The sequence below is a fragment of the Stegostoma tigrinum genome, chromosome 2 (genome assembly GCF_030684315.1).
Source record: "Stegostoma tigrinum isolate sSteTig4 chromosome 2, sSteTig4.hap1, whole genome shotgun sequence".
NCBI classification, from domain to species: domain Eukaryota; kingdom Metazoa; phylum Chordata; class Chondrichthyes; order Orectolobiformes; family Stegostomatidae; genus Stegostoma; species Stegostoma tigrinum.
In genome coordinates, this window is record NC_081355.1 from 73407138 (window position 1) to 73551316 (window position 144179).

General features: G+C 41.1%; 1 protein-coding gene across 2 annotated transcripts; it reads right to left on the reverse strand.

The window, feature by feature from the left end:
* Positions 1–44865: 44865 nt before the first annotated feature.
* Positions 44866–112920, reverse strand: macc1 (MET transcriptional regulator MACC1). 2 transcript variants are annotated; one of them, XM_048524435.2, is made up of 5 exons: positions 112776–112920; positions 73885–73993; positions 71340–73399; positions 49858–50046; positions 44866–49734 (listed from the first exon to the last, which is right to left on the reverse strand). In XM_048524435.2, the coding sequence occupies exons 2-5, from the start codon at positions 73979–73981 to the stop codon at positions 49522–49524; spliced, it is 2559 nt and encodes an 852-aa protein (XP_048380392.1). In that variant the 5' UTR covers positions 73982–73993; positions 112776–112920; the 3' UTR covers positions 44866–49521. The 2 variants fall into 2 exon arrangements, with proteins under 2 accessions (XP_048380392.1, XP_059510557.1); XM_059654574.1 differs by lacking the exon at positions 112776–112920 and adding an exon at positions 79559–79672.
* Between the last annotated feature and the right edge of the window lie 31259 nt (positions 112921–144179).

The following is a 144179-nucleotide window of genomic DNA, read 5'->3' on the forward strand; positions in this document are numbered from 1 at the left end:
CCCTACAGTGTGAAAACAAGCCCTTCAGCCCAACGAGTCCACACCAATCGTTGGAGCATCCCACCCAGACCCATCTCCTTGTAACCCACCTAAGTAACACATCCCTGATCGCCACAGGCAATTTAGCATGGTCAGTCCACTTAGCCTCTACATCTTTGGACTGTGGGAGGAAACCGGAGCACCCAGAGGAAACCCATGCAAACACAAGAAGAATGTGCAAACTCCACACAGACAGTCACCTGAGAGTGGAATCAAACCCCGGTCCCTGGCGCTGTGAGGCAGCAGTGCTAGTCACTGAGCCACCGTGCTGCCCTAAGGCTTTGGATGGGACCACCCCACTGATATGAAATGAAGTTGAAATAATTGGTGGTTAGTAATTTTGTGAGCTGGAAACAACCAGTTGAGCCCTAAAAGAAATGAATTATCAGGGATCTTGACTGTGCAAATGATGAGATCTAAGGGTTAATATCTTGTACCCTGATTTATCATTTTTTTTAACCAGGGAATGTGTTCACGCTTGTCATTGAACATCCGCTCGTATGTCAGAAATCAGATTGACCAGAAGACCATCCAAAAGCCTACATGACAGAAAATATTATGTTGTTAAAATCAAAGGAGAGAAACTGTTGGACAAGGAAGGTGAAAGGTTTCAGACACAACAGCTGAATGCTTAAATTGATCTTGCTGTGGTGAAATCCTTCAGGCTCATCTCCTGACAGTCGGGGAACTGATGTACCAAGAAAGATATACTACAGGACCCATTTGAGGTCTTGGAGCACTGTCTACACTTTAATCACCAGGGAAGTTTAAACTTCAAATGGACAATTATACTACATCTGGAATCGTCTGTAAAAGTCTCCAACTTTTAGTTAGATTAAAACACTTAGGAGAGTTTTTACTCAATTACCTGAAAAGTAGGCTAAGAAAAATTGAGATTAAAATCCGTACCAACCCGTGGTTAGCCATAAAACTAACCACCCAACACTCAGGCTGAACCCCACACCCTGACACCCACTTGACAAATGGCAGTCTCCTGTCACGCACTTGCTGTACTAGCCTTACCCACCTAAGACCTACCCACCTGTATCCCTACTCACTCACCTACTTACATTACTCATCTTCTCTCTTTATGTCATCAAGGTACCTTTGGGACCTTTAAACCCCAGGTACAGCAGTTACTGCTGGAAAAAGGGTCACAGCTGGGTCTCCAGTGCTGATCCTGTGCTGTGCTGGAAGGCTTCCTGAACAGGTTGCTAAACATTCCCAAAGAGGCTGAAATTGGAATTGTCAGGACAGTAACACAAAGCTACGGTTTAGGATAAGTGAAAATGAGTGGATGTGCAATCTGTATGTGATTGCCATTCCATGGGAGATTTGGCTCAAAGTTCTGAGAAGGTCTCTGGAAAGTAGAAGAATTGTTGAATTATTGAATTAGCTCAATAAATGCTGTCTGTTACACCTTAATTAATATGAAGTTCAGGCCAGAATATCATAATTGCTTGTCTTATGGGCAATACACTTTGTTTTGCACATCTTTTTATGAAATACAATGTTGATTAAGAGATGCTTTCTTTGTGACACTCTAATAAGATCACAAAGAGATGATGATCCTGGACATTGGCAACACAGACCACAACTTTACCATACATGCAAATGTTACTCTTCTGGCATGGCATGTTAGAAAGAAAATCGTGTATCAATTAACTATTTTTCAGGTACTATTTGGCCATAAAACTCAACAAAATCACCCCAAATGGATAAGTGCATAAACAGAAAAAGTATGTAAAAAGGGTGTCCATGATGTGAAGCTGATGTCTATGCTACTTAAATATTACACAACTCACTTTATTGCTAAGATATAAATACTTGGCACTGCCCTCATGTAGAACAATGGGAAGGATCTCTACCACGATATCTTGGGTAGTATATTGGATGTGTTGATTGCCCCCCTTTTCCAGAACATGCCCAATGTTGACTTTCAAATGGAAATTAAAATCAGTGCAGTTATGTAATGGGTGGTAGTGAAAGTAAAAATGACTTTCATTACCTTAGTAACAAAAATCTCCTTTCTAACTGAAATTTTGAAATTCTTGAAATGGTGATTGTTCTTCCTAGAAATAGAAATCCTAATGTAATGTTCTGGATAACAATAATAGTAATTACATGATCAATCAGCATGTACAGTAATTGCATTATATCACTTTTGATGAGAAGATGTTATCTTTCTGCTTTAAAGTTTTCACAGTTTATTTGGTGAATACTGTTTTATTATAGGATAATCAGATTTTTATAACAGACTGTAGGGAGGATATTTTCTCTTATATGTAACTGAGGGCCAAATTGGCCTTGAATTGGAGGGCAAAATTGTTAACTGCAAATTGGCCATCCATTTTAGATGCCAACAGTTCTATTTACATGATTTTCCATGATTAAATTCATCCCCTGGCTTCATATGCCATATTAAGGGGTGGGTATAAGAAGAGGAGGAATGTTTCAGTGATGCAATTCAATTAATCAAAATACCAAGAAGCTAATAAAGTTTATTTAGAAATTGCCAGAACAGTACAAAATACTATTTTGTATAGTACTATTCTTTGCAGCCAATCAGAAAGTGAATGCAATGCTCAACTTGCCAATTATTTGCAATGATTTTGTTTTTTTTTCAGTTTAGAGTCTGTTTAATATGTGAGGCTAGCTTTGGAGACAGTGTGATACGTACTTGCATCTCAAAGTTATATTCCATTGATTGTTGTAAGTATCAAACTCCAATGGGCTCAGTCACATGAAAGAATCAGTGCAAAAATACTGTGTCAATGGATTTCTGAATTCTGAGATCTGTTTAATGTTATGACAGAATTTTCATGTGCATGTTCTCTTAATACAGACTGTTCAACAAACACCCAGCCTGACTACTTTAATCTGTCACTGTCTAGGTATTTGGAAATAAGTTGTCTGTCTGAAATTGTCACTTTAGCTTATTTGAGATTGCAAGATGTTTGGAATGGAATCCCCAGGAAGAAAAATGCTCCTAACTCATGAACTATAATTGTCCTGTTTCTGCATTAGAAGGGGAAGAAAACAGGAAACCAACAGCGTGAGACCAATATTAATTTTGTTATCTTGGATTCTCCAGCATCTGCAGTTCCCATTATCCCTTAATTTTGCTTAGAGCAACTAAGCAGTCTCCAACTCTTTGCTAATTAAGGTTCACTGTAAAACCAGCTTCAAGAGATTCTTTTAGAACAGGTTTTGTTGCCTCTAGCTCAGTTTCTAAACAATCATTATGAAAAGCACCTTTATGTCAAATTATAATTTACTTTGGTTTCCAGTCTCTGTTTAAGACTATTACCATGATGAATGCAATAAAATCTGCTTCTTGCATGAAGGACTGTTTAAAAAAAAAATCAATGTATAACACTAGCTATTTCAGCTGATTTATATTGTTTAAACTGAGATGGAGAAAGAGAATAAAAACATGAACAAATTGTGATAAAATTTACAAAAGCATGTTCATCACATCATAAGTAAGTGCTTGACAAAATTCTTGTTGGCGATAATAATAAACAGTACTGTTAGAGTCATGGAGTTCTATAGCACGAAAACAGACCCTTCAGTCCAATTTGTTCATGTTGACCAGGCATCCCAATCTGACCTAGTCCCATTTGCCAGCATTTGACTGATGTCCCTCTAAACCCTTCCTGTTCACATACCCATCCAGATACCTTTTAAGTGTTGTGATTGCACTAGCCTCCACCATTTCCTCTGGCAGCCTGTTCCATACATGCACCACCATCTGCGTGAAAAAGTCATCCCTCAGGTTCTTGTAAAATCTTTCCCCTCTCACCTTTAAATGTATGTCCTCCATTTTTCCTCAAAGTCATAGAATCCCTACAGTGTGGAAACAGGCCCTTCAGCCCAAGTCCACACTGACCCTCAGAGCATCTCACCCGAACCCATCCCCCATAACCCACCTGCTCTACACATCCCTGAACACTATGGGCAATTTAGCATGGCCAATCCACCTAGCCTGCGCATCTTTGTACTATGGGGGGAGCAGAGCACCAGGAGAAAGCCCACACAGTCACAGGGAGAATGTGGAAACTCCACGCAGCTAGTCACCCGAGGGTGGAATCGAACCCAGGCACCTGGTGCAGAGAGGTAGCATTGCTAATCACTGAGCCACCATGCCACCCATAACTCATCTTCCTCTGTCAACTTATTTTGAACAGCTGTTAACTTATTGAAAGTAAAATAAGTTTCCACTCCAAGGAAATGAAAGAGGTGTAACAAAAGCAACTTGCATTTATGCATTACTTCTAAGTCAGTATAGACCCAAAATGGTTCACAAGAGTCTAACCAGAGAAAATCATAGACATGGTGTCACATAAGAAGGTATTAGGACAAGTGACCAACAGCTCAAACAGAAAGGTTTAGAAGAGTGTCTTAATGAGGATAGGTCTGAGAGGTTTAAGGTTAAATGGTCTGAGGTATATGTCAATTCAGAGAGAAAAGGTTCATTTAAAAGCAATCATCACTCTTGCTGGGGATTACAAAACCATCTGAGCATAGTAGTGAGGCCTTATTAGAATATATATAGCAAAGTATGTGATACATTCACTCACGAAGCAATTTGTTTTAGATGTTTTGTAAAAATAGAGAGTGTTCATAACAATACTGATGTGAACCCAATGGAAAATGTATTAATTGGCTTCAGTAAAGATACAAGTTACATTTATTAAAGTGTGGAGCTGGATGAACACAGCAGGCCAAGCAGCATCTCAGGAGCACAAAAGCTGACGTTTCGGGCCTAGACCCTTTATCAGAGAGGGGGATGGGGAGAGGGAAATGGAATAAATAGGGAGAGAGGGGGAGGCAGACCGAAGATGGAGAGAAAAGAAGATAGGTGGAGAGGAGAGTATAGGTAGGGAGGGGATAGGTCAGTCCAGGGGAGATGGACAGGTCAAGGAGGTGGGATGAGGCTAGTAGGTAGGAAATGGAGGTGTGGCTTGAGGTGGGAGGAAGGGATGGGTGAGAGGAAGAACAGGTTAGGGAAGCAGAGACAGGCTGGGCTGGTTTTGGAATGCAGTGGGTGGAGGGGATGAGCTGGGCTGGTTGTGTGATGCAGTGGGGGGAGGGGACGAACTGGGCTGGTTTTGGGATGCGGTGGGGGAAGGGGAGATTTTGAAACTGGTGAAGTCCACATTGATATCATTGGGCTGTAGGGTTCCCAAGCGGAATATGAGTTGCTGTTCCTGCATCATTGTGGCACTGCAGGAGGCCCAAGAAGGACATGTCGTCTAAAGAATGGGAGGGGCAGTTAAAATGGTTCATGACTGGGAGGTGCAGTTGTTTATTGTGAACTGAGCGGAGGTGTTCTGCAAAGCGGTCCCCAAGACTCCGCTTGGTTTCCCCAATGTAGAGGAGCCACACCGGGTACAATGGATACAGTATACCACATTGGCAGATGTGCAGGTGAAACTCTGCTTAATATGGAAAGTCATCTTGGGGCCTGGGATGGGGGTGAGGGAGGAGGTGTGGGGGCAAGTGTAGCACCTCCTGCGGTTGCAGGGGAAGGTGCCGGGTGTGGTGGGGTTGGAGGGCAGTGTGGAGCGAACAAGGGAGTCACGGAGAGAGTGGTGTCTCCAGAAGGCAGACAAGGGTGGGGATGGAAAAATATCTTGGGTGGTGGGGTCGGATTGTAGATGGCGGAAGTGTCGGAGGATGATGCGTTGTATCTGGAGGTTGGTGGGGTGGTGTGTGAGAACGAGGGGGATCCTCTTGGGGCGGTTGTGGCGGGGGCGGGATGTGAGGGATGCATTGCGGGAAATGCAGGAGATGCGGTCAAGGGCATTCTCGACCACTGCGGGGGTAAAGTTGTGGTCCTTGAAGAACTTGGACATCTGGGATGTGCAGGAGTGGAATGCCTTATCCTGGGAGCAGATGCAGCGGAGGCGGAGGAATTGGGAATAGGGGATGGAATTTTTGCAGGGGGGTGGGTGGGAGGAGGTGTATTCTAGGTAGCTGTGGGAGTCGGTGGGCTTGAAATGGACATCAGTTTCTAGCTGCTTACCTGAGATGGAGACTGAGAGGTCCAGGAAGGTGAGGGATGTGTTGGAGATGACCCAGGTGAACTTGAGGTTGGGGTGGATGGTGAAAACTTCACCAACACCTTCTACCCCAACCTCAAGTTCACCTGCGCCATCTCCAACACATCCCTCACCTTCCTGGACCTCTCAGTCTCCATCTCAGGTAACCAGCTAGAAACTGATATCCATTTCAAGCCCACCGACTCCCACAGCTACCTAGAAAACACCTCCTCCCACCCACCCTCCTGCAAAAATTCCATCCCCTATTCCCAATTCCTCCGCCTCCGCCGCATCTGCTCCCAGGATGAGGCATTCCACTCCTGCACATCTCAGATGTCCAAGTTCTTCAAGAACCACAACTTTCCCCCCGCAGTGGTCGAGAATGCCCTTGACCACATCTCCCGCATTTCCCACAACACATCCCTCACACCCCGCCCCCGCCATAACCGCCCCAAGAGGATCCCCCTCGTTCTCACACACCACCCCGCCAACCTCCACACACAATGCATCATCCTCCGACACTTCCACCATCTACAATCTGACCCCACCACAAAAGACATTTTTCCATCCCCACCCTTGTCTGCCTTCTGGAGACACCACTCTCTCCGTGACTCCCTTGTTCGCTCCACACTGCCCTCCAACCCCACCACACCCGGCACCTTCCCCTGCAACCGCAGGAAGTGCTAGACTTGCCCCCACACCTCCTCCCTCACCCCAATCCCAGGCCCCAAGATGACTTTCCACATTAAGCAGAGTTTCACCTGCACATCTGCCAATGTGGTATACTGTATCCATTGTATCCGGTGTGGCTTCCTCTACATTGGGGAAACCAAGCCCAGGCTTGGGGACCGCTTTGCAGAACACCTCTGCTCGGTTCGCAATAAACAACTGCACCTCCCAGTCGCAAACCATTTTAACTTGCCCTTCCATTCTTTAGACGACATGCCCATCATGGGCCTCCTGCAGTGCCACAATGATGCCACCCGAAGGTTGCAGGAACAGCAACTCATATTCCGCTTGGGAACTCTGCAGCCCAATGGTATCAATGTGGACTTCACCAGCTTCAAAATCTCCCCTTCCCCCAACGCATCCCAAAACCAGCCCAGTTCGTCCCCTCCCCCCACTGCATCACACAACCAGCCCAGCTCATCCCCTCCACCCACTGCATTCCAAAACCAGCCCAGCCTGTCTCTGCCTCCCTAACCTGTTCTTCCTCTCACCCATCCCTTCCTCCCACGTCAAGACGCTCCTCCATTTCCTACCTACTAACCTCATCCCACCTCCTTGACCTGTCCGTCTTCCCTGGACTGACCTATCCCCTCCCTACCTCCCCACCTATACTCTCCTCTTCACCTATCTTCTTTTCTCTCCATCTTCGGTCTGCCTCCCCCTCTCTCCCTATTTATTCCAGAACCCTCTCCCCATCCCCCTCTCTGATGAAGGTTCTAGGCCCGAAATGTCAGCTTTTGTGCTCCTGAGATGCTGCTTGGCCTGCTGTGTTCATGCAGCTTCACACTTTATTATCTTGGATTCTCGAGCATCCGCAGTTCCCATTATCTCAAGTTACAGTTATTAGTGGACAATGATGTAAAACAATGATCCAGAGTCTACAGTCCAAAGTAAAGCAAGGGTGTGCAGCACTAACCTCAAAATATCTAGCAAGCACTGTCGCAGGCATTTCCCATTCCTGATGGCAGTTTAGATCTGGTGTAAAGGGGAAGTCTTGGCTTCCGGTTGCAGGGTCTGCAAGCCACCGTCAGTATTCAATCAAGTCAAAGTATTTGCACAAGAGAGAAAAAACTTCACAGTTATTTGTTTTGCTTTAAATTTTCAAACAGTGAAATAAATGAATGACTACCAAACAAAAGGATTAAGGTGAAGATAAACATACTTATTAAAAAAAATCTTTTTAAAAGGAATTTTTAAAATAATTATGAAATATTTTGGAAATTCCACAATATATTACATTTCAGAAAGAAAGTAAAATAAACAAAGACTGGAGTTGATAAAGTGCTTTGCACAATCACTAGCCTTGTCTCAGCACTTTCCATCTAATGAATTAATTTTTGTAGTTTCATCATTGTAATAATGGAAATATGGCAGCAATTGGCACTCAATAGATTGAATTTCACCCCATTTGGCCAAGTGTCATTACAGGGGAGTTTCATGAAGGGTTTAGTTCAATGGGCCATGGCAATTTTTCTCCTGCAATCTTCCACAGATCATTAAATATTTGCCAGAATTCACGAGACTCTTGGCATTGAATTCTGTCACCGTCACAGAGGTGGAAAGTGTTTACCGTCGCTGGTTCATGCTGTGGACACCAGATAAAAACCCAGGTAAACACCACTTCAAATGCTGCTAACCACTGATGAAGGGTCTAGGCCTGAAACGTCAGCTTTTGTGCTCCTGAGATGCTGCTGGGCCTGCTGTGTTCTTTCAGCCTCACATTTTATTATTAGTGCTCTTCAAAGTCTGCTGCTCGACTACTGTTCTACAGGAGATGGCTGCGAAAGGCACATCGGTATTCCTTTCCACCGACAGGGGCCTGGGGTTTCTTGTAGATGATGTGGGGAAGAGGACAGCTGTCCAATCTCCTCAGAATTACAAAAGGAAGCCATCGCACAAATGATGCCAGGGTTGAACAGGTTCAATGCAGTGTCAATAGAGACAGTAGGAACTGCAGATGCTGGAGAATCTGAGATAACAATGTGTAGACTGGATGAACACAACAGGCCAAGCAGCATCAGAGGAGCAGGAAAGCTGATGTTTCGGGTCTAGACCCTTCTTCAGAAATGGGGGTCGGAAAGGGGGTTCTGAAATAAATAGGGATGGGGGAAGGCAGATAGAAATGTATAAAGGAGAAGGAAGGTGGAGAGGAGACAGACAGACCAAAGAGGCGGGGTTGGAGCCAGTAAAAGTGAGTGTATGTGGAGAGTTGAGGGTGTTAGGTCAGTCCAGGGAGGATGGACAAGTCAAGGGGGCAGGATGAGGTTAGTAGGTAGGAGATGGGGTGGGGCTTGAGGTGGGAGGAGGATTCCCCCTCCCCTAACCACATCCCAAAACGAGCCCAGATTGTCCCTGCCTCCCTAACCTGTCCTTCCTCCCACCTATCTCTTCCTCCCACCTCATGCCCCACCCCCTTCTCCTACCTACCAGCCTCTCCCACCTCCTTGACCTGTCTGTCCTCCCTGAACTGACCTATTCCCTCCCTACCTCCCCACCTACACTCATCTTTACTGGCTCCAACCCCACCTCTTTGACCTGTCTGTCTCCTCTCCACCTATTCTCTCCTTTATCCATCTTCTATTTGTTTCCCCCTCTCTCCCTATTTATTTCAGAACTCCCTTCCCCTCCCCCATTTCTGAAGAATGGTCTAGGCCTGAAACATCAGCCTTCCTGCTCCTATGATGCTGCTTGGCCTGCTGTGTTCATCCAGCTCTACACCTTGTTATCGCAGTGTCAATAATGAGAAGTGTTTAGAAATACCACAAGAGAATGTGCCACCTTGTCCTCTCTGTACTGAAGATTGTCCCTAACCTTGCCATTATACACATCTCCCATTCAGGCTAATGGTTTACCACTCTCATTATTGCATGCAACAGTTTTCCTTTAATAGCACTCACTCACCTCACCTTCTCAAACTAAGTATTCCTGCCTTCTGTCTCCATTCCTTCTCACTTATTGGGCCATCTCATCGCTGGCTCTGCTCCTGCACTGCCACTAACAGCTCATCCAGCCACTTTCATTTCACCCAATCCTTCCTTTTGTTGTATTGCAGGAGAAAATATAATTCAATAGGGCCAATAAGGCAAGGACAAGTGGTGGGAAGGGGTGGGTGGTTGGGTGGTGGGGGGTGTGGGGGGTGAGGGTGTGAAGGTCGAGATACCCAAGTGTGCGTGGTGGCCTCCATCTTGAGGAAACCAAATTCACTGTACTGTGTTGAATCGCACTCCCATCCAAAACTGATGTGAACACATTCGCTATATACCCAAGCTTCTACACCTATGGTACAAATGATGCTTCTGTTTCCTTATGCAAGGAACAGTAATACCCATATGTCTTCTGCCCTTAATATGCCAAACACCTCAGCCCTTCCTCTATCCTGAGGAACCAGCTAGAAACCCTTGAAAGTTCGCATTGACAAGATTTTCTCCTGTACCTGCCACCAGCTCAGAGACTTCCTTTTTGCTGAGTTCTCTTTTTACATTAGTCTCTGGAGCACATTCAGATGGGCATCATTTCTGGCGCATCTCTACTGCTGGTTGAAGATGAAATACCCAAGGTTGCTGGCACTCAGAGTGTTGCCAGAGACTGGGTAGCTGATCAGACCTAAAAGGAGGATGACTCCTTGGTGGCAGGCCTTAATAACATTGTCCCCATGCACAGACTGGCACAAGATCAGCAACAGACTTGTTCCAGACATTTAATAACCAGAATTGAAAGTTGGAGGAGGCCACCAACATTGTAGGTGTAATGCACACTCTGACATGCATGCACCTAGGCTTCTCCATGGTCAGGTTGGTGACTACCATTGAGCCTGAGCCCAGCAGAAAGCTCAGTAGATGCTGGCAAGGTATGCAGAGCTTCACTCCATTGGTGTAGCCAGCAACAGCAGCAGCAATGCATGTGAGGGACAACAGGCTACAACCATACTCCATGTGGCCTTTCCTCTTTCTGAGATCGGGGTTGAGCAGGTTGGCGGAGGGTGGGAGTTGGTGTTGGCGGTGTGCCAGCAGGCACCCAGACAGAGATAGAACCACAGACAGGGTCCCCACGAAGTCCCATCTTCGGAAACACCAGAGGTGATAGATCCTTTGAGTTCCATAAAAAGAAAGCAGAATACTGTGCAAGCCGGGAATCTGAAACAAAAACAGAAAATGCTGGAAAAACTCAGCAGGCCTGACAGCATCTGTGGCGACAGTTAATGTTTTGGGGCTGATATGTCTCTTGTTCTGAAGAAGAGTTCCCATCCTATCCTTTTATTTGACATCAGTATCCCCTATTTTCCCCCCTCAACCCTAACCTCCTTGATTTGCCATCTCATTATCACTATCCACTGTCCACCATTGAATTTATGGTCGTTTATGAAAGACCCTCCCAAGTAACCTGTGCCCTCCCATACTATACCAGATCTCATACTTTTATATGCAGTTTCCTCCTTCGCTGCCATTATCCCTTCTGCATCCCAGCATAATGTCTCCATTACCACTCACTTGAGATTCCCATTTTCCCCAAAACAACACGGATCCCCCTTGACAATTTATTAGAAAAACCCACGACTACCCACAATCAACCATATCGGACTGACTTGTGAGGATAGCCCTGACTAAGCACAGCCAATCCCCCGACCCTTCCTGGATACCCGTCAGACTCACTTACCTGTACTCCTTGGGCTGATTGGAATTGAACTCCAGGACTGACCATGGCCCAATTGCTGAACTGGAAAGACATGTACCCTGGACTCTTATTACACAAAGTACCTGACTGATTATGTGCAATCCATGGCTTAATATCAGTTTTACTGTGACCTTATCCCTGACTGACATAGGTCTTCTTCACTTGGCTAAGGACACTCCTCTTAAACCTCCAAGCATTATAAACCATTGAAGCATATGCAGTGTATTTGCCACATAAGCTGCTGGCACATTGATGCAACACAGTGCAGTACACCAACATGCCCACTCCCTTGACTGTTCACTGATGACAAAAGTGACAAAGTGCCTAGTTTTTAGGCTGCATTGAACAAGGCAAAACAGAAGTGCTGTAAGCATCCAAGAAAACACAAAGTGAGTGAGCAATAAGAAAGCTAAGGGCCCCTAGATGCATTCGGTGCAGATGTATGAGATGTTTGTGTTCTTGCATGCTGAGCAACCTGGCAGGACAATTACAATGTAAACTGACTTCTAACCTTGGTCTGAGATTGAACACAAAGATATAGTGAGACTGGTATTCATGCAGAGTTGCTAGGGAAGGAAGGTGAGCATGCAGGCCCAAAGAGTTTATCATAGAATCCCTACATTGTAGAAACAGGCCCTTTGGCCCAACAAGTCCCCACTGACACACATAGCATCCCACCCAGACCTATACCCCTAATCTACACATCTGTGAACTCTACAGGCAATTTAGCACGGCCAATCCACCTAGCCTGCACATCTTTGGATTGTGGGAGAAAACCAGAGCACCCAGAGGAAACTCACGCAGATGCAGGGAGAGTGTGCAAACTGCATAGAGGCAGTTTCCCAGGGGTGGAATTGAAGCTTGGGTCCCTGGCACTATGAGGCAGCAGTGCTAACTACTGAACCACCGTGCCACCCCTTGGTAGCCACTCTGCCATTCAAGTCGGGAATTAGTAACATCTATTTTCTCACTAGTGAATGGGAGGATTGTCAATTACATGGCAACGACATGAGGTTAGCTAATAATAATAAGATGGAAATTCAGGGAAATAAAGTCCTTCTCATTTACAATGAGATTTTTATCTTGTCTTGACATCTGAAGGCAAATATTTGACTTCTTTTGTCAAGAATTAGCTTTTATCATTCTCACCACATTCTCCCAAATTTCCCCAAAATTTCACCATTGTTGACACACATCAAGGACTCAGGAAATTTCACCCATCAAAATCTCACAAATAGCAATGTGGTTATAATCAGACAATCTGTTCCAGTGATGTTATTTGAGGGATGAATATTTGCTAAGGCATGTGGGAGAACGCCCTTCCTTCTTTTAAATGAAGCCAAGAGATTGTTAGCATTCATCAGAGAGCACAGGGTCTTGGCCTATAGTCTCACCTAAAAGATGGCTCCTCAAACAGTGCAACACATCCTCAATGTGGAAGACAGGCTTGAAGCCAGAATTCTATGATGTAAAGTCAAGTGCAGTGTCATGTGAGACCTGGTTGACATAGCAGGGTGTGTGGGAGTGTTTCCCAGTAATTATGAAGTTATTTCACCATTAAAAGCTGAGCCACGCCTCATCCACCAAACATTTTTATAATATGACTAACAATATGTTCATACAAATTTTCATCAAGTTACGATTACAAGTGAGACAGGCAAGTTGTGGGAATCTTCACAATGCACCTGTTGGAGGAGAGTTGACTCACCACCAGCAACATCTAGATTTTCATATATCTTGGTGTAATGTCTGAAACCCCTAAAGTTGGCATCAGTTTCGGTGAATAAATATCAAACCATAAGACCATAAGACATAGGAGTGGAAGTAAGGCCATTTGGCCCATCGAGTCCACTCCGCCATTTAAATCATGGCTGATGGACATTTCAACTCCACTTCCCTGCACTCTCCCCGTAGCCCTTGATTCCTTCTGAGATCAAGAATTTGTCGATCTCTGCCTTGAAGGCATGCAACGTCCCGGCCTCCACTGCGCTCCGTGGCAATGAATTCCACAAGCCCACCACTCTCTGGCTGAAGAAATGTCATCTCATTTCAGTTTTAAATTTACCCCCTCTAATTTTAAGGCTGTGCCCACAGGTCCTAGTCTCCCTGCCTAACGGAAACAACTTCCTGGCGTCCACTCCTTCTAAGCCATACATTATCTTGTAAGTTTCTATTAGATCTCCCCTCAACCTTCTAAACTCTAATGAGTACAATCCCAGGATCCTTAGCCGTTCATCATACGTTAAACCTAGCATGCCAGGGATCATCCGTGTGAATGTCAGCTGGACACGGTCCAGGACTAGTATGTCCTTCCTGAGGTGTGGGGCCCAAAATTGGACACAGTATTCTAAATGGGGCCTGACTAGAGCTTTATGAAGCCTCAGAAGCACATCGCTGCATTTATATTCCGACCTTCTTGAGATAAATGACAACATTACATTCGCTTTCTTAATCACAGACTCTACCTGCAAGTTAACCTTTAGAGAATCCTGGACCAACACTCCCAGATTCCTTTGTACTTCTGCTTTACGAATTTTCTCACCGTTTAGAAAATAGTCCATGCCTGTATTCTTTTTTCCAAAGTGCAAAACCTCACATTTACTCACATTGAATTTCATCAGCCATTTCCTGGACCACTCTCCTAAGCTGTCTAAATCTTTCTGCAGCTTCCCCACCTCCTCAGTACTACCTGCCTGTCCACCTATCTTCGTATCATTGGCAAACTTCACCAGAATGCCCCCAGTCCCTGCATCCAGATCATAAATATATAAGGTGAACAGCTGCGGCCCCAACACTGAATCCTGCGGGACACCACTCGTCACCAGTTGCCATTCCGAAAAAGAGCCTTTTATCCCAACTCTCTGCCTTCTGTCAGACAGCCAATCCTCAAACATCAACAAACACTGAGAGTTTTTCCACCATTAGCACAGCAAAGTCCAGTCTGTTAAGGCAAATATATTCAGCCTCCTTTGAATTTTATCACAAGCAATGATGAACCAACCTACTACATATTTATCAATTAAAATCACTAATTGTAGTTTCTTGGCTGCAATGTTAAACAAGAGCCAAATTAATATCGCTGAATATGCTAGATAAATTCCCTAATACTAGAGCCCTTGAAAATAGCATCATTAATTATTTCAAATTATTTTTGCAGAGATCAGGATGAAGACCAATGGTGAAACACTCCATGTTCAAATAAACTCCCAGTGTTCAATAGCCAATTTCATAAATGATGACTATTTATGAAGAATGATTATCGATACTTCTTAAAACCCTCCTTTTCACCCAAACCTTTGCTCACCTGTCCTAATTTCTCAGCTGGTGAAGTGACAAGTTAACTTGTTAATGTTCCTCTGTAGCATCTTGGGGTGTTGTAGAATGCTAAAGGAGGCAAATATATGCAAGTTGCTGCTGCTGTCTTTATGCATTGAGCATCCAAGTCTTGCTTGAAGTAATGCTAATCTGACAATGTTCCTTTATGTTCCATATTTCTTAACGCTTAACAGGACTCAATTTTTATTTTATTTTCCCTACAGCCTTACCAGAGTAAGAACTAACAATTCCTCCAAACAAAAGAATTCACTAGCCTATCTCAGCAATTATGCCTACTGTGTTCAACTGTATAGAGCTGTTGCAGCAGCATTATGAATGTTTACTGGAATGTTAAACTATCTTTCATTGTTACTGGTTCAAAGATGTCATGTGAAAACTAACTCACACTACCAGCTCTGCTTAAATAAAACTCTCAAAAGTTACATTTTGCTCAACAGCAATTTTGTCACGTGTATTACCCCAGGGCAGCTAATCCAAAATTGACAATACCTCAACAAATGCTTCTGTTGTAACTTACGTGATGATAATTTTGTTTGAAATCTGCCAAAAGTGATTTTTCTTCAGTCTAGCTCTCTAAATTCTGACATTTTAAATGTGTATACATTAGGAGAGGGAACAAATTATTATCCTAGAATACACCTCCTCCCACCCACCCTCCTGCAAAAATTCCATCCCCTATTCCCAATTCCTCCACCTCCGCCGCATCTGCTCCCAGGATAAGGCATTCCACTCCCGCACATCCCAGATGTCCAAGTTCTTCAAGGACCGCAACTTTCCTCCCACAGTGGTCGAGAATGCCCTTGACCACATCTCCCGCATTTCCCGCAACACATTCCTCACACCCCGCCCCCGCCACAACCGCCCCCAGAGGATCCCCCTCGTTCTCACATACCACCCCACCAACCTCCGGATACAACGCATCATCCTCCATCACTTCCGCCATCTACAATCCAACCCCACCACCCAAGACATTTTTCCATCCCCACCCTTGTCTGCCTTCCGGAGAGACCACTCTCTCCGCGACTCCCTTGTCCGCTCCACACTCCCCTCCAACGTCACCACACCCGGCACCTTCCCCTGCAACCGCAGGAAATGCTACGCTTGCCCCCACACCTCCTCCCTCACCCCTATCCCAGGCCCCAAGATGACTTTCCATATTAAGCAGAGTTTCACCTGCACATCTGCCAATGTGGTATATTGTATCCATTGTACCTGATGTGGCTTCCTGTACATTGGGGAAACCAAGCAGAGGCTTGGGGACCGCTTTGCAGAACACCTCCACTCGGTTTGCAATAAACAACTGCACCTCCCAGTCGCGAACCATTTTAACTCCCCCTCCCACTCCTCAGATGACATGTCCATCATGGGCCTCCTGCAGTGCCACAATGATGCCACCCGAAGGTTGCAAGAACAGCAACTCATATTCTGCTTGGGAACCCTGCAGCCCAATGGTATCAATGTGGACTTCACAAGCTTCAAAACCTCCCCTTCCCCCACCGCATCCCAAATCCAACCCAGCCTGTCTCCGCTTCTCTAACCTGTTCTTCCTTTCACCCATCCCTTCCTCCCACCTCCATCCGCACCTCCATTTCCTACCTACCGCCTCATCCCGCCTCCTTGATCTGTCCGTCTTCCCTGGACTGACCTATCACCTCCCTACCTCCTCACCTATACTCTCCTCTCTACCTATCTTCTTTTCTCTCCATCTTTGGTCCGCTTCCCCCTCTCTCCCTATTTATTCCAGTTGCCTCTCCCCATCCCCCTCTCTGATGAAGGGTCTAGGCCCGAAACATCAGCTTTTGTGCTCCTGAGATACTGCTTGGCCTGCTGTGTTCATCCAGCTCCACACTTTGTTATCTTGGATTCTCCGGTATCTGCAGTTCCCATTATCACAAATATTTGATTTTCTGTCTTTCTCATGCATCCAATTTGTCACACAAATTATAAAATGTGCTTGCAAAATGAACAAAATAACTAAAGAACAGACTTATTTTATACAGACTCTGATTCATATACTTTGGTAAGAGCTCAAAAGAACCAGAATTATCACTAAATATGTTCTCATTTTTTAAAGAAAAGTAGAAAAAGTGATATTCTTCAGGTAAAAACATGTGAATAGGAGTCAGCATAATTATTCTGTTAACAGCTTTCTGATTACTGTATTGTAATAATGTTAAGTGACATAAAATATCACACTTTCAACAAGAGATAGTAGGAACTGCTGATGCTGGAGAGTCTGAGATAACAAGATGTAGAGCTGCATGAACACAGCAGGCCTAGCAGCATCAGAGGTGCAGGAAAACTGACGTTACGGGTCTGGACCCTTCTGCACAAATGACTTTTCTCAACAACTTTTTTTTTGCAAGTGAAGAGGATTTTCAATATACACAGGGTAAATGTATTAATGGGTCTGAGCTTTACTTTTCTTTCAACTAGGTTCGTGGCTGTCTTTCTTGTAAAAATATAACCTACTAATAGGCTTGGCTATATGCATTCAGGCAACTGGTTCAAACATGGTTGGACCATGAGTGATTCTCAATATGGCATGTGGCGAGGACTATGTCATATCATACCGGTACTTATTTTAACATCTATGTTGGAAACTCCATTTAATGTGGTGGAGCAGCATGGTGGATAGCATTGCTTCCCCTTGGAGACCCAGGTTTGATTCCACCTTTGAGTGACAGTCTGCATGGGTTTCCTTTGGGAGCGTTGGTCTCCTCCCAGAGTTTCGGGATCTGCAGGCTAGGTAGATTAGCAATGGGATTTGCAGAGATAGAGAAGGGGAGTGGGTCTGGGTAGGATACTCTTCAGAGGGTCAGTGTGGGCCTGGACCAAATGGCTCACTTCTGAACTGTACGCATTCTGTGATTGACAAGTCTGGAGATGTTGTAGCAGCGGTGGACCATCTAACAAAGATTTTTCAGATGCTCAGTAACATAAGATGCATGACAGGCAGAATGAAAGGCAATATGGCAGTAACAGCAAGTGAAATCTATTCCTGAGTGGAATCTTATTTATGCTGGTTGTACAGTATATCTATGGCACAACTGCCACATACTGTAAATTTAAGTAATTCTCATGCAATCTATGAAATTAAGAAGAAAATATCCACTGACAGATATACCACAAAACCAAGAGGGATTTGTAAGACCCAATTAAGATATGATATACTTAGCTGCAAATAAATCAAAGACTAGAATTGGAGTCATCATTCTTTAACAGCTTATATTGGGTGTGTTTCATCACATGGAATGTTTATTTGTGGTGGATAAAAGAGGCCTAATATTATCACACTCAGGCTTTTATTTCAATGCACTTAGTTTGCAGAAGACATCTTACAATTTGGTCACATGTAACTTTACTGTTCTCTTCCAGCTGCAGTTCCATGAAAGTATTGCTAAACACATTTTCAATGGTTTCCTCTCTAATTGTAATCATTATCTGAAGTCTTCACAGCTTGTTAAATTACTGGATAGGAGATTTGATAATCTTCCCCTAGAAATAGACACTTTCTTCAGGATTGATTACAATGCCCATTTAAGCATGCATTTCTTTCAGTTCAGGAAGCATGGAAACAGCGTGCTGTCTGCTCACTTCACGGTCCTTCATCTAACAGCAACTAGCATTAAGAGATTCTGACGTGATTGTCCATCTGGTACCCACCTCCTTGGCCTTTCTGCACCTCCCAGCCTGCCCATCTGATATCCTGCTACACCCTAGGTCTCACTGCACCTTCCCTTCCCCCATTTATCTTGGTGGCCTGGCTACAGCAATGATCTCCATTTGGACACGAACTGAATACTGTCTTGGCAGTGGTGACTGCTCCTGATGGCATGGCTGACAGTTCTCAGAAGTGGAGTTCCTGTATGGATGGTAACAGAAAGCCCACCTTGAGTTATTAAACAGCTCATTGGCTGGTAACTTGCCTTGGGACAAGCTGGCAAAGCATAGAGTCATACGGTCATAGATTTGTACAGCACAGAAAGTGACCATTTGGTCCAACTCATTCGTGCTGACCAGATATCCTAAATTAAATTAATCCCATTTGCCGGAAACTGACCCAAACCCTGGTTATTCATGCACACATCCAGATGCCTCTAAAAATTTTATAATTGCACCAGCATCCATCACGTTCTCTGGCAGCTCATTCCACACGCACATACACCATCCAGTATGTGAAAAAGTTGTCCCTTAAATCTTTTTTATATGTTTCCTCTCTCACCTAGCACCTATGCCCTCTTGTTTTAGATTTCCCTACCATGGGGACATGACCTTGGTTATTCACCCTATCTATGCTCCTCATGATTTTATAAATCTCTATAAAGTCACCCGTCAGCCTCAGTGAAAATGGCCCCAGGGTGACTGTGTGTAGTTTGCCCATTCTCTCCATGCCTGTGAGGGTTTCCTCCCACAGGCCAAAGATGTGCAGGTTAGGTGTTTTGGCTATTCTAAATTGCCACCGGATTAAAGGGGATGCAGGCTAAGATGGTTAACTATCTTAGTAAATGTACGTTTACAGAGATATTGTGGGACGCCTTTCAGAGAGTTGGTGTGGGTGCAATGGGCTGAATAGCCTCTATTTGCATTGTTGGGATTCCATATAAGAACTTCCCAGAAGACCTCACCCTTCCTTCCTTCTTCTCCTCCTTTCTACAAACTATCCTGTTCAGTGCTCACTCTCAATGTCATATTATTATCCAATAAGGATGAAATGATATTATTTAGAAAGTGGAAGCAAATTGTTTAGAGGTAAAAAGATTTGATTTACTACAGCACAACAAACAAGAAGATGCTCCTCTTGTATCTTTAGCCACATGCCAAGTTCAAAATGTTGCTTATTTATATTGTTCAAAGTGTGTCAGCTTCTGTAAATAGATGAATAGGAAAGTATGGTTTATAAAACAGAGATGTCAAGCTTTATTGGGCCCAATGTGAAAATTTCGTTATAAGTATCAATCAGCAGCTAAAAGAAAAAAATGATTCAATTTATCAGATTAATTATGCTTACGAGTTCTGTTGATTCCATTTCTCACAACCATTATTTGAAGAAAATATGTTATCTAAGCTGTAGAAAATGGTTTGTGGTGTGTCAGATATCTGGATTGCTATAAGGCAGAATGTAAGAAATACCATGTTGTGTCATATCCTCTATCATAAAGTGAGAAGGGTGCAGCAGTAAAAGTTATATTCTTCAGTTTTGTTACTGCGTTTACACAAGCAAGTTATATCACTTTTAGAAAAAGGAATTTTCACCAAACTCCATGCATTAGATGTTGCTGTTTGGACAGATATCCAGAAAAGCAAAGCAGAAAAGATACAGGGAGAAACTAGACAAATGCCAATTCCTGACTTGAAAGTCAGAGCGGTTCCCTAGAAGCTGCAGCCGGCTGGTATTTTCTCCAGACCTACACCTTGGTCAGCATTCCCCAACAACTCAGGCATGCTGCAAGGGCAGCAACTGCCTACTGCCTCTATCCACAGAAATCAGCATTTGACAAAGTAACAGCCTCACCACACCGGCATGGCACAACTCAGGCTTATAATACTGTTCAGCACTTCAATGCTACGCTTGGGAGCTCAGAGACACCTTACATTGTAATGCAGTGGCTAGGCCCAGTGATGTGCAGGGGCAGGCATGTATCTCAGGGCTTTAGCTTGCTTTCTTGGTGTTCACTCACTTTATGCTTTCTAGGATGCACCCAGTATCTCTGCTTTATCTTGCCTTTTAGTACAGATGGATAAAGTGTGATAAGGTTCCGAGATTCCTGTTATTACACCATGGGGGTTGAAGCACAGTCAGCCCTGTAGGTCCAGTCCAACCAGCCTAGAAATTACAGGTAAATTAGCTGGGGAGTTGCACAAAGACCAGTTAGGATTTTGAAATGTTAGCAGTTGGAACTTACCTTCAAGTCAGTCCAGCATTTGGGTCACAGTCAGTCCAGGGTATTTGTCTACTAAACGTCAAGAGATAAGTGCTTTTTTTGTGGCAAGTGGTAAAGTCAAGCGTGGGGATTGGAGGCAGCATGCTGGGATGCAAACTACATTGAAGAGTGGGAGACAGTATAGCATGAAAGGACACAGGGTATGTTGTTGGGCGGAGTTATCCTGGTTTTGATGGGATCACCATCCAGCATGATGGTGGGCATTGCCACATGGCAGGCCTAGGGCTTGGGAGGTAAACTATGAAGATGAATAGTTAAAAAAAGGGTCGGATGGGAACATGGGATTAAATGTGGTGGGACTGATGGGAGCTACAATACAGAAAGGAACATGAAGATTGGGAAGGGGCACCTAAAATTACTTTGGAAGCTACAACTCTCTCAAGTACAATGTGGAAAGCCTCCCATTTTCATCCAGTTCTCAACAGCTCAATGAAAACGAAAAATGGCTGCCAGCAAACCCAGAGTGGATGGAGTAAGCTTGTTTTCCTTTGTCAGATCGTGAATTTCTATCGGCCGAGTGTCACATGTAGGGTAGAGATGGAGAGACCAGTGAGAGTGAGGCCATGACCCTGTTTCCTTGCCGTTGATATTGAGCTCCAATGGTGAAAGTAATGGAGGGCAAATCTGTGTGCATACTGGCAGCCACTGAGCATTCTGCTGGATCTGGACCTCCATTGGCAGCTGTTACCCTGTCCTGGAGACCCCAGGATATATGATCCACACTACAGCCTGCATCTTACAACTTTCAATCCTTTTCACTGAGTGTCCCTAACAAACCTGTCTGCTGTTTGCATATTTTGACAATGGCATTAATGGTTGACCCCATTGGGTTCCTTTCCTGCTTGGGGGTGAGTAGGTACCTTGTTGTCAGGAATCCACTTCCTGTTGGTGACCTGGACTATTTCTTCCTCAGCCAGCTGTGAAGACATGTGATCTCCAGAATGTGCTCCTGAGTCTATTCTTAAATAAAATACTCACCGAAGTGGAAGCATCAGAGCTGTTAGACAATGCAAGAAGAAATCTTGTTTCCTCTGAGGGATCAGTATCTTCTTCCTCAGGAGGTGGAACGAAAGCTGGTGCCTGGAGGAGCTGCTCTTTCACAGCAGGGACTGTGTGGGTGCTGCCAGCAACAGAAGAAGCCAAGAGAAGGAATGTTTTGCGCAATATGCATTCACAGTGACAGTAATGGGGGAGCAGCACAGCACAATGTCATGAACCTCAGTAGATTGCAGGGTGTGGAAGTCTTGATGTGCCCACATGAACAGTCTTGATCCACTCCCATTAATTCAAGGATCCTGTCCTTGTAGGGTGAGAGAAGGTAAATTCCAGTCACCCTGCTGCCTGTCTTCACACTGTAAGCACTATTTTGGAGTATTTTCTCCAACAGTGAGATGAAGGCAGGGATTGAATGAGATGAAATACAGTTTTAGTTGTTAGCTAGACATGAGAGAAAGGTGAAGAGGTGACCTGAGTGGTTGAGTAGGGAGTGCAGGTAGTTTTGTGGAGGGATGAGGTGGCCGAGAGCACTTACGTGAAGATACTGCATGCAATAACGTGCCTTGGTGGGAGGTGGGTACAATGACGGAGTTTTTGCAGTGCAGAAGGTTATTAACATTCCTATGGAATGACTGTATATTCCTCCAGATACCATACTGACATAGCTCACCACTTTGGACCATGACGGCAGGGTCTGGTGCTGCAGTCTGCTCTCAAAGCCCTGGGGCCTCCAATCCACCACCCCAGCCATTAGGAGCTGAGTCCTTTGCAGAAAAAACTGTGTGGCAAATTGTCTCTCTCGTACGTGGCAATGAAGAGCCGCACATGGTCAAGGGCAATTCTTTGCTTGAGATTTTGAAATGACATGCAGCTGGGGTTATAACATATCACTTACACGACGAATGCTGTAACATGCTGTCACCAGCAAACACTTCTGCCTCTGCTGAATGCAAGATCATGTAAGCACAGTGCTGTGGCAGCAGAATGTAATTAATGTGAGCAGTGGAGAATTGTGTGTGAAATGTCTCCAGGGCTCACAGAAGGAAGTCTTCCAAGAAACTCCCCAAGGTTGACACTCATCCAAAATATGGAAAATTCACCTCTATGTTATAATCAATACACAATGAATACTTTTTCATGACATTGCATTATAGGGCACCAAGCATCACTGACTTGTTAATGAGTTCATAGATTTTGAAAGCGTACCACTAAATACCTCACAATATATAGCAAATATATAAGATATGTAATAATAGGAAAAGAAACGTAGCTAAAAAAAAGGCATTTTGGCCAACAAATATTTATCACACCTTGGAGCATTTTAACATAACAACAATTGTTGTTTAAACTTTGGCACCAAAATGCACCTGGCACATTTTATTTAGAAGATTAAATGAATGCTGTTTGCAATAAACCTGCAGATTAACTCTGAGTTTATCTTTAAGGTTTTAACTTGCAATGCTGCATTTAAGAATATCAGCTGGGGCAAAATTTAGCTGCTACAATGAAAGTGAAATACCAGCGGATGCTTGTCACTACCTCCAGGCCAGAAGAACCAGGTTCAAGTCCCACCTACTCGAGAGGTGTATCATAACATCTCTGAACAGATTGTTTAGTAAATATGAAAGGGAAGTACTATCATTGTTGGAAATTTGAAATTACTAACAAAAATGTAGGAAACACCAGTAGATTAAGAAACACCTGAACTAAAGATAGAAATTCTCTCTTCTGGTTATTATTTAATGATTCTCGTTGATAGCAAGATCAAACTTGGTTCTAATACCTTTACAGATAAATTGCATATTTACTTTTTTTGTTTAGAATTATGTGTAAATAGCATTTCTGTCAGTAACACACTGAAAAATTACTGATCCTACAGTTAGTCAACTGGAGACAGTATGTCAAGTGAGGTCAAAAGTTTGGAATATGGGGAAGCAGGAGGAAACCTTGTTTCTTCTGAGGAATCTTCATCTTATTCCTCAGAGGTGGAAGAAGAGCTGATGCCTGGAGGATTAGATTATGTTTGTGTAGCTCACAGCTAGAAGCCAGAATATAAAAAAAATGACAGCATCAGTTACAGTCTAAAAATTGTTAAGGATCCATTGTTAAACGAATAAAATAGGAGAGCTTTGTTTCCTAGATAATAAAATGTGAGGCTGGATGAACACAGCAGGCCAAGCAGCATCTCAGGAGCACAAAAGCTGACGTTTCGGGCCTAGACCCTTCATCAGAGAGGGGGATGGGGAGAGGGAACTGGAATAAATAGGGAGAGAGGGGGAGGCGGACCGAAGATGGAGAGTAAAGAAGATAGGTGGAGAGAGTATAGGTGGGGAGGTAGGGAGGGGATAGATCAGTCCAGGGAAGACGGACAGGTCAAGGAGGTGGGATGAGATTAGTAGGTAGCTGGGGGTGCGGCTTGGGGTGGGAGGAAGGGTTGGGTGAGAGGAAGAACCGGTTAGGGAGGCAGAGACAGGTTGGACTGGTTTTGGGATGCAGTGGGTGTGGGGGAAGAGCTGGGCTGGTTGTGTGGTGCAGTGGGGGGAGGGGACGAACTGGGCTGGTTTAGGGATGCAGTAGGGGAAGGGGAGATTTTGAAACTGGTGAAGTCCACATTGATACCATATGGCTGCAGGGTTCCCAGGCGGAATATGAGTTGCTGTTCCTGCACCCTTCGGGTGGCATCATTGTGGCAGTGCAGGAGGCCCATGATGGACATGTCATCTAGAGAATGGGAGGGGGAGTGGAAATGGTTTGCGACTGGGAGGTGCAGTTGTTTGTTGCGAACTGAGCGGAGGTGTTCTGCAAAGCGGTCCCCAAGCCTCCGCTTGGCTTCCCCAATGTAGAGGAAGCTGCACCGGGTACAGTGGATGCAGTATACCACATTGGCAGATGTGCAGGTGAACATCTGCTTAATGTGGAATGTCATCTTGGGGCCTGGGATAGGGGTGAGGGAGGAGGTGTGGGGACAAGTGTAGCATTTCCTGCGGTTGCAGGGGAAGGTGCCGGGTGTGGTGGGGTTGGAGGGCAGTGTGGAGCGAACAAGGGAGTCACGGAGAGAGTGGTCTCTCCAGAAAGCAGGCAGGGGAGGGGATGGAAAAATGTCTTGGGTGGTGGGGTCGGATTGTAAATGGCGGAAGTGTCGGAGGATGATGCGTTGTATCCGGAGGTTGGTAGGGTGGTGTGTGAGAACGAGGGGGATCCTCTTAGGGCGTTTGTGGCGGGGGCGGGGTGTGAGGGATGTGTTGCGGGAAATATGGGAGACGCAGTCAAGGGCGTTCTCGATCACTGTGGGGGGAAAGTTGCGGTCCTTAAAGAACTTGGACATCTGGGATGTGCGGGAGTGGAATGTCTTATCGTGGGAGCAGATGCGGCGGAGGCGGAGGAATTGGGAATAGGGGATGGAATTTTTGCAGGAGGGTGGGTGGGAGGAGGTGTATTCTAGGTAGCTGTGGGAGTCAGTGGGCTTGAAATGGACATCAGTTACAAGCTGGTTACCTGAGATGGAGACTGAGAGGTCCAGGAAGGTGAGGGATGTGCTGGAGATGGCCCAGGTGAACTGAAGGTTGGGGTGGAAGGTGTTGGTGAAGTGGATGAACTGTTTGAGCTCCTCTGGGGAGCAAGAGGCGGCGCCGATACAGTCATCAATGTACCGGAGGAAGAGGTGGGGTTTGGGGCCTGTGTAGGTGCGGAAGAGGGACTGTTCCACGTAACCTACAAAGAGGCAGGCATAGCTGGGGCCCATGCGGGTGCCCATGGCCACCCCCTTAGTCTGTAGGAAGTGGGAGGAGTCAAAAGAGAAGTTGTTGAGTGTGAGGACGAGTTCAGCTAGGCGGATGAGAGTGTCGGTGGAGGGGGACTGGTCGGGCCTGCGGGACAGGAAGAAGCGGAGGGCCTTGAGGCCATCTCCATGCGGAATGCAGGTGTACAGGGATTGGACGTCCATGGTGAATATGAGGTGTTGGGGGCCAGGGAATTGGAAGTCCTGGAGGAGGTGGAAGGCGTGGGTGGTGTCACAGACGTAGGTGGGGAGTTCCTGGACCAAAGGGGAGAAAATGGAGTCCAGATAGGTGGAGATGAGTTCGGTGGGGCAGGAGCAGGCTGAGACGATGGGTCGACCAGGGCAGGCAGGTTTGTGGATTTTGGGAAGCTTTGTTTCCTGATCTGTAGCTTGACAATTAAAAGCCTCTGGCAATCTGCTATGAAAAGCAGTAAAATTTGATTTCTTGGAGACCTGTTAAGACTATGTTCCACAAGGAACAACAATGGTGTAGCCTTGAAAACACTATTTAAGCTAACAGCTAAACATTCAAATTAAGCTTTGTATATGAGAAAATCTGCAAACAACGCTGTGGATCCCTAAAATAAGACATTTTGAAACCTCCAAACAAAAAAATCATCTCAGAAATTGAAATATAAATGTATTAAAAGATTGTGAATCACTCAGGTCAGATCTGATTTATTTCCAGAAAGTGATGCTGAAAGATTTTTTGGAGCATTTTAGACAGGTTCATTTTTAAAAAAAACATGTTTTCAAGGCATACACTGTAAATGTTTGTTCTAGCCCCAGTAATTTAATGGAAATGTAAATGCATAAACAAGTTTTAAGACAATGATAAGGTTGGTGAATTGGGGAAGAAAATGTAAGGGAAGGTAGGCAAGGAATAACTTTTTCCATTAACTAATGGTACAAGGACGAGGAGATGCAGGAGAAATGTAAATAACTTTATTCAAGTGTTAATGAATGGTAATGAAGTGGAACTTGCTGGCCATGAGAGTTGTAAAAGTGGAAGCAAACAATGATTTCAAAAAGTAATTAAATGAGCACCTAAAGAAAATAAAACTTGCTGGGTTACAAGGATTGATTGGCTGTGGGATTGGCTGGATTGTTGCCTTGGGAAATTATATGGATTCAATGAGCCAAATTAGCTTCTTCTATGCTATAATGACTCTGTGACTCTACGGATTTTGACAACAGTGTGTTATTTCCAATACTGTAACAAGAACTGAGCGCCACTTCCAATCTCTCTATTTTCCTCTTTTCACGTGATTATAATTAAAATCTGAAGAGCCAGTGGCATGCATGCAAAATTCATTTTATTTACAAATGGAGGAAATCAATAATAGTCCATCGAAAGGACCTATTAAAGAGCTCCTGGTTAAACGGGAAGACGATAAGACCATAGGAAATAGGAGAAGAGTTAAGCAATTCAGCCCATTGAGTCTGCTCTGCCATTCAATCATGGCTGATATGTTTCTCAGCCCTATTCTCCTGCCTTCTCCCTAAAACCCTTGATCCCCTGACCAATCAAGAACTTATCTATCGCTATCTAAAATACACTCAGTGATTTAGCCTCCACGGCCCTCTGCAGCAATGAGTTCTATACATAAACCACACTCTGGCTGAAGAAATTCTGCTTCTTCTCTGTTCTAAAGGGCCATCCCTTCACTCTGAGGCTGTGCCCTCAGGTTCTAGTTGCTCCTATTAGAGGAAACACCTTCTCCACTTCCATTCTATCCAGGCCTCTCGGTATTCTGTAAATTTCAATCAGATCTCCCCTCATCCTGTCAAACTCCATTAAGTACAAACCTAGAGTCCTCAACTGCTCCTCATATGACAAGCTCTTCAGGCTCTGCACCCTCTCCGCAATATTCCTATCCAACCTCATTGTTAGTAACTATGACTCAAATGTGTCATCGGTGTTCTGAAAAATGAGATTCCATTTGTAAATATTTCACATTACATTGATTTCATTTTATTCGTGTACGTAATAATATGTTGAGACTGGCTTAGTCAGAGAGCCAAACGTACAGGCACATCTCACGGTTTGCACACCGGTGGCTACAGCAAAGTTAAGATTTCCTTTATTCTGGAAGCAACAATGCATTTTTGCATAAACTCTTTACGGTATATACAAACATCCATGTGCAATGTTTTACTCAGTACTCTGTGGGACATGGCTGAAATTACAATATCACGATGAATGAATTGTAATGAATGTATTCTATGAATTGTAAACAGCATTTTCTAAGAGCAATCTCATTGGGAATTGAAATGTTGTAGGTGAGTACAAACCCCTGTAAGGACTGTGCTAGCCAACATCCAGGACAAATGTGGCTTGCAGTGTGAATTCATTAGGGCAGCATGAAGTTTGATTTCTTAGGATAAGTTATGAAAAAGTTTTGAGACAGCATTCTGGGCTCCTTATTCTTGACTGAATGCCCACCACACACCTTCCTTAACCAGGATGCAATGCCTTTCTCATTTCACTCCTCCATGCCCCCAACCCCGCACTTCGTTCATTCCTTTGGATGCCTCTTCTCACCCTGCCGGCCTGACCCCACTCCAAAGGACCCCTCAGAGTTATGCAGCAAAACACTGACCTTACATACAACCGTACAAAGCTGATAGGTTCAGTGTGGCACCATTATACATACTGTGTTACCGAGTCTCTGAGATTCTCAGGCACCACTGGGTTTGTTTTGTAGAAGGTAATTGAAAAATTGTCACCAGCGAATAGAACTGGGGCAAGCATGATGGACTGAATAGCCTCCTTCTGCATTGCAATGTTTCTATGATACATGGCATGCAAATATACTGCAAGTAGAAATCTGCCACAGTTTGATGTATTGCTTGACAAACCACAAACACAATGTTGACTTTATCTTTGCAAAACAGCGGATCAAGAAATGCAACTAAGTCATGTCGCACACCACATTTCTTGTTCTCGTAGGCTCCACAAAATCACCCCTTCCACTCCCAACCTAACTATGACTGTAATTACACAGTCCTCAGGAATCATTTACAAATTGTTTTGCCTCATTTTAAGCTAATTACAGTTTACGTAAAGGGAAGAGCTGATGCTACACAAGAGACATATTTGTGAGGTTGAAGTATTTTTCACTTGGAAAAGACCTGCAGGGGAAAAATACAGTACAATTGCTCTAACATTGATATGAATCAGCAAAAGAGTAAGTTATTTTATAAACTGCCCAACATTTTACTGACATCATTATCGAGAATTGTTCTTGTTTAAAATATGGTTTTAGATTTTCAAATCCTCATCGTGAACTGTCTAAAACTATTTGATTATAATTCAGCAGTGACTTTGTCTGAAAGCAGAAACTGGGTTGTTAATGTGTTAATCAATGGTTAACTACAATTTTTAAAGGATGTTAAAACACAGTCATTAACCAAGACTTGAGTAAAATACTGCAGATGCTGAATATCTAAAATGAAAACATAAAGTACTGGAAATAACCACCAGCTTCTGTTAACAGACCTCTTAAATCCTCAAATGAAGATTTGCTTTAACCAAATGTTTGTTTCAACAAGGCAACCTCTACATATTTTCTCTGATGTCAATGAGCAAGACAAGCAATGGCAGGGGAAATATCCAGACTCCCAAAGAATTCTCACTGAGCCACAAAGAATCAAAACCATAAGTGTAAGCATAATGTGTTAACAACAAAAACAGAAATTGCCAGAGAAACTCAGCATGTCTGGCAGCATCTGTGGAGAAAAAGCAGAGTTAACATTTTGAATCCAGTGACTCTACGGCAGGACTGAAGCAGCTAAGAAAAGGTTGGGGTATCTATGTTGAAGACAGGGGGTGGGATGAGTGAATGGATAGGCGGAGATGGAGCTTGGAGAGAGAAAGAACAAAAGGTAGGCAGATGTCAACCTTTTGCATTTTCTTCTAAAAGTCTTATAATGCTTCTATCCAAGCCATCTCAATAAAACAAACTTCTGACTAAGTGGACAATTGCCAGGCTATGTACAGCCTTCACAAAGCAGGATAAATCTAACCCTGACAATTATAATCCTGCCATCTATATTTAAACATAGCAAAGTCACAGATGGTGATTTTGACACTGTTGTCAAGCAGCAACTTCCCTTATTCATTTGTCAGATGTGGGCCTCATTGGCTGGCCAGCATTTATTGCCTTTCCCTAGTTGCCCCTGAACTAAGTCACTTACTAAGCCATTTTAGAGAACAGTTGAGATTCAACCACATTGCTGGCCCATGTAGGCCAGACCAGGTGACCATGGCAGATTTCCTTTGCTGGCAGATTAGGGAGCCAGACAGGTTTTTTTTTGCTAACAATTGGCAATGGTTTCATGGTCATCAGTAGATTCTTAACTCTACATAATTTTTGTTTAAAATTCAAATTCTACCATCTTCCTTGTGGGATTCGACCACCCCAGAATGTTAGCTGAGTTTCTAGATAATATCAGTAGGCCATTGCCTCGTCATCTTAGTGCTTGTCATTATTCAACAAAAACCTTGCTCACTGAAGATCATTTTTGATTTCACCCAGGCCACAAAGCATCAAATCTCAATACACCTTTGGTTCAACCTTTGGCGATACAGTTGAATTCAAGAAGTGAGGTGACATGAAATTGACTGCTCTTGACATTAAAATAGTGTCTGGCCATTGTGGCATTAAGAAGCAACAGTAAAATTGAAGTAATGAGAGGCAAAGGGAAAACTCCACTTGCTGCAGTATATTGAACACAGAAGAAGATGGTTGTGCTTGTTGGAGATCTATTATCTCAGCCCTAGGACATCATTCAGGAGTTCCTCCGAGTATTGTCCTAGGCTTAATCATCCTCAGTTGCTTTATTAATGGTCTTCGTTCCGACGGAAGGTTAAACATGAGGAATTCATTGATGGTTCCACAAAGTTCATCACAATTCACAACTTCCTCAAAAACTGAAGCAGTCTGCCCTTCCGCAGCAAGACATGGACTATCATCATTCTCGTTCCGTGTTACCCCGCTCCTTCAGTGAATTTGTCGTAAATCGCATTCACCAGAAAATTAACTACACTGCCATATGAAATCAGCGACTGGTAATTTTGCTTACTTTCTGCCTTTCCCCTCAATTAAGAGGCACAAGTTAAAAATTTAATGGAATAATTTCAAAAAGCTCAACATCATCCCATTCATCACTTTAAATATGCACTGCCTCCACCATCAGCATCATGTAGCTGAATATGAATATGGTTCTACCTGTAAAAATGACAACACTTTTTTTGACAGAATCTATTGGCACCCTACCACCTGGAAGGACAAGGGCAGCAGGAAAATGGAAACAGCATCATGTCCAATTGTCTCCCAAAATCAGGCTCCTTCCAACCTGGCATATTCCACCTTTCCTCCATAATGATTGGGTCAAAATTGTACAACTCCTTTACTATTTATACCCAAGCCTGCAGCAGTTCAAGAAGGTAGCTCATTGCCTCTTCAAGGGCAACATGAGAAGGACAATAACTAGGATGGGGGCAACCAATCTCCATAAGTGAACAGAGCAATTAAAAAAAAATAAAATGAGTTCTGTCTAGTATGAATTTCAATGAGCGAGCCCTTTAATTTAGAAAACTAAAAAGCTAAGTTAATGGATATACTGGGGCAATTTCATTAAGTTCAGCTGACAGCACTGAATATGTATTTGTTCCAGCAAGTACTTGAGGTGGAAATAACATGTTTAGTTTTTGCTTGGATGTGTGAGTAGAGCCAATTATTGCAGTAAGGCAGTTGGAGCAATCAGCCAGGCTTTGTCAATTCTGAAGAAGACAAACTACTACTTACTTTCTATAGAAGTATATTGTCAGTTTTATATTTTCTTGCAGACATATCTGTTAATATTAAAGTATGGTGCTTGTTTGCTGGTAATGGGATTCCTTGGTGTTCTTGTATGTCAGTTTAAATTCCCATTGGAAAGGATTGAACCCTGAAGTTCAATGAAAGTCTTTACAAATAGTTAACTCTTATACAGCTTTTCCAGGATATTAAGTAATTTTAGCACAAAAGTCAGAATTGAAGTAGATTCTGAAATGTTCAAGGTAAAGGAAATAATAATTAATCATTGCAAGTTTCTGGGAGAGGGCCATGTCTGGCGATCCTATATTAAATTATATACTTGTTATAAAATAAATCCAACATCTTGAGTTCTTATGGCACTCCTTATTTTAACCTTTACTAAATCCTTTCAGACCCATATACAAGTTCTTTCCCCAAGTTTTATATTCCCTTGCTAATACTATACATTTGTATATTTAACTGCATTTATCACTATCCTGTTCCCAGCACTGTCAAAGTGTGTGAGTTTACAAATTCAGATAATCTGTTGTAACAAGATGTAGAGCTGGATGAACACAGCAGGCCAAGCAGCATCAGTGGAGCAGGAAGGCTAAAGTTTTGGAAGGGTCTAGGCCTGAAACGTCAGCCTTCCTGCTCCTCTGATGCTGCTTGGCCTGCTGTGTTCATCCAGTTCCACACCTTGTTATCTCAGATTCTCCAGCATCTGCAGTTCCTACTATCTCAGATAATCTGTTGGTTCTGTTATTTCCAGAAATGTGTTATCTTCGGAAATGGAAGACTGGTAGTTTGCTGGGTGGACGACTGTGGCCTTTGATTCCCTTCCTGATGTCCAGGGACTGTAAATCACTTCAAACTGCAGCATCTTTAATCTCTTGGAATTTCCTTGTGGCAGACACCTTCCCTACTGAAACAGCCAATATCTTTCTTGCAGTGTCTTAAATCATTATAAATTAGTTGTTCCTTTTCACTGGTGGCTTCCTTGGAATTATGTACTGCACCTTCAAAAAGTGTCAGCAGATCTACTTCTCAATCCATGTAGATTTGTACTGAAGAACATAAAGGTTTTACTTCAATGTCTGTTGATTGGTGTAGATTCTCTAATTCACCTGCAGGGATCACATTATCAATGAATCAAACCTGTTCACCTCCTCAGTTCTGCTATTTTGAAGACTGTTTCCGGCTTGGAATGATCGCTGTCACAGTTACTGAGGATTCTTCCTGGCAAGGTAAGGAGATGGAATTCAAGTTAAAGAAGAAAAGTTGTGCTTATTTCAGTTGTCAAGTAGTAAATGCATTGAAGAAATGAGGTGAATGCAGAAAGGTGAAGACGAAGCTGTAAGAGTACTAAGAGAAGGCAATGTGATTATGAAAAAAGACTAGCAGCCAAGATAAAGAAAAATCTGAAAGTCTTCCAAAAGCATACGAATAGTTAAAGGATGGTAAAAGGAAGATTAGGACTGATTATGGATCAAAAAGAAGATTTACACTTTCAGGAAAGTGGCTTCGCTGAGGTATGAACAGAATACTTGGCATATATCTGTTCCTACAAAGCTGATGCTGCCAAGACCATGACTATCAAGGAGGAAACTCAGTCACTACGAAGATTTAAAATGGAATTGTAAAGGAGAAGATATTGAATGGACTGTCAGTAATTAAAGTTAGAAAGGCACCAGGACCAGGTAAGATGCATTTAATAATATTGAAGGAAGCGAGAGGTGAATTTGTAGAGGCGCTGGCCATCAATTTTCAGTCTACTCCTAGATTTGGAGCATTGGTTTCAGAGGATTGGAGAACTGCAAACATTACACCCTTATTCAAAAAGGGTTGTGGAAATGATCCCAGTACTTACAGACTAGTCAAAGAATAATGACTAATAGGTATTTTTAGGGCTGGAGGGAGGGTCATAATGGATTTCTCAGGATTTGCTTTTGGGGCCCTTAATGATTTAAATCTTGGTATGCAGGGAATAATTTCAAAGTTTGCAGATCACTTAAAATGTGGGAGCATTGTAAACTGTGCAGGGCAGCGTGGAGCTTTAGATTAACATGGACAAGTTGGTTGAGTTATCAAATTGGTGGCAGACGAAGTTCAGCGCAGAAGGTTGCGATGAAACATGCTCTGGTACAAAAAGGAAAGGCAGTATGAACTGAAAGGTACTAGTCTAAGGAATTTGCAAGAGCTGTAGAGATTTTCAAGAAGGGTCACAGGGATGAGAAACTTTGGTTATGATGATGCATCGGGAATGTGGAGTCTATTTTCCTTGAAAAGGAGAAGGCTGAAAGCAGATCTGACAGAAGTTTTCAATATCATGATTGGGTGTATGCAGAGCAGATAGAAATTTTTCTTGCTTGCAAATAGATTGAGAAATAGCAGGAATATATTTAAAGTATTTTACAAAAGAAGCAATGTACGGTAAGAAAATCTTTTTCAAAGCATCGCTTATCACTTCTGCCCTCCCATCCATTACAACTGGCATTGCTGCACTCCTTTGGGGAGTCATCCATGCAAGATCCAAGATGGAAAAGCAATTCTTCAGAATAACCTCAGGGACTCTGGCACCACCTGTCTGGTTCTCTTGTACTATCTGGTTGGTTTCCCATTAACCTGCATGTCCCACAAGTTATGAATTTATAAACTGTACTTTTATATTGATCACACTATGCTTTTGAGTTCATTCTCAGGATATAGAGACAGATTAATGCTTACTGCAAAACCTTACTTCCCTTTGTAGTGAGTGCTCCCTGATTCTGACACCGGGCTTAAACAGCGGAATGTGGTGTGGTGGAAAATGCAGGAGACAGAGGCAAAGAAAACTCTGATTTTATTGAAAAACAAGCAGAGTTGCAGGAAAATTAGGAAGTGAATATCGAACCTGACTATTAATGGCTGAAACCTGTCTCATAGGTAACGAGATAACAACGTGTAGAGCTGGATGAACACAGCAGGCCAAGCAACATCAGAGGAGCAGGAAGGCTGACATTTCGGGCCGAGACCCTTCTTCAGAGATTTCAAGTAGATGTTTGTGGGTGGTTGATGGTGTTTGGTGGTTGCCAGGGTTGCTTTTGGTGTGCAGGGTTCGCAGATTCCTTGGCTTGGTGACATCTGTGGGAACATTTCTCTTGATCAGTAAGTCTGACTGATCTCCTTTCTCTTCCTCACGGCTTTGGCTCAAGGACTCCTTCGCGTGCAGAGCCTGCTTCTTGTTCAGACTCTCAAGTCCCTCTTGTGAACTGTTCACACCGGGTACGCACAGAGCCCACCTGAGAGCACACGCAGCCAGTTGGAATTGGAGTGCTTGCTGGTATCGCAGTGCACACTGCCGGGATCGGGTCCCCCAGTTATACACAGCTGCAGGCCCCCTCCTCTCCCACCAAATCTTGTTTTGACTGCTGAGCTATTGTTCCTCCTCTTGGGGCTGAATGAGCTTCCTGATCACTGGTGGAGATGTTGACTGGCTTTTTGATTAAGGTTAATGGTATTGATGGTTTAGAATGTCCACCATTGCCCTTGGATGAGTATTCATTCAGTTTTGAATTGTAGTGTGGATGTTCTCACATCCAAAGGTGAAACAGGTTTTCATGCAACATGGTGTGGAATGTTTGTGCCTGAGCGCTGGTTGGAAATTAAATGACTTTGTACTTCTGTAGTTCCAGAAAGTCTAAAGTTGTTTGTTTCCTGCAGTCTAGCTTCCATTGTTTTAAGCTTGAACATGAATGGGGATTTTTCCTTTCGTTTTGCAAGTTAATCCCTGGTCAGGCAACTGCCCCTTAGCTTGTATAATATCCAGTCCTTTTCCTGGTTCGGTTGAGGCCCACGGTTTCTCAACTCCAAAAATTCAGTGAATTTTAGTCCAAAGTAAATTCCACAAACTTATGTCTTCAGAAGGTTTTAGTCCAGGGTGTATCCATAAGCTAATGGGGATTTTTACTCCACCTACACCTTTCAGAAGATGATGGAGTGGGCTAGCAAGTCCTTTCAGATAGATTTTATGAGTCAACCACATTGGAATAAGGAGGAGATTCCATTGCTGTAATCCAGTCTGGCAATAGAGATCTTTGTGTCACATATTTAGGTACTGATGTAACTATATGGTAAACTTACTGAGCCAATAGCAAACTGGAAATACAGGTTTGCTTGGAATTTCGCCTCATGGTGGAAAAGGCTACTGAGTGTTATTGTTCATTCAATGCATCCAAAAGTCACATTCAAAAACATTTGAGATAACAAAATGTGGAGCTGGATGAACACAACAGGCCAAGCAGCATCTCAGGAGCACAAAAGCTGACTTTTCAGGCCTAGACCCTTCATTGAAAAACATTTGGATTGATTTTAATGGAATGTATAATCAACCCCATTTGACACCAAGGGGCAGGTGTGGCATCTGTCCCTCCTGACTGAGAGACCTGGGAGATGTTAACTTCGCAAACTTACCTGTATGCTCATCATCAGTCTCTGGCCCAAATTCAGCAGGTAGCTGCATTAGCTGATGACTGGAAAAGCAAGAGTTTTGTTAGGAGCAGCCCACCACTTAGGGACAGACCACACACAAATTTAAATGGGTTTGGTCAAGATGGTTAGAGTTTTTAGCGGAAAACCCAGGCAAGTGATGTCATGTCTTACGTGTGGGGCCCAGAAAAAGAATTTTGATTCATCTTGGCCCACATAAAAATAATGAAAATTGAATGAAACTTAGCTTGTAGGGCCTCATTACACCACACTTCTATGGCTTCCCTATAATTTGGGATGGATAGAAAAATAAGGAAGGCTTTTCAAAATAAGTCTGTACTAAAACTGCAGTCAAGCTCCCATAACACAGATGAGCCCATTCCATATATTTAATGTAACACCCTATTACCATTCAGCAGGAATCCTATACGCCTGTTCAAAAGTACAGGTTCATATTGGGACTGCAGGTAGTGAAACCAGAGAAGATAAATTATGCAAGGAGTGACATTGTATACAAAGAACCCAGCACCCTAGCTTTCACATGCAAACCAGCAAAGGTTTCAGGTGGTTGAATTGGGGGTCAAAATCTCTTCTGTGTTTACACACTATACAATACAAGCTTTATTTTTAATAAAAGTAAAAAAAAATCTGCATGTTTCCAACTCCTTGGCTCTCTGCTTGAGGCTGGGCCAACCCACAGCACTACAGTCTCCATTAAGAATAGGGCAAAAAGGCTGGTCACAAATCCATCAATTGCTATAATGGGAATTCAATCGTGTACTATTGAAATCAATCTGGTCTGATGATTTTTAATTAAGCCTACGATATTAAAATGTAAGTTTGAGTCTAAATACATACTGAATAAAATGATTTGTTTCAAACCTTTCAATGATGTGTGCAATATAATTGTGAGGAAACATTTCATTGCTTGCCAACTACATAGGATGGATAGAAGGGCTAAAATTGTTGATATATTTGAGAGCTGCATGAGCTTGATTGAGTCCTGTGAATGTTCCTGGAAATGCCGAAGCTGGCATAATCAAAGTTGTTTTTCAGTACAGGCGGTTTATTAAACCGTATAGGAGGGAAAGTTTCATTCCAAGTTCCAAGGACTTCACCTTGACCAGGATCGCAAACGTTGCCAGGAGCAAGCTCAGCTGTCAATTTAGGGGTCCCAAACCAGCAGAAGGCGGTGAGGTTTATTGGCTTCTTTTCTCTCTTCCATTAAGTAAATACAGAGAATGAAAACACAATCCTTTGTTTTCTTGTCTTTTATTATTACTGAACAAGTGTTCATATTTAAGCAAATTGCTATCTTTGAGACTAAACAACATTTAACTGAATCCAAAAAGCACTGTTTGGATACACCTTGCAATCCAAGACATTTTTGGCAATGATGGTGGGGATTTGAGAAAATATTTGAGAAGGAAAAAGCAACCCAACACTTTCGAGACTTTCTGTATTCTAGGACAGAATGCAGCAGGCTCTGGATTTGTGGCTGTAGCTAACGTTAGCACAACTAGGACCCCTGAAAGAATGGGAGATAGTTATAACTGGAAAAAGAGAAAACTAGAGGTCAGTTTTCTGCACTGTGCAAGTGTACTGAACATTGTAGAAGTGTTAACTCTTTGAGGGTTTGTTTACATGCACTTTTTGTTTGCTGGTTGTTAAATATCATCTCATACAAATTGCGCCTTTTTGTTCTCTGGAGCTTGAGTTCTGGTTTTAGTTGGCTTTTTGGGGCTGTCTGCTGACTTAAAGTATGGTGTGTGCCTATATTAGTGTGGAACATGTATGGTTAATGTAATGTCCTTTTGAAAAACCATTAGTGGTTGTGTAAAGCAAAAATTTGCAAAAGGTTGATTCAAATGTTTAGTTTGTAAAGCTTCGTTAAAATCTTGCCTTTTGGAATTGGCTCCGTGTTGTTTTCAGACTAGGTTAAGTTTTAATTCCAGTAATTGCCATGTTTGGAATTTCATTTTTCTGGCTAGAGTACTGTCTTAACGTGAGTGAATCTTAAGTTCTGGATGATTAGATATAACAATGAGTCAATCTTAGGGATAGGGAAATTAGAATGTGGAAAATGCAACTCCCTTTGGGTGCGACGTTTAACAAAGCAGTAAGCTTAAAAGGAGATGGACTAGATAATTACATGCATGAGTTTATGCCCCATCCCCTTTTTTGAAACCATAGTAGATTAATGCTAATTAACTCATTCTGCTTGGCGTGGAATGGAAGGAACTAACTTGTTTCTTTTTATTAGAAATAGAGACATCGAAGGTTGAACCAGTTAGCAGAATTTCAACATCACAACATAGTGATGAATGATACACCCTCAACCTATCAAACCAGCATCAATTACATATTTCAGTATTGGGGAAGTTGCGTGGAAATATTAATTGTATAGTGTCAGGAATCTCGAAACCACTAAGCCTGGGTACATTTAAACATGTTATGATAAAAACTATGTTAAGACTCTCATGCCCTGGTATTCTAAAAGATTTAAATGGAATAGTTACCTGAAAATTTAAAGAGGTTCTAAGAAATGATAAAGTGGAGTTTGTGGTTTCAATGCATACAAAAATGCCTAGTGATTTTAAGGGAGTAAACAAAATATTGAATTAGGATGAATTTACATAGAGATTTATCAAATACCTAGAATGAATGATCACGTAACTTAAAAAATGAAGGTCATCTTAGAGAAAGAACAAACAAAGTATGTTGTGCCTGAATCAAACAATAATTTGAGACATAAGTCAAACATTTTTAAAATTACTTTCTATGACTACAAATCTCTACAGATCTCTGGAATTAGATCTGATGATAATAGTTAAATTGCAACATTGGATGAGATGAAATAATTAAGGGTGGAGTCTGGTGACAGAAGAAAAAAATAGAAACATGGGTTAAAACAGCAACTGAGGTTAAAATGCATTTTAGTGAAAATGAAACTTAGATGAGAGTACCAAACTGATAGCGTTCACTTGGCAATGATTGTGTCTTTGTCCTTCTTTTTAAAGTTGAACTGGTGATCAAACCACTACACAAGGCAGCAGGACCATTGGCAGAGAGATAAGTAAAGCTTCAGATCATTTGAAAAGCTCATGCGGGAGTTGAGTGCATGACATAGTCTCAGAATACAAAAGTAAAAAAGTGCAAAAATGAATGTTACCTTGGGAGGTTACAAACATGAGACAGATTAAATAAAAACATGCGCTGAAGAACAGGTCTCAGATGTGTACACCTACCCGATGAAAGGATTAATATGGCTTGGAAGAAAACAAAGACATAGTTTAAATGATAAGACTGACAAAAATCCACAGAGAAACAGACTTTAAAACAATGAAAGTAGTGTCAGTGAAATGGATGTGCGAAGAATTACAATCGTGATTAAAAACTGAGATTGGCTATTATATCAAAATGTTACAGAAATGAAAGAATATGGATTCTGGAAGGAGTAAAAGGGCCAATTGGATGGCATACACATCTTGAGCATTTGTATGATTAAACCAAATCGGTGAAATTGAATATGTTAGGACAATAGTGTGAGTGAAAGAAGGCTGAACAAATCTCAGGTGGTGTAGAAGTCTGTAGTAAGGGAACCCTGGGGAAAAAAAGGTGTGATGCATAAGTTTATGGTAAAGCCAGATGAATGTAAGAGCTGTATTGTTTGATCCTATGTGTATTGTAGCTCAAAGGGGACATCAGCATATGGAGGGATTTACCACTCAATGATGCAATCATTCACAAAATTGGCAAGGGAGGAAACATATTGAAGAAGCATTCTCAAGACACAGATGAAGACAACTGAAGAAATTGAGTCCATGCATGATGTTATTTTACTGTTATTGTGCAAAGTAACCTGCAGATAAGGAATCGGAGTATGCAAAAAAGAAAAATTAAGGAAGCTGAATGTGGAATATACTAAATTTTAAGAGCAAATTATAAATAAATTAATTGAAAAACATGTTGACAATATTTGGTTCGCCTCGGTCAGATGGCACGACTTGCTAGCCTTGACCGTACATCAGGGGTGGGATATATATTTAAGGGCTGGTCCCCAAAAGGGTACTGTGATTGTTAATTGATACATTCTATATTTGTATCGTTTGTATTAATGCTAGTTACTTTAACTTGCGGTTTTAATCATCTAGTGCAGGTTATATACTCCAGTAAGTTCTTGCATGGCCGTCGCTGGATTTGCACATGCAACTGCACTTACTCTTTCAAATATCATTGGGGTGGATTGTGTAGGAGGGGCTGAATGGCTAAAACTGATGATGTTCAACAGCTGCATGACCTTGAATGAGTCCTGTGAACATTCGTGTGCTGAAGACAGCATAATCAACATTGCTTTTCAGAGATAGAGAGCGAGAGTGCTTCGTTCCCAGTCACTGAACCTCAGCTTGGATTGGAATTGGTGCCAGGAACAGCCTCAGTCCCCAGACAAGCCGGGCAGAAGGACACGAGGCTTATTGTGCCCCCCCCCCCCACCCCGACTTCTCTTGTTCATTCTTTTTATTTACTTAATAAAAAGTTCCCTTCCTCCCTTTTAAAATTATTGTCAATAAATGTACATATTTAAGCAAATTGCTGTCACTGAGTCTTCTCTTAACTACATTTAACCAAATCCGAAAGGAACCTCTTGGACACACCCTGAGATCCAAGGCACCAACTTGCTGCTGAAGGCGCTGTTGATTGTAGGAAAGTGGAGTGAATGAAAAACATTTATCAATGACAGCTGAGGTGTCACAGCTCAATTGATTTGTCTGGGCTAGTCTGGTGAGCTGTAAACATGCAACATACCACAGTCATTCCTTACTTGTGCTTTTTTTGTCTCAATGTGCTGAGCTAAGTATGTCACATTTCTACAGTAATAAAAGAAAAACAATAATATTCCAGCTAATACCCAGATGTAGTAAAATAAACATTTTGAGGTAGATTTCATTTCAAATGTTATATAATGTTTACAATTACATTTGGCAGTATAGAGATTCCTTAAATCTGTTACAATGAAAACTAAATTAACAGCATTACTGCACTGTTGTTCAGCAAGACATACACTCCTTGACTGAGGACTGCTGACTAATAATGCATCAGCATCCAACATTTCCACCATCTGCAATCCGACCCCAAAGACATTTTTTCCCCTCCCCACTCTTATCTGCTTTCCAGAGGGACCACACTCTCTCTCTGTGACTCCCTTGTCCGATCCACACTACCCCGCACCACCCCCCCAGCCCCACATTTCCCTGCAAATGCAGGAAATGCTATATCTGCCCCTACACCTCTCCCCTCACCCCCATCCCAGGCCCCAAGACGACTTTCCACATCAAGCGGATGCTCACTTGCACACCCGCTAATGTGGTATACTATATCCGCTGTTCCCGTTGTGGCCTCCTCTACATTGGGGAATCCAAGCGGAGGCTTGAGGACAGCTTTGTGGAACAACTATGCTCAATTCACACTAAATAACCGCACCTCCCAGTTGCAATCCATTTTAACTCCCCCTCCCATTCCTCCGATATGCCTATCCTGGGCCTCCTGCAGTGCCACTATGATGGCACCCAAGGGTTGCAGAAACAGCACCTCATACTCTGCTTGGGAACCCTGCAGCCCAATGGTATCAATGTGGACTTCACAAGCTTCAAAATCTCCCCTCCCCCCACTGCATCCCAAAACCACCCCAGCTTCTTCCCACCTCCCTAACCTGTCCTTCCTCCTCCCTATGCCCTCCTCCCACGTCAAGCCCCACCCCCATGTCCTACCTACCAGCCTCATCCTGCCCCCTTGACCTGTCTGTCCTCCCTGGACTGATCTATATCGTCCCTAACTTCCCACCTTCACTGGCTCTAACCCCACCTCCTTGACCTGTCTCGGTCTCCTCTCCACCTATCTTCGTTATTCATCTTCGATCTGCCTCCTCTCTCCCTATTTATCTCAGAACACCCTTTTCCGCCCCCATTTCTGAAGAAGGGTCTCAGCCCAAAACGTCTGCCTTTCTGCTCCTCTGATGCTGCTTGACCTGCTGTGTTCATCCAACTCTACACCTTGTTATCCTAGTAAAGCAAGGCACCTGACTGTGTGACTGCCCAAACTGGCATGGCTGGTGGGAACATGCAGGTAGGTGCTAAACGAGCAAGCACCATGACTGCACGTGGTCAATCCTGAAATGCAATCTGGTCTAAACTGAATTGGGTGCATGCTCGTGTGCTGTATCAGCCTTTCAATTCTAGTTACTGCTACACACCGCGAAGAAAGAGTGTGCTTCCTAAGAATCCTGCAAATGGATGAGCAAAGTCCCATCAAATACCAGATGCTAATATCAGTGGATGAAGCATGTATGCATTTAATACCCCTACGGCGTGCTGAGCAACATCAAGGCTGCTTTTAGCCAGTGACGAGGTGAAGTTGCCAGGTAATCATGCTGACTTTAAAATTGATAATTCTCAATCTATAACTTGGTCATTTTCATAAATTCAGAAACTGAGTAATAATGAGGAAAGTTAGGGTATTAAGATGATGTTTAAAAAGCTACGATCCTTTTAAGCAATTACCCACTGCTGCCTAGCAAGAAAATTGCAAGCAAAAGCAGAGAAAATGTAACAATTTGTCAGGGTAGACTTCACCAGATTTCTTGTCCAATTCTGGCACAAATCTTTCCATAGGCCATGCTGCTCAGGCCTCTGTAAAGATTGTGCCAAGATGATATGGCACTGCTAGACAAATTCCTCCACTAATTCTAAATGTACCTGCTATAGATTAATACAAATATTCCAGATTTCTTAAACTACCTATAAATCTTAGTGAATACCAGGGTGAGGGTATCAGGGTAAGGAGGATTAGACTTTAAGACTCAAGTGAGAAAGACTAGCCATCACATAAGAAGCTTTTTTTGAAATGAAAACATCAAAACATATGGTAAGACTTCACGGTGGTAAACACTAATGAATGAGAGCAAGGTACTTTGGTCAGTGGTGAACTGATAGTGCTGGCTGCTGAATGCATAATAAACTGCCTGCAAATGTTTTAATCTGTACCATCAAATGGAAAGAATGACATTCCAGGTATTTAACATTAATTTTTCAAGACAGGAAAATGTTCATCAGGAATTATGGCACAGTATGGCAGATTTTAAAGTATCCATGTCAAATTGCCTTTTATCACCCGTGCTTGAAGCAGAAAATGCAATTAGGATACTTCAGTCTGTCGATGTACTCCAATGCTACATTCTAGTAAATCTCTAATAGGTCAAACTGGTGCGGAAGTTACTAAACAGACAGCTGAATGACCCAGGACTTTCATACAATGCAATTAGCTTTCAGGCAGTATAAAAAGTGAGAAGTAACAACACATTTGTCAATTCTTTTTCTGGTTACCTTGTATGGTGATATCATAAATACCTTTTGAATCTATTTTCAAGAGCTGTAGTTAGTGACCAGGGTGATCCTTGTATTGAAATTGGTGGTGGTATGGTTAAAAACAAAATTGACAGGGTTGATCAAATAAAGATTTTTTTTAAAAACATATAACAGAAAAGAAATCCGCAACTAAACTAAATGAAAGTATCTTAGAAACTTGAGGTAGGTTTCAGTATACTAACATCACCTGGCATCGTATTAAAATTCCAAGGGCTGTCATGCATAAAGCATGCAACTTGTGGGGTCCAGACATGAGGCACATCACAAATTAAAACAAATAAAATAGCAGTGACATAATTCTATTGATTCAGGTGCATTCTTTACATAACAGGAAATTCCAGTAAATTAACACTACCCAAGGGATCATTTTTAACTCAGCCATGTTGAGACTATATTAGCTCAGTTTACTTGCAATACTTACAGCTGTCAGGACAATAATAGTGTAAGTCTTAGACCAGAAGAAACATGTCATTTAATTACACATTAACAAATTGTAGATCACTGAGGATGATCCATCATGATAACAGAGAATGAGGAATAATGGTAATTGGAATTAACCTATAATATCAACATACATGATCCTTAGCAAGCTCTAACACTGCTGTAATTTCTCCATTTAAAATAATTCCATCTATAAATGTTTTGAAGATTTAAAAAAGGCATATTTGATCAGCAGCCCAATATAGCTCAGCAAAACATCAAAATACAGAAGTGAGTCAATAGAGGTGTACAAACAGTATTGATAATTACAGTATCAATATTTGCCTTTGATTTAGAGAAGACATATCTTTTGGAAATTATCCATCAGGTCCCATTTGTTTTGTTGCAGTTTATAATCAATAGGTGTTTGGCACACTGTTTAGATTAGATTAGATTCCCTAAGTGTGGAAACAGGCCCTTCAGCCCAACAAGTCCACAGCGCCCCTTGAAGCATCCCACCCAGACCCATCTCCCTATAACCCACACACCCCTGAACACTATAGGCAATTTAGCACGGCCAATCCACCTAGTCTGTACATCTTTGGACTGTGGGACGAGATTAGAGCACCCAGAGGAAACCCACACAGACATAGGGAGCATGTGCAAACTCCACACAGAATCGCCCAAGGCTGGAATCGAACCCGGGTCCCCTGGCACCACTGAGCCACCATGCTGCCCCTGAATAAAGGGGATATTTCATAGAAAGTCACAAGTAAAATTTCACAGCATTATATGACAAATTAATAATGTTTATTGCTCTCTAATATGAATAAATTTATCTTTTGAGTAAGAAAATCCAACCTCAAAATGTTCCTGTTCCTCGACCTTCTAATCATTACTGACCCTTACTGACTGAAGTAGTTCAATGATGTGGACATAAAATAAAATTACCTATTAAATATTTTCCTCACATTCAGGCTACAGGTTGTAAATAGAGCAGATGTGAACTTGACAAGTTTAAATAAAACAGCAAGAACGAACTATCAAAAATTTATGAGCAAACAAAACAGATTAAAATCTGACCAAAAGGTTTTGGAGACTTCTAATTCAGGAAGCTCTAACAATCAATGTAAATAAAATAATTGATTGTTGGACAATGTAAAAAACATTTAAAGTGCATAAAACAACAAGTTATAATTTTGTGGAGTGGAATATTATGAGACAGCACGGATCCTTTCCAAGCCACACTTTGCCAACAACAATTAAAATCTTTCTATACAATGAGTCTTGTGTTATTAAACTGCAGATTTCTTAGATAAATTTAGAGGGAAGGTTTTAGTGACAACCAAATGGCCATTCGCAGAAGCACTGTTAAAAACTTAATTCATGTGACGTTTCCACGTGAAGCAAAAAATTTCCATCCTTTCAAATACCGCTGCTGCCAGTATGCTGCTTTAGGTAAATTTACTGCCTCTAATTTTCCTTTCCCCTACTCTGAGCCTAGAGGCTGTTGAAGCAGAACAGGCACTTGTTTTACATAACAATGTAGTTCATTGCATAATGTAAACTATAACTATTGCTATTAACTTACTAGTCTATTTATAAAGAACTCTTGGAAGCTACACAGGATGTGTTTCCATCAGGTACTCAAGCACATTTCAACTATCTGCACCCAAAGACTATCACATCATCAGACTGAGTCAACCTTAACAGAATACAAAAATTAGTTCCTTCAGAATCGTTACTTTATACAAGATTGCCCTCTAACCTTTCTCCGTAGCTAAACATACATTCATGTGTGCAACAGTATTGTATTTACCACTACCCCATTAACGCCATCCACAACGTCAATAGCTTCATAAGGGCTGGTAGCCTGGCCGTTTCACAATTTTCTGAGAATGTCCTCTCTTCAGATTATGGATAATAGATGTTGTGCTTGAGAACTGTCGATGTTAGTTCTGATCTGTGGATCATTTCCCTGTTGGAGGATCTTTTATCTCTTGGATATCTTTCATGGACGATGTTGTCCCTTGTATATCATGTCATTAGTCCATAACCTTATCTGAAGAACCTTTAATCTCCCGAATTCCCTTCGTAGAGGGCCTCTTCTCTGTTTACTCATCTGGCTGTCTTGTAATATCATGCAAAGGTCCTTTAATCTTTCAATTCAGTCACGAAAGACAGCTGCTCTGGTGAAAATCCTTCCTTGATTTGTAAATAAGACTGTCTCTTTCGGATAACGTTCTCTTCTTACTGGACAGTAACCTGGATACCTTAACCAGGCAACTGCTTCTTCTTGACCATGTCCAGAATCTGCAGATATTGGGCTGGCTTCCATGAATTGTTAATCAGATTGCACATCTTAATTCATCCCCTGTTGTAGTTTCATAGTAAATTAGATTTGCTCACTTTCTCAGTTCTGTTATTGAAAAACAGATCTGTTCTTGAGATAATCTAAATATTTTAGGACTTCAAAAAGTATCTGAACTCTAATAGTCTAGCAATTAGTAACTTAATTCACCATATGACATACTGAATTTACTTGATGAGCCTCAGATTTAATGTTTAATCTTAATCTTATGAGTAGGCCTGAATCGTAAGAAATGCCTTCTCCAAGATACCCAATATTGTTTTATATGGTCAACTCTTAACTCTGGAATCATCATGGAAGAGTTATGTCTCCTGCCTTTTCCTCTTAATGTGTTTGTTAAATTCTGGGAATAATAAATCTATTTTAAAATTGGTAGTCTTTCAACATCACCTGTAATCTTTTAAGCTTGCATTCTTGCTTCAAAATCTGCTACTGTAAACTCTATAGACTGTACTATAGCAATGTTGCAGTAATGTACCAGTACTTTGTTTTGACACTCTGTAATACAGTAATGCAATATTAAATTGATTTGAGATTATAAATTCTAAAATAGTTTTGCATAGTTATTAATTACTTTCAAGGATTTGAATTCTATTCACTGCAATACTCTCTGCCAGTAATAAGAGATAAAGTGTGGAGCTGGATGAACACAGCAGGCCAAGCAGCATCTTAGGAGCACAAAAGCTGATGTTTCAGGCCTAGACCCTTCAGTACTACTTTTGGGGTTTTCCTGTCGTCATTTCTAATTATCAAATATTGGCTTCTCACTATTTTCAGAATCTTCCCATCTTGTGCAACCAAGTTGGAGCTTTCCCATTGCTTCAGGAGGGAAGTGGATATCTACCCACCTTTCAGAGGCCAAACACCGAATATGCACAAGTTAAAATTAATTTCTTCCGCAGTGGCTTTTATAAATCTACCTAAAATATATTAAAAAATCCATCAAGCCAAATTTCATTCTGGGATCCAATTTGATCAGTCATTGGTATCACCATTTTAAACCGTGCAAAATTTGGCTTTTAAACATAACATGCAGCTTAAACCTAATTTAGAATATTTATTGACAATGAGTAAATAATGTTAAGTATTTCTGTAAAGTTCTGTTTCACAATACTTTCATGAAAAAGGTTATATTAAAAATGTTCAGCACATACCATGTGTGCCTTGCACTGTACATCAGCAATTTGCAGTGTTTTACAGTCCCAAATTTGACAAGTTACAAGATTGTTTAGAAAACAGTTGCAATATTTTAAATGATTAATATGGAAACATTTATCATATCTACTAAACATAAAACTAAATTTAAAATGATTGTCATCTCTCTGACCAATCCGAAAAAAATAACCACAAGTGACAAAGGGTTAGCATATATAACTACATAAACAGAAAAAGAAAATAAAAAAGCTGGATAACTGCAGAACATCTTGTTTAAGATTTTGTGGATACAGATGTTAACATTCAATTTAATTCAAGCACATATGGCACTACATTACTCTGCTAAGAAAACAAGCCATTCTGTTATCCCGCACAGTTACAGAAAATCAGAAATCATACAGCTGAGCACCCTTCAGCCCTAGGAACAGGAAAACAGCAAACCATGGAAGAAAAAATAAAATAGCTGTTTCCTATTGCAAGAGAACTACATACTGCAGCAGATTTACCCCACACCTCTAATATTCCTAAATATTACTTATTGCCATATTTTCATTTAATTTCTTCTCACATATAAATTGTATTAAGTCCAAGGCAGTAAGGCCAGACAAAGGAAATAACTCATACCCAGAGAAAAACTGAATTATATTTACATTATTGCAATCACTATTGAATTCAGCATTTTAAAAATTTTGGCAGTTTTCAGAACAGGTGCAATAGAATATATGGATATGTGCCAACTCCGTTTCGGATGGCAGTGTATCAATTTTTGGTAGTGTTTAATGACAGCACATGAAATATGTCAACTATTAACTTTTGGTAGCTAAGCTGTGGATGTAGATTAGACACTTACTCTTGTTCTTGAGCACACATCACCCACAAATAGAAAATGCTTTCTTTCATCATATCAGATTATCCTCATTATTCTGCGAATATACTCTCGACAAGCAATTTTACAAACTCTATTCCCAGAAGACAGCTTTACACATAGTGAGAGCTTATTAGGAATTCAGGCCCAAAGCATCAGTTTATTCATTTCTGAACATCCCACAAAACAGTGATCCTGTTGCAATTTTTGGTGTGTAAAACTGTGTGATGGGGTCATGCATTTATATGCTAATGATAAAAAAACCCTTATTCACATGATGGAACATAAGCATTTTTATATATAGATATAAACACTTTGAAGTGCAGTTTTGAAGTGCTATGCCTTAATGAAATAGTTACTTGAAGAGAATAAAAGTGGGAAACTTCTTATCTCAAGTGTAGAGGGTTCAGGTTGTGAACCTGAACACACCATCTTTTCTGGGACCTTTAAAAGGTATTAAATCCAAAGGAATGAGACAGCAAATTACATAAATCAAGGTGACATTGGAGGCAATTTAAGAATATTGTAAACATCATAGTAAACTAAATGTTTCTGCATCACTGAAACTACATACTTTATATTATCAGTGATTCATTTTGAAAATAAAACTCAAATTAGTGGTCAGACTAGTGTTTATTGTATTCACATGATATTCCTTTACTGTTAGCATCTTACACATATTAAGACTGTGTGAACTGTAAAATGACACATGAGGAATAACATATGAATATCATGGCCATGCATAGGCTCCAAAGGTTATGTTGGTCAAAAAGAAAAATCAAGCAGTGCATTATTTTACTAAATATATGACCCTAGTGGTTCACTATAGATTTGGTGGAGATATAACTCTCATAAATGATAATGGATCCAAGTATTTACATACTTATGCCACTACATTCGTAGATGCAGTTAGTCAAATTTTAAAAATCAATACTGAGAAATAATGGGGCCGTCCTCAGCTCCCAAAGGAAAAAAAATGAATCCTACACATTATGCATATTTTATCCAATTTTCACTCAATTACTGATCATGAAGGTCAACAGGAACTGTTGTTTTCATTTTTAAAACCACATTAGATGTGGGAAGAACTTAGTCCAAATGCTATTATCATGCTCTGAAGTGGAAGAGATGCCAAACACCCAAAAAAGAAGAAAAAGTCAAAAATGAAACCGCTTTTCATCTAACCCAGTATTTTCCAAAAACACTTCACTTCTGTAATTAGGTTCAACTCATTGGGTGTTAAGCTGCAAATATTTGAGAAAATAGAATGATTATTAAATCTTAACCCATTTTCAATTCACTGGAGATGTACACATACCCTATAACTTATCCGGTTTTGTTTTGTGATAGTTATCTTAAATGTCACTGCATTCTTGGAGAATTGTTTTACTTCCATCCACCTTCCCACTTCACAACCTGGTTCAGAATTGATTCAGTGTCTGTGTTTCTAATGGTATGGTTTTGAAAGACAAGAGAGTTATTCCTCATCATGCTTGGCAAATGCAGCAGCTCTTAGTATTTCCATACAGTTCACCAAAATGAGAACCCCTGTTAGTTGTCGCCAATGTCTCGTAATTGGATTTTTCATTCTATCCAGGGCAGTGTGCAATTCTTGCAGTACATCCCGGTATCCATCACCAAACTTGATGCTCCATGTATAAAGAAAATCATATGCTGGTTTCCACATGGTCTATAAATTTTGAAAAAAAAGGACAAATAAAAATGTGAATGACAAAGATCAAAAAACATGAAATAAGGCTGAATTGCTGCATAGCTGCATAATATACATTGTTACACCAAAGCAACATCCCACCTCCTGATTAATTTCGCCACTTTTACTTCTGTGAGGTGCTTCATATGATTCTATTTGCTGTTTTGAGAGTTTGGATAGCTTTTCCCCTAACTCCCTCCAACGGACACCAAGCTCCACAGCTGTTGAGAGCATTACAACATCTTGAACAAGGTGAGCCACTGTTCCTTGGCAATCAAGCTTTAAAAGTCCCTAGAAAACAACAAGCATGTCATTAAGAAAATGTTTCACATCTAAGCATGACAAAGTTTCAGCTCATTATTTGGAGAACTTTAAGATCAACAATAACATCAAGTGCTATTGCCAACTATAGATGATGTCATCTACAGGTCACAAAGAGTAGCCAGAAAATGATAGCCCTTCTTGGAATGAAAACATCACACCGCAATCAAGATTAGATATGAAAGCCTGAAGATTTTCATCAAGTCCATGGTGGTATGGAAATAACTTGAAATAAGATCACTCTTCACTGAGTACAATTCAATTATATGCACTGGAATGATACAGTCTTGCAAATACTTAGAATGCTGAAAAAGGGGACATGCTGTTGAAGCCTTTGACTTTAATTCATTAGTACTGAAATTTGGCATCCCAAAATCTAAGGCAACAAAGGTAAGGCATACGGATTGGTTGGAAAGTTTAATTTGATTGCTCAATAGATTGTTATGGAGAATGCACGAGGGAACTCCAGCTCTTCACATGTTTTGTTTAACTCAAAGGCACATTGCCTGGACATGTTCCTTCTTTCTACACATGGCAGATCTCTTCGTAGAAACTTATGTAGCTTCTAGGAAGTGTAATGAGTCACATATGATAATCTTCAAATGTTTGTTTACATAAAATTTCAAGTGCTGCAACAATATGGAATCATGTTTAATGTTAGTGGTGATAGACAACATTCTCTCTAAACTGCAGACACAGCTGCTCTGACACTGTAACGGGATATCAGCCACCAAGCAAATTAGACGGAATGGGGTGATGGCCTACTGGTACTAAAACTACACAATAATCCAGAAACCTAGATAATGTTCAGGTGACCAGTGTCCAAATCCTGCAGATGGCAGAATTTTGATTCAATTTTAAAACTCAAGCATTAAGGATCTAATGATGATCATGAAATCATTGCCAATTGTTCAAAAAAAAAACACACGTCTCATTCACTAATGTCCTTTAGGTAAGGAAATCTAACATGCTTACCTGGCCTGGTCTACATCTGAATCCAGAGCCACAGCAATACGGTGACTCAACTCCCTTCTGGGAAATTGGGAAGGGGCAATAAATACTGGTACAAAGATCCCCAGGCATAGATTCTTAAGAAAAAATTCTTAGGCAAAACAAAATTAGAAAAATATAAGAAATAAGTCCAGAATTACAGATCATAAGAAAAAAATAGGAATGAATTAGAAAAAATAAAATGTTTGGAATAACAGTCTTTCCAATGAGTTAAAATTCCGTGTTAAGCATAGGCTGGTTAGGAACCAGTCTGCCTATTGCAAACTGAACATATGTGCTGTTCAATATAATGTCATTGAGACGCATGGGCCACATACACGCCTGACACTGCATCATTGAATCATGTGCCACACAATGTCTTTTTGACTTGATGGTAGGTTTTTTTTCATAAAACACTCCTATCGTGCTATTGTGTAGTGTTTTCACCTATTGCTCAGATTTTTATTGGGCACTTTTCAAGTCAAAAAATCCACACTTAGTAAACAATTTGTGTGGGCTAAGAATTCTACCAGTAGCCAATTGTTAGTTAGGTTCGCAATGTGGTTCACATAAGCTACCAGAAACTCTAAATAATCATTTACAGGGATGTTCCTCTTTCCTGCAGAGAAAATATGTCCAGTCATTGCATATTTCTGAATTCAGCAAAAGTGCAGAGAAAAGTTCCCTGCTGCATTTTTCCTAGCAATGCCTTGATGAATCAGAATTGACTTGCTGACTAAGCAGCACTTCTTTTCTTACAGTATGTTGAGACCTGTAGGTGGCCTTCGGACTGAGAGTAGCAGATTTTTTTTCCGAAAATAAAAGTTGTTTCAGGTCAGGCCTGGAAGTCAATTGTGTTTTGATTCTTGTTTAAAGTGCTCTATAGACACTTTCATTCCATCAAGATTTTATGCTCAAACAGATGGCAGATGTGGAACTTTAACTGGGACCTCATGAGAAGCAACTAGGTTGGCAGGAAGAGGCTAGAATTTGATTTGGTTTATGGACTGTGATTTGGTCTCTTAGGATTGTGCCTACCAAAGTTACAGCGCAGAGGATTGAGTCATCCCTGGTTATCGTCCAATTATCAACTTATTGAAAGTTTGGAGAACATAAATCTCAATATTAAGTGAATATTCCTCAAAGCCTATTGAAAGCTAGTTGCATGCATCAGTGTCCTCTAAAACCAAGCAAGACAATCACATATGCCTATGACGTTATAGTTTGTGGAGTCTGCTTAAATGAAATGGTCAGTTACATCATTTTAAAAAAAATTTATCCCATAACTGTGCCTATTTCATATGTCTGAGTGAGGTCAAGAATGAAAGACTATTGGGTTTAAATCATAGATATTAACTAAATTACTTTATGGTTTAACTTTGCTCTGTGAAAGGTGCTGTTTTAATTAATTGTTAAATCTTTTGTTCAAGCTATAAACTTGGAGTTTGGTATTAATTATTCAAAGTCTGTCACTGGTTATTCAAAAAATCTGGTTAGGAACTATTAGGGTCAATTTTTAGCATTGAATGTTTTAATTTTGCTGTATTCAAAATACGAGGATAGGAAGGCAAATTTGATTTGGTTGTCTTGGCGTGTCTTTACAAGTATAAACTGTTACTGTTTTTGGAAGCAATTCTTGCAACCCTTCTGAGAAATGTGTAAGAAAATTAAGATAGCCTCTCCTTTTCACAAAGCTTAAGCTCTGTGAGAACAAGTTACTACGTAGTACCTGGCTCCAATCATGTTTACAGCTTTTTATTGAAGAGTTCTGATTTTAAAAAAAGTTTAACAACTGGAAGTGCTGGGGTAATTTTTACAAAATACATGTTTAGATGAAGAGGAATGTATACAAATCTCAATTTGTCCCACCTGTTTTCAATTAAACAAGGGTAGGTGGAAGGAGGCCAACCTTTCCTATCACAGAACAGGAATATCTGATAACAGTGCAAGCCAGTCAGTCATGTCCAAATTGGCTCTCAAAATGAACACTGTGACTTAGTGCCAGACTCATGCTATTTTTCTGTATCTCTGCCCAATTCATTCTACCCTCGAGAATGTCTCAATTGAATCTCCTCCACCACTCTAAGCAAGGCCTGTCGAAAGATGTGCAGATCAGGTCAATCGGCCATGCTAAATTGGCCTGCAGTATCCAGGGATGTGCAAGCTCATTGGATTAGCCATTGGAAGTAGTGGGCGTTACTGGGAATAGAGTGGGGGTCTGGGCCAGATTTTGATGCTCATTGGAGGGTTGGTGCTTACTCGATGGGCTGAATGGCCTCTTTCCATACAGTAGAGATTCTACAATTCTATGAATTCCACACTCAAATCACTCACTCAAAAAAGGTTTCTCATACATTGCATTTGTAACTGTTGGAAGTCATTTAAGTCTGCGTCCACTCATTCCCTACTATTTTAGAAGTGGGAAGTTTCTCCTTATCTAAGCTGTGCAAATTGCTCATGAACTGGGGGATCAGCGTTGGGATGTTCTCCACCCGAACCGATCTGGAACCAGTATTCTAGCAAAAAGGATAAATAGGTGGTCAATAGAAGTTTAAACTTCTGAGTCTGGGGAAAGGGAAAGCGACAGGGAGTATGGAGTTAAATGGAAAGATAAGCAGCAGGATAGCATGTGTATGGGTGGGTTTAAGATCGAGGCAGACTAGGAATGCAGCAAAAAGGAAGGATAACTTAGGATATCCTATGATTTCCTATATCTCTAATAATGATAAGAAAGTTAGCATTAAGGCACTTTACCTAAATGCTCGTAGTACTTGCAACAAAGTAGATGAATTAACAGCACAAATCATTTGAATGATTATGATGTGGTAGGCATCACATGTGGTTGCAGGGGATTCAGGACTGGCAGTTAAACATCCAAGGATTTACAACTTATTGAAAAGACAGGGGGGTGGGCAGAGGGGGTGGAGTTGCCTTGTTAGTTAAGAATGAAATAAATCTATGGCACTGAATGGCATAGGGTCAGATGATGTGGAGTTTGCGTAGATGGAGTGGAGGAACCACAAAGGCAAAAACCCATAATGGGAGTTATGTACAGACTTCCTAACAGTGTTCAGGACCAGGGGCGCAAGATGCATTGGGAAATAGATAGGTCATGTCAGAAAGGCAAGGTCATGGTGATCATGGGGTACTTCCAATATGCAGGTGGGCTGGGTGAATAATGTTGTCGGTGGATCCAAAGAAAGGGAATTCATGGAATGCTTACAGGATGGCTTTTTGGAACAGCTTGTGATGGAGCCCACAAGGGAGCAGGCTATTCTGGACTTAGTGCTATGTAGTGCTATGTAATGAGCCAGACTTTTTAAAAGGTCTTAAAGTACGGGAACACTTAGGAGGCAGCGATCATAATATGGTAGAGTTCGGTCTGCAATTTGAAAGAGAGAAGGCAAAATCGGATGTAATGGTGTTACAGTTAAATAAAGTTAATTACAGGGGCATGAGAGAGGAATTGACAAAAATCAACTGGAAGCAGAGCCTAACGGGGAAGACAGTAGAGCAACAATGGCAGGAGTTTCTGGGTGTAATTGAGGACGCAGTACAGAGGTTCATTCCAAAGAAAAGAAAGATTATCAGGGGAGGGGAGAATCAGACAGCCATGGCTGACAAAGGAAGGCAGGAAATGGAGCAAAGAAAAAGAGACAGCCTATAAAGTCGCCAAGAGCACTGGGAAACCAGAAGATTGGGAAGGCTATAAAAATAAACAGAGGATGACAAAGAGAAATAAGGAAGGAGAGGATCAAATATGAAGGTAGGCTAGCCAGTAATATCAGAAATGATGGTAAAAGTTTCTTTCAATATGTAAGAAACAAACGAGAGGCAAAAGTAGACATTGGGCCGCTCCAAATTAATGCTGGAATGCTAATTATGCAAGATAAGGAAATAGCTGAAGAATTTAATGAGTACTTTGCATCAGTCTTCACAGTGGAAGACATGAGTAGTAGCCCAACAATTAAGGAGAGTCAGGGGAAGAGTTGTGTATGGTAGGCATTACAAAAGAGTGTGCTAGAAAAGCTAAAAGGCCTGAAAATTGATAAATCTCCTGACCCCAATGGGCTACATCCTAGAGTTCTGAGGGAGGTGGCTGAGGAAAATAGCAGAGGCTTTGGTTGTAATCTTTCAAAAGTCACTAGAGTGAGGGAAAGTCCTAGATGATTGGAAAATCGCAGTTGTAACCCCCTTGTTTAACAAAGGATAAAGACAAAAGATGGAAAATTATAGGCCTATTAACCTAACCTCAGTTGTTGGTAAAATTCTAGAATCCATCGTTAAGGATGAGATTTCTAAATTTTTGGAAGTGCAGAGTCAGATTAGAACAAGTCAGCATGGATTTAGTAAGGGGAGGTCGTGCCTGACAAGCCTGTTAGAATTCTTTGAAGAGGTAACAAATAAGTTTGACCAGGGAAACCCAGTGGATGTTATCTATCTAGACTTCCAAAAGACCTTGATATGGTGCCTCAGAGGACGTTGCTAAGTAAGGCGAGGGCCCATGGTGTTCGAGGTGAGCTACTGGCATGGACTGAGGATTAGCTGTCTGACAGAAGGCAGAGAGTTGGGTTAAAAGGCTCTTTTTCGGAATGGCAACCGGTGATGAGTGGTGTCCCGCAGGGTTCAGTGTTGGGGCCGCAGCTGTTCACTTTATATACTAATAATCTGGATGAAGGGACGGGGCGGGGGGGGGGCATTCTGGCAAAGTTTGCCCATGATACGAAGTTAAGTGGACAGGCAGGTAGTACTGCTGAGGTGGGGAGGCTGCACAAAGATTTAGACAGTTTCGGAGTGTGGTCCAGGAAATGGCTGATGAAATTCAACGTGAGCAAATGTGAGGTTTTGCACTTTGGAAAAAAGAATACAGGCATGGACTATTTTCTGAACTGTGAGAAAATTCATAAAGCTGAAATACAAAGGGATCTGGGAGTGCTAGTCCAGGATTCTCTAAAGGTTAACTTGCAGGTTGAGTCTGCGATTAAGAAAACGAATGTAATGTTGTCACTTATCTCAAGAGCGTTGGGATATAAAAGAAGCGATGTGCTTCTGAGACTTTATAAACTCTAGTTAGGCCCCATTTAGAATACCATGTCCAATTTTGGGCCCCACACCTCAGGAAGGACATAGTGGCACTAGAGCGTGTCCAGCTGACATTCACATGGATGATCTCTGGAATGGTATGTTTAACGTACGATGAATGGCGGAGGATCCTGGAATTGTATTCATTAGAGTTTAGAAGCTTGAGGGGAGATCTAATAGAAACTTACAAGATAATGTATGACTTAGAAAGGGTGGATGCTGGGAAGTTGTTTCCGTTAGGCGGGGAGACTAGGACACGTGGACACAGCCTTAGAATTAGAGGGGGTAAATTTAAAACTGAAATGAGACGACATTTCTTCAGCCAGAGTGGTGGGCTTGTGGAATTCATTGCTGGAATGTTAAATGTCTTCAAGGCAGAGATTGATAAATTCTTGATCTCGCAAGGAATTAAGGGCTACGGGGAGAGTGTGGGTAAGATGAATGGAAATGCCATGATTAAATGACGGAGTGGGCTTGATGGGCCGAATGGCCTTACTCCCACTCCAATGTCTTACAGTCTTACGATTTTATGATTTTGAAAACTTCTCTTAAATATTCCACTAGCTTTCTCATCACCAATGAATGCAGTGCCAGCTTTGCCGATCAGTCCTCTTCACTTAAATTTCTCAAACCAATCTTACAAACTTCTTTCTCCAATATGTTCACAACCTTCATAAATTGTGGACAGTTCTGGGCACTACAATACTCCAGCTGGGATTCAGCTGGTGTCATAAACAAGTTCCGCATAATTTCCTTGCTCTCGTACTCTATTGCACCATTATTGAAGCCCAGATTACTGAATGCTTTATTAACTATTCTCTCTACTACTTCTGTCACCTTTAGTGATTTACGTACTGATACCCCATATCGTTCTGCTCTTGAACTCTCTTCAGAATTGTACCCTTCGTACTCTTCCTAACAAATAGCTATGTCTTCCCTGCCACCTACTTGCCAATTCCACCAACTTGCTGATAACTTCTTGAAGTTCTACATGGTCCTCCTCTCAATTTACAATGATTTCCAATATTGGTTTATCATCAAACTGTACCCCGCACAGCAAAATCTGTTGCACTAAAAGAGCAACAAGGATGTTAGTACAAACCCCTGTGGAAATACATTTAAAGCCTTCCTCCAGCCTGAAAAATTCCTATTAACCATTACTCTGTTCCCGACTACTTGGTCAATTCTCTTTTTGTTCTGACCCATGTATTCAATGAGCTAAATTATTGCTCAAAGTTTGTTCTGAGACACTGGATTGACAGTTACTCGAAGTCCATATTTATAACACATCAATAAATAGCATTAACCTCAAAAACTCTAGCAATCCAGTTAAACATGAATTTCCTTCAGGAAATTCATGGTAGTTCTTTCTAATCAATGCATATTTTTTCTTGTGACTACTAATTCCACTCAACTAACTATTTCTAGAAGCTTCCTGACCTCCAAAGTTAAACTGCCTGCTCTATAACTGCTAGCCTGATCATGGCGATTTTCAAACAAGCATGTATGGTTTGCAATACTTCAGTCCACTGGTACCATCCCAATTCAAAGCCAGTGCTTCTGCAATTTCCATTCTCACTTCCTTCAATGTCCTTAGTTGAATCTAATTAATCCCAGTGCCCTATCAACCTCAAGTAATGATCACTTACCAACAGTCTCATCAGTTTTGAATATTTCCAGCTATAGATTCCTCCTCTATCAGCACAGTCTTTGTGCTGCTTTGGTAAAGACAGATGCAAAATATTTATTCAATCACCAGTTAAATATTTATTTGGATACCCGGTTGAATTTCCCTGCTTGCACCAATTTTAATATCATTTAATCTTGTTTCCAGCTCCACAGGAAACTCAGTAGCTGAGAGAGGTGGGAACTGTAGCATGGAAGAGCCAAGTTTCCTTACAGTACTGCTTGTCAGCTAAGAGATTCAGTAATGTTTTCCCTAGCTTCCAAAGCAAGCTTGTTTTCCACACCATCCTGTCATGATAACTGGTCTCCCCTACCCTGCTCCACTCCTTGCACTCAAATCTGTCCGGTACTCCAGAATCAAATTCCAACCAGCGAACCATGTAACATCCTCCCCCAAATGTGATTGCCACTCTAAGCAGGTAAATCACCTGAGTCAAGAATGTGATCACTGCTGGAGCATTTCCTACCCAAAAGCAAACTTCTGCAGCTCTGAGGAAGAGTCACTGGACCTGAAATGTTGTCTCTTTTTCCTGCAGGTGCTGGCAGACCTGCTGAGCTTTTCCAGCAACTTTGTTATTGTTGCAAAAGCAAACTAAGTCTAAGTCTATCACTCAGTTAGACTAGATCCAGACAGGAACCCGTCATTAAGGGCCCTACAGGTAAAGTAATTAGAGCAGGATATCAATAACTCGTTCTGCAACACTGGCAGCTGGAAGGTCTCCTGTAAACACTGGGATCATTAACTCAGTTTCTTTAAGGATGCTACATGACCCAAGTACTTGCAGCATTTTCTATTTTTGTTTTACAGCTTCTGTGAAAAACAGGTATGTATCCATACAAACATTCACGTTTAGAACATAGCATAGTACAGGCCCTTTGGCCCACAACATTGTGTCAACCTATAATCCTACCCTAAGATCAAACTACCCTGCATACCCTACATTTTACTATCATCCATGTGCCTTTCCAAGAGTGGCTTAAATGTCCCTAATGTATCTGGCTCCACTACCACCGCCGGCAGTGCATTCCACACACCCACCACTCTAAAGAACCTACCTCTGACTTCTCCCCTATATCTCTAAGGCATGCCCTCCAGTTCAGGCAACATCCTGGTAAATCTCCTCTGAACCCTCTTTAAGGCTTCCACATCCTTCCTACAATGAGGCAACCAGGACTGAACACAATATTGCAAGTGTGGCCTAACCAGAGTTTTATGGAGCTGCAGCATAGCTTCGTGGTTATTAAACTCAACTCTCCTGCCAATGAAAGCCAACACACCATAGGCCTTCTTTACAACCCTATCAACTTGGTTGGCAACTTTGAGGGATCTATGAATGTAGACAACAAGATCCCTCTGTTCCTCCACACTGCCAAGAATCCTACTAACCCTGTATTCTGCATTCAAATTCAGCCTTCCAAAATGAATCACTTCACACTTTTCTGGGTTGAATTCCATCTGCCACTTCTTTGACCAACTCTGTATCCTGTCAATGTGCCGTTGCAACCTACAACAGTCCTCCATACTATCCACAACTCGACCAACCTTCATGTTATCAGCAAAATTGCAAACCCACCCACTCTGTCATTCAAGTCATTTAAGAACACAGAGCTGAGATCCCAGAACAGATCCCAGTGGAACACCACTGGTCACCGAGCTCCAGGCTAAATACTTTCCATCTACTACCAACCCAGAACAGCCAAATTTCCTGAATCCCATGCTTCCTGACTTTCTGAATGAGCTGACCATGGGGAACCTTATCAGACTCCTTGCCAAAATCCATATACACCACATCCACTGCTCTACCTTTATCAATATATTTTGTCACATCCTCAAAAGAATTCATTTAAGGCTTGGGAGGCTTGACCTTGGGTATATTCCATCTGGCCCAGGAGACTTATCTAACTTCAGGTTTTTCAAAATTTCAAGCACATTCTCCTTCCTAACACCAACCTGTTTGAACATATCAGCCTATTTCACACTGTCCTTATAAATGACAAGGTCCCTCTCACTGGTGAGTACTGAAACAAAGTATTCATTAAGAACCTCCCCAACTCCGCGCACAAGTTCCCTCCATTATCCCTGATCGGTCCTACCCTCACTCTGGCCATTCATTTGTTCGTCACACAAGTATAGAATGCCTTGGGGTTTTCCTTAACCCTACCCACCAAGGCTTTTTCATGCCCCCTTCTAGCTGTCCTAAGTCCATTCTTCAGTTCCTTCCTGGCTATCTTGCAGACGTCTAGAGTCCTGTCTGATCCTTGCTTCCTCTACCTTAAGTAAGCTTCCTTCTTCCTCTGGATGAGAAGTTACCATCCCTTCCTTGCCTCAGTGGGATAAGACTATCCAGAGCTCGAAGCAAATGTTCCCTAAACAACCTCCACATTTCTGTTGTGCATTTCCCTGAGAACATCTGAACCCAAATTTACGCTCTGCAGTTCTTGCCTAATAACATTGTAATTCTCCCTCCCCTAATTAAATACTTTCCCATACTGACTGCTCTTATCCCTCTCCATGGCTACAGTAAAAGTGTCCCACCGAGAGATCTGACCCCCAGCCTGGTTCATTACCAAGCACCAAATTCAATATGGTCTCCCCTCTAGTTGGCTATCTATATATTGAGTCAGAAAACCTTCCTGGACGCAGCTGACAAAAATTTGCTCCATCTAAACTATTTAGACTAAGGAGGTTCCAGTTGATATTAGAGAAGTGGAAGTCACCTATGCCAACAACCCTATTACTTCTGCACCTTTCCAAAATCTGCCTCCCAATCTGTTCTTCAGTGTCTCTGTTGCTTTCGGGGAGTCTGTAGAAAACTCCCAAAGTAACTGCTCCTTTCCTGTTTCTGACTTCCATCCATAGTGACTCAGTAGACAAACTGTCCACAATAACCTCTTTTCCTGCAGCTGTGATACCGTCCCTGATTAGCAATGCCACTCCCCCATCTCTTTTACCTTCCTCCCTATTTCTTTTGAAACATCTAAACCCTGGAACATCCAACCACCATTCCTGCCCCTGTGTTATCCAAGTCTCTGTAATGACCATGATTACTTTTCAAATAAGTGCATGCGAATGTATAGTCTAATATTGCTTTTCAAGTTTTAAGAGCAGCTTTTTGTCATTCTGCGGTATAATATTTCAAGAATTCTACATAAAATCTAGTGTATCCTATTTTTCAAAACAGTAATCACAAATCTGTGCTATGTAATGAAACAATTAGGCTGCACCGTTAACATCAAAAAATATCGTGAAGCACTTCACAGACAAAAAACTAAGGTACTTTCACCCAAATTTTTCTATGGATAACCTAGTAAAACGCAAAAGCATAATGATACCTGAAAGCTTGAAATCTTTTAAAAGACAAATGTATTTAATGCTCAAATTATGTCTCAAGTTATTAATTTCAGATTAGACTTGGGCAAATAATTTAGTAAAATTATGTGCTTTTACATAACATTTAGATCTATTTTCTTTAAATCAGTGCATCTGTACTTATCTGGCTTGCATTGCCAACTACAAATACATTCACCAAAACAGGTCATGTCAGTGGACCAGCAAACTAAGCATTTGTAGCACCCAGTAGGTGACATCAAAATCAATTGGAATATACCTGGATGCCGCGGAATATTTTAGACTTCTCTCAGTCAACAGGGAGCTATAGCAGTGATCTCTGAAGAGCATATTATGCTATATCAATGTTTTGTCATGTCTTGAGTGCACATTTCTAAGTAATTGAAGATACAGCTAGGGGGCATTGAAACACTGAAATTAAGTGATGGAAAGAGAGAACAGAATGCTTACTTAATTATACACAAATTACTCATTTTTTCCCCCAAATCGCAAAACAGTCCCAAGCACCAGATAGCCTGGCCAAAATTGGTCGGGAGTAAACAGCTACAGTGATGGCAGACAGAAATATGAGTTGTTTAAGGATAAAGTGTCAAGGAACGTAATGTTTCACTGGCACTTGAAGCTCCTAAATTTTCAGCCGTGGGGGGGAAAACACTGCACTTACAGGCAAACAACAGAGTATTGTGAATAGATTCCTTGTTGAATATCCAACTGCCATGAGTGGTCCAAGTTTATACATTAAATAGCCATCAAGGAAAGATATTATTGATGAACCCCAAGAGTAGGAAACTTTACACAACGAAGGCAGCATATCGCAGGAAGCATGCAAAGAATCTCTGACAAATTGAAAATGGAGGATGATAATCAAGCAAAACACGAAGGCTAGATCAGCACCTTATGCAATCAGACCAAAAGATCATGGCAGAATGAGAGAGGCTGGTCCAAGTACCTGTAAACATGAGTGATTGGGCCAGACCTATTGATTGGATTAGATTAGACTCCCTACAGTGTGGAAACAGGCCCGTTGGCCCAACAAGTCCACACCACCCCTTGAAGCATCCCACCCAGACACATTCCCCTATAACCCACGCACCCCTGAACACTATGGGCAATTTAGCATCGGCGATCCACCTAGCCTGCGCTTCTTTGGATTGTGGGAGGAAACCGGAGCACCTGGAGGAAGCCCACGCAGACACGGGGAGAATGTGCAAACTCTACACAGACAGTTGCCCGAGGCTGGAATCGAACCCGGGTTCCTGGCGCTGTGAGACTGCAGTGCTAACCACTGAGCCACCGTGCTGCCCCAGTCATAAAGAAGAAATATAGATTGGTGCGCATGTGCTCAACAGTACCCTTGGCCTTCAATGAAAGACCTATTGCTGGACTAGTTGGGGTTGGGGTGGGAGATCAGTTTCTCGGCAAATATTGACTTCAATATTGACAAATGCAGATCCTCAGTCACAGAAATACTTGACGATTCTAACACAAAGGACCACTCAAATACAACAGATTTCCTTTTGGAATCTGCACCTGTGTTATTCCAATATGCCATAGATCAGATTTCGTATGGACTGGAAGGAGTCCAGTGCTACCTGGACAGTATTTCAGTTATGGGGATAAGACAAAGTGCATCTCCAAACTTTAGATGCTACTCTTCAGAGAATTGAAGATTATGGCTTAACAGTGAACAAAACCCAATATAAATTTTTTAAAGTTTCATGTAATAATTAGGTCCTGTCATTTTGCCAAGGGACTACACGTCACCTTCAAAAGCAAAACAAACAGCATATCGAAGGCTCTCACACCTGAAATGTAAATCAACTGCTATTTGTATTTGGGTTTGCTAAATTACGACAACTGGTTTGTTCCAAATTCTTACAGCCGTTCTGAAGCTGTTATACAATTTATTACACCAAAACAAGAACTGAAAATGAGAACATCAACGTGAGAAAGCACTATTAAAACCTGAAGTCCTGGTCCAATTGGACTCAAATTTATCACAGCAACTAGCATGTGATGCATCAATGTATGGAGTGAGAGGAGTCATTTCTCACCTACTTATCTAACTGTGAAGACAAGCCAAAAATCTTTCCATCAAGGTCTTTTTTTAAAAAATAAAGTAGAAGTGAGCTATGCATAGATACAGAAAGTAGCTCCAGGAATTGCTTTTTGCATTGGACAATTCAACCATACCTGTATGGTTAGGAATTTACCTCAACACACTCCAGACCACTGACCACAGCATTTGTGCCTCATATAGAGATATCTTTAGCAGCGAGCCATAGGTGGGCATTGTTGCTATCAACTCTTACTTATGTAATGAAGTATTAGCAAGCCAACTTACATGGGAATGCTAATGGCTCGCTAGATTACCTTTGGCAAATGATGAATTGATTACAAACAGTACTTTTGTACATATTTTCTACATTTTCAAACAAGTAACAAACACACTGACAGCAAATGTGCCACGGATAACAGCAAATGTGCCATGGATAACAGCAATGGAAGATCCACAAAAAGCAGTGCCAAGTAGAGTTCTAAATAGACGAGAGGACAGAATAGTCAGTGGAGCATCTAAGACGACATTACATTGTTTGGTGGTTTGCACTTTCAGTCATCAAGAAAATACAAACAATGGTCCCAGGATACTAAAAGGTTAAAGCCAATGTTAAAAATAAACAGAGGCTGGAAGTATGCCGAAAGCCACACAGGAATGGATTTCCTCCACAACACCTTACCTACTGACTGTCCTATATATGATTGCAAATATTTGCAATGTCTTCACTGCAGGAACTTTTGTTCTAAAAGGACAAGGGATGTTGTATATTTATCTAGATATGGTGGACTGTCACTTCAGGATACAATCATGTATTGTCATTGGCCATTTGGACAGGAAACAGCTTAGTCTTAACCTCGCTGCATGAGTGAACACCTCAATAAAGCTCCTGCTAATCAATATTTTGACCTCCTGCTCCTTCTTGGAAGTTTACAGAAAGCCTGTTTTATAAATATGTTAAGTTTTTTGAACATGTAAATAATTGGATAGTTAAAAAGGTGAAATGACAAAATACAGATTTGGATTTTAAAGCACATTCGAAAAGATGCCACTCCAGAGGAAATATATTAATGGAGATTATGCCAAATTGCCTACTCTAGTTCCTTATGTTCTTTTGTAAGTGTGTACATGACCCTGATCTAAAAAAGTGAGGGATAGGTATGGATACCAACGTCTCAAACCACTTCCAAATCTACGACTCATCTGTCTCTCCAATTAGGGCCTCCTGCTATCTTCAATGCCCTTCACTCAAATGTTTATAGCTGTACCTCTAACTACCCAGATGCTATTCTCTGGAAATTTCTTTCTAAACTTCTTTCTCTCTACCTTTTTCATCTCTCAAGTAACTCCCTAATACTTACCTCTGAGCAAGCTTTGAGTCACCTGTTCTAATATATGTCAGCTAATATCTGACAATGCTCAAAACATCATAGTAAAAATTCCTATGTTAAGTGTGTTCTGTAAATGCAGGTTGTTGCTGAAAGTTATTCGGAATGAGATTGCTGGAACACCAAGAAGTAATCCAGAGTTAATATATTTACAGGGTGATAGAAACGTGGCTGGTACACAAAAATAAAGCTTTTCCAAAGTGAATACTTGCCTCTCTGACAATACCAAAGAAACAATCATTTTACGATAGAGAGGAAATTCCAATTAACAAGTATCTCAGCCATTAAAGTACAAATTGCCTGAAAATGCTGCAGCTCTAAAGATGACTTGCAGTCAAGATATTTTTAAAAAATTCTAAACAGTGAACGAAAAATTCTCATCTGACAGATACACTGTCAGCAGTTTCTATCTGTGGACAGATAAGGGTCTCAAGAGCCCGATGTTAACGTTTTCTAAGAGCAGTGTGCTTGATAGCAGTATGGTTACATTTCTCTTGATGCATAACTCCAAAGTTTGAAGTTTCCATAGGAACTGTGAAACACTTATCAATGTATAAGTATAAGAGATTGCTGCCACTTGATAAGAGAAACGACTGCAATAGAGCGTCACTCAACATTTTAAAATTATTCTATTCTTTCTCCAAAATAATGTTAGAAAATACACGAGCAAAATGTTACGTATCATGACAATGAGTTGTTAAATTATTTAGTCTTGTTACACCAGTTTTAAGCTCACCTTGGAATGACTCATCTTCCAGCTGCGGCATCATTACATCGGCAGACATCCATGATCTATCCTTGCTCCCCTCCTATTTACATGCCACCATTCAGTGGTAACATCTGAAAACACACTGTCATGTTTCTTATGTACTTTGAGAACACCTAATTCTCTGGCGATTCTTTCTTAATCCTAGTTTAAATGTTTAATATTGTTACAGTTCATTGTGCAACATCCATACTGGATGAGCTGAAATTTACTCCAACCATCAGGAGGACTGAAGGAACTGTTTTCTACCCCTACCATGAACGCTCTCTCTTTGTCACTGATTCTACTCTTCACCCTGGACACAGCGTTCTGGGCTGAACACTAGGTGACGTTGACAGCTATTTATATGGACCCTTCAATTCTTCCATCAGCATGGCTACTGATTTCAACCTCCAATCTTACCCCTTTCCAACAAGCCTTCATCCATGCCTTTCTTACACCCAGCCTCCTTTTTGCCCAGTCTCATCTGTTTTTACGCTTTTCTAGCTGGCCACTTGTCACGGACTTACATGAACTTGAGTTCATCTGCTGTGCAAACAATAAGCTTCATTTATTCAATATTCCTGTGTTTGCTGATATATTAATTCATACTCCAGCAATACTACGATTTTCCAATTTTTTGGCCTGGTGCTCAGATCTCTCTATTGCTTTGTCCCTTCCTATTGCTAACCATCTCCCATCCTCAGCAATCTATATGTTCCTCAAATTCTGGCCTCTTCTGCAATCTCATATCTCCTGGCCTAGAATATGTGAGTGTGACTCTGGGCCCCGAACTCTAGACATTGCTCCTTAACTCTCTACAAATCACTCTACTCCAATCTCTTTAGCCAAACAATTTATCACATGACCTTACATCTCATTTAGCTCAGCATTATATTATGCTTGGCTGTGAAGTGTCCGGCGACGTTGTACTTGATTACCAGCTCATTTAAATGCATGGTGCTATCGTCATAGATGCAAAGCATACAAGCAAATTCAGTATTTGTAAAGACTGTCTGCTGACACCAGTGTCATTTGTCATTACTTATGCTGATCTGGAAACCATGCATGTGCCCAATTCCAGAAATGCTGTGTCATCATGTAGAATTCCAATGATGTCATAAGCCTTGACACAGCATGCATGCGGAAAGGAAGTGGTGTATTGAAATGGAATTCAGAGGGACATGTGCAGCAGTAAGGACGGGGGAGTGGAGGAAAAATTGTGGAAGTGTGCTATTGAGGAAAGGTGGAGGAGAGTCTGGAATAACAATGGGAATGGAGGGTAAGAATGGGTAAGGGGGGGGGGGTAGGAATGAGAGGTTTACAGGTTGGTGGGGTGGGGGAGGGCGGGCGGGCACTGGTCCTTGGTGTGTTAAGACAACCACAGTGTTTGTTAAGGCAAAGTTCCAGAATTTTGACCCAGTCGGCGTGAATATATTTTCAAGTCAAGGCGGTGTGTGGCTTGCAGGATAACCTGTAGATAGTGGTATTCTTAGGCATCTGCTCATGTCCTTGGTAGAGGTCACAGGTTTGTTTGAAGAAGGTGGGGCTGTTCTCGCTGGTGAGATGATGACGGAGGAGATCTGATAAAGGTTTTCAACATCACGAGTGGGATGGACAGAGCAGACGGAGAGAAGCTGTTCCTGCTCATAAAATGATATAATTAGAGGACACAGATTTAAAGCGATGTGAAAATGAAGCAAAAAAGAGTTGTGAAAAAAAAACCTTTTCACATAGCAAGACGTTAGGATATATAATGCATTGCCTGGAAATGCGAAAGCCAGTTCATTGTAGGCATTGGAGAGATTATTTTGATATTTGGAAGAAGTGGTGTGCCGTCTCACGTGCTGTCATACTTGTTCATGGGATGTTGGCGTCACAGGATGGGCTAGCACATCTTGTCCCTCCCAGCAGTTAAGAGCCAACCACATTGCTGTGGGTCGAGAATCACACACAGGTCAGAACTGGTAAGGACAGCAGATTCCTTTCCCTAAAAAGGGAACTAATGAGCCACACACAGGTATTTACAACAATTGGTACATAGGTTGGTTGTTAAGCTGTCTTTTATTCTACACTATTACTGAATTCAAGTTTCACCACATGTTACACTGCGATTTGCACTCCCCATACCTCAGAACGTTAGCCTAAAGTTCTGGATTACGGTAAGCTAGCATTACCACTATATTGCCGACTGCCCCATTTTGACCAATTAGTAGTGAAGGCTGGTCATACAGTTTCAAACCAAAATGGCGCGTAACTTCGAAGTGAACTTGCAGCTTGTGGTGTTCCCATAACATAAGAAATAGGAGCCAGCACAGGTCACTGAGATTGTTCCATGATTCTGCAAGATCATTGCTACAGTTATTTTGGCATCAGCTCCACTTTCTTGCTGGTTTCTCATAATCTTGTAGATCGAAAACCTGTCAATCTCTACGTTGAATACAGTATATTAAATGATTCAGCCTCTTTGGAATAGAAAATTCCAAAGATTCCTAATTCTCAGAAAGGAAATTCCTCACCATCTTAAAACGTACTATTCCTTATTTGGGAACTGTATACAAGCTTACAAATGAAGAGCAGAAGTAGGCCACTTGACCCTCCTCCCTATCATTGATTATACAGTCTTTGGTTATACTTAAAGCAAAGACTTCTGTAGAAGAAATCAAAAGATACGATACTGAGAAACATATTTATCCTAATTTGTTTTAAATAGCAACCACTTAGCTTTAAGTCATAAATTACTTCTAGCTCTAGATTCTCCCACAAGAGGAAACAGGATTTCCACATCCTGTCTGTCAAGACCCCTTGGGATCTTGTCTTTCAATCAAGCTGTTTCTCACTCTAAGTTACAGTACACAATCTAGTTTGACCAAACTTTCTTCGTAAAACAAACAACCCATTTCAAGTATTCATCTGATATAATGTACTGCTTCTAGCACAACCTTCCTTAAATAAATAGCCAGTGCTGTACATTCTGCACATTTAGTCTCCCACATGCCCTGCACGAATGAAGCGTAACCACACTATCTTTTATATTCAATACACCACGCAGTGAATGATAATATCCTATTTGCTCTTATATTTTCTAGCTAAATTTCAGCACTAATGTGTGCAAGTATAGCAATCGGCAAAGGAAAATCATCCCCGCTGTAACTACCCTGTCAAACTCCGCCAAGACTACCACCTCTCATTCTTCTAAACCGCAATGAGTAAAGGCCTAACCCACTTAACCACTGATAAAGGCAATGCCTTCAACCAGTAAAATCAATCTTTTGACTCTTCCCTGAGCTATCCCAGTGCAAATACATCTCAAAACAGGGAGCAAAACACTGTGCTGTCAAACATCTACTGCTCTTGATCTTCTGGTTGGTAGAGGTCACATATTTGGAAAGTGCTGTCAAAGGAGCTTCGGTGGACTGCTGCAGTGCTTCTTGCAGAAGATACAGACTGTTGCCAATCTGCACCAGTGGTGGTGGAACTGAATGTTAAAGATGGTTAGCAATCAAGCAGACTGTTTTACTCTGGACGGTGTCAAGATTATTGTATTGTTTGGAGATGCCTCATTTAGGTAAGTAAAAAGCATTCCACTCCATTCCTTCCTTGGGCTTAATAGGTGGTGGAAGGTTCTGGCAAGTCAGGTGGTGTGTTACTCAACATCTAACCTGCTCTTTTAACCATAATATTAATCTAGCTGGTCCTCTTAAGGTTATGTTCAATGGTAATCTGAAAGATTTTAGTAGTGACTGATTCAGAGACGATGATGCCATTGAACATTCAAGGAGACGACTAGACTCTCCTGTTGGAGATGTCATTGCTTAGAACTTAAAGAGCACTCATTTGCCACCTATCAGCTTGAAGCTGCATTTTGACCCAAGTTATTGCACATACTGTTACAAACATTAATTTCTCACTTATGAGAGAAGGAAAAGCATTGTTGAAGCAACTGAAAATGGTTGGGTAGAGGGCATTTTCTTGAAAAGATTCTGCAGTAGTGTCTTAGGGCAGAAATTAGCTCCAAAAGGCAATATCTTGCTTTCTGAATGGAATGGTTCCATTCAGTGGAGTTTCCCCATTTCTGCTCTCTTGATTTCCTTGGCTTCAATTTTTCAGGGGCTTCTTTATGCCACGCGCAGTCAAATGCCATCTTAATGTCAAAGCAGTCAATTTTAATTCAGCACTTCTGCCCATGCCTAGACCAAGGCTGTAATGAGGTCTGGAAATATGTGGCTCCAACTAGAACCCAAATTTAGCATTGGTGAGCACATTACTGCTGTGATAGCACTTTAGGTGAAACCTTCCATCACTTTTTTCATAACCGAGGCTGACTTGGAAAGTAACTGACATATTTGAATTTATGGACAATTTCAGACAATGCCAGGTAGATGTCAATATTGTAGGTGTGCTGAAACAATTTGGCTAGAAGTATGGCTAGTTCTGGAACGCCAGTCTTTCAGCGGTGTAACTGTGTTGTTAACAGGGCACAAAGCCTTAACGGGATCAAGAAATTTCATCTCATTTCAACAGTATAGATACCAGAATGCAGCTGGCTGAACACTGGGCTAATAACCTAGTAGGCAGAGATGAATCAGCCACTTGACACTTCTGTCTGAAGATGGTTCCAAATACTCCAGCCCTGTCTTTTGTACTGATAATATGGGCTCTACCATTGTTGTAGATGGGGCTGTTTGTGTAGTCTGTTCCTCTTTCAGTTAGTTGTTCATCACCATTCATGACTGGAAGTGGCAGAACTTTGTTCAATGATTGTAGGCTCACCGAGTTCTATCTACAACACATGGCTACTGGTATTTTGCATACTTTTAACCCTGGACTGGGGCAGCACCAGATTTGCCCCTTATTTTTAGGTATTTTGGGGATGATTAAACATGTTCTCTTACACTATCTGGTTACTTAGCTTGATGTTAATGACAGAGTGAGGTCTGTGTTGGCTTTTTGAGGTTTGCTGTTGGATATTTTAGTCAGCTCATACCTCACAGATGCTCAGTTTTGGAGCAAGATTTGGTCTGAAACTAATCCACTTCACAGAAACTTAGGGAAGACCAGGGAAGAGAGATTAGATTAGATTAGAATCCCTACAGTGTGGAAACAGGCCCTTCGGCCCAACAGGCCCACACTGTCCCTTGCAGCATCCCACCCAGACCCATCCCCCTATAACCCACACACCCCTGAACACTATGGGCAATTTAACATGGCTGATCCACCTAGCCTGCACATCTTTGGACTGTGGGAGGAAACCGGAGCACCCGGAGGAAACCCACGCAGACACGGGGAGAGGGTTTCTTGTTCTGAAATGAGGGGGATCAGCGCAGTATTAACCCAATTGTTCCACTGTCAGAAATGGGCTGGAAACAGGACTTCCACCCCAGAGATCAGTTGGCCAGATTGTCCAACAACGACCAGGATTAGAAATACTGAGAAATCGCAGATGTAGAAAGCGGTGCTCCACTCCACCCCTTCCCACCCCAGGCCACAGCAGGGTGCCAGCTGTTCTTCCAAAACTTGACCCTTAAATTCTCCTGCTAGCCTCAAAATTGAGTGGGTCTGTGAGGTGGTCAATAGTGTAGTTCCTTAAAATGCAGACCAAAATGTCTGTTCTACCCATCAAACAAAAGCAAACTTACATAGAAAAGTATACTCTTGTATCTCTATGTAACCCAACAGACCGAAATGCTGGCATCCTTACATGGGAGCATGTAGTTGTCATCTTCCACTCATCCCAAAGGCAGTAATGAAATTAATAACCTAATAAAAACTATTTTAGGCAAAACTAGTTCACGTAAATGAAGATATCAGGAGATTTCCCTGCCACCTAATTTCTAGTGTAACCTGAATCAATTGAACAGATGGACAGATGTCAGATTAACATTGCTTCAAAAGAACAAAGTGGTAATGCTGTAAGCTACCCCCATACTGCCGAATCAAAGGGACTGCCTTATCAAGCCTACTTACCAGAACAACATCGTACAGGAATTTTCTTTTCATCCTATTGTCACCACTGTGGCAGTCTTCTTTCAGCTTCTCTAATATACATGCAACACGTTCTGATTCACTTTCAAAAGATCTCCTGCAGACTTTATCCAGTGAGAGGTCAGTGTATCCAAGAACCCCAGCAAATGCTTTCCAATTAGAAATATTCTCAGTTATGAGTTTACGGATGGATGAATACATATATGTCAACTTCTTAAATGGAATGATAATTTGGTGGAGGAGTACCTTGGTTGTAATCTTTACATCTGAGAAGTCCATGACCTGTTCCTCAGAAATCACCTTCACATTTTTGCAGTGTACAAGGCCAATTTTTCCACGTATGAAACCAACATACCACTCCTTGATCCTTGTTTGACCAATGGCTTTAACTCTGTCCATTCCAAGAAGTGCTACTGTGTCACCTTTAAAATATTCCAGTAAGTATTCAATCTTTGGTTGCCTCAACACAGTTTTCAGAGCCACTCCATATTTAAGAATATTTACAGGCCTCTCTTGAAATGAGGGATAGTTAACTGGTGGTGATGTTTCACCTGGTGGTACAGCTATTGTGGGTTCTTTCCATCTCTGAAAATGTCTTCTCACATTTGATTTGGGTGCTGGCATGGGTGTCAGGACGTTGAATTTTGTTATTACATCACCGTTGGCTCCTGTAACTTGAATTTCAAGTTGAAATGGACTAATCTCGCCGGATTTGCTCATGGCCAAAGTAAAAGGCTGCCGAACTGTTCTACCTAGTTTTAATAAACTTCTTTTAATCTTTCCATTCTGATCAAACACTTGTACTTCGTACCTTGAGTCAACAGGAAAAACTGAAATTTCAAAATCTTCTGGCCTATCTAACTGAAACTGATGTTTTCCCCAAAGTTGAAGAACAACTGGTGGTAAATTTTTATTGTTTTTGTTAACATCTGTAAGATTTTGTGGAACTTGATTGTGGCTAAAGATTACACAAACTGCAGTGAAAACTGGATGAATATGTTTGGGACCATAAACTCCAAAGGTCATCACCTTATTCAGGTAGTCCCATACTGTCGATGCAGGAGGCTGAATGCCTTTAGCTTGAACTGCTGCAACAATATACATACAAGGACTCAATGTTTTCAGTTTTACCTGCATGACATCTTTATATATGTAAATGTCATGCAGCTTCTCAAAAGGGCCCTCCTTTGCATCACTGCAAAGGCACACAATTTCAGTCATAACCTGACTCATAGGATCAGTTTTCACTTCAGCGGTCACCTTCATTTCCAAAGAAACAAAATTTTGGGTCCTTAAATGGCTCAGTTTCAGTTCCAGTAATGGTCCAATAGTTGTGCAAAGATCATTATTAAGTACCTGAGGTGGGTCAAGCAATGACTTTACAGCCACTTCCTGAATTTCACCTGGCAAAACATGACCTTCAGGTATGTGGACACTTATATCTGATTCGGGCAACTGAAGTGATCCCCCTTTATGGTCAATTTTACAAACAATGTGGGTTTCAATAGCTTGTGTCTGCCCCCAACCAGGATTTTGGCTTATCATATCCAAATCGAGACAAGATCTAGTTAGTTGTCTATGGCTCAGCCATGCCATTTTGTAGGCTTCTCTATCATTCTGAAATGACTCCAAATTGGGAACCATAAATTGACTCACTGGACGATTATTCTGAGGAACTTCTTTGTTTGAAAAATCCAAAATGTCAGAAGCACTTTTCCACCTTCCATGCTGTTTTGCAAAAGGTTTTCCAATATAGATTAGGTGATTAATATCCAATTCATCAGCTGAAGAGCCAGACTCAGCAGGTCTTGAATCTTCAAGTAGCAGCAGCGGGTCCTCCTTTAACACAGATTCTGGATTTGGTGTCTTATTCTCACTTATTTTGGTAATCTCATCTAAGAATGGGTTTGATCCTGACAAACCATTCCAAAAAGGATTTGTGGGTTGAGAAACCGTGCGGCTAGAATGATCAAATACCACTTCATTCCAATCTTTCAGCAAATCTGTCTCTTGTCCATACGAAACATCTCGGTAGCTGCTATCTAAAGCGAATTAAAGAAAGAAAAAAAAGTGGTCAAAAAATTCTGAAAGACCAAAAGCCAAAAAAAACCTATGTAAAAGAGTTAAGATTTAGGAAAGACTGCCATTATTTAGTAATGACTAGCATATTTTTAATTTTTGTACATCAAGAATAGAAATTGCATAGTATTGACCTGCTTGTGCAATCTAGTCGTTAAGGGTGATCTATGCACTAGAACAGGAAGATATGATGTTTGATCAAAATTGGGCATTAGCACATAGATCATGAGGTTTGTGGTATGGATGGGAACAGTAGTGGTGAGCAGGAGTGGAAGCCAACTAGGCGTAGGCTTTTGAACTCCAACTCAAGTGTGACTTGAGGTTGTAAAGCAGAGACCACAAATTTCATTGCTAAGTGTTTAGTCAGTCAATCAAAAGTGGACACGTTCACGAACAAAACCTGATATAAACCAGAACTGAAGCAACAGTTTAGATGATTTCTCAATACCTTTTAAAAATATGTTATTTGTTGATGGGTTTTCATCCAGGTCAATCAGTGTTCCTTCTGATTTGCTGCGTGCATGTCGAGGAGAATGAACGGCCATTTTGCTTTAGTTCTGTCAACAATAAAGATATATTGCAACCTTTACTATTCAAAATATTAAACAAATACTGATACAATTACCAATATTCTGAAATACCTTGCAAGTATTTATTAGTGGGCAAAATTGGATTTTTTTCGCATTAACATTTTTCGCTATTCAGCTACTTTTAAAGTAGATAGGCAAATTCCAACCTATATTTATACACTGGCTTCAATAACTGTTAGCTTGAGATGGCGCGGGTGGCTCTACTTTTCACCCCAATGCACAATGTCCATGTGTGACATGAAGTACCGAAGTAAAAAAGCAGAGATACTGGAACAAGTTGATGCACCTTCAGTATGCCACGCCCAACAGACATGGATCTAGAACAAGCATTCCTAATCAATGCCCTAGTCGATTATAAATGCTGGCGGACAAATCAAATGAATGAATGGGCAGGATTGTGGGGTAATGAATTACCTTTTAGCCCCTACACTTAAAACAGTCACGGACTGAAGTCACAATTCAGTAAAGGCTCAGTTAATGTATAGGTCCTCCTTATGCAAAGCTTCCTTTCTTTAAAAAAAAGGGGAAAAAAAACTAAATGTCCATCATCCATGTGTGGATTCTGAAGAAAACACTAACCATGTAGCTAGGATTCCATGCTACAGAGCATTTCAGGCTTCAGATCCTGATAAACACCCCACAACAGGGATTAAGGTTAGGTTTGAAATAGTCCAACATAGGTGCTAAACCTGTATATTCCTCCAACTAGCATCATCCACATCCCATAACTGACTTTAAAGAAACCTAAAAGTTGACAATATACTCATTAAAAGTAACTGAGTCATGATGGTGCTATTGTAGAACTGCAGAGGGAGGGAGGGAGGGAGGGAGCGAGCCAGGTACTCAAGTAGATAGAGTTTCCAGAAGGGAAGCCGGTCCCACGGTTCCTTGATGCATATTTGGCGTTCATACTTCAAACTAGAAAGAGCAAAACACAGATTATGTTCCTAACAGATGAGAGAAATGATTTTTCCTCAGCGACTAAGCAAGCATGGCCAAAAAGATGGAGTAATGGGTCAACAGCATAAATCTAACAGATCACGATGATTCAAAAAGGTTAAAGTAAAGTCATCTTAGTCTGACCAGACTCTATGGCTGCTCTCATATTAGAGAGAGACATAACTGGTGGACGTTTAATTGAAGAGTGGAGGTGAGAGGAGAAGGATTTAAAAGCGACATCATAAGCAACTTTTTCACGCATCATATGTGGAATGAACTGCCTGAGAAAGGTGATAGACACAGGTATAGTTACAACATTTAGAAGCCATTTAGACAGGTAAATGAGTAGGAAAGGTTGAGAGGGAAATGGGCAAAATTCAGATAAATGGGATGACTCCCATTGCTACAAAGCAACCTGAATCGCACCAATCTCTGAATCCGCCCTCACTCACTCCAACCTTTCCCCATCAGAATACACAGCTCTCCACTCCCACTCTCAACCTCACCACCAAACCTGCAAATAAGGGGCGGGGGGTGGGGACACAGCAGTGCTACGGCATGCTGACATCACGGAGGCCAGGCACCAAATCTGACACATCCTCTTATTGCCCATCGATTATGATCCCACCCCGATCGCCAGACAGAGTCATCTCTCACTTCATCCATAACCTATCATCTCAGGAGATCACCCACCCTCAGCCTCCAACTGCATACCACCTGGTTCTGTCTCCTTCCTAAAATCCACAAATCCAGCTGTCCCTGTCAAACCATTGTCTTTACTCCCTCGTACTAGTTCCCCTCCACCAGCACCCTCATCCGCTTAACAGAAACTGAACTGCAGTAGCCAGCAAATAAGAGGCTATGAATTCTACAGTGTGTAACTCACATGACTCTCAAAGACTGGCCACTACTGACAAGAATTTGCTTCTTTTGGATATTATTTTAAAGTTGCATTCGCTCATTCTCAATTCTTTTATAAGCAGAAACCGATTTTCCCCCATCTACTCTGTCCAGCTGTGTTAAGTTTAAAAATTTGTATCAAATTGCCTTTCAGCCTTTGTTAAAGAGAAAAGGATAAATTTCTCCAATTTATCAGCAAAACTGAAGTTTCTCAATCCTGAAACAATTCTTATCGACCACTTCTGCACTCTACCCAATATGCTCACATCCAAAACCGTGGAACCCAGAACAATACACAGTACTCCAGGTGAGATGTAAGCAACGTCTTAGATAGCTACACCACAAATTCCCTTCGCTTATACACGTTTCCCCTCTATTAACAAAGCCCAGTACAACATACACTTTATTAACTGATCTGTCCACCTGTCCTGCCACCTCTAGTGACTTCTACACAGACACCTGGGTACCTCTACTCCTGCATCCCCTTTAGAACTGAATTCTTTATAATATAGTTTCTCCATCTTCTTCCTACAAAATTTTATCACTCACACCTCCCACTCATCTGAGACCTATCTACTAACTCCATCAAATTGTCTCTGTCTCAAGTTTTACCTTATCCTCCTCAAATTTCACAATGCTTCCAAATTTTATATCATCCACTTTGAAATTTTCATGTGGACTCCAAGGTCTAGACGATTAATATATATCTGCAAGGAGCACACGTCATCTGCATAGTGCACTGCAGCAAATCACCAGGGTTCCTCTGGCAGCAGCTTCCAAACCCATGACCTCAAACCATGGAAGAACAAGGGCAGCAGACACATGAACACCAACACCTGTAACTTCCCCAATTGGTCAAGATTACTTGAAAGTATATCACCAGTTTTTCACCATTGCTGAGACAAAATCCTCAAACTCCTCTGAAGTGAGTGGTGAGCATGTCTACACCACATGGATTTCAGCAGGTTGAAGGCGGCAGCTTGCCACCGCATTTCATCTGTCAACAAGGAGCCGGGCAATAAACGCTGGCTTCAGCGAGGATGCCCATATCACATGAAAGAACTTAAAAAACCCAAACGAACGTGGAGGTTGGTTAGCTCGCTGAGCTGGTTTGTTGTTCCGCAGACGTTTCATTACCATGCTTGGTAACATCCTCAGTGCAGCCTCTGATGAAGCGTCAGTGTTTTCCCACCCGGTTTTTAAAACTCTGGGGTCCGTTGTGATGTATTACTTCACTTTCGAGTTTCCTCCGTAGTGGAATGTATTTGGGGTCAAGTTCAATGTGTTTATTAATAGCAATTTCATGGAGTGCCATGTTTCCAAGAATTCTCATGCTTGTCTCTACCTAGCCTGTCCCAGGATCTTGGTGTTGTCCCACCAAATGAACATGAATGAAGTGGAATCCCTTTCAAATTTGAATACCGCTGATTGATTGGAATTTGGCTAGGCCAGCATTTGTTGCCTATCATTAGTTTCCTGTGAGAAGGGTGATGTGCTGTGATCTTGAAGTCCTGTAGTCCGCTTTGTGTAGGTACACTCAATGCTGTGAAAGGGAGGGAATTCTAAGATTTTGGCCCCAAAATGTTTTTACAAAGAAGTATTTTGTTAATAAAATCAAGTTGAGCTGCAAACTGAATGCTGCGATTCTTTATCCACCTCACTGACAAGACCATTTGGGAAATGTCTGTTTATTGCATGAAACTGGCTGAAGTGTCCAAAGAAAAGACAACACCGTGGATTATTAATCCAGTGACATTATCACTATGTCACTGTCACACCCAACTTCCCAACCCTGGTATAGTACAATGGGTAGGGCAGAAGTGTTGAATTCATACGGGGGGGTTAAAATTTTGAGGGTATTGGCTTATGTACTAACATGCTGAAGGGAGTACAAATCCTCTCAAAACTTGCTAATACTGAAGGGAGTTTACATAGAGAGGAATTTGAATAAGTAAAATGTTATGATGTACAACATTGCCAGCATAAGTGTGTGCATTTCAAGATTAACCAAAAAGATCTCTTGCAACATGATACCAATCCACAAATGCATCACCCACTTGCAGTCAAACCAGTAAGCAGAGGGTGTAAAATGTGACCTCTGAGCCTGACAATCTGATTGAATTTGAAGTAATTTAGTTCTGACTGGCATCAACAATTTCTGATGAAACAGTTCCTGAAATGTTAAGTCTGTTTAGATTTCCAGAGTTTTGGCATGCTCTCAGGAGTGTTTCACCAAATTTACTACCATTTCAGTTTTTTTTTCCTCTCCGTACACAGTATTCTGCTTTTGCATTGTAGGTCGACCTACAGCACATGGAAGGCAGTTCAAGGAGGCAGCTCACCAACACCTTCTCAAGGTCAATTAGCAGCAGGCAAGAAATGCTGGCCAGCCAGTGATATTCAAACCATATAAGTGAATTTTAAAAAATGCTAGATTACCTTGTTTGAGCTGAATGGACCTGACAGATTGGAAAGGGTTGTTCTCTGACTCAGCACTTCACTTGTGAATTAATCTGAAATAAATATTGATAAGTGCTTTCATGTGGACATTTAAGCCCCATGAAATGCAATTATGCAGCCCACAAATACATTAAGAGCCAAAACACAGCATGAATCTCCAAGTTTAGTTTTAAGGCATTCGAGTAACATAGATGTTTCTAGCAGAACTAGTGTTTATTTTGCCTTCCCAAAATTGTCCTGGCGAGGGTGATGGTGAGCCACCCTCTGAGACTGGGGGTTTAGGGTCATGCACACAGAGCTGCCACAAAAGGCAGTGCCAGTATTTTGACACAGCAACAGTAAAGAAACAGTGAAATGGCTTCAAGTCATGACGGTGAGCAACTTCTATGTGATGGCACTCCCACGTGTCTGTTGCCCTTGCCCTTCTCGATGGTTGAGGTTGCAGATTTGGAAGGTGTTGCAAGGGGAGTCTCAATGAATTACTGCAGTGCATATTGTAAATGGTACACAATGCTACCACTGTGCATTGGTGTAGTGGACAAAGTAAATGGCGACAATGGTGAATAGAGTGTCAATCAAGCAGGAGCTTTATCCTGGATGGCGACAAGCTTCGAGTGTCATTGGAGTGCACCCAACCACCTAAATGGGGAGCATTCCATCACAGTCCTGACTTATGCTTTGTAGAGGAGTGCTTCTCAAACTTGTTCTGAATTTGACTCCATTTGAGGGAAGGCTGAGCAGGCAAGGGGCATCTCATTATTAATGAATCTCACCTCATTTATCTGCAGTTTCCATTTCTCCCAACTACCACAGGACTGCAGTCACTAGGTTACTACTCTGACCTTCACGTCAGGGACTGTTACTGTCTAGTTTCTTTGGGCCTCCAATCTAAACTGCAATCACCAACATCAAGATACATTGTAGTGACCACATGTACCCACCAGCCTCAAGACACTGCCACCAGACACATCCTATTCACTTTGCACCTATTTTAATGCTCACAGCTTTTCTGTGTCACCTCTTTATGGCTTGCCTTTTCTTGTGTTGCACCCAATTCATCAGTATTTCAAGGCTCACGGTACTTCTGTCTTGACTTGCTTTTTTAAACACAAAGAATGCCATGCAGTATGAGACAGTGATCAGCAGCCAGAGACATGTTCCTACATGTCATCATGCCACATCAACCTCACACTTGCACCATCACGACACATGTAACAATCATACTACACGTACCTCAGCCAAATGGTCATGTCTCAAAAGTCTATGCGGATTAGTCGTCAGCCAAAGCAAGGGCACGTTCTCTGAGTCATCCCAGTCAAGGGCAGCCTCTGATATCAGTCCAGGGGTTTGGCCAGCTGGCCATTTGGGGTGGTAGGGGGCGCAGATTCAGGATCCTTTCCTTGCACAACGCAAGGGGCCATGGACATCACTCCAGCACTTATCTGGACTCTTTCTGCCCTAATGTGGACCACCTTGTTCTCCTGCGATGAGACAAAGGGAGGAATTGAATGAAATGATAAGTGGCTGTTACTGGTGGGTAAGAGGTGGTAAGGTCTCCCAACTAAGTGAGTAGGCAGCACTGATGGGGTGGGGTGATTGAGTGGGTAAGAATGAGGGCATGAAGATATTTCTTGTAAAATAGTGATAGCGGTAAACCATGAACCTTGGTGGGAGATATATGCTGTAGCAGAGACAAGAGAGTGTTAGCAGTTATCCTCAAAATGCAAAAATTCATTGACCTTCTTTCTGCATTTCTGGATTCTACTCTGGACTGTGGAAACGGCACTGACTCAGGTGGCAAACATGGACCAGCAGCGTTTACAAGCATGATCTCTGCTGCTAGCCCTGATGAAATTGACGTCTCTTCTCTGGACCGCTCTAAGCCACCAGGTCCCTGTCAGCGGAGTAATGTGCCAGTTTCACTCTATCTGACCTGTCTAGGGCAATTCACATGAAGCAGGATGATTCTGTATCAACAGTACTTGGTTAGACACACGACTGGGCTTTAGTGTTGAGAGATCTGGCAGTGGTGAGTATTTCCATCTGTGGTGAGTGGGAGAGTAGTAGAGAGAGAGATGTCGGGGTATGTTGCAGAGGTAATAAGGTGAGTTTGGGAAGATAGTGCAAGAAAACCTGGTAAGCATCATAGAGAAAAATCCTAGTTGAAATGTGCCAAAGAATTGACAGTTGATTTCCAGTAAAATTCAACCCACTGTGTTTAGCTGCTATGTCCATGACTCATTCCACTCCCATTTACTGTATTTCCATATCATCCAAAAGGGGCCAAGCGAAGGTGGAATGAAAGTGCAAAATAAACCTGACATCCACTGTAATAAAGGGGCATTTCAACTTCTTCTGACTTCACGCAGTTTCATGATATTTTGAAGCACATTTTCAGGCCTATCACGATTTTTAAAGCTCAGGATCAACAATACATGACTGGGTCAGGGAGGCACATCAACTTTGTCCTTAAAACGTATAATCTCCAAGATAAAATTTCCACTTATTTCAGCATCTTATTTTGCTTTTTACTCAACCACTTACTTTAATATAATATATGCATTTTCTACCACTTATCCTGTGGTCTATTATAGCACGTGAACATGAAATAATAAATTCAACAAAATATTCAGGAGCTATCTTACAACTAAGGAAGGGGAATTTAGGCCATGCTTGTATTTGAGAACAATCTGCAATTGTAAGGAAGCAGTGTTTTAACATGCAGCATAATTTTATATAACAAGGTGGAGAGCTGGATGAACACAGCAAGTCGGCAGCATCAGAGGAGCAAGTAGGCTGATGTTTTGGGCCTAGGCCCTTCTTCTGCAGTTCCTATCTATGGCATAGTTTTATATTTAGCTTCTGTGACAAATTTTTTAGATGTGAGCTACACAAAGTATTATATTGCCAACTGTAAATAATAGCTGTTGTAACTATTTTCCAGGTAAGAGAACACAAACGTCAAAATTAAAAACAATAAAGTCACGTCTGCCTTCAGAATGGTCATCACATACTCCCAGTGAAACACTGTGGCAACAAGATGCAGGTAAAAATCAAACAAAGGTAATCAGGAAACAACTTTACGGTGCTTCCTGCTCTCAATACCCAGATCTTAAAACCTCACTTGTACAATCATAGAACATGAAAATAAAGGAATAGGAAGAGTCCAGTCTACACAAGCTTACTCTATCATTTGATAATTGTAATTGAGGCCAATTGTGGCCTCAACTCAGTTTACCTTTTTACCTAACTTTAGAGAGGGGTGGGCACTACACAATGTACAGTGCTTTATCTCCTCTAATTCCACCTTGGTTTAGCCCTCTCATGTTGGGGGCTTGCATTGCCCGCAACAGGCTTTGCATGTAAATTATTCAATTTGAAACACAGGTGGTGATTTACTGGTAGTGGTTAATAAATGGAAAAAAAATACACTCTAGGTGATTTGGAGATTAAAAAAGTTGTGTTAAGAGCACTTCAGGGTATTAGGGAAAAAAAACTCTACTGTCCACAAACTTTAACTCGTGCTAATTAAAAATCTAGCTCAGCTTCACTAATATTAAACAATCCTGCCTCCACTGCTCCCAGACAAACAGAACTGCATTGACTAAAAATCTTCAGTGTTAAAAAAAGAAAGAGGACCTTAGACAGAAGAAGGAAAGATAATTGGTGGCAGTGTCTTTCTAGTTAGAAGATAGACGGGTGTAGGGCCAGTTTGTCCTACCTCTAAGATGTTACCTTCATCCCAAGAAAGTCGAATCAATCTTCTTTGAACCTTTTCTAATGTAATTACATTCTCTCTCAAATAAGAGAATCAAACCTTGACTATACTCTAAATGTCTTCCAAGCCCTTCTGCAGTTGCAGTTAATCCTCCCCACTAAGTCACTTCCTCTTGGAGTAAATACCAACATTCCATTTTGTTTCTTAATCATGCATACTAACTTTGTGATTCATGTACCAGGACTCACTGATTACACTGTATCATGGGTTCTGCAATCACTATCCAATTAAATACTACTTTGTGCAATGAAAATAGAAAAGCAAAGTAGACAGGTTCACATTTTCCCCCGTGATACACCATTCTATCAATTTTTCCCCTCAGACACTCCAATCTAGTCCCTTTACATACACCTCAATGTGTTCTTCACAACTTGCTCTCTTATCCGTGTGAGAGGCAAATTCAACAGCCACACACTTAGTTCCTTCATATAAAATCTAAGTAGCCATGCATTGATCCCTCTGACATTCCACTAGTAATAGCTTGCCACCAGAAAAATTACCCTTTTTTTTCACAACTGTCTTCTTCCTGTTCGGAGACCAATCCTCTTTCCATCATGTTACCCCTATGATATGGTCTTATATTGTGCAGCAAGCTTTGATATGATACCATGTTATTGGGTGAACTAAATTTGGCTTCAGAAGACGATTCACAGACATGCAATCCTGTGATATGCAAATATACCAGCAATAGTTTGCATTTCTCAACACAATGTTGCAGGCTCCTGCCAAATTGCACAGGATTCCTAGATGTCAAATGTCTCACAACGGACCATGCACTCATCTACAAAAACCAAGGAATTATCATGTGAACAAAAAGGGAACTAAGTGTTGAGGCTGTTTTGAAAGAGAACACACAGTAATGAGGTGAGCACTGATTGCAGCATGGACTGAGGCCAAAGCATTATCCAGCGGTTTTGATCAATGATCAAATGCGTCCCAAATAATATTCTAATTGTGCCAGTACTACGCATCTCTAGGAACTTAGATATTTGCTGTCTTGTTATAGAGGTTAACCCATGAATATTTCACTAGAATGCCATTCACAGAATATAGAAAGCTAACTCAATATACATAACACAACCTTTCTTTTAAAATTAAAAAGTATTAAACCTAAATATTTCCGGGAGATTAACGATTTCAGATAGTAGTCACATCATCTTCAAATGAGCATTTGAAAGGCCACTCAATGGTAATGTAATTGTAGAAGCAACATTTAGTTTTTCAGTGGTTCACGTTGATGAAATACATCAAAGCACTTGTCATCTTAAGTGCATTTAACTGGTTTCAATCTAATCATAACTAACAAATCAGTCTCAATTACTGAGTATAGCAAAAGGTGGACTATCATGCCAGATCTTTGCATCTTTCACTCAACAGGACAATGCAAGAATTTCAAATGATCACGGCAGCTTATACTGCAGGAAGTGTGTTAATTAGTTGATTTCGACTTCTTGAGGGGTTGCCATAGAGAAAGCAACAGATAATAGATTCCAGAAGCAGTTCGAGCACTGGAACTCAACGTGTTCCTTGTGTCAAGTTGTAACAGGTCTCTGATTATAATACCCTGTTTTTCGCAACGTTAAATGAGCTACATGAGTTCAAACGACAATAATCAAACTGGTTGAGCACCTACTGGACACAAAGGATTATTCAGTAAATGCTGCTTAATTGAAAAATCACATCCAACAGATGTTTTGTTCTGGGATATGCAAGATTGGCTTGTTTGTGTATAGTCTGTACTCTTGAACAACTGAAGAAACATTCTATTTGGTTTATTCATTCAATCTTTGGGGGGCACAGCTTAAGTGGCTGGCATGACCTAGATATGCTAGAAGCCCTACAGCATGGATACAGGCTATTTGGTCCATTGGGTTAGCAGTGACTCTCCAAAGAACATCCCACCCTATCCCTGTAACCCAACCTAGCCCTACACACCATGGTTCAACTTAACAGAGCAAATCCACATGGCCTGCACATCTTTGGACTGCGAGAGGAAACACATGCAGAGATGGTGAGAATGTGCAAACTCCAAACAGGCAGATGCTGGAGGCTGGAACTGAACTCAGGTCCCTGGAGCTGTGAGGCAGCAGTCCTAAGCACGGTGACACCTTGCCACCTTGAGGCAGCAACGGAGATATGGGAACCAGGAGGCTGCAAGGGGGTGAACATTGAGATGCTGTCATTCTTTTGTAAAATGCTCCAGTAAGTGGAGACAGGTACTCCAGCCTGGCTATCAGCTGCCTCCAGAGATGGGGCTCAACTCTGTCAGACCTCTACTTCCCAGAATGAAAATAGAAATGGGCAAGGGCCTTTTAAAAGGAGACATGTCTCCCAGTCTGTTTCCTGACTTGACCATTCTTCCTCCTACAGAAAATTTCAGCCCTTGGAGTGGGCTTCAATTACTCTCATTCCACATTTAAAAGTCTCCCCAAAGTGTTTTTCCCCACCATTGTACTTCTGATTTTGCTTTTTCAATGTTGCTCTCTCCATTTCAAGTATCTTGTAATATTTCATCTGTGTTATTTGGGGTTCTCATCTTCAGATTTTTCCATGAGCTTTGCCGATCTTCCGCCCACCACCAACTCCCACATTCTGACTGCAATCTACATGCACACCCCAAAAAAAAACTATTTCTCATTCTCCCCATCACGTAATTTTTCTTCATTTAGAGACTATCCCAGATATTTTATCCCAGAATTTCTCCATGCATTCAAAAGCCTTCTTCACACACCTTGCTGGCTATATTTCCTTTACGTTCCCATTTTACCTGAACTTGCTGTCTTTTCTTCCCTCAGACATAAATGAATGCCAAGCTCTATTGAAATTGACTAACTGTTACTACTATCAAAGAAAGATGCAAGATAATTCCCCCTTTGTCCATCTCTTGACTGACCAGAACAAGATGTATTTTAGGTAAGTATTTAAATCAATGGACTGTTGCAACTTTACGTGGCAAACTTTGTAGGTTTAAAAGAATAAATGTTTAATTTTCTGAACACCCAAAATGTAAACACAACACCCACAAAAGTAAAGATTACAAAACAGATACCATGCACTTAGTTTTTTTTTAAAGAAAGAGTCCAAAATGGCAACACAAAGTTCATCAAATAGTAGACAATATGATGGCAGGCCTATAGATCCTGCCTTGATTTAATGAAGACAATAGATATTAAAAGTTTCTGTTGATGAACTCTCAGTAGCTTACCCCATGCAATGTTAGGTTTCTGGCTTCTTCATTTTAAGTTAGTGTCAAACTTCCATCATGAACTAACAGCCTGCAAGTTATAACTAACAGCCTCACTCCTATGCCTGTAGATCAACTGCTACAGGATTCTTTGGTTTTCTGGGCAAGGAGGCTTCCTTCAGTAAATGTTACATCACAGACAGACTATTAGTTCACCAAGTTGTCCTTGTAAAGTGCTTGCTATCACTTGTCAGCTTGTCATTTGACCACAGACAAGAATGTGGCGTGACCCCCAGAATCCATTTGTGTCAAGGCAAATTGCTGCTGCTTTGCAAAAGTAAAATGTTAATCTTCATGAATTCATGTTTGTTGATCACTTTTTGCTAACTCCAAACCAGCAACTTAGAGGCATTACACAAGTCACAACATAATAGCAAGAGTTACCTGACAGGACTGTGCTGGTGTATTTGATACCATAGAGCAGGCAGTGGTGTAGCATTGAAATAAAGTACAACATATGTATTTCAGTACAATTTATTGGGCACAAAATGGCAATTTTACCTCTTATGAATGCTCAAACAGTGCACATGTTAAACAGGAACTGCAATTAGGATTGATAATCTCCCTTCTACTTTTGCATTTTAAACACAAAGATACCTCTCAAAGTGTTTGTTGGCTAGCCAGCTAAAAGTAGAGCATTATTCTCTCACGTGCTTGGCCACTTTCCTCTAAACCACCTACACATCAACAACTTCTTCACTAAACTTCTGCATGCAATTGTTATGCCTCTCACACTAGGAATAAGAATTTTAAAAAGTTCAAGCTGACTGCTCTGTTCAAGTTCAAAGCAATTTCTTATGCTTTATTTAATTAATTTACAAAGAACTATAGTATCTTGTTAGAAAAAAAATTATGGACCAAACATTCAATGAAATATGTCACTCAGATAGTAAGAACTGTTGATGCTGGAGTCAGACATAACAGTGTAGAGCTCAAGCTCCCTTCCCCCTCCTCCATTTCTGAAGGATGGTCCCGACCCGAAATGTCAGCTTTCCTGCTCCTCTGATGCTGCCTGGCCTGCTGTGTTCCTCCAGTTCCACACTGTTATTTCAATGACGTGTGTGTGGCGTTCAGTCAACATCCCATAACTTCTCAACTGTATACACAATGACAAGGGGCAAAAATTCAAAGTAGAAAAGCTCCAAACAATGGAAAAAGGCAAGAATCACAAGCTCTTACATCATACTTTTCACATCACTTAAACATACAAGTTACATCAAAATCCAAAAACTATACTTTTAAAATAATATAAAATTACCCATAACACAATCACAGGGACTGAAACCAGGGTCATTGTTATCAACTCCAGTCCCACCATTTTCCACATTTGGAAAGCTGCCTTATTTCAAAACTTGCATATTTCACATTGCATCCAATATCCATTGCACAGTAACAGCAGATGGATGGAGTTTCTAGAAACTGATTGTTATTCAGTTTATGAAAAAGATCTGGTTACTCAAAGTTTTTAAAAATTTTAAAATCATGTTAGTTTCCACAGTTGATTTCTCAATTTCCCACTAAGTAGTTGGTGGAAAAGTTCAAGTGACTAGTTATACCATTTATCCAAGAGTTTTTGTGAATTTATTTTTAAAATGGAAAAGTGTAGGCTATTAAAAGGAACAATCAGCAGTATTTGACCTGAAATTGAATATGACAAAGTTAATTTGATTTCTTTTCTTTGAGGAAATAAGAGGGAGATAACTGAAGAAAGTAGTGCAAGAATTGTGGAAATAGATTTTTGAAAATCTATCTGGATCTAGATGTAGAAAAGATGAATGGTACACTGACAGCTCCAGTTAAAAAGATGAGAGACAGGAAGACTAGTAAATACGTGGTTTCCTGAATGGTACCAATGCTTAATATGTGCTTCAGCACAGATTCATATCAAAGAGGTGAGAATATTTTGTACCTCAGGTGTACACCAACTTATTTCAGTAGCAAGCTTGAGAAATGTAATAAAAAGCAAGCTATTTTGTCCCAACTTAAGACTTATAGTTCATTCTTACTTGCACATTCACCTGTAATTTATCTTTGCGTAAAAAAAGTAAAATTGTAACAAATTGAGTGATCTGAGTCCATAGACCAGAGACTATTTAAAAAAAGGCTCACCTGATTGCTTGAATGAAGTTGATGACTTAAAATTGAAGTCAGGGTCTTGTAATTCAAAGGAATTACAGCAGTCCAGACTTATGTCATAAACTTATTAGAAAATTAGTTCTCAAGTGTTCTTGAATTTGGAGAATTTTCTGGAAGGCCTCCTTGCTGATAGAATCTTCCCTTTAAGAAGGTATTTCAGTACCTTAGCTGTTTCGAATATTTTCAGTTTGTTAGCTGTCTGCAGGAACCCTATCCGCAGGAAAGCTATGGCTGATTTTAAAGTCAGACGAACACGGCTGTCTCACCATGCTATATTTGACATATTCAAAGCACTTTTCCAAACAAGGGTGAATGGCTATGTTGATTATACACCCTATGTTGTGATCTACTACCTGAAGAGTTTGAAACAATTGTGAAGTTGGATAGAATATTTGTGGATTGGAAGGCAGGACATTAGAATTTGATATTTGTAAAATTCTAAGTTTGGAGATTTAAAAACAAATGGGCAGGTGTACAAACAGTTCCTGAAATTGAAACATTGTACAAAAGGCTGTGTTGATTAACAAGCCAGGCAGTGGTTTATTTTGTTGTAAAGGCAACCAGTTTGAAAAATCAGCCAATTAATTTAAACCAGACACTTAGAAACTAAAAACCAATAAAATGTAAGTGTGAGTGATAATGGGAACTGCAGATGCTGGAGAATCCAAGATAATAAAATGTGAGGCTGGATGAACACAGCAGGCCCAGCAGCATCTCAAGTGCTCCTGAGATGCTGCTGGGCCTGCTGTGTTCATCCAGCCTCACATTTTATTATCTAAAATTTAAGTGTGATAGTTTTGATAATCTACAACCAATTATATTGTTAAAAAATGGTCAAAGGGCATAAAAGAAGATGGCATTTGAAAATCAGTGCGAGTGCAACTGCCATCTAATACAGTTAGCAACCCATCTGCTCAAAAGACAAAAATCATTGGCTCTCACAGAACTCTAAGCTCTCAGAAAAAGAAACAAAGTAAACTAAAGGTATAGAGACACTCTTAGCTAACATTCTTGAGACAAAAATTTGATGGAGAGGGGCGTTCCTGACTGAAGATCAGTGGAGAGGATGCAGAGGATTCCTAAGGAAATATCCTGGCTGTAACCTCAAGAGCTTAGGTTTTAGTTTGTTCTTATTATTTGGTTTTATGCAAGTAGGACTTGTATTTATTAGAACAGCATACCATCAGAACTTTGTTTTATTCAGTATTAGTAATAAAGTGGGAATTGCTGGGTTTGTTAGTAGTTCTGTTAATTTGTTCACAGTCAGACTTGGATAAATAGATTGTTACATGTTGATTATATGTTGACTTTCAGGATTTTAATTTAATTTGATCACTCCTTTATAACAGATTGGGAGGTGAAAGACAGGTCATATCACTTTTCATACTTCTTCATAACAGATTGTGAGGCGAGGTGAGCCTCTCTGGTGTTTCAGTTTTAGTTGTTATTCAAGGAGTATCAACCACTGCTTCGTAACAGAATGTCTTTTTGTCAATATCCTTTTGAGCTGGTTTTAGGGAAATTCATATCAGTCCAGAATGTTTCTCTTCTTCCCTCTCTGGACGGGAGAGTAGTTTCAATCTCCAAGTTAACTCTTATGCACCCCTTAGGCCACTTAACATTACAGGCTTCTGCATCTATTTCTAAAATATATAAAAAAAGTTCGTAGTTCAAGATATACTAGGGAATGACATTGGAAAATTAGTATGAAATGGCATCCCTCCTAGAGCAATGTTAGGACAACTGTAAAAGGATCTGGATTTAGACACAGAAGTGTACAATTTAAAAGTTTGCCAAATTTTGAAGCATTTGCAAACAGGTAGAAGGTAGCAGACTCCCAGATATTCGGAGCACAAAAACTGATGAAATGGGCAGGCACATGATCCATGTAATTTGATGTAGTCAAGTGGTACTCTTTGAGATGAACATCACATAGGCAGCATGGCCTAAACTGCACTAAAGTGAACCAAGTGCTTTAGCAAGTAGGAATAAGTTGGTAACAACATTATGAAAATGAACAGTGTGTTTACCTTTATAAATAGGGAAAATAAATACAAAAAAACAATGAAGTCATGAAAAATCTTTTGAAATTACTGGTTAGGTTGCAACTGGTGTACTATGTACATTTTGGGCAACATGCACTGATGGATGTCAAAAACTTTGTGCAGCATCGAAGGTTATCAGGAATGATCCCTGGGTGAGGGGCTGCAATTGTGAGGTGATCACAGAGGCCGAGATTGTTCTTCAAGTAGGAAAAAGTTAATTTCGATTACCTTGGGCTTCTCTTTATGGAGGAATTTTGATTGTTTTGCCCTAGCTACTTAGCTTCTGTAGTAAAAATGTGCCTGTGTAACCAAAGGGTCCAGATTTTAAATAACTGGCAACAAAACTAGTTCAGAGACTGATCAAAATTTGTAATGCATAATCCATCACAACTTCAAAAAGCACCTGGACACATTAATTTGTAGCATTAAAAGGATAAAGCCGGCACTTCTATGTAAATTAGCATCTTTACAAGGATCTAACACACATGACAGGCCCAATGGCCACCCACTGCTGATACCAAGCTGTCAAAATAACTACTCCACCATCTCATGTGAATTACATTTCTGCTGTATAATTCTGAATGCCCTATCCCAAATATACAGTATTTCTACACTGCAGTATAATCATTGCCCAAGGTAAATGATCATTTCAAGACGACACTCAAAGAAATATAGGTCACTAAGAACATAGCATGCCCTTATCAAGGGCTGTGTTTATACCATGCGGACTTTAGAACTAATACTTGCATCCATTGTTTGTTCTTTTTCTTGATATTTTACATATGGATTGCTCAAATTTCTTAGAGCTTAGATGTCTCACGTTGATTTCTTTACATAAATGAGCAAACACAATTTTCATTGAGGCTTTTTTCGTAGCAAAGTATTTCTAGCGACGAATTACATATCCCACTGATTTCAAACATGCTGACAAAAGTTAGTAGAGCAAACTTCAGAATGGGAATTAATGTCTGGCTTTTGCAAATAAAGAAATAGAATACTGCAAGCATTTAAGTATAAAGATTCACTCTGAATAAAAAAATGCACACTAGGACAAACTTAAAGGACACAGTGAAATGCTTCAACTGTAAATAAGGATAAAACAATTGGTCAAAAATAAACTGGATTAGTCAAAAACAATTCAGTGGCAAATATTCAATGACTTTCTACAAAACCAAATGTACCATAAGTAATATGGTTTCTACTTCTTTTGTTCTAATGGACTCAACCACAAAGATGTATTAATCATATCTTTGCACATGTTTGCTCCAACATAATGGATAACCATACCAACGAAGAGATGTCCGAAGCTGGCTGTTTATCTTTCAACTTAATTTCCAAGCTATAGCACTTTGAAATATTTTGAAAATTTTTTCTGCTTTTGAATTGTCTAGCCTACAAAGGTGTTGGGAACAGGAGGAGACCACTTGGCCCTTATAGCATAAACTTCAAGTAAAATGTCGAGTATGCTTGATGTTTCATCAAAAGGGCAGTTAACAAAGTTATCACTATCAGATTTTAGCTGAAAGGTTGAAATTAGCATTATTAAATCAAGAAGAAAATATTGTATATGTGGTTTAGGGCATTCAAAATCATACAGCAGAAATGTAATTCACATGAGACAGATGATCAAAAGTTGGGCATAGAAACTGGTTCTTCCAATAACTTGCAGGATGCCCTGCAAGGTGAACCATTTGCCTTCTGTGATATGTACACAATTCCTGGAAATGAAGTGGACCATGCATTATTTTGAAAGCAGAGAAAGAAAGCAAGTTAAAAGACAGATTTGTCCCAAAAGGAGAGTACACAGCTTCCCAGAGCTGCCATTAAACCTTTTAGGGATTCGTGCATTTTCTCTCCTTATCTCAATAACGGGTACCAAACACTTTCCCAGTTTGACCAGAAATATACCTGGATCAGAATTAAACTATGAACACGTTTTCTCTAGGGTAACAGTCTACTTGTACTGAAATACCAGCTTAGAGATCCAAGCATTGGCTAGTGCAAGAACCAGGATTTCAATGAACAACTCAGACTGCCAAGTCTTCACGCACCTAGGCCAAATACTCAAGCATCAAGTGATTCAATTTTGTCCAACTGCTGTGACATGTGTTTCATTCAGAACACAAGTCATTTGCCATTAAGATATAAAAGCAATGGTTAACTTTAAAGTATCTGTGCCCAATGAGATGGCTGCTGTCGCCTGCAGTAAATCTGTAATCCTACTGAGAGAAGTTGAGGCAATGGGGTTTAATTGCACAATTATTTATAGACATTTAAAATCATGTCAAAACATACAAGAGAAAGCAGTGACAAAGAAAAAAAATACTGCATGGGTGAGGCAATATAATTATATGAAAGAACTTAAAAACAGACCATAACTTGGGCAAAAGTGGCCCATCATCTGGTCTGTTAAGTAGGTGGTGACTGTGGCATTGACACATTTTGGTAGGGGTAGCATGGGAAATCACAGATTTAAACTCAAACAATTTCACAAACCAGTGTTTTAAATACAATATAACAGATGAATAACTTGAGCATGCCTCACGTGTGCACGTGGCTTCTGCAAAAACCACAATTATTTGTAAGTCAGGTCACAATCCTGCATTTATTTGAGGGATGTCATGTTACCTAACGAAACAAAAAGCAACTAAGCCAAAGATAGCAGTGACAAGTAAAATCTTAGTCAAACAAGTAGGTTTCAATCAGGTTCTTGGGAATGTGATGTAACCTCCAGGAGTGGAGGTAATTATAGTTGGCAATCTGAGCAATCCAGTACTGGTCAGTACTAATCAGTGAACAGGACTCAGCGGAAGAAAATAAAACAGGACTCAAGGCTGGGCTGGATGAGGGGAGGATTGATGGACAAGAGTAGAATGTGGCAGATACAAGTTTAAATCTTAGTTAAAAAAATGACTCTAATAGATATAGGTGGAGATTGGTTGAAGAGTGTGCTTGATACTGAAGGAAAAATGGCAAGGGTTGGTTTTATTTGCTTAGCAGGAAATATGACAAGTGTGCAGATTTGCAGAGGATAAGACGACTGTATAGTGGTTCAAGATAATACAATGTGAGGCTGGATGAACACAGCAGGCCAAGCAGCATCTCAGGAGCACAAAAGCTGACGTTTCGGGCCTAGACCCTTCATCAGAGGAATATCTTGGAATTCTCCAGCATCTGCAGTTCCCATTATCTCTGTATAGTGGTTCATTTAGTTTAGTTGGATAACAGGGTAGAATATGTAACTCAGTGGGGCAAAAGTTCCATTGTATATATTTTAGACAAAGATTTTAGACAGGGAGTCATGACTAATTGAGAGAGATAAAAACAAAGTTACTGGAAAAGCTCAGCAGGTCTGGCAGCAGTGAAGGAAAAAAAACAAATGAACATTTTGAGTCTGGTGACCCTTCCTCAGAATTGGTCGTGGCAGGGAAAACATCAGTTTATACATAGAAAAAAGGGAGGGGGAATGGGATAGAGAGTAAACAATGTGATAGTACCTAAAGAGAGATGTCACTACAGCTGATGTTATTACTAGAAAAGTTGAATTCCAGACTTGAATCTGGTTTTACAGACCATACTATTTTTAAAAAATCTAAACACGTGGTATCTCACGGAAAAATGAAGCACACAATGCTGTAGAATTGGTTTTAATAATAAAGCAGAATGTTATCATGCCAAGGTAATGATAAAATAGAATGGGCCAAGCTTTTTAAATCTAACACAAAGTGAAACATTTCAAATAACAGTAAAATACAATCTCTTACTATCCTCAAAATATTAAATGTTTTAAATTCTTGGTCTCAAGTGTCTGATAGCCTCTTCCTTCAGTATTCATAAAACTGAGCTTAAATAATTCCTTCAGGATACTAACAACACTTCTGGTCAGGAATTCTCAAACAAAACCTATATACTGAGACAACTTAAGACTAATTTCTCTGAACTAACTCCTTGTTCCAGGATACTGTTTCTTATATCCAATTTCAGCCAGGAAATCTGCAAAATGCAACCAAAAATGGTTTCAAGTCAACAGAATTTCCACTAGGGCAAAAAAAAATCCCTGATCCTGCTAACTGAAAGCAGCATACATTTGTTAAATTCTTCCAATGCAAACAACAAAAAAACAAAAATCTCATAAGCACTCCTGGAAGTGCTTCTCTCATACTGGTTTTAAAAAAATAGCTTCACAAATACCAGCAAGTTAATCATTCATCTCCCTTCCTACACAAGACTTAACCAATGTGCCCCAATTTCAAAATTCAACTCTTAAAATAAAGTTATATTAGAAAATCACAAAGTACACATCTTACAGCACAATATTAAAAACTATGGTAAGAAATCTGAACAAAACTTCTGTTAAAATGATATTTATTGCGTCTATACAATCTCCCAGTTGAATTTTATTTTGAAAACTTGAGATATACTAAATGTCTGAAAATAGAAATGTTAAGCATTGTGAAGTTTGTTTTTTAAAAAGGGCCTTTTTGGAGGCTCAATGCCGGAGCAAAATTCTTCTGACTGTTTTTAGGCTTTTATTGAAAACCTCAATGTACTGTTCCTTGCTCAAGTTTTACATCAACTTGAAAAGCATCAGGTTTCTCAACACAGTAGTTTAACTTTCCTCCAACCCTCTAGCACACTTTAAACTAAGTAAAATTGAGCAACATTAACAGTTAAGTAGACCTGGTTATATTTATAACAAGAGAGGCCAATAGGGCAGGCAACATCTCTGAAAAAGTCTGTTTCTGTCATCGCTGATGATTACTGAACTATTAAATATTTTTAGTACTACTGGTTTAAATTTCAGATTTCCAATACCTGCAATGTGTTGCATTTTGTTTTAGTATATTTGTATCATCAGACCTCATAAGTGAGTGGCTCCTACCTTTTGGTTGTTGCTCTGGCCCAGGGTTAAACAACATGGTCATCACTGGCGTCAAACAACTTTTGGTTTGATGGCAGAAGAACTAGTACTTTGGATGGAAAGATGCTCAGAGGGGAAGGATCCTGCAGGAAGCAGCTTGGTGTTTCCGTAACGTTTACATGAATAAAGTAATATGAAACTCCATCACGTGGTCATTTCCCTCATGTTGTTCATTAAAGTTGAAAATGGAAAAGTTTGATAAGCAACTTCTGAAGAAAGCATTGGATCATAAGGCAAGGAGAAATTCCCAGAGGTCATGCTTTTGGGGACAGCAATTGTACCAATATTGATATATCAAAAGATCAAAACAAGCACCAATGCAGCCCCAGAGAAACTGTTCTTTTCAGATAAAAGCTTTTTTGCATTTTCTTTTATATATGCTATAATTGTTCCCAACGTTATTAAACCAGTTATTGTCTCAACATATCCTAGTTGAGGTCATATACTTCAGAAAATGTCAAATGCCCGAGGTGCATTTACCTATTCTCAGTATCCTATTTTTTTAAAAACTGGAAAATTCGCTCGTATCAAGTTCTCAAAGCTAATTGTGACAGCCTGTCAGAACAGGGGGATCATATCATGCAAGATGTAGCTTGTGTTGTTCTGACCACTTTATCATTTTTCTTTGTTGCTTGCTGTTGATAAGTTACTTTGGTAAAATTTCAGTTGATTTTGAAACCCAATGTTAGTAGGAAAGTTCTGGTCATGCCCATGTGACAGAATGTATATGGTAACTGCTGTGATTGGACATGTCAAAAACTTGCTTTAAACGAAGTATCCTCAATTTATTTAATTATTTCATATCGACATAAAATGATATGCATAGCTAAGTAAAATGCTTGAAGCAATAAGACAGACTGATATCAGGGGTACAAATATGAGACTGTGATGGGATCCAGCACCATGGTAGGCGGTGGTGGTGAATCAGAGCACACTATCCATAAGTGGAATTAACTGAAGATATTTTTTAAAAAGTAGTTTAAATTTAAGTCTGTTTCTGATAACAGATCTATTCAGTGGCCCCGCAGACCCCACTACTCTGTTTGACCATCCTGGGACATTGAGGACTGTGTCCCAAGTGACAGGCCACAGGACCTGAGCTCCAGGTAGGCATTGTGGCCTAGATCGTCTGCTGGCTTTCACCCAGAGGTTCTCCAGCTATGGCCTGATGACTGAACTTCTTAAATTTAGTTGTTTGATAAGTTTCAGACAGAGTGCCTCAAAATAAAATGTTACCTCTCTCTCTCTTCTTTAGTGCTGCCAGTGCTCCTACTGGCTGTCCAGCTTTGAAAGCCAGCCTGTTGTTATTTGGAGCACGAGGTCTGGTCACTAATTGGTCAGTCTGAGGAGATCACCGAAAGGTACTTCACATCCACTGTCAACTTTTTTGTTTCTTTATTCATTAAAAGGGATGAGGGCAAAGCAGCATTTGTTGCCCATCCCTAATAACCTAGAGGGCGGTTGAGAGTCAGCCATATTTGCTGTGGATCTGGAGACACATGTAGTCTAGACCAAGTAAGAATGTCAGAAAAACCCATCTGTTTCACCAATATCCTTTAGGGAAGGAAACTGACAATCGACAATGGATTCATGGTCATCGTTAGATTCTTAATTGCAGATGTTTTACCGAATTCAAATTCCACTATCTGCGGTGGCGAGATGTGAAGCCGGGTCCCCAGAATGTTCTCAGTCTCTGGATTAAGAGACCAGCGATAATACTACTAGGCCACAACCTCTTAAGCTAAAAAGGATAAAATCCTGTCCTAAGAGTAGAAGTTAAATTGGTTTGTCTTCAAAGTAAAAAAAGTTATCAAAGAGTCACAGATGAGTGGATCTTGACAAGAGCTATCAAGTTAAATGTGGATTTACCCTGCGACATTTCAACTGTAGCTTAGTTACTCGCATCCCCACTGGCGGCTACAGGATGTCAATTTAAGCCCCACTGCAACACAAAAAATGAAGGATGACACTTCAGAGCAGTACCAAGGAAGTTTAAATTGAAGTTTTGACGACCTTTTCAAGGAGTATAGAAGATATTACGACGTTATTTTGACGTGTAGCAGGGTAGTTAGCCTTCGTGTCATGGCCAATATTGATCCCTCAATCAACACTACACAGAGTTGGATTTTTGGTCATTATCACACTGTCAGGAGTCAGAGTTTGCCGTGCACGAACAGGCTGTAGGCTTTCTGACATTACAAGAGCAAATGCACTTCTAAAAGTACTTCACTGTCAAGCAATTTGGGGTGACACATGGTTGTGAAAAGCAAAGTAAATATGCAAGTAGCCTTTCCTGTTGGGAAATGCTGAACGCCTCTTCACACAGCACATCAATATTCACGCTCCAAAACCTTAACACTTCTACAGCACCTTGAACACAGAAAATGTCCCTCAGCAATTTTGAGAGGGGAACTTGAGGAGAAAAATTATAGACATTTAGGAAATTAAGAAGTGGGTACCAAAGCAGATTGTGTGTATTAGGGAGTCGTGGAAAATACTGGCCTGAGGAGTAAACTTGAGAAGGGATTTTTAAAAATAAAATTTGAAGCACAGGGATAGATGTTTATAAGGAAATCCCAGACAGAAGGACTGAAGTGGTTGAAGGTTTTGCCATCAGTAGGATGCAGGAAAGGCTAAACGTAAGAAAACCAAAAGGATGTATATAAAACACACGAGGGTCCGAGGAACAGACAATGGGAACTAAGTCTATAGAGTGAATGGAAACAATAGGGACATAGAACTTAGTGAACCTGGGGAAGGATAAACAGAATATAATTAGAATAAGGTGTATGCAGCAAATTTGAACAAGATACAATATAGGGCATGACGTGGTGAGAAAATGGATACTAAAGCAAAAAGATCAGGTAAAAAGGAAGTCAAATAAGCAGCTTTAACAGAGGTGCGTATGGAACCTTGTGACATTAACATGACTGAGGATCTTGAGAAAGGAGAGATCAGGTAAAACAAAAAGGAATTTAGCCAGTCGGTGGTGTCAGTCATGAACCTTAAAACATGCTGAGCGACAACTGCTATAAACTGCACAAATCAGTGGATGCATTTAGCACTGCAGGCTACTTGGATCTGAATGAAGTAGAAAATATCCCACACACAACTTTCAGCCGGGCTTTTTTTAAAAAAAACAAAAACCACCAAATCACCATGTCACGTTAAATGCCAATTAAAAAGCATCACCCACCAGGACAGTGTAGCAATAACTAAAAGAGAAATATAGGAAGAGGGGTAGGGAACTAAATTAAAATTGAATTGGAGAGGAACATGCTGCATTGTAAACCCTGCACTGCCCACCTTTCTAAATGCTTTGAGGGTGTTTTGAGCATGTCAAATTAGATAAGTTTTCTCGTGAACTGCCAAATGTTATAGAGATAATGGGAACTGCAGATGCTGGAGAATCCGAGATGAAGGGTCCAAGCAAGAAACGTCAGCTTTTGTGCTCCTCAGATGCTTCTTGGCCTGCTGTGTTCATCCAGCTCCACACTTTGTTCTGCCAAATGTTATACACTAGTAGATAACTGTTTAATTACAGGGTCCAAGGGCATACTTTTGGTGAGTACTATATCAGCTAAACCACACCTCAGAAAACACTCACCCTAGCTCACCTTAATGTATACAATTAATTTTCACCCAATTAACCTTTAATTATATATCACATGGTCCTTCATTCTAATAGGTCTCAGGCATTTGTACAGACCATATTTGATAACAACACCAATGAAATTGTCTGAATTTTCCCTGCCGCATGAATACCACTGGATTATAATCAAAAGCATTTGTGAATTTACTAGCGATGGACAAATGCAGAAGATGATTCACAAAATTAGAATGGGGAAGAGAACGGAGTGCAAAAAAAAGGGAATGGAAATTTGGAAAATATCCTGCAAACATGTAATGAAAATGGAATTTGACCCATTCACCATAGAACTAGAGGAACAAATTATGCCACCATGTTGGTTGGAACAAATTTAAGCATCCCACATACTCTCAAAATTTAACTGTTTCGAGATGAAGAAATAGCAATTTTCTTTCCATGTATTCAACAATCTCTGCCACAGATCATTCCCCACTGCAAAGAATTCCATAAACCGGAACAGACAAACATTAGCTGTTACTCTCAAAACATAATTACAATTGTATTTGTTATTTTACCATAAAATTAAAAGCCATATTATAATTAATTGAATGCATAGGGCTGACTCTTAAACGTTTAATATTAGTGAAGGTTTTGGGGGTGGCTCAAGATTTAACATGATGAACTTTGTTCCTGATTTGTAGCAGTTACCATCGTCTTTTAAAAGCTTTTTTTTAAAATAAAGCCTGAAGATCAAGGTTTATTAATACGCAGAGTCAAGAAGATCCTTCAGTTCTTTAAAAATGGTGGGAAGACTTGAATGCAAAAGTCCAGCCTTTTACTGACAAATCCAGCTTTTGCTAGTGGATGTAACGTATGGGGCTTGAATCATGAGCAAGCATTCTGAAGTCAGCAATAATTTCAAATGGCCTTTAATTCAAACAGACTATTTCCCTTGTTCCAGGGTATTTAACCTGAAGTATGGAAGTCACAAATTGATTGAACAGACATAAACAAACATTTATCTTTCAAGAGTGAAGTCACGATCTGAAGATTATGTCGTTCTTGAAATGTGAAAAGGGTCCAGTTGTCACTGAGATTCAAAGATTGCTGTACTGCTTTGATTGGCTGGTCATCTGCCACAAGCTGGTAAAAGAAATCACTTCAACTATTTTCAATAGAATTCTTTTTACATGTATTACTGCACCATTATGAATGCTTGACTAAATTTCAAAAGCTAAACTTTCAGCAATGCTTCTAAGCTTTCAGCTTGATAGATAATTCTTTAATCGCTCTTTAAATTGTCAACCTTTTGTGTCAGGTCTGAATAGAAGTTTCATGTTTTCATAGGAGATTTAGAATTTGAAGTTCCAAAATCTTGAATGGGTTTCATGAACAGGTGGTTTGTTTGAATTCACAACTGAGTGAATGAGAGCTGATTTAGACTGTTAGAAGTTTATTTTTTTTCTCCTCTATCCACGTACTGGATATTTGGTGATTGACTGGAGGCGACAGTTATCAGGGCTCAAGTTAACATGGGATAGTGGGCTGTAGGGCTGCGAGCTAGTGAGCACTAATAGGCACATGTCTATTCATTATTCCCATAACCCATGATTTCCTTACAGCAGAAAAGGAGTTCAGGATTAGACATTCATCGGTGATCTCATTGAAAAGTGAAGCACGCCTGTGGGTCCAATGGCCTACTTCTGGCCCAAGTCTCATGGTCTAAAGGACCCAACAGTTTCTAATATCTGAGGCGATGCCTGAAAAGAAACCAACCAATCAAGCCCTTCTAAACCTTGGCACTTGCTGACCTCTACGGCCTTGTCCCAGAGTTGGGCATGATCAAGCCCCTACTTCTGAGCAAAATGTGTATTTGGCAGGCTTTTTAGTCAAGGTGGGTCTGCTGAGTCAGGCAACTACTCAATGAGGGAATGGTCAGATGTCTTTGAAACCCTTCACCTGAAAAAGGCTCTCTTTGAATATTTAAGGCAAGGATAGATAGATTCTTGATAAGCAAGGGGATGAAAGGTTAGCAGAGATATGGAGTAATCAGACCACTATGAACATACTAAATGTTTGGCAGGCTAGAGGACCCAAGTGTCTACTTCTGCTCTCATGTATGCATGCAGGCTAAACTTCTCCATTCACATTTTAAATCATAAAGTCCTATAGCATGGAAACAGATCCTTTGATCCAATTTGTCCACATTGATCAAATATTCTAAATGGGTCTGGTCACATTTGCCAGCATTTGGCCTTCTCACCCCTTCGTACTCACGTACCCATCCAGATGCCCTTTTAAACTGTTGTAATTGTACCAGATTCCTCCACCACCACCTCTGGGAGTTTGTTCCATACGTGCATCACCCCCTATACGAGAAAGCTGCCCCTCTGGTCCCTCTTACATCTTTCCCATCTCACCTCAAGCCTATCCCTGCTAGTTTTGGATCCTGCTAGCCTGGGAAAAAGACCGCGGTTATTCAGCCTATCCATGCCCCTCATGATTTTATGGACTTCTTCAACAGTCCAGGGAAAAAGGCCCCAGCCTACTCTGCCTCTCCCTACAGCTCAAACCCTCCAATCCTGATGGCATTCTTGTAAATCTTTTCTGAGCCCCTTCAAGTTTATCAACAGTGACTAGTTGTGTGCCACAAGGGTCAGTGCTGGGACCTTCGTCATTTGTTATTTAAATAATCTGGATGTGAACATACAAGGCAAGAGTTTGCGGATGACACAAAATTAGGAGGTATCATTGTTAGAGAAGAAGGCTATTAAAAATTACACAGAGGGATCTTGCTGAGAATTAGCAAATGCAATTCAATATGGATAAGTGTGAGGTACTGCACTTTGGAAAGTCAAACCAAGGTAGGACTTGCATAGTAAATGGTGCAGTCCTGAGGAGTGTTGTGGAGCAGAGGGACCTAGGAGTACAAATACATAATTCGTTGAAAGTGGCGTCATAGGTGGACAGGGTGCTGAAGAAGGCAGTTAATACACTGGCCTTCACTGGGCCAGACACTGAGTATAGGAATCGGGGCATTATGTAGTCGTCGGATAAGTCGTCGGATAGGCCACAGTTGGAGTACTGTGTTCAGCTCTGATCACCCTATTTTAGGGAAGGCATAGTTAGACTGGAAAACGTGCAAAGAATATCTACAAGGATGCTGCCAGGACTGGTAAGCCGGAGTTACAGGGAGAGGTTGGCCTGCATGGGAACTTATTCCTTGGAACACAGGTGAATGAGGGGTGACCTCATGGAGGTGTATAAATCACAACGAATGCAGTCTTTATCCCAGGGGTGGGGAATTGAAAACTTGAGTACATAGGTTTAAGGTGAAATGGGATAGGTATAAAGAAGGACCTGAGGAGCAACTTCTTCCTGCAGAGAGTGGTGTGTTTACGGAATGGGCTGCTAGAAAAAGTGGTTGAGGCAGGTACAATAGCAACATTTAATAAACATTTGGATAGGTACATCAAAGAAAAGGGATTAGAGGGATATGAGCCAAATGTAGGCAATTCAAACTGAGTGGTACCACGATCAACACTGCCCAGTTTGGGCTGAATGGGCCTGTTTTCATGCTGTGTTTCTCTATGATTCTAACATTGTTCCTACAGCAGGGAGACCACAATCGAACACAGTATTTTTAAAGTGGCCTCACTAATGTTCTATACAGCCATATGACATCCAAACTTTCATATAAATTTAAGTACAAAAGGAACAAAGCTGAATTGGAGCTTGCACCAGAAAGTGCAACTGATTTTCACAGGACAATACACTTTACACAGCTACTCAACATTATTTTCAAACTATGTATTTGCATTGACAAAGGTGGATAAAGTGCTTGAACAAAGTTACGTTTTAATGGATGCAATTAGAATGTTCACTTCAAGTCAGAAACCAAATTAAATTGTCCAAAATGTTGCACATTTCTACAATTTGCAATTTCTACTCGTTACATAGTTTCACACTTTTACTACTGCAAACCTTCCTAAACAATGCATCAGAAAACATACATTAAAAGGGATTAAGAAATTCATCCTTAAAAATGTAGAGATCTAAAAAATAATGTCCCTCCCAACTGCAACTCTCCCCACTACAAATGGTTAACAGTTTCAAATCATATTTTGCATGCTTAACCATTAAAATTACAAAATATGACAGCAGAAGCCATTTCATGATGTTCCTCGATTCCTGCCTTTTATGGTGGCAAGGGCAGCAGCTAAATGAGCAACTTTAGAACCAAACATCAATGAAGTCATTCCACGATCTACTTAAAAATGTCATTTAATTCTTTTAAATGCATCAATGCTGGCTTTCTCAAACCTATTGTTTTGCTTTGTTTTTTGAAATTGGAATAGCCACACGCGCACATGCACAATGGAGCAAAAAGCAGCAAAGTGGCTGGTGAGTCTGGCTGGCAGTTGCCGTGAGTGACTCTGTCCAGTGTGGGGGCAAGTATGCCCTCGTGGGGAGTACAGCCCCAGCACGGGGAAGACTCAGCCCTAGTTGGGATAGGCCAGCATGGAGCAACTGCAGGTCCATGTCTATAGAAGGACTGTAATGTTAAGCTTTTACCGATATTTCTTGATGTTTCTATTTTGTGTCTAAGTTTTACCTTGAGCTTAGATGGTGCTGGGAATGGCAACTTCGTGTAATTTTCAATGTACTCCAGTACGTGACAATAAACCTAATTCTACAGCTAAAATGTACTCTCTCTTTTGATTAATAAAAAAATGGGGTTGTCGCCAAAAGAAACATTTTAGTAACTGTCTTATCTCCCACCCATAGACAACTAGATTCAAAATTGCAAAAAAAGTAACTCAGAAAAGCAGTATATTCAACCATTTAATAGTTTCGTTAACATAGTGAGTGTCTATTGAGTTGTACCCTACTAGCACTTGTGCATCTAAGAAAATTAGCACAATTCTAATTTTGTGGCATCATCAGTTGAAGGTAGACAAACTTGTATTTGGGGAAATTGAATACTGAACCAGCATAAAAGCACAAACGTAAGTGGTTTGGGACATTACTCAGTTAAGGATAAAAATACAATTTTCCCTCTTGCTTGTTTGGCCAATTCTACAGACATATATACCAGTAGCACATTGAACTTGACCACAGGTTCCTCTCCACTCCCCAGCCACCCCAAATGCTCCATATTCATTTGCATTTTAAACTATGTTACTGTACTCCGTTCTCCATGCTCTGTGAAAGAACGCTGTAAATAATTATACAATGAGTTATGATTATACTCACAATATACATTAATGATTTAGATGAGGGAACAAAACGTAACATCTCCAAGTTTGCAGATACCAAGTCAGGCAGGAGGATGAACTGTGATGAGGATGCAAAGTTCCTTCAGCATGATCGACAGGTTGGGTGAGTGGGCACATCAATGAAATCAGAATTGATTCAGCGCTAAAGACGTTGTTCAACAAGAGCACGAGGACATTTATCTCCACCAACTACATTCTACTATTTTAAATATTACAGTTCAACAGCTGCTTTTCTCCATGCTTTACACACTTAGTATGGAAACCACTAAAATTTAATACTATTTGTGGAATCTATGCAATATCTATTATTCCTTTCTGTGTACAGCACTTTGCAAATGTATGTTATCAAATAGCCCTTTTATGCCTTTTAACCTAATCTTGCAATAATTTGAGCTATTTCTTGAAATACCATGTTTCTTGTTTTGGTTTTACTCTTTCACAGAGAGCGGACCTTGGTGGCTTAGCCCGAAATTCTGTTCCTACCTAATTGCCTATGAGAAAGCAATGATAACTGTATTTTGAATTGCTGCAGTCAGTCATTCTGATGCAAGTATACCCACAGTGCTATTAGGTAAAGAGATGCAAGATTTTGACTCAGCAAGAATGAAAAATGGCAACATAGGTCCAAGTTGGGATGATAAAATGCTTGAAGGGGCCAACTTGCAGGTGATAGATGTTCCCATATATCTGATGCCCTTGTTTCTTCAGATGGTAGAGGTCAGAGGTTTGGAAGCTGCTGTCAATTGATACTTTTGAGGCTTATCTTGAATCCCACAGCTGTGAATTTAGTTATGGCCTTAGACAGGGAACTTTATCCTTTGAAGAAGCAACATAATGTTATATGCCCATCTCTCCTAGTTCATAAAATTGTCATGACATCTCACATATTCTTCAGGGACCAAAACCCTAAGAATTTTCTATGGGCAGAAAAGAATGATGTAGAAACATGACTTCCACTTTATCCCCGTGTTTTCTTTAACTGCATCCTAAACATTAACACAACCTTCAGCATTCCTTGCACCTCTGCACCCCATCTACAACAAAAACAAAAAAAAAGTGGACAGAGGATGGAGCACATTGACTCTTGAGTCATCAACCACTGTGCACACATCTCCACTTCCTGTTGTGGATAACTTAAGATACACGAGTAGGAAACAGTCACTCTTCCCAGTGCCTATTTGGTCACACAAGCCTGCTACACCACTCAATTGTATCATGAGTATCTGATTGTAGCCTTCGCTATAATTTTCTGCATGTTCCGAACACCTTTTGGCCTCCTTGATGATCAATAATCTGAGTGAATACATTTAAGGCTCAATGATTCAGCCTCCATTGTTCTCTGTAAAATAACACAGATTAATGCCTTTTGTCGCCATTTTAATTGAGACCCCCTCTTTTTAAAGTGAACCACACAGTTCTAAATTCGACAATGGGGAAAAAAATAATCCTCTAAAGCCCCCTCACAATATATGTTTTATCCCATTCTTCTAAATTGTAATGAGATCATAGATAAGGTACCTGACCTTTACTCATTTGACATTTCAGCCCAGGTACCAGTCTGCTGAATCTTCACAGAGCTGCTTCCCAACAAATATATCCATCCTTTAGTATGGAGTTCAAAACAATACACAGTAATCTAGGAGCGGTCTCACCAATGAACTGCACAGTTGTGGCAAGACTTACCAACTTATATTTCATCGCAGTACAACAAAAGCCAGCATTCTATTTGGCTTCTTAATCATTTGCTGTAGCTGCATATTATCTTTTTGTGATTTAAATATGACAACACCCACATGTCCCTGTACAAGACTGTGCTCGATCCCTCTCCATTTAAAACATATTCTGCAAACACTTCTTCCGAAGTGGTCAACTTTTCAAATACCTAGTACTGCAACTGCTTTTTTTATTTTAAAATAAAGCACTTAAAAATGCACTTAACCAATCCATTAACCTTTGCAGGCTGTGTCCAGCTGTCCTAATTTTGTACTCTCAGCATAACTGGTGAATATGCTTGGTTCCTTCAAGGAAGAAATATGGTTGAGACCTCAAACAAAAACAGAAATAGCTCGTCAAACTCAGCAAGCTTGTGAGGAGAAAGCAGAATTAACGTTTTGAGTCATGACTCTTCATCATAATTGACAGCAACTAAGGAAAAGGGATAATTATGCTAAAGATGAGGTTGAGGATGGATGCATAAATAAAACGAGACAGACAGGCAGACAAAGAGAAATGAATGGGGTCGGCAGACAAGGCGATTATTAGGATAGTAATCTAGGACAGAAGAGTTGCTGAATAAGTGATAATGAGAACTGACAATAGAGGAAAATGCAGAAGGTAACCCACATGATGTGACATTAGGCCTGAAGAGGGCGAGTATGAGCTGGCTGTGCTAAAAGCAACCATGTCATGACATGATCAGAGGTGCGGGTGGATAAAAGACATGGAAGAATGAAATCAGCTCCAAAGTTATTGAAATTGATGTTGAGACAAATACATGAACAGGATGGGAAGAAAACGATATGGTGGGGTAGGGGGTTTTAGTTGTGACAGGCAGCATGTCGGTGCAGGCTTGGAGGGCCGAAGGGCCTGTTCACGTGCTGTAATTTTCTTTGTTCTTGTTCCTAGAGGCTGCAGGGTCCCCAAGTGAAAAATGAGATGCTGTTCTTCCTGCTTTTGCTGAAGCTTGATGGAAAATTGCAGCAGACCAGAGGCAGAAGTGTTGGCATGGGAACATGGTTGTGTGTTGATGTGGCAGGCAACTGGAAGCTCATGGGCGTTCTTAATGAACAGAATGTAGGTGTTCTGCAAAGCTGTCACCTTACTTGTGTTTCGCCCCTCCAATGGGAAAGATGACCACATTGTGGATGGTGATGAGTGAAGTATAGATAAACCATTGCTTGGCCTTGAAGGTACGTCTGGGGCCTTGGATAACGACGGAAGGAAGTATGCTGGCCGATATGACACCTCCGATTTCAGGGGAGGGTGCTGGGGGGGGAGAAAGGAGGTATTGGGAATGGAGGAGGAGTGGACCAGGGTGATCTAGAGGGAATGGTCCCTGTGGAATGATGACAAAGGAAGGCAGGAGAATGTTATCTGGTCATGGCATCACTTTGGAAGTGATGGAAATGGTAGATTATGGTCCTTCAATGTGGGTGCCAAGAGGGTGGTAAGGTGGGGCCCAGAGGGACCCTATCTGGGGATTTCCCCCAACAATTCCAGCCCATTGTTTCCAACCCTGTGCAGACCCCTTCTACCTTTTTCCACCCAAAATCCACAAACCGAACGACCCAGGCTGACATATCGATTCTGCCTATTCCTGCCCCAGGGAACTCATCTCGTCCTACTGCAACTTGATTTTTTTCCCCCCCCGCTTTCCTTGTCCAGTCCCTCCCCACTTACATCTGTGATTCTTCTGATGCTTTGTGCTAGTTTCAGAATTTCCAGGCTCCAGCTGTCTTTTCTTCACCATGCATATGTAATCCCTTTACATGTTCATCATCCATCAGGATGGTCTCAGGGCTCTCCACTTCTACCTGCAAAGAAGGCCTGAACTGTCCCCATCCAACACCACCCTCCTCCACCTGTGTGAGCACATTCTCACTGTGTACTTTCTCAGAGTCATAGAATCTCACAGCCCAGAAGCAGGCCCTTCGGTCCAACTAGTGCATAACCATGTTCTCAAACTAAACTTGACCCACCTGCCTGCAATTGGCCACTATCCCCCCTAACCTTACCTGTTCAAGTAACTTTCTAAATGTCTTAACAAACATTGTACCCATACCCACATCCACCACAACACTGACATTCATTCCACACATGAACCAATGTACTAAAAAAAATTGTGCCTCAGGTCTTTTTTTTTTAAATCTTTCTCCTCTCATCTTAAAAATATGCCTCCTAGTTTTGAACTCCCCCACCTCAGGGAAAAGACCCCATGCTTGTCATCATTTTATAAACCTCTATAAAGGTCACACTTCAACCTCATATGCTGTCTTAAAAGCCCTAGCCTATCCAGCCTATTTTTATAACTCAAACCCTCCATTCCCAGCAACATCCCAGTAAATCTTTTCCGAACCCTCTCCAGTCTAACAATATCCTTCCCATAGCAGGGTGACAAGTAGTGGGCTCATTACTCCAGAACAGACTCACCAATATCCTATATAACCTCAACGTGATATCTAAACTCCTGCATTCAAAAGGTAAGAAAAATGAAGGCAAGCTAAATGCCTTAATCATCTTGAGTACCCGTCATGCAAATTTCAAAGAATTATGTATCTCAAACCCTAAGTCTCTCTGTTCTGCAACATTACCCAAAGCCCTACCATCAATTCTGTCAGTCCTTGTTTGCTTTATTAAAATGCAATACCTCACATTTATTCTAATTAAACTCCATCTGCTACTCAGTCCATTGAATTAATCGATCAATATCTCTTTGTAACCTTAGATAGCCTTCTTCACTGTCCATTATATGCCAATTTTGATGTCATCCGCAAATTTACTAATCATACCCCCTTATATTCTCATCTAAAATCATTTATATAAATGACGAACAAAAGTGGACCCAGTACTGGTCTGTGTGGAACACTGCTGGTTACATGCCTCCAGTCCAAAAAGCAACCTTCCGTTTCACGCTGTCAAGCCAATTTTGTATCCAATTGGAAAGCTCACCCTGAATCACATGTGATCTAACTTTACTAATTAGTCTACCATGCAGAACACTGCATTAAAATAAATGCAGTTTAATTCTTCAGTTAACTCATTGTCTGACTTGCTCTTTTCTGATTTAGAACATGCCCAGTCTCTATTTTCACTGTTACTTAGGAACTCCACCCCATCCTTCCCTAATAGCTTACAAGCTCCTGAAATAGAACTAGCAAATCTCTCTTCCATGATATTGGTTTCCTTTGAGTACAGAAAAAACCCATCCTTTTTGAACAGATTTTTCTCTAACCCAGAAGAGATCCCAATGATGTAACAATCTGAATCCCTGCATATTGCATCACTTCTTCAGCCATTAATTTATCTGCCCTACCTTTTTACTCCTTCCGTCATTAGACCTTGGCACCAATTGGAAAAACTACACAGATTACTACTTTTGAGGGTTTTTTTAAAAACCCTCTAACTTTTTTTTTTAAAAATTGCGAAGTCATAACATTTGCCCTAACTGTCATTCCTACCAGTGTGTACAACTTCCACTTTCCCACTCTCCCCTTTGACAATATGCTTCAAGGGTTTTTTTAAATGTTCTTAACCCTGATACTAGGAAAACAACACATTATCCTAGAGATTCATGCTCACTGCTGCAGAATCTTCTGTCCATAGCCCTGACAGGAGAATCCCCTACAACAATTATTCTTTTAAACCTTGACAATTCCTGCTTAATATCATATTCATTCTTGGTGCCCAACATATGACTGCCACATATTTTCCTCAGAGATTATTCCCTTCAACAGTACTCAAAACAGAATGTCTGTTTGAGAGAGAAACAGCCAGAGGGGATTTCTGAACTACCTTCTTTTTCTTAACAGTCAACCATCTATCTGACTGAACCTGCTGTGAAATCGCTTCTCCAAATCTATTAGTCATCACACTCTCTTTTGAATGTCCTCAGTGACATTACACCTAAAAATCAGCTCACAATGGCACTTTACATATAAAACTAAACCACCCTTTGTTACCCACAGATTTTAATCTTATTCACACAAAAACTAAAAATTAAACATAAATATTCAAGAAAAACCAAGCACTTAGCTGAAACAATGAAAACCAGCCTCCTCCTCAGGTCCTGCAACTGTCAGCTTTCAATCTCTGGATTAAAAAAAGTCTCTCCAGATCAACCCACATGTAGACCCCTCCAGGAGCGCCATACGTAAAACAATTTCTCCTTCTTAGTGCCTTTAACGCCTCTATCTTTCTTCAGGTCAAAGGTGTGCCGATACGTACCCACGTGGACCCAGTAATGCCTTGTGGAGTATACAGAACATTCCTTATTAAAACCCTAATCCCATCCTCACCCACACCACACTCTGGTACAGGTAGTTCTCTGATAACACAATAGTCTCATTCTTGTGCAACCTCACGCTATACTGTACAGTGGAAAGTGCACGTCATCCAAACAGCATCCACTATTCATCAGTTGCATTACAGCCAGCCAATTTGTGTTAATGAAAACGCATTATAGCATAAACACTTGTATACAAATGACATCATTGGCGGTATTTCCCTCTTTCATTGAGAATTGGAAAAATCTATCAAGTTCGCTTCCAATTTCAACCCTGCCCTCACCTACACCTGGCCCATCTCCGAATCCTCCTTCGATATCCATTTCCATTCTTGGGGACAGGCTGTACACCAAGATGCACAACAAACCCACTGACTTCCACAGTTACGTTGGCTACACACCCTCTCATCCTGCTTCCTACAAGGATTCCATCCCATTCTCCCATGTTCTTGAAAATGTCTACTTTAGTCCTCAACTGAGGATTACCTGGGACCTTAGCTGTGTCCAACTTAACATCCACATTTCTGCCCTCCCATAACAAGAGGTTCCCACGGTAAACACTTAGCACCCCACCAGCTTCTGCATCCAAAGGATCATCATCTGCCATTCCCAACATCTCTGGTGGGATGCCACCACCAGACACACACATCTCCCTTCCCTCCGGTCAGCTTTCCGCATGGACCATTCCTCTCGGACACCCTGATCCACTCTTCCTCCATTCCCAACCCCCCCCCTCACTTTCGTGTCACCTTCTCATTCAGTTGCAGAAGATGTAATACCTGCCTGTTGGCCTCTGCCCTTATTGTCCAAGGCCCCAGACATGCCTTCCAGGTGAAGCAGCGATTTACCTGCACTTCATTCAATCTAGTCTACTATAGTCACTGTTCACATGTGGTTTGCTCTACAATGGGGAGACTAAATGCAGACTGAGTGACAGCTTTGCAGAGCAGCTATGTTCTATCCATAAAAAGTAACCCCAGGTTTTCAGCTGGTGCCACGTTAACACATCACTATGATCCCAAGCCTGGTACAGTGTTCCAGTGAGGTTCAACACAAGCTAGAAGAACAACAGAGATAATGGGAACTGCAGATGCTGGAGAATTCCAAGATAATAAAATGTGAGGCTGGATGAACACAGCAGGCCAAGCAGCATCTCGGGAGCACAAAAGCTGACGTTTCGGGCCTAGACCCTTCATCAGAGAGGGGGATGGGGAGAGGGAACTGGAAAAAATAGGGAGAGAGGGGGAGGCGGACCGAAGATGGAGAGTAAAGAAGATAGGTGGAGAGAGTGTAGGTGGGGAGGTAGGGAGGGGGATAGGTCAGTCCAGGGAAGACAGACAGGTCAGGGAGGTGGGATGAGGTTAGTAGGTAGCTGGGGGTGCGGCTTGGGGTGGGAGGAAGGGATGGGTGAGAGGAAGAACCGGTTAGGGAGGCAGAGACAGGTTGGACTGGTTTTGGGATGCAGTGGGTGGGGGGGTAAGAACTGGGCTGGTTGTGTGGTGCAGTGAGGGGAGGGGACGAACTGGGCTGGTTTAGGGATGCAGTAGGGGAAGGGGAGATTTTGAAACTGGTGAAGTCCACATTGATACCATATGGCTGCAGGGTTCCCAGGCGGAATATGAGTTGCTGTTCCTGCAACCTTCGGGTGGAGATGCCACCCCAAGCCGCACCCCCAGCTACCTACTAACCTCATCCCACCTCCTTGACCTGTCCGTCTTCCCTGGACTGACCTATCCCCCTCCCTACCTCCCCACCTACACTCTCTCCACCTATCTTCTTTACTCTCCATCTTCGGTCCGCCTCCCCCTCTCTCCCTATTTTTTCCAGTTCCCTCTCCCCATCCCCCTCTCTGATGAAGGGTCTAGGCCCGAAACGTCAGCTTTTGTGCTCCCGAGATGCTGCTTGGCCTGCTGTGTTCATCCAGCCTCACATTTTATTATCTTAGAAGAACAACATCTCATTTTCCACCTGGAGACCTTGTGACCTCCAGCGCTCAGCACAGTGTTCAATAACTCTCACATGTGATTCTGCTCTTCCATGTCTTTTTTAAACCCACCACACTCATTACAATGATGCGAGTGGTCTAACACGGCCAACCTATTCTCTCCTAGGCTCAGTTCTCACAATCGCTTATTCAACTTCTCTTCCTTATAATCCCCTCATCTGCGCCCCCCGCTTCACTTCTCTCTTTCTATAGTCTGGCTCCACCTCTTCCCCACCCTCCCCTCCCCACCTCATCTTCAGCGTAAAAACTACTTTTTCCTGGCTGCTGTCAGTGCCGAAGAGTCACTGAATTTGAAACATGAATTCTGCTTTCTCCCCACAGATACTGCTAGTCTTATTGAGTTTCACCAGCAACTTGTTTTTGTTTCAGTGCTCCAGCGTTTGCAGCTAGTTGAGGCCTCAGTATTGATCCCTGTAGCACTGTACTGGGGACAGTCCACCAATCCAAAAAATAACACTTAGCACTGATAATAAAAACAAAATGCTGCAAATGTTAGAAGAGCTGACATCTACTCTGACTCTGTTTCCTATTAAGAAACAAATTCTCCAGTCATGCTAAGACATTTTCTCAATATTATGCTCACCTTAAGTAGCAATACTTTACCAAATGAAATTTTGTTATCTGAATTCAAACGTATGGGTTCCCCTTTATTCATCCTGTTTGTTACATCATCTAATTGCTTTTCTTCTTTTAAAACTCTTTATGAGGCCGTGCCTCTCCGACTGAGGCTTTTACAACCCAGGCTTCATCTATCGATTAGCTCAAGGTTTAGCTTGCCTTTCTGGATTGCAAACCTTTCCCCATCTATCAGTAAATAAACAAAACAGCTGCAAAAAGGATATGACTCAGTCTGGCTGTGAAATCAGAATATTCCACAAAAACAAAGAACCCCCAAAACCACGAATAAGTCAGCTTCTCCTTAGACATCAGGTTGCTATTTGAAAGGGGTGTGGGGGGGGGGGGGGGGGAGTTGATCACATTCAATAAAAACAAATCATGTTGGGGGAAAAAAAAAATCAGTGGTTCCGGGCAGGGAGAGCAAGACAATGAGGAAAATTGCCGAAAGCGTCGACTAAAGAAACTACACGAAACTGAGGTTTCAAAAACTTGAAACGTCCACATTTACAACAATTAGCTTCGATCGATCGATCAGCATTTATCAGAGTGAAATATGTCCCCTTTTTAAGGAGTTCAATCAGGTTTTTTTTCCAAATCAAAACAGACAAAAAGCCCATTTGAGTGCATGGTTGTCCTCTTTGCAAACAGTAAATCGCATCAAAATTGGCGGCAGTGTTAAGTCAAAAGTCATTCCCAACGCTACGACACGGCTTCTTTATGTTAAGATTTAAAGCTCATTTCTCCAGCAAATGAAATATCATAACCTTCCCAATGGCTGAATACAATGGAGAGTACAGCGTTTCCTAACCCACCCCCTCAGCAACTTTCCCTTACCATGCTATCAACGTCAGACACAGTTCCTCTGGAAGTAGATGTCCACATCAGTAATGCTTGTGTGCAGTTGAAAGTTTTGTCCTGCTCGCTCTCAAGCTTTCTGCAATCACTCGGAGGTCCAGGTGAACGTTCTAGACGCCCCTCCCTCGTGGCAACACCCTACCTGCGCTACGCCCACTGCACTATGGGATGTGGAGTCCCTACGTTCCTCATTGACCCCGACCAAATCCCTGCTGTGAACTACAATTCCCAGAGTACTCAGCGCGCCAGCCTGCTACACCTGAAAATGCAGAATCTTGGGATGGTCATCCAGCCAGTTTCGATACGCACTTTTCTCTCAGGAAGTTGAAAGTTGTAAGAGTGTTTCCAGTCTGGTATGGTATAAAGTGCAAATACTTAGAGAAGTTTAGGGGGCTTAAAATAATCATTTATTTTCGGGAAAAGAATGAGATTGGGAAATAGCACTTTTTTGCGATTAAAACTTCGCTCGAGGAATTGTCTCGCCTCCGTTTTACATACTACATGGCATATGCACAAGGATGACAGCAAACATACACAGAATGTGCAGGGAATAGGTTTGGCCCATACTGAATCTCCCTTGAGGAGAAATTCTGTATTTTTTTCCCCTTGTATCATCGAATTGCTTCTTAAATGTTCCATTGCTACAAGTCCACAACACGTTATTCCACAGGTAAATCATCCCTAGTGTAGAAAAGAGGTTTTCTTTATTCAGTCATTCAATAACGTGTTGTCCAGGCTTTTGCCCATCTCTAGTTGCCCTGAAGAAGATGGAGATGAGCTATCTTCTTGAATTCCTACTGGCCTTGGGATGTAGATACACCACAGTACTAGTAGCACGTTCCGGTATTTTGACCCAGCAAAAATGAACAAGCAATAATGTAGTTCTGAGTTGGGGTGGTGTGTGACTTGGAGAAGAGCTTGCAGGTGGTTTCCAAGTGTTTGCTGTCTTCAACCTTCGAGGTGATATTGGTCAGGGGTTTCTTCTGACCTTGGGACACACCAAAGTACCTGTCAGCTAATGTAGTGCTGTTTAAGTGTATTTATCATTTTAATGCCTGAAATACCAATTAATGTGAGTACAATAATGTCCCACAAATAGTGATGTGATAATCACCTAGTAATCAGAAATTAATGGATAAAAATTTGGTTGTGACATGGGGAGAATTCTCTTGTGCTTTAAATTATGATGTTTGATCTTATATGTTCTCTTGAGAGAACAGATAGCACTTTGTTCTATGTGCCTTATCTAAAAGATAGCATGTCTGACAGTGATACACTCTTTCTATGTTGTGCTGGATTATCAGTCTTGATTGTCGGACTTACTGCAATATTCTTGGGTTGTCATTTATTTAATAAACTGAGATTAATCAGGCAGGGTCTACCTGTCTTAATCTGCTTTGATTGGTTTTACTACTAATAATCAATAACATAAAGAATTAACTCAAAGCCGACTTTAAGTTAAGCCTACCTTTCCACATACTGTGCTAAAGATGATGGAGGTAACTTGGAATATTATTGCTATGTTATGAAAGGATGCTAGTGAATTGCTGGGCTGTTTTGTACCTTGCTGGATTTTTGCACTCCAAGGTTCACCTTGACGTCCTACTGTTCTTTATTCACATGCTGTTTGGAGACATTATCTGCTGCCATGGTTATTTTAATATATATGATTTTAGCTTACTTGCCACACTGGCCATGTGTTAACAGCAACTCCTATGTCTCGTTGTTTGTAACACAAAAAAATGATAAATGAGTCCTTACTCTCTCTTCTACTTTAACAGGGAGGATATTTAAAATATTAAAAATTTTACTCTTTCTTTCTCCACAGATTCTGAGTTTCTGCAGTGTGGTCTGTTTTACTTCAATTTTCCAGTATTTGCTGTGTATGCTTTTACTTGAGTAAGGATATCTAACACACTTGATTTGTTTGCCTTGAAAAAGACTCCATCTCCTCTCCCTTTTGTTTATTCTCATTGAATGAGATAATTTACAACTTGATTTCCTGTTAGTATACTTTGTTCTAGGAGATGGTCACACTTCTGAAACTAGATATCTCTGATTTTTTTGCCTGTGGTAAGGGACAAGGAAGCATGACTGTCAAAGAGGTAAGTACAAAACTTCAGAATGTAGCACTGGTGGATCCTCAGCCCTTGCAAATTGTCCTTCAGGTTTGATGTTCTTCCAGCTTGTGGAGGATGGATTTCAGAGTGGACTGAATAAACTGACCACAGTACCATTGTGGGGATTAAAAAGAACATAGTTGCAAAGGGGAACTATATTGTTGAGGGATAGGTACTGTTTCCTACAGCCAAGAGTAAATGACTTGAAGATGGTGTCATATGGTCGATGTCAGGGTTAAAGACATGTTGTCAGGAGAGATATTTGCAGTGGAATTGAAAGGATCCAGTTGTTGTGGTGCATGTGGTTATTGAAGACTTAGCGAAGAATAAGTAAGACATTTTGTTAAGGAAGTATGAGCAGCAAAAGCTTAAATAAAATTAGAACTGCAAAAATAATAATCTCTGGATTATTAGTTGAGCTGTGAGCAAATAAGCATTGGATAAATATTATCAGAGAGTTGAATTCATAGCTCAGATTGATGTGGGAGAAGTGGATTTTGATTCATTTGCACTGACACAAGTACTGGTGAAAGAAGGAACTGTACCAGTGGCACGGCCTTCGTGCAAGCCACTATCAGATCTTGTGAATTGTATAACCTGGGCTATAGACAAGGCTTTAAACTAAGTTGTGACAGAATTAGGTTCATGTGAGGGATGATTGGAACATTGAAGAGCTTCTACAAATGTATAACAAGAAAAGGAGCGATTTAAGTGAGCATTGCTCTCTTAGAGACTGAGACTTGGAATTAATAACAGGCAATAAGGAAATAGCAGAGATTTTCAGTATTTTGTATCTACACCATAGAAGACACTAGAAGTGTCCCAATTTTACAATAGAAAAGGAGGGATAAGGAAGGGAGGAAATTAATCGCTATCACTGGAGAAAATGTGTTAAGAAAACTGATGGGAATAAGGGTTAACACATCTCTTTTTATAGCAAACTGTAATAAGTAGAATGCCAGAGCCATCAACTATGTATGATTCATATTAGTGAATTGGATGAAAAAATTGAGAGAGCTGTAGCTGGCAATTTAAAGGTCCATATGAAAGCAAGTTTTGAGGTCTGCAAAATAATATAAATAGGTTAATTAAGTGAACAAAATTTTAAAGTTAGATTATAATGGTGGAAAATTTGGCATTGTCCACTTTGGCAGGAAGAATAAACAGATTGCAGACTGCTGTGGTATTCGTTCATGAGATGTTGGCATCACTGACAAAATCATTGTTGTCCATCTTTTATTGTCCTTGAAGTGAGTGGCTTGCTACAGGCAATTCAGAATTGTTGTGGCTATGGAATCAAATGCAAGTCAGAGTGAGTGAGGGTGCTAGATTTATTTCTATAAAGGACATTTATGAATCAGATGTATTAATACAACAATTGACAAAGGTTTCACTAATACTGAAACTAGCTTTATATTCCACATTTTCAAATTGAATTCAAATTCCACCAGCTGTTGTAATGAGATTTGAACCCACATCCCCAAAGCATTGAACCTGGCCCTTTGCACTATTAGTCCAGTTCAATTCTGCCGGACATTCCCTGTCTGGGTGTCTTCTATATATTACTATATATCACAACAAGTTACCATGTAGATAAATTGCAAGTAATTAGGAAAGCTAGTGGAACGTAGGCCTTTATGGTAAGAAGATGGAGTAAAACAGCTGGACAATCTTGCTACAACTGTAAAGGACATTGCTGAAGTCATGAGTACTGGTGTGCAGTTTTTGGCCTCTTTATTTAAGGAAGGATATGCTTGCATTAGAGGTAGATTAGAAAAAAGTTTGCATGACTTATTCCTGGGGTCAAAGGGTGGCTTCTGAAAATCAGTTTGGCAAGTTGGGTCTATGCTCATTGGACCTTTAGAAGGAAATGAAAGGCGATCTTATTGAAACACAAAATTCTGAGGGAAGGAGCTTCACAGGATAGATGACAAAAGGATATTTCTAATATCTAATTCTAGGGAACTCAGATAACATGTTAAGAAATCTCCCATTTATGATGGACATGAGGAAATTATTCTCTCACAGACTGGTCAGTCTTTGCAATTCTTCAAAGCAACATGGTTTCTTAAGCGGCACCTATGGTCACTACAGAGCATTCATGAGACTGAGAGATCTGTAGATAGCACATTTTAGGTTACCTGGCAGCTTAAGAAAATGCTGTTGGAGAGGGAATGGATGGCCACCAGGCAGAAGAAGGGGACCAAACGGCTAGTGAGGAAATCACTTGTGTGTATCTTGCTTGCAAATCATTTTTGGCCTTGAAAAACTGTGGAGGTCGGCCAGAGCTAAGGCTATGACAGTGTGTGGACAGGGCAAGAAGAAGTGTGAAGGGACAACACTAATGGATTTATTAATGTGGGGAAGAGTTAAACACTTCTGCAATTGTAGACATTATTCCAAGCTGGTATGTTGCCATGCAGGTGCCAAAGTCAGGGAGGTCATAGAATATCTGCAGGATATTCTGAAGGGGAGGGTGGACATCCAGAGTTCATGTAGAACCAATAACTGAGGAAGAAAGAAAAAAATAGTTCCTGCAAGTTGACTTCAGGGAATTGAGTAGGAGATGAAAAGCAAGTCTTCAAAGATAAGAAATTTTTGAATTACTCTTGGTGCCACACAATGAAGAGTACAGGAATTGAAGGACAGCATTAATTGATGCATGTCTGGAGAGTTGGGACAGGATGGGACTTTAAATTCATGATGCGTTAGGGCTATTTCTTGGGGGATGGGACCCGCACTGACTGGATGTGTTATCTTTCAACAGGAAAATGACCAACATCCTCATGGGGATGTTTGCTGACAATGTTGGATGGATTTAAATTAGTTTGGCAAGGTAATGAGATCCTGACAAGTAATTCAGAGGAGAGAGAAGCTGAGGTGGAATTATAACTTAAAATGCTAGTCAGACAATCTGGAATGTAAGGGAAACATAGGCTAGATAAGAAAATAGTGAGTTAAGCAAGGTTAAGTGTAATCTATTTTAATGCAAGAAGCCTGAGGGATGCAACAGACAAGCTCAGGATGCAAATAGGCACATGGGAGTATGATATCATAGCTCTGACTGATACTAAGGTGGAAGATGGGCAGGATCGGCAGTTCACCATTCCCGAACACAAGTTGTCAGATGAGGTGGAGAAGGGGATTCGGAAAATGGAATGACACGATTCAAGGGTCATCACATTGATCATGCAATCAATCATAGCAGTGAGGAGGGATGATATCTCAGAAGGATCATCAAATATGACTACATGGACTGAAGTAAAAGGGCGAAGATGTGTGTGTGATTATCCCCAAACAGTCAGGAGGAGAGAGAATATCAAATATATAATCATATTTCAGAGAAGTCTAAGAATAATAAGGCAGCATTCGCTGACAATGTTAACTACCTTAAATATTCATTGAGAAAATTGAGCGGCTCAGTGGTTAGCACTGCAGCCTCACAGCGCCAGGGACCTGGGTTCGATTCCAGACTCGGGTGACTGTCTGTGTGGAGTTTGCACATTCTCTCCGTGTCTGTGTGGGTTTCCTCGGGGTGTTCCGGTTTCCGCCCACAGTCTGAAGATTGCAGGCTAGGTGGATTGGCCATTCTAAATTGCGTGTAGTGTTCAGGGGTGAATGGGTTATAGGGGGATGGGTGTGGGTGGAATGCTTCAGTGGGTGGTGCGGACTTGTTGGGCCAAAGGGCTTGTTTCCACACTGTAGGGAATCTAATCTAATTAAAAAAATTTTAGTGTGCGAGGGAGGAAGGGAGCAAAATCTTAAATTGCATCAAGGAGGACTTTTTAAACCAGTATGTAGAAAACCCAGCAAGGGAGGAGTAGTTCAGGAGTCTGATGTTTGAAAATGTACCCAGGAAGATGGAAGGTCATATCAGTAGGAAGCATTTTGGAGATGGTGACCATAACTCAAATTTACATTATGTAAAAGGATAAAGATGAGCTTGTTATAAAAAAAACTGTGGAAAGGTTAATTTTATTAGGATATGATTTGATCCAATGGACTGGGAACTGATACTTAACAGATAAAACTCTTTAGAGCATTCTAGACAGAAATAACAAGAGTACAGGGGAGATCTGGTCCATAAAGACAAAGGCTTTCGACGGAGGCCAGACAGGAGATATCAGGGGGCCTGGCAGTAATTTTCAGATCCTCTAGGACCATAGATAAGGTGTTATTGAGGTGTGGAAAACTTGTACCATTATCCCATTATCATAAAATGGAGGAAGGATTAGGTGAGGAAATTACAGGTTAGGCAGTCTATCCCCAACGTGAGGAAGTTACTGCAAAGAATTCTGAGAGATAGAACATTTCTGCACATGAACAGACAGGGAGTAGCCAGGAATAGTCAGCTTGGATTTGTTCATAGAAGGTTGTGTTTGAAAAATTTGATCAAACTTTTTGAGGAGGTAATGAGGAGTGTTGATTGGGGTTATGTGTTTGATGTGATCTGCATTTATGCTAGCAAGGCTTTTGATTAGGTCCTTCACAACAGACTAGTCAAGACAATAAAAGCCCATGGGATCCAAGACAGGATGGTGCATTGGATTTAAGTTTAGCTGAGAGGGAAGAAATAGAAGATGGTGTAGAGGGATGTATTTGTTTCCAGTGGGGTTCCTCAGTGTTTGGCTCTGCAGCTGTTGCTGCTTGTGGTGTACATTAATGATATGGAATTAAATGTAGGGGTACAATGAAATTTGTGAATGACATGAAAATTGATACGGTGGTAAATAGTGAAGGGGATAACCATAAACTTCAGGAGCACGTAATCAGACTGGTCAGGTGGGCAGAGCAGTGGCAAATGAAATTCAATTTGGAAAAGCATGAGTTAATGAACTTGTGGAGGGCTAAAACGGCATTGACTACACTATGAATGTGAGGATTCTGGGAAAAATATTGAAGATCAGAGGGATCTTGGTGGGCATATCCACACATCTGTAAAGGCATCAGGGCAAGTAGATCAGATGTTTCAGAAGGTATGGAATCCTTGCCTTCATTAGATGAGGCATAAAAGGGAAGAGCAGGGAGGTTATGTTGGAACTATCTAAAATATTGGTTAGGCCACACTGAAGTGTTATGAGCAGTTCTGGTCATCATGTTATTTGAAAGTTGTGACTGAGAGTGTGCAAACAAGTTTTACTAGGATGCTGCCTGTGCTGGAGAGTCTGAGATATCAGGAAAGATTGCATAGGCTAGAGTTGTTTTCTTTGGAGCAGCAAAGGTTAAGAAGAAACCTGATAGAGGTGTATAATATTGAGGAGCATAGTTCAAGTGAAAAGTAAAGCACCTTTTCCATGAGTAGAAAGGTCGATAAGTACAGGATGCAGATTTAATGTAAGATGTAGAAAATTAGGAAGGGAGTAGAGAATATATTTTCATCCAAAGAATGGTGACAATATGGAATCACAACCTGAAATTATGGTTGAGTCAGAAACTCTTAACATTTAAGCAGTATTCAGATATTCATTTGCACCATCCATTTTCCTAAGTTGCTTTTTCCTTTGGCACTGACTTTGAGATTGAGAGAAACCAGGATGGAGAGACTTTCAGCTTTTTGTTCTCAATTCATTCATTTTTCTCTCCAGAACTATAGGCCAAGAGCTGAAAGCTAGAATTAGTGTACTGAACTGTGTGGATGTGATGGACAAAAAGTTCTTGTTCTGTGCTGTAAATATACATGATGGTCTTGACTTGCAAAAATCTGTGGACCTCATTTATAAATAGCCCGCATGTACTGCATGTCAGGAACAATTCCACAAATTTTGTGTTGAGAAGTGCTTTGTACTGCTGTTCTGTTTGGCCTTGGCAACTTGGTAATATACGTTGCAAACAAATAGATTATAAATGTTTCACTCATGATGCCAAGTTAAGGAATAGCCAACAAATATTAGTTAAGATTAACAAAAAAAAAAATTGCTCAATGTTTGCTGATAAGTCATTCCTGATTTGTTTCTATGCTCATAAAACATCTTAGAAAGCAATGATGTCAAAAGCAAAGATATGCAATTCGGAAAAAAAAAATCAAATATTTTGTTAGTCTTACAGGAATACATTTGATTGTTGCTTTTACCAGGTGAAGTGGTATGTTTGTCGCCCCTGTTTCTAAACCCCTCAATCAGTTGCAACATTTTTTATACTTTCTTAACTAACAAGTATTGTTCGACAATTAAAACTTACTTAGCTGGATCAAAATGAAAGAGCTGAATTACAAGGCATTGAGTGTAGAGAAGACGAGTTTTATTACCTACTAATTCTGATACACTGCCTGTCTGACTGGAAGAATATGCTTCCCAGATTTTGTTTTAGAATGATTCTTAAAATCTTTTGACACTTTAAGGTTTTAAACTACCAGAAACCACTTGTTTTAATTGTTGCATTGCATTCTGGAGCTGTGGCAAAATTTGTGGATCATGTGTTCTTGGTGAATGGTAGGACTTTGGGAAGGACACAGAAGGAGAGAAGTCCAGCTTTGTGCTATCAATTCCTATTTATTTTCCTCCATTTTTGCTGCTCAAATTGACTGCTGATATATGTCAATCTATATATTCCTGAGTCTACAACATTGTCTTTTCAAGGTGAATATTCTGCAGGTAACTTTTCATCTCCCAATATGCGGATTTATGCTGCAAGTTTTAATTAAGGTGCAAATTTCTAGACAGTAACTTATCTTTCTGGTTTCACTGTCTTAAAATGAAATGGTAATTTCTGTTCAGTGTATATCTTGTGTTGTTTTTGCAATCATTTTTAGGTCAATACCTGTTCTTTTAAGAATCGTTTTAGTCTGTGAAGATCTCATTACAATTTCAGGTGATGATTGTTGAATGTTGATAATTGCCATTGTCATAACACCTTTTTTGTTGAAAAGTTATGCCATTTAATTAAAAATTGATCAGTGAAGTCATCCAAGACATATGGGTTGCCAACACTTCTAACTTGGTACTTTCTGATCTGCCTACCCCAAACTACATGTCTACTTTTAGTTTATGTTGAGGGTTTTCCACCCTAATCTGTGCATTACTGAGTGCTTCTTAATCTCCCAGTATGTCACCTGCTTCCTGGCTATTTATTTACCTGCTCAGTGTGTGCAATTCTACTCGAATTAAAATTTTTGTCACTCCACCTTCTTCGCATACCTCAAATGCCTCTTTGTGTACCTCTTCTCTTGCTGATAAACCCTGCCTTTGTGTTTTGCATGCTGTACTTCCTTATGCCTGACTAATTGGCATCTCACCCAAAATGGGCAGCATATTGGCTCATTGGTTAGCACTGCAGCCTCACGGTGCTGGATTTAATTCCAGCTTCAGTACTATTGTTTTTTACCTTCCAGTTTCAAGTGGAAACGTGCAGGGTGGAAAGGCCATCACCTTCCAGACAAAGCTCAGTCAAGTCAGCAGCAGGAAAGGATTTCCCCCGGGTTCTCTGGCTTCCTCCCACAGATGTGCAGTTTGGGCCGATTGGCCATTTTAAATTGTCCATAGTGTTCGGAGATGTGCTGGCTAGGTGGATTAGCCATGCAAAATGCAGGTTGCAGGGCTAGTCTGGACAGATGGTTCTGGGTGGGAAGCTCTTCAGAGTGTCATTGTAAACTTATGAGCCAAATACACTGTTTTCTATGATTCTATGAAATGTCTAGTTAATTAACGAACGAATTTGGACTAAATTTAATGTTAGCAACAGCGGGCTTATCCACCTGCCAGAATGCTGGTGACAACCCTGCTGTGCTTATTTTTGGGAACCTTGATGGAATTAGACATCAGTCAGACAGACAATTACCTGCTTTTGGGAATCTGTGCCTTCAAAGACAAAGGCCGCACCTCCAAGATCTTCTGGCCAATCATGTGCAGAACTGGCAGCTGTTTAGTCCCAGCAATAACACCATGAATGTTGATCACAGCTGGTATGGCAGGATAATCTGAGTCAGCTTCAAATCAGACCCAAGAAAACGGGGTTTGGGTGGTTTGTTGGAATCACTCTGGCAGGCTATGTTGAGGGAAGTGGTACAGTTGTTGAAGAAGGCATGAAGTGGCTCTTTCAACTGGGGTGACCGATGAGGGAACATCAGCCCGAGGCTGCAGTGATTTACAAGGACCTGGTCTGGCATATGCAACCCACCACCCAACTTCCCATTTCTGGTAGAACGCCGACTGAATAGAATGAAACCCTTAACTGGCCATTAATAGTGTATTGAAAGGTCTTGATTAGCCTCCAGGAGGAAGGCCATTCTCTGCCTTCCCTGCTGCTGACTTGACTGAGCTTTGTCTGGAAGGCGATGGCCTTTCCACCCTGCACATTCCCACTTGAACCTGGAAGGTAAAAAACAATAGTACTGGAAGTGAACACACTGGGTGCCCTGGAGCTCCATCCTGAAGTATATAAGATGAGTGGCCCAGTTTTTGTCATTTGTAAACTGTAGTTAATTTTCCTTCTGGAATGTAAAGGAGCGGGAACAAAAAAGTGAAGGAATAAAAGCAAAAGCTGAAAAGGAAAACCAAAGAATTGAAATGTGTAGATAGGAACTAAAAAATCTGTGTTGTAAGCAACAAGAGGTGCTAGATGGAAACAACATGAAAAAGATAAGCAAAGAAGGTAAGGACAGAAAGAAAATCAAGTATAAACAAAAGAAATTTTATTTCAGACTTAGCAGTACTAGTATCCTGTGGTAGAGGCTAAAACCTGAGGCCTTTGGAATACGTCAATCTCCTTTCTCTGACTTAGCACCCATGTGTTTACACCTGTGTCAGTATGAGGGATGCTTTTTCCCCATAAAAAATAAAAGTTTTCTATTGTTGTTGGTTCTCATAAACAAACTCTCCTCTTAGTAATTTATGCAGTAATTTCTAATTCTCCTTGTGTTCAGATTGTGACATCATATTTATTGCACTGTTAACAAAAAGTGCTTTATTTTGATGCTGCTCAATATCTGATATCGGCCAGCACTAACCCAGAAAACTTTTATTGTGAAGAGCAACAGCCGTTACTATATATTGTTGGATGCAAGGTTTTGAAGAAATATAGGTAAAGAGGGTGGCTAGCAGTATTGATCAATGATAACATTGTAAGGCCAGTGAGAGAAGATGTGCCAGAGACAGCAAGAACACATTCTATTTATTCAGAGCTAAGAAACAATGAAGATAACATTATATGACTGTGTGTATTCTACAAGCTGACAACAATGGAAAATTCAGGAGGACAGACCAGGAGCAGCACCAAGCTTAACTAAAAATGAGATGTCAACTTCACGAAGTTACCAAACAGGAGTACTTGCATGCTAAAAAACTTAAGCAAGTGATAGAAGAGTTAAGCAATACCACAACCAACAGAGCAGATCTAAGCTCTGCAGTCCTGTCACATCTAGCCGCTGGTGGTTGAGGACAATTAAACAACTCGGTGAGTGGTGAAATTAGCCTCTTTATTGAGCATTCACAGTAGTACAGCTCGAGTTTACAATGGAATCCAAAGAACTGTTTTACAGTAGCCTCTTTTATACACAGTTTTTACATACATTAAATTTTTGCACGATGGTGTCACTTTGTTGTATCTATTGTGCACAAGTTTGCATGACAAGTGTCCTGTGGAAGGTGGGAATCCAGGCCTCCTTTCCTTACACTTTGACAGCTGACTCGGTGATCAGCAGCACCTGGTATGGTCGTTCCCACTTCACACCTAAGGGTCCCTTGTGGATCTTTTTCACGAGAACCCACTCACCTGGTACAATGTCGTGACCTCCCTGTGGCCAGTCTTTCCAGGCAGCTGATACCTGTGAGGTGGCACAGTTTAGAGCATCTGTTGGTACTTGGCAGTAAGACAATAGGGCATCACTCATAAGATGACAGTTGGCCCTCCGTAGGCTTATTGCCTCAGGCAGGGACATTGGCCTCCCTGCCGCTATTTCAAATGGACTGAGATCTGTCATTTTGTTGGGTGTAACCCTGACACTGCAGAGAACTGTTGGGAAAACATGGGAGCAGGGCAATCCCTCCTGGTGGTACTTAGCCAGTTACCGTTTCAGGGTCTGATTTATTATTTTCCCCTGCCCCAATGATTGTGGATGATAGGGACAGTGAAAGTTCCAGTCAGTCCTCAATAACCAGCAAACTTCTTCACACGTGGTTCCTGTGAAATGGGTTCACTTATTGGAATCGGTGCTGGTGGGTAGCCCCCACCAATGTATGTGGTCCTTACACAGTACTTTGCATGTGTGATTGGTTGTGGCCTTCCTCGCGGGAGCAACTTTCACATCTTGAACTTGCCCACACAAGGATGTCTGGGTAACCTTGGCAGCGTGGACACGAGAAATAATCAACTTGCAAGAGGTGGGATGGCCTGGGAGGCACAGGTCGCTTTCAGCTGGGGACCTCGCACTCCGGTTCCTCTGGCAAGTGAGGCAGCGCTCCACTATCGCTTGGGCATACCTTTTAAAGCCTCATCCCCACCCAGCTGCGCCAGAACCGGGCAGTCACCTGTTCCAGCCCCAGATGTGACCATGAGTGGATTTGTTGTGCTAGAAATGGCTTCAAGACGATGGGTGCGACTGGTCGATTTCATTCTCGATGTCTCCAAACTCCATCTTTGCACAGCCTGTGTCCATTATCGATCCATTCCCATTTCTCCTTTTCAGAACATTCATTCTGCATTGTTAGCAGATTTTGATTTGCTGTCCCAGTGTTGAGCCAGTAGACATGTGTTTGGCGCTCTTGGCAGGAGTGATTGGAAGCGGCTCTTTCTGCCAGGGCATCACCCTGGGCTTCCATGGTGTTACCTTTAGTGTGGGCTTTGCACTTTAATGTGGCAATTTTTTGGGCAGCCGGAGAATCTCCAGCAAGTCCTTGACTTATTTTCCATTTCTGATGGGGGGACCTGTAGTCATTAGGATCCATACTTGTCCAAAGTTGTGGGCAACTCCAAAAGCACAGCAGGAGTCGATGTAAATGTCAGCAGACTGATCCTCCGCCATTCTGCTGGGTTCAGCCAGAGCCCATAATTCCACTTTGCCAATGCTCCAGGGACAGGCTTCCCAATGCCAGGACAGTGTAGAGTGTCGTGACAGCCCGTCCAGCTGCTCTTATACTATTTTCCACAAAAGAGGATCCATCAGTGTAAAGGATGAGGTTTGCGATTTGCAAAGCCTCATTCATTGTTTGGTTGTTGTCCTCCAATTTCTGCAGCATTCCACACAATCATGGTCATCACCTTCCCCTTCTACAGGCACTGGTAATAGTGTGGATGGATTGACCAGGCTCTGTCAGACTGTTTTAATGTAGGGGCTTTGAGGACTGCTGTACACTGGGCAGCATCTACCTGGGAGAACAAGGTGTGGAGCTGGATGAACACAGCAGGCCAAACAGCATCACAGGAGCAGGAAGGCTGATGTTTTGGGCCTAGACCCTTCTTCAGAAATGGGGGAGGGGAAGGGGGTTCCGAAATAAATAGAGAGGGGGAGGCAGATGGAAGATGGAGAGAGGAGAAGATAGGTGGAGAGGAGACAGACGTCACTGAGGTGGGGTGGAGCCAGTAAAGGTGAGTGCAGGTAGGGAGTTAGGGAGGGGAGAGGTCAGTCCAGGAAGAACGGACAGGTCAAGGGGGCGGGATGAGGCTGGTAGGCAGGAGATGGGTATGGGGCTTGAGGTGGGAGGAGGGGATAGATGAGAGGAAGGACAGAATAGTGAGGCAGGGACAAGCTGGGCTCATTTTGGGTTGCAGTAGGGGGAGGGGAGATTTTGAAGCTTGTGAAACCACATTGATACCATTGCGCTGCAGAGTTCCCAAGTGGAATATGAGTTGCTGTTCCTGCAAGCTTCCCGAGCGGAATTTGCATCCGCTGTACCCGTTTTGGCTCCTCGACATCAGGGAAATCAAGCAGAGGCTCGGGGACCGCTTTGCAGAAAACCTACGCTTGGTTTGCAATAAACAACTGCACCTTCCAGCCACAAACCATTTGAACTCCTCCACCCATTCCTCAGATGACACGTCCATCCTGGGCGTCCTGCAGTGCCACAATGATCCCACCCAAAGGTTGCAGGAACAGCAACTCATATTCCGCTTGGGAATCCTGCAGCCCAATGGCATCAATGACTTCACAACCTTCCCCTCCCCCAACTGCATCCCAAAACCAGCCCAGCTTGTCCCTGTCTCTCTAATCTGTCCTTCCTCTCACGTATCCCCTCCTCCCACCTCAGGCTCCACACCCATCTCCTGCCTACCAGCCTCAATCCCCCCAGTCCCACGCCTTGACCTGTCCGTCCTTCCTGGACTGACCTATCCCCTCCCTAACTCCCCACCTACACTCTCCTTTACTGGCTCCACTGAGCCTCTTTGACCTGTCTGTCTCCTCTCCACCTATCTGCTTCTCTATCCATCTTTGATCCACCTCCCCCCCTCCCTATTTATTTCAGATCCCCCTGCCCCTCCCCCATTTTTGAAGAAGTGTCTAGGCCCAAAACGTCCTGCTCCTCTGATGCTGCTTGGCCTGCTATGGTCATCCAGCTCTACAACTTGTTATCTCTCATTTTTAAATAAGGCAAGCTGTAATGTGTTGGGCTGTATTCATTGACATGACATCTTCAGTGACTCATGAACAGAGACACCCAAATCACTTTGAAGTTCAACATTTCCCAGCCTCTGTCCATTCAAGAAATACTCATTTTGTTCCTGCCACAGTTAATTACCTCATATTCCTACACATGGTTTTCCACCTCAAAAATGTTTGCCCACTCACTTAGCCTCTCCAAATTCCGTTGAAATCTCTTTGCATTCTACTCACAGCTCTTACTTACACTTCATTTTGTGTCTTCTACAGATTTGGAAATATTACATTTTATTCCCAGATGGTAATAATCATTATGGTTTTGATTAGCCGGGTCCTAAGCACTGATCCTTACTCCACTAGTTATGACCTGCCAATTTTAAAATAACCAGTTAATTACTACTCTGTTTTCTGTCTGTTAACCAGTTTTCAACTCACATCACTATATTTCCCCTAAACCCAAAAGCTCTAATTTTGTATACTAACCTTGTGTATCAAAGGCTTTTTGAACATCTAAATATATAAAATCCATTGGCTTCCTCTTATTGTTTGGATTGGCCACTTCTGCAAAATATTCCAAGTTTGTGAAACAAGTTTCCCTTTGAAGGGTTATCATTTTAACTAAAGATTTTCACCAGAAAATATCCCAGTTACTTGGAATGAGAGACCCTATTTAAAACATAGGTTGTTGTTCCAATGCCCATGGAGCACAAAGCTTTACGAATACTTAACTAAAACCTGTCCCCATACAACAGAAACATTGGTCACCTAATTGCTTGCACTAAATTGGTTGGAGCGACAATGACATCCATTGATTTGAAATAATCAGAGTTGACAAGAGTGTTGCCAGGATGGAGGTTTTTGAGCTATAGAGAGAGGCTGAATCGGATGGGACTGTTTTCCCTGGAGTGTCACAGGTTGAGGGGTGACCTTATTGAGGTTTATAAAATCATGAGCGGCACCAACAGAGTAAATAGACAAGGTCTTTTTTCCCTTAGGATGGGGGAATCCAAAACTAGAGGACATAGGTTTAAGGTGAGAGGGGAAAAATTTAAAATGACCCAAGGGGCAACTTGTTTACACGGAGGGTGTTGTGTGTATAGAATGAGCCGCCAGAGGAAATGCTGAAGGCTGTCACAATTACAAAATTTAAAAGGCATCGGGATGTTTATATGAATAAGAAGGGTTTAGGGGACTATGGGACAAATGCTTGCAAATCAGACTAGCTGAATTTAAGGGAACCGGTCGTCACAGATAATTTGGACCAAAGGGTCTGTCTCCATCTTGTACATCTCTATGACTCTTGTGTCAGAGCCTATCGGAAGGCAATCCACACATTCTGTGAGAATGAAATTCAGCATCAATAGTTTACATTATTCCATAATACCTTTTAGAAGAGGGAAGGAAAAACGATCTCATTCAAACAAAGCTTTTGACAAGTGGACGTAATTTTTGTTATATTCTGCTATCTGAATAGAACAATCAGAAAATCCCTCAATTGGGCAGGAAAAGAAGGGAGTGAATCATGGGAGAAAGAGGAAATAAACGAGGCATAGTACTCTATGCAAACATTGCATCAAAACAGTGTTTCTCACTACAGCCAGGACCAAAGGAAGTTATATACCCCAAGGTGTTTGACCAGAGAAGACATAACACGATGACCATTTCAGCCAAGCCTACAGAATAGTCACTCCAACGCCTTGTTGCGGATTGACCTCCATCTCCCGAGCAAACTGTGAGTAACTTTGGGAGTTTAACAACTGTGAGTAAGAGAATTCAGAGGTGCTTAGTTCAACAAAGTCCAAGTGGAAGTAATCTATTCTGTTATTAGCCACAAAATAACATTTAATATTGGTTGTGCCATATTGAGATTTGCAGTACATAATAAACATACAAAAACTCTGACACCTGCATCAGTTGCATTATTCATTATCCTTCAATGTAATTCATAGAGGTAAGCCGAGATCTTTGACTGTAAAGAAGTGAGTTCAGTTGTGACCAGCATAGCTGAACAGTAAGCATACGATCAGAAACATCCTTCACATTTCATGAAATTATGTTGCTGTCCCAGTCCCAAGGGATAGCAGGCAATGACCTCCATGTTGTGCTGCTAGCACTTTTAGTTGAGTCAGATACTTTGGGAAAGGAATCCCTTCCTGCGTGTAAACATCTTTGAACTCTCTTCTGTGAAAAAATAAAGGTAGGACTGGCAAGCTGAAAGAAACTCCTTGAAAATCTGGCTGTCTACAAAAGCAAGTTAAAAACTATTTTTTCAGCACCATCTCTTGTCACTCCAAAGACTATTCATCATCTAGAAGGCACGTGTCAGGGGTACGATGGAGTGCTCTGCACTTGCCTGGATGAATGCAACTACAATAGCAGTTGAAGCTTTACACCATCTGGAACAAAATAGCTGACTTGATTTGGTGCCAATCAACCATCTTCAACATTCACTTCCTTCATTACTGTAACGCAGTGGCAGCAGTGTGCACCATCCACAAGATGCACTACATTAACTTACCAGGGTTCCTCTCTAAACCTACAACCTGGCCTTTTTAGAAGAACACAGGCAAAACTATCACCTGCAAGTCTCTCTCCAAGCCAGACACCATCCTGAAAGGGAACTATATTACTTGTGTTTGGGTTAGGGTTAGGGCTTTACTGTTGCTGGGTCAAAATCCTGGAACTGGCTTCCTAATTGTGCCGTTGGTGTCTATACACTCCAACGACTGCCACAGTTTAAGGTGAAGGTAACTGTCAAAACATTCTCTAAGACAAATAGGATCGTAATAAATGTTGGCCTAGCCAATGATGCTAAACACCCTGGATGATTTTTTATTCAACTGTATTAGATTGGATGTTCAAAATTTAATCCAAAATTAATCTAACAAGTTGTTTACCTTGTCTAGTTAGATATATATAATGACTGAGGTATTTCAGTTCACTTTTTTACTACTTTGCACTGTTTGTTAGCAGAAGAAAATTCTCATTCAGAATCAAGTAAATGCCTGTACTAGATTTATCATTGACATTTTTTAAAAGAAATTCCAGTTTATCAATTTAAGAACCTTTTTCTTGCTATTTGGTAATTGGAAAAAAGTACAAAAATCCTCATTTAACAAAAATAAACAGTGAAGTTATAATCAGGAAGTGACTGCTTTAGAGATGAAGCAATGTTGCAAATGTAGAGGCAAATTAGTTTCTCTATAAAATTACAATTCTGAACACAAAGCATAAATATCAGACTTTTTAAAAATAAAAATCTGTTTGAAATAAGAAAGTATAAGGGAGTGCAGAAGGGGTGGGGGGAGAATTGGTGAGAGGAGTGCAGAAGGGGTGGAGAAGAGTTAGATGGGAAGAAGCAGATTTGAACTTGCAGCAGATAAATTCAATATTGAGGATCAACTGTCCATTATTCACCCATTAATCAGACTTAAATAGAAAGAAATATCAGGAGTTGATTATCAATGTTGAGTGTATCTCCCATTAGTAAAATTAAAATCTACACGAATGTGGCTAGACATCAAAAATCTGGAATTGTAAGATTGAAGGCATAATTACCCAACAGAGCTGAGTTATGAAACATGAAAATAGTGAGCTTTATCAATTTATAGCAGGGCCTTTCCTTCAAGATTCTAAGCTTTGAAAAACTTTTATCACATTTGCATCATAAAATATACACTTGAGGAAAGTTTATGCATATTTTTGGGAGTTACTCCAGTCAGTTTTACAGTAATTTGTGGACTTGTTCTATTGAATCAAGATGTGCTTTCAACATCAGAGAGTTAGCCTTTATAAATTAATTAAAATCTCCAAATCTTAGTTCTGAGGTTGTTGGACAAAACCACTAGATCTGTAGGACATCTGTAGAAATGTAGCTCGACTCAGGCACCAGATGATCTATTGATGTTGCTCTCTTGCGTAAGAAATGTTGTTATGAAAAGCATCATAAAATCCAAATAAGGTTATGGTTATTTTGCCAAGTGAAAAATATGAGCAATAAACAGGAAATTCATTTATCAGTAAATTAAATGAAATGCAAAATTTGTGTAGAAGAAAATATTGCTGGAGTCTTTATTCAATTTAACCATTTTCACAGAATCATGGAGCTTCTACATCACAGAAGATGGTCGGTCAGCTTGTCATGTCTGTGCCAGTACTCTAGAAAAATATTTACTTAGTGGTACTCCACCTTTCTTCCGACTGGCATGGCCATCTTCATTTTAGATGACAGTTCAATTCCCTGCTGAATGCTTCAATTGGACCTTCCCCCATTATGTTCTCAGACAGTGCATTCCACACACGAAGCACTCTGTGTGAATGTTTTTCCTCCGTTGCTTTTGCTTCTGTGCCATCTTGTTCTTGATTCTTCTACCCCTGGGAATACTGTTTCCTTTCTGAATCAGCCTGGACTTCTCTTAACTTTGAGAGGTCATTTGGTTGAAATATTCAATCATCTCCAAGAAAATAAACCATCTCAATTTCTCCAATCTGTTTACATGGCTGTAGTTTCTCCTTGGTCCGTTCTCATAAATCTTTCTGTACTGTGTCTCAACTTTCCTCAGTTGTGTTGGAAATGAATCAGGAAGGGTTTGAAAGGGTTACAACTTGAATGAGTGCAATTGCACCACCCAGTCTAATGATGTGAGGATTTGAGCAGAGGTTGAAGTAGGAACTTGTTGGAGAAAAATCTAAAAGTTAGGTCCTCCAACAGTCTTTGTAGTAATGTGGAACTTACTCTTCTAACCTATTAAAGTTTATTGCATCTCTATAAATGTTATTGACTCCAGAATAATGGTTTTTGATCTATGTTGTGACAAGGTGAGAAGTATGCTGCACATTTTTTACCATCTGTACTTCTGGCCTCCAGTGGAGCCTCAGTATCTACTACCGAGGGCAGTATGTATGTACATTTGTCACTGTGCGTATGCAGGAGAATGGAAATCTGCAGCCTGTGTACTGATACAAGAAAGGTTGGGAACTATCACTCTAGGAGAGTCTTGTTAGAAAAGAGGAGGCTACCCTCTCACACACCAGAATATGAAGCCCCCCAAGGGCCCACACAGCTAGAAGATACGGATAGCAGCGCACAAATCAAAACATGACACCCCGAACTAGGTGTAGATTCCAGTTGAGGACAAATTAGATTCTGTACGGGTTTTCTGTAACTTTCTGGTTTTAGAGTCCATGACCCCAAGAATAAAACCTAGTGTGCAGCCTGCTTTATCAACTGCTCTCTCTCTCTCAATCTGTCCTGCCACCTTCAATGAGTTATGCATCTCAATCAGGACTCTACTGCTATACTCTCTGTTTGAAATTGCCTCTTGTCATTCTTCAGGCCAATATGACACAAATAGATAAGGAAGTAGTTGTAAAGAGGACATGAGGGGTCTACAAACAGATACAGATGGGTTTAAATGAGTGAGCAAAGATGTGGCGATTGCAATATATTGTGGAAAAATTAGAAATTATCCTTATTGGCAGGAGGGTGAAAAGGAAGCGTATTATTTATATGGTAGAATTTGCAGAGCTCTGAGATGTAGAGGCATCTGGGTGAACTCGTGCATAAATTACAAAAGATTATGCAAGTATAGCGAGAAAGAAGGAGAGCTAATAGAATGTTAATATTTAACACCGGAGAATTGAATACAAAAGTTAGGAGATTATGTTTTAGTATAAAGGGCACATTTGATTCTATATTTTGGATATTGTGCACAAAAATGGGAAAAGATGTAAATATGGAGGGACTGTTCAGAGAAGGCGCATCAGATTAATCTCTGAAATGAGATGTTTGTCTATTGGACAGGCTAGGCTCACATCCACTGGAGATTAGGAGAGTAAGAGATGTCTAAATTGGAACATTTAAGATTCTGAGGGATTTTGAGAGGGTAGTTATGGAGAGGATATTGACTGTTATGTAAGAATCTGGAACCAGGGTTCACTGTTTACAAATTAGAGAATGACAGAAGCATTGTGATGAAACATAAATAGAGATATAAGATGGAATTAAATTAAGATGTGAAAGGGAGGAACTGGACCTTGTCTGCTGAGAGTAAAGTGTTTTGCACTGGGCCTCCCCATCATCTGTTCTGTTTGCTTCTCCTGTGTGAAAAGTATAAAAAGGACCATTTTACCACAATTTACAGTTCCGAAGAAGTCATCGTGGACAGGAAATGTTAACTGTATTCCCTCTTCTGTGGATGCTGCCAGCCAGACTTGTGTTTCTCCAGGATTTTCTGAGTGTGTTTCAGATTTCCAGCACCCTCCATATTTTCCTTATATTTGGATACTGTGAGAATTGGCACAGAGGGTGTAAAGCTAGTGGCTAATAAGTGGGAGACATGCCTCAGCATGGAGCGTTGCCTCTTTTAAAATAAGCTAGAATGAAGTCCCAGAGCACTGAGGCAACCCTTTAAAAATACACTAGGGTTGCCTCCACACCATTTCTGTAAGGCAGCAGGCCTGACACCTGTTATAACCAATGTCATCCTCAAATGAAAATATGAAGATCTGAGGCATTCTCTCATGGGTCAGGTTGTGAACTTTCATGACTCTGATCTTTAATCAGAAGTGAATACCCAGGGCACAATGTGGATTTAAATCTTCCAGATGGGTCTCTAATGTAAGATAATGAAGTGTGAAGCTGGATGAACACAACAGGCCAAGCAGCATCTCAGCAGCACAAAAGCTGATGTTTCGGGCCTAGACCCTTCACCAGAGAGGGGGATGGAGTGAGGATTCTGGAATAAATAGGGAGAGAGGGGAAGGCGGACCGAAGATGTACCCTCTCCAAAGCCACCACATCCTTCTGGTAGTATGGTGACCAGAATTGAACACAATGTTCCAAATGCAGCCTAACTCTGTTCTAAGGAAGGGTCACTGGACCCAAAACGTGAACTCTGTTTTTTATTCCTTCACAGATGCTGCCAGACTACAGAGCTTGTCCAGCAACTTTGTTTTTGCAGCCTAAGTTTCTATAAAGCTGCAACATTACCTGCCAATTTTTAAACTCACCTCTCCACCTACGTTGCCACTTTCAGAGACCTGTGTACCTGTACACCCAGATTCCTCTGCCTATTGGTATTCTTAAAGATTCTGACATTTATTGTATATTTTCCAATTGAATTACACCTTCCAAAATGCATTACCTCACATTTTTCCAGATTAAATTCCATCTGTCATCTCTCTGCCCAAGTCACCAACCGATCTATATCATGCTGTATACTCTGACGGTCCTCATCGCTATCCGCAATTCCACCAATCTTTGTGTCATCCGCAAACTTACTAATCAAACCAGTTACGTTTTCCTCCAAGTCATTTATATATATTACAAGTAGCAAAGGAGGAGCGCCATTAGTCACAGCCCTCTATTCAGAAACGCACCCTTCCACTTCTACCCTCTGTTTTTTACGACTGAGCCAGTATTTTTATTCATCTTACAAGCTCACCTCTGACGCCATGTGATTTTACCTTCTGTATCAGCCTACATGAGGGACCTTGTCAAAGGCCTTACTGAAGTCCATGTCAACAACATCCACTGACTTACTGTCATTGACTATTCTGAGCAAAAGAATTGTCTAGAACTACTCGCAAAAGAGAGCCAAATGTTCCACAGTACTAGAAACTGAAGTCCAGAGGTGATTTTTTTTTTAAGGTGTTTGTCTTTTCAAGCTTGGTATAATCTTGTTTGTGAACATTGTGGTTTGACTGTCTTCTTCTGTGCTTAACAGAAGAGAACATAATAGGATAGATTTTGGAAATCTGCCATCCAGTAGGAAGAAAAATCAGAATTATAGCACTGAGTTTCGAATGAGTACATGAAAAATATGCATCCAACGTGCAAAACTCTACAAGTTTGCAGCAATGCGTACAATTTGTCATCTATTGAAATGCTTGTCAACATTCATAGTCAGCAGTATTTTTATTGCTTGATATTTCCTGTCAATTTGAGCAATGAGGATTGAATTTATAATGAAATCATCAGTTATGTATGGTGTAAATATGGTATAATAATTGTTTAACCACTTGTTTAAGGTATTGTGGTCCATGTATACATTTCTGATCTTGTTTATTGTTATCGTGTAGTAATATTTATAGACATACCTGAAGACTTTGAAATGTTCAGGATTTTTTACTTCTATTCAACTCCTCAGTCTAGGATGGTGAACAGGTCGAAATGTACATGCTGTGACCAGCTGTGGTCTAAAATGGCCAATAGAATATATATGGAATGCTCTGCCCCAGAAGACAGTGGAGGCCAAGTCTCTGGATACTTTCAAGAAAGAGATGGATAGAGCTCTTAAAGATAGTGGAATCAAGGGTTATGGGAATAAGGCAGGAACAGGATACTGATTGTGGATGATCAGCCATGATCATAATGAATGGTGGTGCTGGCTCGAAGGCCCGAATGGCCTAGTCCCGCACCCATTGTCTATTGTCTATTGTCTAAACCTAGGATTTGCATTTTTTAAAAAATGCTGACTAAGAAAACGTTTAGGCATGTAGCAAACTGCCTGTTTCAAGTTTTGCCTCTCGTCCACTGTTAACTTTATTTTGAGGCTATCCCTTCCCACTAATAATCAGGGATAGAAGGGAAATTAAACAAAATTTTTCATTCCTGAAGTTTTTTGTTGTATTTAATATCGTACCACAGATGTAAATGTGAAATATTACCATTTTCATCAGTTTTGTCACTAGCTCACCTCTTCAAATTTTCGTATACGGATTTGTTTTGTACAAGTAATTATGGGAGCTTGGCAGCTCAACTCGTGTTCTACTGACCATAGGCACCTCTCAGACCAGGGAGAATGTCAGGCTTTGGATCAATACTCTCAAGGATGCTGTCCTTGGAACAACAAGGTTCAGTCATGGGTGCCTTGTCTTCTTCTCAGTATTTAATAATTAATTTTTTTAGATCTCTTAACCAGTGAATGAAGTAAAATAAAATAAATTTTCATTGATTTGGGGCATTTGTTATAGATTCATGCAATGTAAAAAACCCCCTTCAGTCCATCGAGTCTGCACTGATGTAGCGACCACTAAAAGGGCATTAATCCCAATTTCCTACAATTACCCCATATCTCTGCTCATTCAACTATATTTTTAAAGATTGTAAGGCTACCACCTCTGCTACCTTCCCATACAGTGCAGTCCAGATTCCCACCATCTGCTGAGTGAAAGATTTTTTTTCCCGAATCTCCTGCCCCTTACCCTAAAACTATGCCCTCTCTGGATTGCCCCCTCAACCAAGGAGAATAGCTGATCTGTAACCATTCTGCCAGTACCCCTTATAATCTTATTCACCTCAATCATGTCTCCCCCTCAGTCTTTTCTGCTCCAAAGAAAACAATCCAAGCCACTCTAGACTCCTCTTATAGTTCAATTTCTTCATCCCAGGCAACATCCTGGAGAACCTCCTCCAAAGCCCCTCTCGTACTATCACATCCTTTCTGTAGTGAGATGACCAGAACTGCATGCAGTACTGAAGCTGTGGCCTAAGCAACATCCTGTATAAGTCCAACATTAGCTCCTTTTTCTTACACTCTACCACAACTAATGAAGGCAAGTGTCCCACATGCCTTCTTAATTATCCTATTCACATGCTCTGCTGACTTCAGGGATCTGTGAATAATTACTCCAAGATCCCTCTGTTCCTCTAAGCTACCCACTGTCGTGCCATTCATCAAAAACTCTCTTATCTTGTTTCTTCTTCCGTAGTGCATCACCTCACACTTAGAAGAATTAAATACCATCTGCCAATCTGACCAACCCATCAATGTGTTCCTGTAACATACAACTATTTTCTTCACTATTGACCACTCTACCAACCTTGGTGTCATCTACAATTTACTTAACATTCCCCCCCACATTTTCATCTATATCATTTATGTATATAACAAATAAGAAGTCCTATTATTGATCCTTGTGGTACACCATTGGACACCAGTCTCCAGATACTCAAACAGCCTTCTACCACTACTTTTTATGGCATGTTATTAAGCCAGTTTCTGATCCATCTTGCCAAGTTTCCCTCAATTCTATGTGTTTTAACCTTCTCGGTCAGTCTCCCATGTGATACCTTGTCAACAGCTTTGCTGAAATCCAAATAAACAACATCAACCAAACTACCCTCATCCACACACTTGATCACATTTCAAAACATTACAACAACTTTGTTAGGAATGTCGTTCCTCTGACAAAGACATGCTGACTATCCCTAATTAATCCATGTCTTTTCAAGAGGGTATTGTTCCTTCAGAATTTTCTTCAATAATTTCCCTATCACTGATGTGAGACTCACTGGTCTATAATTTCTTTGTTCATCTGTACCAACGTTCTTGCTAAGTGGAACCACATTAGCCATCTTCCAATCCAATGGCATTTCCGCTGTGGCCAGAGAGGAATTAGACATTTACATCAGAGCCCCTGCGATTTCCTGATTAATCTCCCACAGCAGCCTGGGATGCAATTCATCCAGCGCAGGGGATTTGTCCATCCATAAGCCCGACAAGAGTCCAAACTGTGCATGTTCCTCACAGTCCATTTTCCTGAACGCTGTACCTATGTTCTCCTTTTCCAGAGTGAAGAACAAAGTAAAGTATTCATTTAACACTTTTCCAATATCCTACAGTTATTGCTAAAATGCTCCCCCATTGCCATATCAAACACTTGTCTGGCTTCTTTCCACAGAACCAGATCGAACACTGCACCATCCCTTACTGAGCTTTCTACATATTGATACAAAAAAAACTCCCTTGGATACTTTTCAAGAAATCCACTCCTGTTAAACCCGCAACGCCATGACTATCCCAGTTTATGTTGGGAAAGTTGAAATCCCTTTGCATAACTTGTGGCACCTCAAAAATGCTGATTTTTCATTTTCTTCTTAATGTGTTAACTCGCTGCAAACTCCATTCCTCTCTCCGGCATTAACCTCATGTTGCCTGTTTATGACCATTGTGCCACATTTGAACCCAAGACGAGGTTCCAATTTCAAATTCCTGCTATCGTGAAAATTGTCTTTTTCCACTTTTGTAACACCACTCGACTTTGCTCCTGTCTCGGCTCATCACTGCTGAAACCGTCATTCACATCTTTGTTTCCCATTAATGAACTATTTTACTGCATATCTTGCTGCTTGACACACTTGCACTTTGTCCTCAGTAAACTTGAGATTGTCTAAAACTTAGCTGCTTTAACTCGAAGATGTCCCTTTACTGTTCACCTTTTAATTTGCTGACTAACATTGACTCCCAAGCAATTGACATCAAAATCTTCATGCTTGTTTCCTCCATGCGGTTTTGCTCCTTCCTCTGTCTGTCGTCTTCTCCAAGCCCACAACCCTGTGAGATTTCTGTGCACCTCTAATTTTGGCCTATTCTGCATTCCCAATCATAATTGCAGCACCATTGGCTGTAATGCCTTCAATAACTTGGCCCCAAGTTATTGGAATACCCTCCCTACATCTCTCTTCCTTACCTGCTTCCTTTAAAACTCTTCTTAAAACAAACCCTATTTAGAACATTTTGCGTCATCTGATCTAATAACTTCTTTCTGTAGCCTGCGCCAGACCGTGCAGTGCAATGTTCCCCTGAAGTACTTTGGGATGCTGAATACTTTAAAGGCACTTTTATAACTACAAGTTATTATTGGTAGCAACAGCTTCCCTCACTACAGCAACCCATTCAGGAATAATTCCCTGCATAATTTATGATCTTCAGCCCAAGGATATTAAGTATAGATTTGGCAGTCACAGTTGGGAAGTAGGCAGATATCTCCTAACTTGGTCCTCCTCTAATTTGGATGAAAAGAAACAAAGCTCAAAGATTCAAATAATGAATTTAATGATGCTTTACAACAAAGAGGACACTTCTTTTCACTCTATTCCCTTATTTAGAAAAACAGTGTTAATGATTCTACTGTATTTATTTTCTGCACTGGAGCGCCATCTTACAGACAGAATTGTCATTAACTTCTCTTGATAGCACATATATCTCCTTTAAAGGTACAACTTTGTTATATATAATCTAGTATAGCTTGACTATTATAACATAGTGTCTCCATTTTTATTTAATATTTATCTAGCCATTGCTTCCTAATACTGAAGCTGAAGGTAAAATGAATCTTCTCTGAGTTGTGAATTCTGCTTTGGCAGCTGTTTTAAACGAAAATACAATATTTGTCTGTGCTCGTTAAAGCAGAGTTCTTGTTGCATAGTGGTACTGTCCTAAGCTCTGAGCTAGGAGGTCTAGGTTCAAGTCCCATTTGCTCCAGAGGCATGCCATAACATTTCTAAACAGTTTGATTAAAAATTTATGTGCTACTTGATCATTTGATACATATAACATTGGTTAGCAACTTGACACTATTTGACAGTTACTGGCCATTAAAAGAGGGAATATCCTTGGTGTTCTCAAAAGCCTAAAGGTCATATAAATATTTACTTGGAAACAAATGCTTCCCATCAAGAATTTATGACTGCACTGAGGGATCATAACAGAACAAAAGTTGGTACTGAGTTCCAATTTTATGTTCCCAGTTCATGGCTTCTAATATTCTGAAGATTAAACATAGCATAAGATATACCGGGGGAGTTTCCAATTGCATGCGGTTGAATTCTGTCACTGAACGTTCCACCAATACTGGTGTGCAATTGTAAGGTTACTTATATTTGTTACTAATAACATGTTTAATTCTCAAACATTGCTCTGACAATGGACATTGGGAGGTACAACATGAGTTTAACTGCTGACATTGTTTGAAGTTTAGGAATCAGTGTTACCACTGGGCTGAAGAATGAGAAAGTCATGTGACATTTTCATATGATTTGGTTAAAACTCATCTGAAAAAATTTGTTCAGTTTTGGTTGCAAAACATCACGCAAGATATTTAGAATGGCACATATTTGCTAGTATTGTACCACAGCTTAAAGACTAAGTAATGAGCAAATATAACATATCCAATGTTATATGTATCAAATGATCAAGTAGCACAAAAATCATTTGTAAACAATGATTACACTTCAAAAAGTACACTATTGGCCATAAAAGTCTTTAAAATGCCCCCTGAAAATATTAAAAAAAAACTCCTTGGAGATTGGTTAGCTTGGATGGCTGGTTGTTAAGCAGATAGTGCAAGGTCAATTCCCACCCCATCTGAGGTCTACAGGAGGCCCCGCCTTCTCAACCTCACCCCTTGCCTGAGGCGTGGTAGCCATCAGGTTAAATTCACTGCTGGTCATCTCTGTCAAATGAGAAAGCAGCTTATTATTTTCTGGGACAATGGTGAATTTCATGACGGAAATGCTAGTCTTCTATTTAAACAGGTTAGCTTTTATTATGAGATAATAAAATGTGAGGCTGGATGAACACAGCAGGCCAAGCAGCATCTCAGGAGCACAAAAGCTGACGTTTCGGGCCTAGACCCTTCATCAGAGAGGGGGATGGGGGGAGGGAACTGGAATAAATAGGGAGAGAGGGGGAGGCGGACCGAAGATGGAGAGCAAAGAAGATAGGTGGAGAGGGTGTAGGTGGGGAGGTAGGGAGGGGATAGGTCAGTCCAGGGAAGACGGACGGGTCAAGGAGGTGGGATGAGGTTAGTAGGTAGCTGGGGGTGCGGCTGGGGGTGGGAGGAAGGGATGGGTGAGAGGAAGAACCGGTTAGGGAGGCAGAGACAGGTTGGACTGGTTTTGGGATGCAGTGGGTGGGGGGGAAGAGCTGGGCTGGTTGTGTGGTGCAGTGGGGGGAGGGGATGAACTGGGCTGGTTTAGGGATGCAGTGGGGGAAGGGGAGATTTTGAAACTGGTGAAGTCCACATTGATACCATATGGCTGCAGGGTTCCCAGGCGGAATATGAGTTGCTGTTCCTGCAACCCATTCTCTTGATGACATGTCCATCATGGGCCTCCTGCACTGCCACAATGATGCCACCCGAAGGTTGCAGGAACAGCAACTCATATTCCGCCTGGGAACCCTGCAGCCATATGGTATCAATGTGGACTTCACCAGTTTCAAAATCTCCCCTTCCCCCACTGCATCCCTAAACCAGCCCAGTTCATCCCCTCCCCCCACTGCACCACACAACCAGCCCAGCTCTTCCCCCCCACCCACTGCATCCCAAAACCAGTCCAACCTGTCTCTGCCTCCCTAACCGGTTCTTCCTCTCACCCATCCCTTCCTCCCACCCCCAGCCGCACCCCCAGCTACCTACTAACCTCATCCCACCTCCTTGACCCGTCCGTCTTCCCTGGACTGACCTATCCCCTCCCTACCTCCCCACCTACACCCTCTCCACCTATCTTCTTTGCTCTCCATCTTCGGTCCGCCTCCCCCTCTCTCCCTATTTATTCCAGTTCCCTCCCCCCATCCCCCTCTCTGATGAAGGGTCTAGGCCCGAAACGTCAGCTTTTGTGCTCCTGAGATGCTGCTTGGCCTGCTGTGTTCATCCAGCCTCACATTTTATTATCTTGGAATCTCCAGCATCTGCAGTTCCCATTATCTCTGATAGCTTTTATTATGAAGTGGGGACAATTTCATACTAGCAAGTTCATGCATATTTATTTACATTTTAAAAAAAGTGGTGAAAAATAACTTTTCAGTTCTGATCTGAGTTTTATGGAAATCTCAAGGTGGCAACCTAAGGTTTCAAAACCTGCATTCCAGAATTACAGTGTCCAATTTCAATCAAACAATTGATTATTTATATTATTGAAATGTTGGTAAATCTTCATATATCATAGTCGAAGCATTTCATTATAGTCAAGTGACATTTATTTGAGAACAAATTGCATATTTGATATTTGGCACTGTGTAGAAACATATACTTGAATTTTGCATTCAAATTCAGATCCTGGTCTTCTAAACCAATGCCTGAATAATAAGTCCAATTTACGGTCTTAAAATAAACACTGTTGACCCTCGTGAATTTGGAAACAAACATGACCAAAACCACCAAGAATCAGATACAGAGATAATGGGAACTGCAGATGCTGGAGATTCCAAGATAATAAAATGTGAGGCTGGATGAACACAGCAGGCAAAGCAGCATCTCAGGAGCACAAAAGCTGACGTTTCGGGCCTAGACCCTTCATCAGAGAGGGGGATGGGGGGAGGGAACTGGAATAAATAGGGAGAGAGGGGGAGGCGGACCGAAGATGGAGAGTAAAGAAGATAGGTGGAGAGAGTGTAGGTGGGGAGGTAGGGAGGGGATAGGTCAGTCCAGGGAAGACGGACAGGTCAAGGAGGTGGGATGAGGTTAGTAGGTAGCGGGGGGTGCGGCTTGGGGTGGGAGGAAGGGATGGGTGAGAGGAAGAACTTCCTCTCACCCATCCCTTCCTCCCCCCCAAGCCGCACCCCCCGCTACCTACTAACCTCATCCCACCTCCTTGACCTGTCCGTCTTCCCTGGACTGACCTATCCCCTCCCTACCTCCCCACCTACACTCTCTCCACCTATCTTCTTTACTCTCCATCTTCGGTCCGCCTCCCCCTCTCTCCCTATTTATTCCAGTTCCCTCCCCCCATCCCCCTCTCTGATGAAGGGTCTAGGCCCGAAACGTCAGCTTTTGTGCTCCTGAGATGCTGCTTTGCCTGCTGTGTTCATCCAGCCTCACATTTTATTATCTAAGAATCAGATACATATTGTTTGTTAGATTAAAACTAGTGTCATTGTAACTTCAATGCAACTATTGTTGAATGAAAGCACTGTGGGAGGCCCAAAGAATATTAATGCAGCTCAAGGCATTGGGGATCAACAAAGAGCCTAGTGGGAGGCCCAAGGAAGCTACATGTAGCTGAAGTGGCCAACATCCTTCTTTTCTGCTTCAAGTGCATCAAAGAGAAATTTAAATTGAAAAATCCATTCTGCCTGTAGTGTTGCTGGCAGCAAAACAAAACCTAAATCAATTGGCACCAAGGTTACCTGATAAAATAAAACATTGGCCATAAATAAGAAGAATTAATCTTCTTTCTGCTACGTACAATTGGGCGTTTGACAACTGTGCCATTTACATGAAGTTTCTTTAAGATAGACACAAGCCCAACATAAATACTATAAAACCATCCTGAATATGTGAGTCTGTGAAATTAATGCCCGAGTTTGCCAGAAATATACCTCATGTGTACAAAATGTTGTGCATAAGAGCTCCTGTGAGGAGCAAGAATCTTTCAGTAAAACTGTTATCAAAGTGGAAAGCATTTGTTAAAGTTTTGAATAATATCATTGAGAGTCAAGCGATGAGATGACAGAAATCTTCTATTTTAGTGGCAAGAATGTGGGGATCTTCTGTTTTTGGTGCAAAACACTGGAAAACAAAGAGACTTGAGTTCTTTCTGCATGTTTGGATAAGAGTGAGTGAGGCCTTCAGAATGGATAAGCTAATTCCATAGTACAGGAAGTCATTCAAGTAGAGAGAGCAGAAAGAAATGTGGTGGTTGTAGAGGATGGTATAGTGAGGGTGGAAGACACTGTACTTTGCAGCCAAGAGCATGAGTTGAGAAGTATGTTGCTTACCCAGTGCCAGGGCTTGGTACATCTGCTCAGGGCTAGACAGGAACCTGAAGTGAGAGTGAAAGGATTGAGTTGTCATGGTCCATTGATGTTAATTATAGGTACGACAAGGTGAAAGGTTCTATTTTGACACTATAAGAAGATAGGCACCAAATTGAATAGCAGATTTTCCAAGGTTATAATTTAGAATTATTACCTGAGTCATGTGCCAATTAATAGACAGCCCATCAGATTA

Excerpts from the sequence above, each read along its gene's own strand:
- macc1 (XM_048524435.2), bottom strand. The coding sequence starts at position 73,981 with ATGGCCGTTCATTCTCCTCGACATGCACGCAGCAAATCAGAAGGAACA. Across the intron at positions 50,047-71,339 it reads TCCTGTACGATGTTGTTCTG|GGACTTTTAAAGCTTGATTG; the intron begins GTAAGTAGGCTT and ends GTTGTTTTCTAG. Across the intron at positions 49,735-49,857 it reads GTGGCGAAATTAATCAGGAG|ACCATGTGGAAACCAGCATA; the intron begins GTGGGATGTTGC and ends CAAAATTTATAG.